The sequence below is a fragment of the Carassius gibelio genome, chromosome B10, assembly GCF_023724105.1.
Source record: "Carassius gibelio isolate Cgi1373 ecotype wild population from Czech Republic chromosome B10, carGib1.2-hapl.c, whole genome shotgun sequence".
Classification (NCBI taxonomy): domain Eukaryota; kingdom Metazoa; phylum Chordata; class Actinopteri; order Cypriniformes; family Cyprinidae; genus Carassius; species Carassius gibelio.
The window spans coordinates 25,632,943-25,777,121 of NC_068405.1; the positions used below are offsets into that span (position 1 = coordinate 25,632,943).

The 144,179-nt window shown below is 40.7% G+C and overlaps 3 protein-coding genes, 1 long non-coding RNA gene and 3 pseudogenes across 4 annotated transcripts; 5 read left to right on the top strand and 2 right to left on the bottom strand.

Moving 5' to 3' along the window:
- Positions 1–450: 450 nt before the first annotated feature.
- Positions 451–10,496, bottom strand: LOC127965885 (uncharacterized). The gene is made up of 2 exons (XM_052566590.1): positions 9,939–10,496; positions 451–3,720 (listed from the first exon to the last, which is right to left on the bottom strand). The coding sequence occupies exon 2, from the start codon at positions 3,718–3,720 to the stop codon at positions 1,486–1,488; it is 2,235 nt and encodes a 744-aa protein (XP_052422550.1). The 5' UTR covers positions 9,939–10,496; the 3' UTR covers positions 451–1,485.
- A 12,445-nt stretch (positions 10,497–22,941) lies between these two features.
- Positions 22,942–24,166, top strand: LOC127966868 (uncharacterized). Its single transcript, XR_008155724.1, has 3 exons — positions 22,942–23,086; positions 23,842–23,904; positions 23,997–24,166. It is a non-coding gene; the product is annotated as an uncharacterized LOC127966868 (long non-coding RNA).
- Positions 24,167–43,474: 19,308 nt separating this feature from the next.
- On the top strand, positions 43,475–45,485 carry LOC127966595 (C3a anaphylatoxin chemotactic receptor-like; annotated as a pseudogene).
- Positions 45,486–53,677: 8,192 nt separating this feature from the next.
- Positions 53,678–54,625, top strand: LOC127966139 (C3a anaphylatoxin chemotactic receptor-like; annotated as a pseudogene).
- A 13,380-nt stretch (positions 54,626–68,005) lies between these two features.
- Positions 68,006–69,805, top strand: LOC127966593 (C3a anaphylatoxin chemotactic receptor-like). The gene is made up of 2 exons (XM_052567702.1): positions 68,006–68,143; positions 68,735–69,805. Exons 1-2 carry the CDS (start codon positions 68,006–68,008, stop codon positions 69,317–69,319), a joined length of 723 nt encoding a protein of 240 aa, XP_052423662.1. The 3' UTR covers positions 69,320–69,805.
- Positions 69,806–93,675: 23,870 nt separating this feature from the next.
- LOC127966585 (C3a anaphylatoxin chemotactic receptor-like) lies at positions 93,676–96,080 on the top strand. The gene is made up of 2 exons (XM_052567692.1): positions 93,676–93,825; positions 94,603–96,080. The coding sequence occupies exon 2, from the start codon at positions 94,618–94,620 to the stop codon at positions 95,641–95,643; it is 1,026 nt and encodes a 341-aa protein (XP_052423652.1). The 5' UTR covers positions 93,676–93,825; positions 94,603–94,617; the 3' UTR covers positions 95,644–96,080.
- A 37,246-nt stretch (positions 96,081–133,326) lies between these two features.
- On the bottom strand, positions 133,327–135,308 carry LOC127966140 (C3a anaphylatoxin chemotactic receptor-like; annotated as a pseudogene).
- Between the last annotated feature and the right edge of the window lie 8,871 nt (positions 135,309–144,179).

The window sequence follows — 144,179 nt, forward strand, 5'->3', positions numbered from 1 at the left end:
TGATTCAGATCGGCACTTCGGAGCAAATTCATTTTAATTAAATAAATGTTTTAATCATTATAAAAGTTTTAAAATTGCTTGTTTTATTTTTGTTATAATTTTTCTTTATGATTATTTTACTTTCTTTTATGTAAAGCACTTTGAATTACCATTGTGTTTGAAATATAAATAAACTTGCCTTGCCTATTTTGTTTGTTTTTAGTAATAACTAAAGTGGCTTCGGCATCATAAAAGCTGTTGTGTTGAGCCCTTAAAAATGTTCCTTTCACAGCTTAATTAAGTATGAAAACTATGAACAATGGACAACATAACACAAAACATTTTGAAATAAATAAATGAAAGCAATCTGAATTATTCAGAATCAATTTCGAGAAACATACATATTGTTGGGGATAACAGTTTAAAACCCAAGGAGCAGGTGGTGTCGTAATCAAGACCAGGAGTCAGAGATGAGTTCAATTAATAATAATAATTTTACTTAAGGAAATAGTTTGCAGTTTCATAGGCAGAAGTCAGCGTCAATACCCTCGCAGGAGTTCGTAAGCTGAACTGCCGTATAATACAAAATCAGTCATAGTTATACTCCAGACAGAAGACTTCAAATGCGTCAAAGCACTGGTCAGCAGCGATCTGATTGGTTCCAAAACCTAGATAAACTTAGACAATCTTCACATATGGTCATATACATCTTCAGCATATCTCCAGTGATTATAGCAGGCGTCAGCACGGTTGAAGAAGGCACCTCATCCTAGGTCTGGAATCCAGCAATGTTGGTCTCATCACTTTATGGGCACACACACACATACACAAACTCAGCCCTTATCTGCTTATTCCCAAGGTTTTCTTGCACTGGCAAGTCTTTTTATCACTACAATTGGTTACACACAAAGGGCAGGCTGACATTAATCTTAAAGAATAAGAAGACAGGATAAAACAGAGTTCTTAATATCTAATGTCCGTTGAGACATGTTAGGAGACAGCATGTCTCTCCCATGGCACATAGAAGAGGCCCCCTGGTCCGTTTTAGCTGACCTGGTGACCCTAGGAAAAAGAATACTCACACACATGTCCATGACATGTAAAACCTGTCAGTTCTAGGAAGGAATAATATGTTTCTAAGTAAGCATGCATCAATCTATAGTTATATAGATGGCTTTCTTCATTTAATCACATCATACAACAATCTTGGAGGTTAAATACTGATCAAACACTTGATTAATAATCACACAATATTAATGAGATAATATATTCTGAAGAAAGGATATAATCAGCGTCAGAATCTCCATCCTCTCCTTCAGTCCCCCGTTTTAGACCGGTATGGAGTCCAATACTCCACGTCTGGTCTATCCAGTGAGGCCACTACGGAAGGTGGAGTGGTGACGCGTGTTTCCCCTAGGGGTCACACTTGTCTCTTCACCCTATCATGGACAAGCTGGATACTAATTAATCCAGTCCCCATGCTTAGGGCTCTCCCTGCCCTTCCACTCACAACAGGGCGTTGACGTCATCCTTCATCAGCTGCTGCAGACTGTTGGTCAGCTTCCGCAGTCGCAAATCTTCCTCCACCGGGTTAATAGTCCTGCAAGCAGATTTGAACACATAGGACAGACAACAGCGTACCAATCCCCACGCAACCAAACACAGGACAATAATTCCCACAAATCCTCCAAAAACATACAAGCCATAATGAAAGATTCCAATAAGCGCGTCCTCTGAAGCTTCCACAAAATCATCCCAAGCTTCTTCAACAAATTCTTCTACAGACTCGGTTACATCTGTAAAAATAGCCCCTACTGTGAAAGCAAACATCCATGCTATTGCTAACGCCGTGGGTTCTTGAGGATCTGACAAGAAAAGGGTACCTGTTGATCGGAGCCATACTGAATTCAAATATTCATAGCCAGCAAACACATCATTAGTCTTGACCTGTTTCAAGAAATCATTAATGTATTTCTTACTTGCTTGCTGCGATTTTACTTGAGGGTAGTATTCCGTAGATGTAGTCATATTAGTAACACAATACTCTGTCTCGGAACAATCTGTCTTTTTACACTTCTCAACTGGGTTCCACTCAGGACCTATAGTATGGACAGCCTTATGATGCAGACAATGACTTAAACTCCACCCATCATGTAACCCTCGTAACTCTTGAACGGAGGGAATTGGCCTTAAAAATTGACGAAACTGTTTCTCCCTGTCGAACCACTCATCTCCCATAGCAGCATCAGATACCTGTGGCCACATGTAGACCTGATGGGGCTGGAAATCTTTCCATACAAAATCCTCCGTGGATCGAGGAACCCGCATAGTGGTCTTTCTGCTGGCAATCATTTCTAAACACAAATGAAACATATTCAACTGCATCCAAGCAGTGACATTATAGACCATTGAGGTGGGGCTATTACACCTACTTTCAAGATGGTCATGTAGTTGTTCCATTTGAATGACGGATTGATTAGCCATTAACATAGCAACATCATACTGAAACAGCACATCTGCGAAATTTGCCCATGTATAATCTGGCCGCACAAAAGATGCGTTGCAAATTTCCATTGGAACCTTTGCCCCTGGGGTACCTAAAATTTTGTTTATAATTACCGCACATTTGTCAGGCCGATGCGGAGGAAACGTCTGGACGAACCAATGTTTCACTTCCATACCCAGGCATCGTTCCACGTGCATGGTCTCCTTCCAAGGATCATCCAACTTAGTATACCTTGGCCAAGCGAGGGAAAGAGCATTAACATTTGGTAATCCATTTTTACTTCCATTTAGATCAAAATTATCCTTATCAGTCTTATCAATTCGTCCTAGTCTATCACACACTGCTCCATAAGATCTGTTTTTATCCCACCTGACAAGATGAACCTTTTCTGGCTGCAAAACATTCCATCGTCTCAGAAATTTGTCATTTGCAACTAACTTATATGTGTCAGAGCTGGGATCATCTCGAACAAAAATATTTCTAGACAGATAGCTTTGTGCTACATCCCTTACTGCCTTATTCGAGTAAAGATGGTCCTTAACCTTGGGCAGATAATATGACACAATATGACGTGGATCAGGCGCAATAGGGTATAAAGGTAACTTCACTGCTTTTCCTCCAATCTCTATCTGAGCATGCTGTAACTCACCCCCATTGTCTCTCCTGCTGCGTTTAGGAGTGGCAGGTGTTTTCTGATTTAATACATACTTGCGGTGCTTGTCTATTGCTACTGGACAGTCACTATGGTTTCTGCCAACTACGGTGATGGGAATCCAACTAAGGGAACTATAGTTTCCATCAAAAACATCCACATCACCATTGTTCCACCAGCGGCCTTTCTGCATGATGAGGGTATTCTCTGGATAATTTGGGGAGTGACCGAGCCAATAGGTCACTGTGTCATTGCCGTCGAACCTATAACAATGATTCTTAACTTTCTGATACATAGTAGGAAGCAAATTTAGACCCTCTGTAGAATTTAGGCATGGGTATCTAACCCAAGAAGGACGGCAGTCGGTCATTTCACAATCCCAATTTGTTGAGAACGCATGAAAACGTCCTGTTGAGAGAGAGATTTGAATCCAGAGCAGAAATGATAAAGCAATCAAAATTAACATTACAATTGAGAGCGGAATAACCAATCGAATGAATGCTCGTCTAAGTTTCAGACGTCTTTCTCTGCGTGCTTCTTCATGAAGAATCAGCAGCTTCAGCACATCATCAGGTCCGGACATCTGAAACAGTCAAGTCAAAATTTAGGATAAACCCGTACATTTCACTTTTACCTATAACGCCTAAGGTTGACTACGAGGTAGCATTCTGGTTGTAACATTTCTCGAGGGGCTTCACCTGAGACCAGTGTCTCCATACTGTACCAAGCGCTCCTCTGTCAAGAAGAACAGAAGTGTTAGTAGTTAACAAAACTTGATAGGGCCCATCAAACTTCGGACCCAGAGGGGTTACTATTTCCCTCCGCATCATTACTGTATCTCCAATTTCTGGAAGAACAGGCAATGTGGTTTGCTCTTTGTTATCTTGTTCAGCTTGTCTGATGCTGACACTTACTCGTGTATCACGTAAGCAATTATCCAAGGTTTTTAGATAATTTTGCAGAGCATCTTTCAAAGGGCCCGAGGGTCCCTCATGTTGCAATGGTGCATCCCATGGCAAACGCATGTAACGACCTGTCATGATTTCAAAAGGGCTGATCTGTGTGGTTTTATTTGGGCTAGCCCTCATACTAAACAGTATCATTGGTATTGCTGCGTGCCAACCCTTTCCCCACTCCAAAGCTCTCTTCCTCAGGGAAGTTTTCAATGTTCGGTTAGCTCGTTCAACTGAACCACTTGACTGAGGCCTAAAAGAAATGTGGAAATGTTGTGTGATCCCCATTAATCTCATAGCCTGTTTCATCACTTTCCCTGTGAAATGTGTGCCCTGGTCTGAATCAATCTGTAAAGGAAGTCCCCATCTGGGGAATACTTCAGTCAACAGAATTTTTGCAGTTGCGTCTGCGGTGCAATTTCTCAGCGGAAAGGCCTCCACCCATCTAGAAAACAAATCAATAATCATTAAGATGTATGAAAAACCTCCACTAGGGGGCAATGGACCTAGGAAATCAATTTGCAAATGTGTCCAGGGTCCCTGAGGGCGAGGGGCATGTCCCAAGGGAATCTTAAGCTTAGAAGGAGAATTTACCTTGAGACATACCAAACATCTTTTACAGAAATCTGTGCAAGCGGTTCTCAGCTTGGGCCACCACCATGTTTTTGAAATCATTGCATGTAGCTTTTCAGGACCTGCATGTGCCAAACCATGATATAAAGACATTAATTCAGTACGAGCAGAAGAAGGACATACAAATCGATCATGAAATTTCCAAAGTCCATCAGAAGTCTTTAGTGCCCCTAACTTAGCCCACTGTTCAGTTTCCTCTGGATCATTAGTGTCATATAACTCAAAGATGTCTCTGGTTGGTGCTTCTCCCTCCTGGGGAGAAAGAGGTACTACACTCACAACTTTTTCAGTACGTTTTGCAGCCCCCCTGGCAGCAGCATCTGCAGCCCGATTTCCTTTGGCTTCTGGTGACTCCTCCTGTGAATGTCCCGTGACTTTGATCACAGCTCCAGCAGCAGGCAGTTTGCAGGCCTCCATCAGTTCAATGACCTGCTTCTGATGAGAAATAGGGAGACCAGCAGTAGTCAAAAATCCCCGGCGTTGCCACACAGGTCCAAAATCTACAGCGACCCCATAAGCATAACGGCTATCTGTATACACATTTAGACGTTTCCCCTTGCCAAACTGCAGGGCACGGGTCAGGGCAATGAGTTCAGCTACTTGAGCTCCACCACCTGCAAGAGAACCACAGTCAACTGTTTCACCGTGCTCGTTTACCACAGCCCATCCAGTGTATCGTGTACCATTCTCATAAAAACTGGACCCGTCGACGAACAGTTTCATTGCATCTTGCAGTGGCTCGGTATCCAGTGGGCTCCGAGTGTCGTTCTCAATCAGCTGTGCACAATTGTGAGCAGTTCCTTCTTCTGGCATAAGGGATGCAGGGTTGATTACATTGTCAGCATCAATCAAGATTTCAACATTTTTGCTCAAGAGGGTTGCTTCCCACTTGGCTCGTCGTTGATTTGAAATTGTACCCAGGCGTGTGTTTGTAAGTAGTTTGAGTATCTGGTGTCTGGTGTGCAGTACCACTTTCTGGTGCATGACGACCTCCTCTGTTGCCTTGACCGCCCATTCAGCACAGTCGCAGATCAGCAAGCATGGATGCTGTCCGGCCATGGAAACAGGAATAGTGGTCGAGAAGTACCCCACCATGCCGTAAGACGTTCTTCCAGGAACACGCTGGCCCAGGGCAGCTGAGTAGGATTTCTTCCCTACCCAAGTCCATAGGTGAAAGGCCCGCCGGGCATCGGCGTGTCTAAGTGCAGGACAAGAAGAAAGAGTCTCTTTGATACTCACAAACGCCTCTTCCATCTCCTCTGTCCATTCGATGAGCTCCTGTCCAGGCTTCCCTCCCTTCAGTGCTTCTGTGAGGGGCTTAGAAAGTTCATTATATTCAGACACATACTGGCGGCAGTAATTCAGAAGTCCCATTACCTGCCTTAGACCAGTCACGGTGTTAGGCTTTGGCAGTTCGACGATAGCCTTGACCCGTTCAGGAGTGATGCGTCTGCCATGGACTCCAACGATCTGTCCCAGATACGTCACCTCGGATCTGGCCAACTGCACCTTCTGCAAATTAATCTTAAACCCTCCCTGGTTCAAAGTTTTCAACACAGTCTGAACAGCATTCAAATGTTTAAGCTTAGTAGGACTACAGATCAAAAGGTCATCCACGTACTGAAGTACGACAGACCCATCAGTTTCAAGTTCTTTTCGAATAGGATCAATGAATGAAGCCAATACTTGATTGAACAGACTGGGCGAGTGGCAGAATCCTTGAGGCATTCGAGTCCATGTCCATTGTCGTCCAGAACAGGAAAATGCAAATTTCGGTTGATCCTCTGGTGCTAAGGGACAAGTCCAAAAGCCATTAGCAATGTCTAAAGCAGTAAAATAACAGTGCTCAGATCCAATCTCATTCAAAATAGTGGCTGGGTTGGCCACCAGGGGGTGCATTGGAGCAGTAACTGCATTCAAGGCGGTATAATCAATTGTCAAACGCCAACTCTTATCAGCTTTCTGTACTGGCCACATAGGGCTGTTCGTGGGGGCGGAGCATGGCACAATTATCCCCCGTTTATGTAACTCATTAACAACCTGTTCAGCTCCTAAGCGAGCATCGTTTTTCAAAGGATATTGGCGTTTGGCATCATGCATGGGACCTGGGATGCGGAGTGGCTGAATGTTTGCCTTACCACAATCAAATTTGTCTTTAGCCCATACATTAGGAAATTTAGAAATTAGGTATTTCCACTCAGGTCTAGTCTCTGTCATATTTGAGGCACTTACAGCTCCAGCCACTGCACATCCAGCTCCATGGTGTGGCCTTGCATGAGATAAGCGGAGTACTTCATTGCAGCCAAGCACAAGCTTATCTGTAGAAAGCAAAACATCAGCTTCAAGATTATTCAGAATGTCAACACCAATTATGGTTCCCACAGTATTTTTCCCAACCCAGAATTCTGTCCAAAACACTTTCTGAGAGTCTGCAATAGAGAGAGGAACAGGAACAGATTTATAATACATTTCTTTGCCATTCAATCCTTCAATGTACATAAAATCAGAAGTAGTTTCCAAATTAATGTTGGTGATGCTAACTTGAGCCCCAGTATCAATTAATGCTATACATTGCCGGCCTCCTAACAACGCATGAATATAGGGTCTAGGGTCAGTCACATCACAAGAACCGGAGGCCGCTGACCCCTAGTCCTCGACCAGTTTCTTCAGCTTGGCAATGTCAGCATCAGACAGAGTCAGCCGATGTGGCTGCCTGTCCCTTCTACCCTTTTTGAAGTTAGATTGGGACAGATTAACTCGACATTGTGTATGTACATGCCCTTTCTTATGGCATCGGCTGCATTTCACAGGTTCTTTAGGACAATTACGGCTGAAATGCCCAGGCTGGCGACAATTATAACAACTGACCTCGGGTGGATTTGTTTCCGCTTCAGCCCCTGCGGCTACCGCCGCGGGGTGAGCACCTGGTTCACTCTGCAGACGACTCCAACTTACTGCACTCCACTGGAGCAGGGATTCCCAATTTGGAATGTTAACAGAGCCTGAAATGAGCAGATCTCGATAACGTTTAGTCAGTCCGCTTATAGCGGATTCAATGATGATCGCTGAATCATAATCCTCATTATTATTATTAGCAGCACAGTAATTTTCATATGCATTACGAAAACGTTCAACATATTCTAAAGGACTTTCGGTGGGTCTCTGCTTAATTTGGGTCACACTAGTCCAGGGAAAGGAGCCCCTCCCTAACAGATCTTGCACCTGCTCTTTATATTCTCGGTATGCTATACAATACTCATCCCAATTAGTGGGAACGAGAGGATCAATTCTGATAGTTTGAACTCTGCCTAATTTACTGTGGGGCACAAGAGTTTCTACCATGTATTGAATGTCTGCAATTCCTAAATTTTGTTGTCTAGCTATAGACTCTAATTTATCCCATGACACCTTATTTGGACTAAATAATTTGAAAGGTTCGATGCCACTCAACAAATTATTTTTCTCAACCGCGGTGAGTCTATTCCACTCCCCTATTTCATATCCTGCACCCATTTCAGTGTTTCTCTGTTCCTCAGCAACAGCTCTAATGGGCGCAGCAGACACCCCTCCCCGGGAGGAGGGGGCCCCGCCTCGCTCAAGAGGAGGAGAGAGAGGAACACCAATGTTTTCAGCCTTCTGGTTGACATTTGCATATGGCGTAGAAACCTCAGTTACATCTGGGTAAGGGGGTGGCGCCCCAGAAATAGCAGCATCCAGTAACCTCCTAGCAATACTATAAGGCGAATCACTCTGATTATCTGTTTGGGTATGAGGGGCGGAGCCGGTTACGGCAGCCGCCTGCACAGTCAGAGAAGGGAGCTCAGGAGCAGAGGGAAAAGACACATGTGGAACCATATTACAAGCCTCACTCTGCTCGGCCTTTTTCATGACAACGGATAGCCCTGTAGTAAAACCACTCAGATCTTTCCCTATTTCAACCCCTGAAATCTCAGCCATGAGATCACTTTTGGCACGTAAATCTTTCCAGCATTCGACTACTGCGGGAATTGTGCCATCTTCAGTTAAGGGAATTCCTCCCTGTTTACAAATCCATGAATAAGCACATACAGCTAAGAATTTATGTTTTTCTGGCTCTTTCTTAGACTGTAACCATCCTAACTGTTTTTCTACTTTCCAGTCTGAGTCAAATCCTTGACTGACCATACGCTTAATTAGTTCAGAGAATTTCTTTGAAGTCAAAGTTTCAGAACAAATCTGCTTACAGAGTTTGCTCGGATCTGTTTCAACAGATTCTGTTTTTGGAGGCTGCTTGTTACTTTTACCAGCCATTTCAAAATACTATATATCAAACTGTATATACTGAGATATGTTATTTATTGATATATATATATAGTAGTTTTAATTTCCTTATATAGGAAGCCCCTGAGAAATGCTAGCAGCAAACAATTTGAGGTATTAAATCTATAGCTTATCAAACAAATGGCTTAACTTCTGCGTCTGAAACTGCAAAGTATTTCTGACAACACCTGTCCACTAGTCATTAAAACATTTTAGCTCATTCGGGTTTGTTCAAAAATGCATCCCAGATCAATCAATACTTTCCCTTACCTATATCTCTATCTCTATATATATATATGCGCATGTAGATTATCTAGGTATTTATTTTAAAATTCTACTTTTTGGATACTCTGTACCCTAACCACTGATCTGTCCTGTTTCTAAGCTCGGGGCGCGCCCCTGTCTGTTCAAACGAGTGGTCAAGAGTTGAAAGAGCGAGATACGTCTAGAACCCCCGTCTAGCGTCTTACATTCCTTTCTGAATTTCCAAATCCTTAATTGGCTACCCCCCCGGCCGTAAATGCACTTTGCCTTGGCTATCAAATGCTATACCCAGCACTGCCTGTTACGGCCTTTGTGCTTTTTAAGAATGCGTTTTCGTCCTCCCCTGGACTGTGCACACCTAAAAAACAAACTTTCACGTCTATCTTTACGACCTATAGGTGTGCACCTGTTCCCTCTGTAATTGTACACATCTGAAAAATATCTTATATCAAGACCTACGATGTATACTTGTACCCCTTAACTCACAAGGTTACTTATTTACAGGTATATGTGACACAATTTATTTTCTCCACCCCCGGAGTTAGTGTCTACCCCCTCACGTCTGAGTGAGTCTATCGTTCTTTCTTCTCTTGACCCCCGTTCTCCACAGACAGTCCCTAACCAATGATATTAAATATAAAATCTTTCCTACCTTTTGGTTTTTGATGATTGATCAGGGATGTCACCAAAGAACGATTGCCCGCCGATCCTCCACCATTAAACTGTTGGGGATAACAGTTTAAAACCCAAGGAGCAGGTGGTGTCGTAATCAAGACCAGGAGTCAGAGATGAGTTCAATTAATAATAATAATTTTACTTAAGGAAATAGTTTGCAGTTTCATAGGCAGAAGTCAGCGTCAATACCCTCGCAGGAGTTCGTAAGCTGAACTGCCGTATAATACAAAATCAGTCATAGTTATACTCCAGACAGAAGACTTCAAATGCGTCAAAGCACTGGTCAGCAGCGATCTGATTGGTTCCAAAACCTAGATAAACTTAGACAATCTTCACATATGGTCATATACATCTTCAGCATATCTCCAGTGATTATAGCAGGCGTCAGCACGGTTGAAGAAGGCACCTCATCCTAGGTCTGGAATCCAGCAATGTTGGTCTCATCACTTTATGGGCACACACACACATACACAAACTCAGCCCTTATCTGCTTATTCCCAAGGTTTTCTTGCACTGGCAAGTCTTTTTATCACTACAATTGGTTACACACAAAGGGCAGGCTGACATTAATCTTAAAGAATAAGAAGACAGGATAAAACAGAGTTCTTAATATCTAATGTCCGTTGAGACATGTTAGGAGACAGCATGTCTCTCCCATGGCACATAGAAGAGGCCCCCTGGTCCGTTTTAGCTGACCTGGTGACCCTAGGAAAAAGAATACTCACACACATGTCCATGACATGTAAAACCTGTCAGTTCTAGGAAGGAATAATATGTTTCTAAGTAAGCATGCATCAATCTATAGTTATATAGATGGCTTTCTTCATTTAATCACATCATACAACAATCTTGGAGGTTAAATACTGATCAAACACTTGATTAATAATCACACAATATTAATGAGATAATATATTCTGAAGAAAGGATATAATCAGCGTCAGAATCTCCATCCTCTCCTTCAATATACATATATGTGTGTGTGTGTGTGTGTGTGTGTGTGTGTGTATATATATATATATATATATATATATATATATATATATATTGTAATGAGAAGGGAATAATTGGAATTAGGTGTTAATGCACACGCCCCTTAATTTGAATGAATTGTTGTGGCTTGGTCTAGCACTATTCGAGAGAGATTCTGCGAGCTCTCACTGATGGGGAAACGCTAGACGGCCGCTCGGGATAATTAGTATCTCCGGCGGTGAAGATAGGCAGTCAGTGGTGGGTAAATGTGTTAGACATCTAGGGATATGACTTTGGGCTAGGAGAGCTTGTGACTGATGTAACTTTGAGATAATACCGAGATTGGAGAAGCCGATTAGGTGGACTCATAAAGTGATAATTGAAGATTTCCTGTGTATCCTCCTCACCTGATGTGAGCTCGTCCGTTTTGTATGTGGGCCAATTTAGGCAAACAAGGGGTAATCTGTTTTATGAGAGAATGCTATATTTTAACAAGTAATAAAGAATCGTGTATAAACTGCCATGTGATTGTGCGGGTCTCTGCCTTCCCTGTCCGTTTGTGCGGTTGTTACAATATATATATATATATATATATGTATGCTGTTTAAAAATGAAATCTATGTTATCATGCTGAGGAGCTGACTGAAAGCAGGCGATTCCACACTAGAGACAGGCTGCATGTTTTCAACAATGTTTCACTTGTATGAGAAAAACATACAGAGAATCACTTTAAGACACTTTGCTGTAGACCCATTCCACATAATAATATTCATTAAAACTGATATTGATATTGATAACTGAATATTCATAAAAGAGAGTATAGCAAGATTTTTTTTTACAATGCATATAGAATTCAGTATACAATTGTTAAAGTATTTTTTTTTTATTGTTGATTTGTAAATGATTTTTTATTACTCCGTTTGATTTAGTCATCGTGTTCAGATAGTATTTTCTTAACATTAATGAATGCCTGTTTGATTTTATCAATTTCAGATAACATGAAATTATTTATCTCTTAATTGGCTTGGTTAGTTGCTGATGTAAATAATTGTCTCTCTCACTCTCTCTCTCTCTCTTTGACTTGTCATAGAAGTCATAAAACCTAGTGTCCCACATAAAAGACCACATTGATGTTTCTAAGATGTTAAGTTGGTACTTCCTTTTTTCCTGTTGCATTTCCTAAAATAAAAATAAAATGATCACCTGGAAAGACTCCAGACATCCTCCTCCTTTTCAGAGGTGGATGTAGACGGGGAGCATGGAGACTAAGGATATGATAGTACTACTGATGTCAATGTTTCTACAGCGGATTTACACTAAAACATGAAAGAGCCTGAACCGCGACACTGTCACAAGTAGCCTTACATTGGTAAGTTTTGTTGTGCTTGTTGTAAACTGTTACATTTTGTGTTTTCTGATCCTAAGCTTAGTTTTTAACTGCTCTAAGATAGTTTTTGACCGCAAACTCAAATGGTAATGAAGAACAGCCCAACAGAACAGCCATACAATCTGCAGTATGAGACATACGGATAAATCAAGTTTTTGATTATTCTTGACATCCATGAGTAAAAGTCATGTGGGTTTGGAACAACAAAGGTAAACAAATAAATGGTGACAGATTTTTTTGGGGGGTGAATGAATGTTTAATTCTACTCCTAATTGATTTTCAGTTATTTGTGCTATGTTACTTCTAAATATTTTTTCTTATATGAACTGTCTTTTGCTCATTTCAGCAAATTAAAAGATGCAAGACTGCAAACTTTCCAGTACTCCTGTGTACTGATAATCCGGTTTCCACCCAGTCCCAGGAGGTTTGTCTGTTTTATCCTTCTTCACTAAAATGTCTTAAAATTGCTTGGTTATTGACCAGTAATGCTAGGAGATTGTAGATATACAATAGGAGTTTTGTTATTTACTACGTTTTTCAGATTATATTAAACCTGGAAAATATTGGAGAAGATCAATTAAGTTTTCAGGAGCACATTACAGTGATAAATGCCGAACTGATTCAAATGATTCGCGATCCCGCTCCGAACTCCCGAAATGACTCAAATGATTCGCGAACCCGCTCCGAACTCCCGAGCTGATTCAATGATTCGCTAATCCCGCTCCGAACTCTCGAACTGACTCAAATGATTCGCGAACCTGCTACAAACTCCGAACTGATTCAAATTATTCGCTATCCCGCTCCGAACTCCCGAACTGAATCAAGTGATTCGCGATCCCGCTCCGAACTCTTGAATTGATTCAAATGACATGCGTTATGATCTATACAAACAAAAGTAAAACAGACAGTAATTTTTAAACACTCTTTTGTTTAAGTCAGACCAGCACAAACTGAATATTGTATATCACAAGGATTAATGAAAATAATATATTCATAAAAACTAAAGTGGCTCCTGCATCATAAAAGCTGTTGTGTTGAGCCCTTAAAAATGTTCCCTTTCACAGCTTAATTAAGTATGAAAACTATCAACAATGGACAATATAACAAAACATTTTGAAATAAATAAATGAACGTAATCTGAATTATTCAGAATCAATTTAGAGAAACATATACAAACATATATATATATATATATATATATATATATATATATATATATATATATATATATATATATATATATATATAATTTCCATAATTTCCAAGGTGGATATTTTGACATATTTCGTATGTATTTGCCGGATCCGTGTGGACGAAACGCCTATCCGATAAAAAAATTTGTGGGTATTCACAGAAACGCGTCTCCGTGTGGACGGGGCCACAGGCTGCATGTTTTCAACAATGTTTCCCCTGTATGAGAAAAACATGTCAATGTCACTTTTATTTATATAGCACCATTCAAACAACACATGTTGACCAATGCGCTTTACACCATCTCAATAAAACAATACAACAATATAAGGACAAACTAATTAAAATATATAAATAGTAATAATAATTATTATCTAATAGATGAATAAGCCATTTCAAACAAGTGAGTCTTAAGTTGTACTTTAAAAACATGTACAGAATCAGCGTCCCTAACATGTGGTGGTTTTGGAGCAACTACCCCAAAAGCACGATCCCCTTTCTGGCTTAGCTTGGTCCTCGGAACTTTTAACAGGTTTTGAGTTGATGATCTCAAGGTTCTACCTGTCTTGTACCCTATTAACAAATCTGATAAATAAGTCGGTGCAAGGCCCTGAAGAGATTTTTACACTAATAAAAGGAGTTTAAAATCAATTCTATATTCTACTGGGAGCCAATGTAAATGGACCAAGGATGGAGTGATGTGTTCACGTTTTTTAGTGTTGGTTAATAATCTCGCTGCAGCATTTTGTACCTTTTGTAGCCGTGTAATAGATGCTTGACTAATACCCTTATATAAAGAATTGCAATAGTCAAGTCTTGAGGATATAAGAGCATGGATTGCAATTTCAAGGCTCTTACGTGTCAAAGATGATTTCATTTTAGCCAAATTTCTCAAGTGAAAAAAACTTGACTTGACCACATAATTTACCTGTGCATTCAATTTCAGTGCGCTATCAATATGAAGACCCAAGTTTTTAACACGGTCTTTCACATATAATGACAGAGAAAAACATACAGAGAATCACTTAAGACACTTTGCTGTAGACCCATTCCACATAATAATATTCATTAAAACTGTGAATGAAGATGTATCATATCGATCACAAGTGCAGTATGGAGTACCTCAAGGCTTAGTACTAGGGCCGCTACTCTTCACACTTTTATATGTTACCCTTGGGAGATATCATCAGGAAACATGGTGTTAGCTTTCACTGTTATGCTGATGATAGTCAGCTCTATATTTCTTCGCGTCTCGGTGAAACACACCAATTTGAAAAACTAATGGAATGCATAGTCAATATAAAAAACTGGATGACGAGTAATTTCTTACTGCTAAATTCTGAAAAAAAAAAACAAACAGAGGTGTTAATTATAGGACCTAAAAACTCTGCTTGTAATAACCTAGAACACTGTCTAAGACTTGATGGTTGCTCTGTCAATTCTTCGTCATCATTTAGGAACCTAGGTGTGCTATTTGATCGCAATCTTTCCTTAGAAAGCCACGTTTCTAGCATTTGTAAAACTGCATTTTTCCATCTCAAAAATATATCTAAATTACGGCCTATGCTCTTAATGTCAAATGCAGAAATGTTAATCCATGCATTTATGACTTCAAGGTTAGATTATTGTAATGCTTTATTGGGTGGTTGTTCTGCACGCTTAGTAAACAAACTACAGCTAGTCCAAAATGCAGCAGCAAGAGTTCTTACTAGAACCAGGAAGTATGACCATATTAGCCCGGTCCTGTCAACACTGCACTGGCTCCCTATCAAACATCGTATAGATAAAAAATAAAAAAAACTCAGGCAATTTGATAATACCTAGAATATCAAAATCAACTGCGGCCGGCAGATCCTTTTCCTATTTGGCACCTAAACTCTGGAATAACCTACCTAACATTGTTCGGGAGGCAGACGCACTCTTTTTTTTTCAGTACGTATCCAGACCAGAATGAATTAACTCTTGCAGTTTAAATCTAGAATAAAGACCCATCTCTTTAACCTGGCTTACTCATAACATACTAATATGCTTTTAATATCCAAATCCGTTAAAGGATTTTTAGGCTGCATTAATTAGGTAAACCGGAACTGGGAACACTTCCCATAATGAAATATTCTTATTGTTGCAGCCAGTCGCTGATGCGCTCAAACATGATTCCTCGAGTCCGTTTCATTCCATTGAAGTTTTTTATTGCATGTCATGTGAATAATTATAACTGAATTTCCAGTAGTTTTATTGTCCTACCGTACAGCAGGGAGGGTGATTGAGCTTTCAGTCAATAATCCAAAGTTTGTTACGGGATAAATGAGCGGTCAAAGAAAATATACGGCTGCACCTCGCTAGCCACGACAAATCACTTTCAAAAAACCTGAGCTCCGTGTTAGATTGAACCCATAAAACAGGCGCTGCTGTCACCTGTTTGCTGGTGGGCGGGTTCAGTAACGCAAACCTCCATGTTGCACTCATAGGAAAGCAAAACCAAAGCAATATTAAAGCAAGAAAATCTGAACATATCCAAATGTAACATAACCACACCAAACTATTGTTAATAAAACACATTATTATCATAATTCTTCTCAAACCATAATAAAGAAAGCAAGTATGGCTCCAACACATAACACCCCATGTACTTGCTACATCATTAGAAGAATGGTGTGGTGGGTATTGAAGAGAGAGGACTCAAATGCGAGGGCAAAATGACAGTCTTTAATCAAACAAAGGAGAGCCACAGGAAAATCCAACTAAGGAGTACAAAGATGAAAACCAAGGAAGACCCGAAGGCTGGATTTAACAAACACAGGAGACCTCTGTGGCCGGAACGTCCAGAAGGCTGGCGAGGCGGAGGCTTAAACCGGGCTCAGGGGAGAGCCGGGGATCGGAGCTCGCAGAGCGGGGCGGCCGCGGCGTAGAACAGCAGGTAAGGTTCTGTGGGGTGCAATGGGTGAGCACAGAGATGTACAGATAGTGATAGAAGACAACTAACTTCACCCCGACTAGACAGGACAGGACAGGACACGACCAACTGCTAACATGGACGCCAAAGGCAACGGCTTCATTCGGAAGTAACAATCTGACAATGAGACACGGGAACGAGAGGGTAGAAGTAGCCCAAATAACAAGGCAAGATGAGAACCAGGTGGAGGGGGAATTATCTTAATGAGAAGTGAAGACAGCTGTGACACAGAAGCGAAGAGCGAGGGAGACAGGAGGGGAAAAACCAGCAGGGGGAGACAGAGGGAGAAGAAGAGAGAGATAGAGACAGGATCATGACAAGACCATGACAGTACCCTCTCCTCAAAGAGCGCCTCCAGGCGCTCCAGCGGGGAAATGCTGGCGAGACCGGAGGAAATCATCAATGAGCGAGGGGTCCAGGATATCCTTAGGGGAGACCCAACTCCTCTCCTCAGGACCATACCCCTGCCAATCGACTCAGTATTGGTAACCACGACCCCGACGCCGCCTATCTATGATCCTGCGGACGGTGTAGACCGGGGAGTCTTCGATACGAACGGCAGAGAAGGACGTGGGAGGGGGGGAGCGAGAGGTCGGTTTAATGCAGGAGACGTGAAACACCGGGTGAACACGACGAAGATTATGCGGCAACCGGAGTTTGATGGCGACAGGGTTAACGATTTTGATAATGCGGAACGGCCCGATGAAGCGGGGAGCCAGTTTACGGGAGTCAGACTGGAGGGGTAAATTAGATGTAGAAAGCCAAACCCTCTGACCCGCGGCATAGCGAGGACTCTTGACACGCGATTTATTGGCAGCCACGCACATGCGTCTCTTAGAACGACAAAGTGCGGATCTCACCCTCTTCCAGGTTCGTTTACAGCGACTGATAAAGGTCTGAACGGACGGGCAGTGAGAATCGGTCTCTTGGGACGAAAATAAGGGCGGTTGATAGCCGAGGCAACATTGAAAGGGAGAGATACCAGAGGCCGAGGAGGGGAGGGAATTATGAGCATACTCAGCCAAGGAAAGCTGTTCGACCCAAGATGAGGGATTGCGAAAGGCTAGACTGCGGAGCATGCGGGCAACAATCTGATTGGCTCGCTCGGCCTGGCCGTTAGTCTGTGGGTGAAAACCCGAGGAAAGGCTAGCAGTGGCCCCTATGAGACGGCAAAATTCTTTCCAGAACTGCGAGGCGAATTGCGGACCCCTATCGGACACGACGTCGGTGGGCAACCCGTGATACTTAAACACATTATCAATCATAATCTGGGCCGTTTCCTTCGCAGAGGGCAGTTTGATAAGAGGAATGAAGTGCGCCGATTTTGAGAAGCGGTCGACTACCGTCAGGATGACAGTCTTGCCGGCTGAGGGCGGAAGACCGGTGATAAAGTCGAGAGCTATATGGGACCACGGGCGAGAGGGAACAGGTAGCGGTCGGAGAAGACCAGCAGGCGGAGAGTTGCCTGCTTTGGTTTGGGCACAGACAGAGCAGGCAGCGATAAAGCGGCGCGCATCACGTTCTAAAGAGGGCCACCAGAAACGCTGGCGGATAAATGCGACAGTGCCTCGAGCACCGGGATGAACCGCTAGTCTAGAAGAATGGGCCCATTGAAGAACCGCTAATCGTGTGGGAATAGGGACAAAAAGGCTGCCCCTAGGGCAGTTACGGGGAGTAGCGACGTGAGAGAGAGCGCGTTTAACCTGTCTCTCGATCCCCCAGACCGTAGCCCCCACCACCCGACCGGAAGGGATAATTTCCTCTCGGGGGGTGCGGCCGATCGAGGGATCGAAGAGTCGAGACAACGCATCTGGTTTACCGTTCTTAGAGCCCGGACGGTATGAAATGACAAAATCAAAACGCGTAAAGAAAAGGGCCCAGCGAGCCTGACGCGAGTTTAATCTCTTGGCGGAGCGAATGTATTCTAAATTGCGATGATCCGTCAAAACAATAAAAGGAACAGAGGATCCCTCTAACCACTGCCGCCACTCACCCAATGCCAGGCGGATGGCGAGGAGCTCTCGATTCCCGACATCATAATTACGTTCAGCGGGGGAAAGGCGGTGGGAGAAGTACGCGCAAGGGTGTATCTTATTATCCGTCGCTGACCGCTGGGAAAGAACGGCTCCCACCCCCACCTCGGAGGCATCGACCTCAACGATAAACTGTCTTGAGCTATCTGGGGTGCGGAGGATGGGTGCGGACGTAAAAAGGGTCTTAAGCCGGTCAAACGCCTCCTGCGCAGAACCGGACCAACTGAAACGAGACTTAACCGAAGTGAGGGCAGTGAGTGGCGCGGCCACCTGACTGAAGTTGCGTATAAAGCGGCGATAAAAATTAGCAAAACCGAGAAAGCGCTGTAGCGAGACACGAGACTCAGGGACGGGCCAATCGAGCACGGCCTGGACCTTGGTAGGGTCCATTTTGATCCCCTCTGCCGAGATAACGGAGCCTAAAAACGTTATAGACGAAGCATGAAAGGAGCACTTCTCGGCCTTAACAAAGAGTCGATTCTCAAGCAAACGTTGGAGAACGCGGCGAACGTGCTGCACATGAACCTGGAGAGAGGGCGAAAAAATCAAAATGTCATCGAGATAGACAAAAACGAATAAATTGAGCATATCCCGAAGGACGTCATTGATCAGAGCCTGAAAGACAGCGGGGGCGTTAACCAATCCGAAGGGGAGGACCCTATACTCGAAGTGGCCGAGGGGCGTGTTAAAGGCGGTCTTCCACTCGTCCCCCTCCCGAATGCGTACGAGATGGTAGGCGTTACGTAGGTCGAGCTTGGTAAAGACTTTTGCCCCCTGCAGGATATCGAAGGCTGAGGACATCAGTGGCAAGGGGTAACGATTCTTAATCGTGATGTCGTTCAGCCCCCGATAATCAATGCATGGGCGTAAAGAACCGTCTTTCTTCTTAACAAAAAAGAATCCGGCGCCGGCAGGCGACGAGGACGGAACGATTGTGCCGGCGCTGAGAGACTCAGATAAATAATTCTCTAAAGCCTCCCGTTCGGGAGCAGAAAGAGAATAGAGCCTACCCCGAGGGGGCGTGGTCCCCGGGCGGAGATCAATAGCGCAGTCATACGGACGGTGGGGCGGAAGAGACATGGCTCGAGAACGGCTGAAAACCCCTCGCAAATCGTGATACTCCTCCGGAACCCCAGTCAGATCTCCCGTCTCCTCCTGCAACACAGAAACAGAAGACACGGGGGGAACAGCCGAGGCTAAACACTTAACATGACACGACAACTTCCAAGACAAAACAGACCCCCTAGCCCAGTCAATGTGTGGATTGTGAAGTTCTAACCAAGGGTGCCCCAGTACTAAAGGGGTAAAAGGAGACTGAAAAATTAAAAAGGAAACTGTCTCTTTATGGTTGCCAGAAATGGTTAGAGTTAATGGGATAGTCTGTTTCTGTACCCTAGGTAGGGCGCTGCCATCAAGGGCAAATAAAGAGGTGGAGTCTCTTAGCGGTGTGAGCGGAATACCTTGTTGGAGCGCCCACTTCTCATCCAAAAAGTTTCCCTCGGCCCCAGAGTCGATCAAGGCCGCACAGGAGGCTGACGACCCCGCCCACTGGAGATGCGCTGGAAGTATCGTGCAGGAAGTGGAAGGGATGGTCTTAGTGGTAGCGCTCGCCAGTAACCCTCCTCCTACTGGCGAGCGTTGGCTTTTACAGGACACGAAAACACAAAGTGAGAGGCACTAGCACAGTACATGCAGAGGCGGTTAGAGATCCTCCTCTGACGCTCCTTAGGAGAAATACGCAGGCCACCCAGCTGCATGGGTTCCGGTTCTGAGTGGGGGGGGCTGACTCGAGGCGGCGAGAAGAGACTCTCCTCTAGGCGATGAGCATGACGGCGCTGATCAAACCGTCTCTCCACCCGGATGGCCAGGTCGATAAGGTCGTCGAGCCGGGCGGGGATTTCACGGACGAGGACCTCGTCCCGCACCTCTGGAGACAAGCCCTCCAGGAAGCGAGCAGTCAGTGCGGGTTGGTTCCACCCACAGGTGGTAGCGAGGGTCCGGAACTCAACGGAGAAATCCGGCACGGATCGTCTTCCCTGCCGGAGTGTGGAAAGCCGACGGGACGCCTCCTCTCCGTAGGCGGAACGGTCGAAGACCCGGATCATCTCCTCCTTGAAGCGTTCAAAGGTTGAGGTGCACTCTGCCTCCGTCTCCCAGTTGGCCGTTCCCCATTCGCGAGCCCGCCCGTGGAGGAGTGAAAGAACGAAAGCCACCTTGGCCCTCTCCTTAGCATATGTAACGGGCTGGAGCGAGAAAACCACCTCACACTGGGTAAGGAAAGCACGACACTGAGTTGGCTCACCCGAATAGACCGGAGGATTGTTTACCCGAGGCTCCGTCTGACCCGGAGGAGAATAAGAGGCGGAAGGCTGGAGACGCAGGTTGTGGACCTGGCTGGACAGCTCGGACATTTGGGCAGCCAAAGAACCGACGGCGTGTCGGGTAGCGGAGATGTCCTCCTCATGCCTCCCGAGGAGGACGCCCTGGTGCTCAACGGCGGTCTGGAACGGACTGCCACTCGCTGAGTCCATCGTGGTCAGATTGTTCTGTGGTGGGTATTGAAGAGAGAGGACTCAAATGCGAGGGCAAAATGACAGTCTTTAATCAAACAAAGGAGAGCCACAGGAAAATCCAACTAAGGAGTACAAAGATGAAAACCAAGGAAGACCCGAAGGCTGGATTTAACAAACACAGGAGACCTCTGTGGCCGGAACGTCCAGAAGGCTGGCGAGGCGGAGGCTTAAACCGGGCTCAGGGGAGAGCCGGGGATCGGAGCTCGCAGAGCGGGGCGGCCGCGGCGTAGAACAGCAGGTAAGGTTCTGTGGGGTGCAATGGGTGAGCACAGAGATGTACAGATAGTGATAGAAGACAACTAACTTCACCCCGACTAGACAGGACAGGACAGGACACGACCAACTGCTAACATGGACGCCAAAGGCAACGGCTTCATTCGGAAGTAACAATCTGACAATGAGACACGGGAACGAGAGGGTAGAAGTAGCCCAAATAACAAGGCAAGATGAGAACCAGGTGGAGGGGGAATTATCTTAATGAGAAGTGAAGACAGCTGTGACACAGAAGCGAAGAGCGAGGGAGACAGGAGGGGAAAAACCAGCAGGGGGAGACAGAGGGAGAAGAAGAGAGAGATAGAGACAGGATCATGACAAGACCATGACAAATGGCATCTACGCTAATATTGTCTGTTTCTCTCTTATTCCGAGGTCACCGTAGCCACCAGATCCAGTCTGTATCCAGATCAGAGGGTCACAGCAGTCACTCAGATACAGTATGTATCCAGACCAAATGGTGGATCAGCACCTAGAAAGGACCTCTACTGCCCAGAAAGACAGCGAGGACCAGGACAACTAGAGCCCCAGATACAGATCCCCTGTAGAGACCTTGTCTCAGAGGAGCAACCGTACAAGACCACAGGAAGGAAGGTGACTTGACTTGACTTGACATCCATGAATAAAAGTCATATGGGTTTGGAACAACAAAGGTAAACAAGTAAATGGTGACAGATTTTTTTTTTTGGGTGAATGAATTCTTTAATTCTAATGATAATTTGATTTTCAGTTACTTATAAATATTTTTCCTTATATGAACTGTCTTTTGCTCATTTCAGCAAACAAAAAGATTCAAGACTGCAAACTTAATCCGGTTTCCACCCAGTCCCAGGAGGTTTGTCTGTTTTATCCTTCTTCACTAAAATGTCTTAAAATTGCTTGGTTATTGACCAGTAATGCTAGGAGATTGTAGATATACAATAGGAATTTTGTTATTTACTACGTTTTTAAGATTATATTAAACCTGGAAAATATTGGAGAAGATCAATTAAGTTTTCAGGAGCACATTACTGTGATAAATGCCGAACTGATTCAAATGATTCGCGATCCCGCTCCGAACTCCCGAAATGACTCAAATGATTCGCGAACCCGCTCCGAACTCCCGAAATGACTCAAATGATTCGCGAACCAGCTCCGAACTCCCGAACTGATTCAAATTATTTGCGATCCCCAAACTGACTCAAATGATTCGCGATCCCGCTCCGAACTCCCAAAATGACTCAAATGATTCGCGATCCCGCTCCGAACTCCCAAAATGACTCAAGTGATTCGCGAACCCGCTACGAACTCCCGAACTGATTCAAATGATTCGCGATCCCGCTCCGAACTCCCGAACAGACTCAAATAATTCGCGAACCCACTGGCTGCGTCCGAAATCGAATACTTCTCTACTATTTAGTATGGAAAAAGCAGTATGTGTCAAATTAGTATGTTTGAATCTTTTGCGTTCATAAAAGAGTAGGCGAGAATTGCAATAACTCTCGCGAGATTCAGTTGTACTTATACTTAATTTGCGTTCTGATATGCTCTCACCTACTATATAGTAGGGAAAAAGAGTATGTGAAGAAAGAAGTACGTTCGAAACCTTAAACCATAAAACAGTAGGCGAGTAATCCCCGGATGTACTGTTTCAGCGAAGATTCTGAAGGGTTCATCGAGGGATAGTTTTCAATCCCAGAATGCCACACGAAAGGGATAAATCGTCATCGAACGTGAAGGAGAGCAGCGTAGAGGGTGTTTACAAAGGTGAGTATGATAAAACAAAACACGGTTCCCATGTGATAAAATCGTATTTGTTGAGCTACTGTAGAGTAAACTGTTGATTTAAGGTGTAAAGACGCTAGCCAGTAACATCATAGTATATTTGTGATGAAAAACAACATCAAAACATGTTTTACTATGTAAAGCGAACAGCGGACCTCCAGTAAGCACATGTACGTCTCCAAAGTGGATTTGCATGAACCATATACATCTTAAAGACGATTAATTGTCTATTTAATATGAGACAGAGAAATGTTCTAAGAGAACTGCAAAAGAGCAAATCACATGAACAGACATTTGAGTGAGAGATGTGTGTGTTATTATGTAGAATCAACTGTCTACGTTGCTTTAGATGAATGTAAGTAATGTAAATAAATAAATCTACATTAAGTAAACATAAGTTATCTATTTCATTTGACCATTAGTGTTGTTGATAAATTGTGGAGCTCTTGTGTTGGATAAAGTGAGTGAACACATCAGCATCTATCTCAACATGTAAATGCAGTATATCACAGATAAATCACAGAGACGGACTCTTGTCTGGATGTTACAGGGACAGATGAGACACACGTGTGTTTATCTGCTGAAGAGAGACTGATGAAGAAATGCTGCCATCAAAGACTCTCAGTGAGTACACTACAGTCATCAATAAAACATCTTTTAAATCTTAAGTTGTAGTTTATTAATAAACAGTTATTACAGCACTTTTCTGATTCTTGTTGGCTGTACATTTGATGCAGATCTTTTGTGGTGGAGCAGGTGACAGCAGCATCTGTTGAAAAAACCTGAAAGAAAAATCTAAAGTAAGATCATTCTGTTACTTCTAATACAGAAATGAAGTGACACTGTGCTGTTAAAATGACTGCTTTTGTTTTGTGTTTGTGCATCTTTAGAGGATCTGAAATGTCTGCAGACAGCTGTGTGCACTGAGGATGGAGAAGATGGAGTGCCATGGGTGAAATGCTCCATCACTGCATCTCCTCTTGTTTTCTCATCAGGACCAGATGTTGCTGTGGTCTCTTCATCTTCAGTGACCCCAGAGCCAGCGAGAACATTTAGAGAGAGACCAAAAGACACTGAGGATGTGAGACTGGTCAAGTTTGTTCTGCTAGGTTCTGTTCATACAACATCAGTCAATAAAGCCTGAGTTTCAGAAGTTTCTAAAGTATCATCAAATAATATCAGAAAGAATCTGAAATTCAGGCTCCATTGACTGATACTGTATGGACACAAACCAGCAGGAGAAACCTGACCAACATCACCTTTTATGTTCAGGCAAAGGATTGAACAGAATGGAGGCAAGTCATTAATGACTGAATGTATATGTTTAGATGACCTGACCCTTTAAAACACCAAATAGAAACTGTATTAAATTTCATAGTAATGCTAGGAGATTGTAGATATACAATAGGAATTTTGTTATTTACTACGTTTTTCAGATTATATTAAACCTGGAAAATATTGGAGAAGATCAATTAAGTTTTCAGGAGCACATTACTGTGATAAATGCCAAACTGATTCAAATGATTCTCGATCCCGCTCCAAACTCCCGAAATGACTCAAATGATTCGCGAACCCGCTCCAAACTCCCGAAATGACTCAAATGATTCACGATCCCCAAACTGACTCAAATGATTCGCGATCCCGATCCGAACTCCCGATATGACTAAAATGATTCGCGAACCCGCTTTGAACTCCCGAACTGATTCAAATGATTCGCGAACCCGCTACGAACTCCCGAATTGATTCAATTGATTCGCGATTCCGCTCCGAACTCCCGAACTGACTCAAATGATTCGCGAACCCGCTCTGAACTCTCGAATTGATTCAAATGATCCGCGATTCAAACGAAATGCGTTATGGTCTATACAAACACAAAGTAAAACAGAAAGTAATTTTTAAACACTATTTTGTTTAAGTCAGACCAGCACAAACTGAATATTGTATATCACAAGGATTTCTGAAATAAATAACAAAACACCTGAATAATATATTCATAAAAACTAAAGTGGCTTCTGCATCATAAAAGCTGTTGTGCTGAGCCCTTAAAAATTTTCCTTTCACAGCTTAAGTATGAAAACTATGAACAATAGACAACATAACACAAAATATTTTGAAATAAATAAATGAAAGCAATCTGAATTATTCAGAATAAATTTCGAGAAACATACAGGTCCTTCTAAAAAATTAGCATATTGTGAAAAAGTTCATTATTTTCCGTAATGTAATGATAAAAATTAAACTTTCATATATTTTAGATTCATTGTATGCCAACTGAAATATTTCAGGTCTTTTATTGTTTTAATACTGATGATTTTGGCATACAGCTCATGAAAACCCAAAATTCCTATCTCAAAAAATTAGCATATTTCATCCGACCAATAAAAGAAAAGTGTTTTTAATACAAAAAAAGTCAACCTTCAAATAATTATGTTCAGTTATGCACTCAATACTTGGTCGGGAATCCTTTTGCAAAAATGACTGCTTCAATGCGACGTGGCATGGAGGCAATCAGCCTGTGGCACTGCTGAGGTTTTATGGAGGCCCAGGATGCTTCGATAGCGGCCTTAAGCTCACCCCGAGTGTTGGGTCTTGCGTCTCTTAACTTTCTCTTCACAATATCCCACAGATTCTCTATGGGGTTCAGGTCAGGAGAGTTGGCAGACCAATTGAGCACAGTGATACCATGGTCAGTAAACCATTTACCAGTGGTTTTGGCACTGTGAGCAGGTGCCAGGTCGTGCTGAAAAACGAAATCTTCATCTACATAAAGCTTTTCAGCAGATGGAAGCATGAAGTGCTCCAAAATCTCCTGATAGCTAGCTGCATTGACCCTGCCCTTGGTAAAACACAGTGGACCAACACCAGCAGCTGACATGGCACCCCAGACCATCACTGACTGTGGGTACTTGACACTGGATTTCAGGCATTTAGGCATTTCCTTCTCCCCAGTCTTCCTCCAGACTCTGGCACCTTGATTTCCAAATGACATGCAAAATTTGCTTTCATCCGAAAAAAGTACTTTGGACCACTGAGCAACAGTCCAGTGCTGCTTCTCTGTAGCCCATTTCCTGCACACGCCTGTGCACGGTGGCTCTGGATGTTTCTACTCCAGACTCAGTCCACTGCTTCCGCAGGTTCCCCAAGGTCTGGAATCGGTCCTTGTCCACAATCTTCCTCAGGGTCCGGTCACCTCTTCTCATTGTGCAGCGTTTTTTGCCACACTTTTTCCTCCCCACAGACTTCCCACTGAGGTGCCTTGATACAGCACTCTGGGAACAGCCTATTCGTTCAGAAATTTCTTTCTGTGTCTTACCCTCTCGCTTGAGGGTGTCAATGATGGCCTTCTGGACAGCAGTCAGGTCGGCAGTCTTACCCATGAAAGCGCTTTTGAGTAAAGAACCAGGCTGGGAGTTTTTAAAAGCCTCAGGAATCTTTTGCAGGTGTTTAGAGTTAATTAGTTGATTCAGATTATTAGGTTAATAGCTTGTTTAGAGAACCTTTGCATGATATGCTAATCTTTTGAGATTTTTGGGTTTTCATGAGCTGTATGCCAAAATCATCGGAGCAGCCAGTCAATCCCACCTTTCCAGTAAATACGACTTGTGATTGGAATGTACGTCAGCAGACAGCAAAGCTTTGGCCAAGAGCAGAAGGCCTTCCCTCCAGGCTTTTTTTTAGTTGCAAGGTTGCGAAGCTTCATTTTCGCTCAATCAGAGTTTCAGAGTTTCAGAGCAGAGCTGCGTGACAACGTTGCCACAAATCACGTGAGTTGCAATATCGCAACTGTGTGGGCATATCTCCACAAAGTGGGTGTTGTAAACTCGGCTTTGAAAAAATTGTCTGCAATAGGAGTGCAAATGTAATAAGTTTCGCCCTTTCAAACCTCAGTTTTCATAGTTTCAAAACTATTTTTCACCTATTCGCACACCAGTTTTCAGATCACTATTTACTAGGGATGCACCGAAATGAAAATTCTTGGCCGAAACCGAAAACCGAAAAAGAGAAAACCAAGGCCGAAAACCGAAACCGAAACACCGAAAGAAATTATGCTAATTATTAGTACCATTGCATTTATTGCTATGACCGTGTACTAACTTTACTAAAATTAAGACATTGCAATTGCATAAATTAATATTAAAGTTTCAAAGATAATTACAATTACATAACTTATTTTAAAAAAACACATAAAAATACATAATTACAAATTATGCGAATATTTATTAAGCACATTGCAACAATGCACAGTATAAAATAAAATTCAAACTAAAAATGTATCCCACTCATGTGTATATTTAATAATAATGTACAGGCCTACTGGCCTGCAGAAAGGTTTTAAAATGAACAGTTCTCTCATAAAAACAATGCGCATTTAGGTGAAGTGCATTTGAAATTTTTCTATGTAGGACTAGAAAGTGCATTACTTGCATTACTAGTGTATTTAAATAGGGCCAGGGCATAAATAAACATTTTTATCAAATTAAAGCAGAAATCTAGCAGAAAATCTAGCAGAAATATGGCTACAATCTGATATTATGTATGTATATATTTGTGTGTGTGTGTGTGTGTGTGTATATATATATATATATATATATATATATATATATATATATATATATAGTAGCCTAAGAACAAAATAGCCAACGTATTATTATTATTTGAGGCACTTTCTTGCAGAATTCCACTGAACATATCAGACAACGATGGTGCATGGCACTCATCTAGTGCAAAGACCAGTCTTTTTTCTGCGCTCTGATCCGTCTCCTGCGCTTGGCGCTTCTCCGTCTCCACGCGGGTTCTCCGCATCCAGCGCGGCCTGGATCATTTCTCGTGCGCGCTGCCTTATTTCCGCATTCAAGTAATGGTCTTTATAACGTGGATCAAGCACATTCGCGATGAAGTGCAGAGGATCCGAAAAGATCTCAGTGAGACGTGTGCTAACAGACTCTATAAGACTGTACTTTTCTTTGTTTTTACTTCGTGGTCCGTCTTAATCTCTTTGTTAGGAGACGTTTTAGTGCTGCGAATAAAGGGATACGAAGAGAGAGAATGTTCTCACTGGTGTTAAGTGAATGTCGCGTGGAGCTCGTGGCCCTATGCAGGTGCAGGTGCAGGTCGCGGTTTCTATTTGCGTCATCACAACATTTCGGCCGCGTTGTTTCGGTGATAAAAGTCTATCGGCCGAAAATTTTCGGTGGCCGAAATTTCGGTGCATCCCTACTATTTACTAGGTTTCAAAACAGTGACAAATTCGAAACTCTTTCAAAAATCATTATTGCACAACACCATTACAAAGAGTGTTGCACTTCAGAAGAAGGAAAACTCAAAAACAAAATTATTTTTGAAGAGATTTAATTTTTTTACCACTTTGCAAGCCTGCAAAGCTCTGTTTTCTGAGTTTCAAAATATTTTATCACACATTCGCACACCAGTTTTCAGAACACCATTTACAAGGTTTCAAACCTGGAAATCAATCTAATAGAGTGGGAGAACACTGACAAATGTGAAACTCTGGAAAATTCTTTGCGCAACATCATAAAAAGAATGTTGTAGTTCTGAAGAAGGAAATCTCGAAAACAACACAATGTTTGCAGAGATATTTTTTTTTTTTTACATTTTGCAAGCTTGCAAATTTTTTTCGATCTTGCAAAACTTCTTTTTGTAAGATTTTGAGTTTTCGAACATTTAGTTTCAACCTTTCAGAACTTTATTTTCAGTTTTGAATGATGGCAGGATTTAAATCCCATAGCTCCAATTTTACAAACCTCTGGCAAGGGGAGCATCACCTGAGGCAGTATATACAGGAAGAATTCTGTAACTAACACCTCCACCTTCCCACTGGATGTGACAGCGCATATAAGCGTCCAGCAGGCCCCTCAGGGTGACCTGGCCAGACATTCATGAAATCTCTTGCAGTGCTGTGCCAGATCTGATGATCAGCGAGGCTCCCGCAGAAGCCCGTGATCTCGGCCGCCTAATACCAGAGCACGAGGCCGGAAGGTCGGTGCTGACGGGTGTTAGTAGAAGCCACGACTGAGTACTGTAAAAGTTTCTTTTACTGTAAAAGTAGACACACAAACACCAGCAATTTAACTCATAAGTATATACAGAAAAGGGTTGCATACTCACCCACCCTCCTGTACTGGAACCCACCTCATCAGTAAGGTGGTTATTATGAATTTAGAACCAACCAAAAACATCATAGGTCCAGCTTATGAGACTGTTATGAGAGAATTTTTTTCCCCACCTAACCTCGATCAGGTGGAGAGCTGGTGGTTACAGGGGGATTAGGCAAGGGAGGATAAGAGCATAAGTTAAAAATATCCAAAGGGAATGAGTAACTACCTAGGTATCGCTCCGATTCGGACGAAAATGCTGCCTCGTCTGAATCACATCCCTCAGGTCCTGCTTACCTCCTTGTGACCCACGATTCCTCTTGCCCCTGCCCACATGCGGGGGAGGAGCGCAAGCCGTGACACTAGCCTTCTGTGCCCGTCTTTGATCCTCAGAACGAGACGGGCCAGGACCCCTATGTTGTTCGGGCTCGGACCTGGACCTTCGTGGAATGAAGGATTTAATGGCAGCTGACCGCGCCCTTGCCTCCCTGAACTTCTCGACCACCGTCTCGACAGAGGTACCGAAAAGCTCAGAAGGCGAGACCGGAGCATCGAGAAGAAAGCCCCTTTCTTTCTTCCCAATGTCTGCCAGGTTCACCCACAGATGTCTCTCCCTTTCTACCTTGGCAGCCATAGACCTACCCATGGCAGAGGCGGCCTGTTTGGTAGCACGGAGAGAGAGGTCTGTGGTGTGGCGCAGCTCGGCCACCTGGTCAGCTGAAAGGCCCTCGCCTTTATCCAGGTCCTTCAACAGGTCAGCCTGATAGCAAGAAGATAAATGACGTGCTCTCCGGTGGCTTATTTATTGTCGCGCCGGTAGTGACTTCAGAGGCTGTCGCCGGCCAACGCGTTGGCATTTTTTCAAAGTATGCTTCAGACACGGGTCACGACGAGGTGTTCCCCAAAGCGACCCCCTAAGAGGACGCAGTTCGAAGTTCCCTCGAAAGGGAACGCGAAGCAGCCACCACGCTCCTGACATGCAGCAGAAACGCCATACAGCCAGCGTCACCGGCTTTAAGTGCGCATGCGCGGCTGAGAGTGCATCATGTCTGCAGCCAGACTCTATTGGAAATTTGTGCCTTTTGGTGCACATGCGCTTGGCCATGCTAAAAAAACCAACCTACAACGTGACAGACTTGTGACACGGTATTAAAATTAAATGCACAAAAAGTCGCGAGTCCTATGTTGATTAATTACTTCTTTTTTTTAATGAAATTGGACTTCTCTACCATTCGAGAAAACTTTGGATTTAGAACTTTTAATTTCACCATTCACCTAAAGGCAAGTAGTTTGTGTCACTGGATTCGAGATTCGACATGAGACTTTAAATGAACAGGAGCAAAAATAACTCCTTTTCTAGAAGAAAACCCTTATCTCAGTCATTTTCTATATTCCACTTTTTGCTAAGTTAAGAGTGCCACTGCTGCACACTCAGCAGTAATAGTTTGGTTGAGTCACAATGTGTTTTAATCAACCTGCAACTGGTCACCATTTCAATTCAATTTAATTCATTTTAATCACAATTCGGCCATCTCTAATTCACCTAAATGGTCTTGCAGTGTAAAAGCACCAACCACAGTCTTTCAATTAGGGTAATATGCGCTGGTAAATACATAATATTTATAAAGAAATTAATAAAATGGTGTTAGATGGGTTTTAGCATGTCAAGATAAACCAATTTACCAAAATTAAAACAATGCAAAAATAGTTTCAGAGACTTGGTGACTTGATTGTGATCACTGTTTTATATTGTGACAAATGCGCCTAATTCATTGTTCAAGCCTACCGTAACAAAAGATTGTTACCTAGCATATATATAAAAAATAACATTGCTTTCAATTGACCACTTTATACAAATCTCATTATGCTTTGTAAAATATCTACTCGATGTGAAACACACATACATGCTGCTGATCCATCCACTCACCACCAGAGGTCAGTATCTCCAGCCTGATCATGTCCTTCAACTCTCTTCCCTCACTCAAAAAACTTTCAAGGAAGGAACACCACAAGGAATGTATATTAGTTTTGAAGGTAAGAATATATATTTAAAAATTGGTGTTTGAAAATATCCCATTAACTCACATTGTTAAAAACCATCCAAAAACTGTCAACAATGTCGAGATAATGAATTTCGAAATTCAAAATGATAACCTGCTTTCAAAATCCACAACAGAATGACCACAGAATGAATTGCTAATTTCAGATGGCACTTTATTGCAACATAATCTTGTGAAAAGCACTATGGTTGTCTATGTTCATGTGTTTATTTACACTTTGAAATGCTATTTCTTAGATGTAATACATGCATGGATTCGGCAAACACTTTTATCTAAAGCAATTTACATTGGATTCAAGTTATACATGTTTTCTTTTTTAATTCATGCATCACTGGGAATCGAACCTATGAGTCATATCACAAGATTCAACCACTTTGTTGACCATGATGTTTCCCAACTCAACTGAGTGTTGGTGAAATCTCTGACATGAAGTGATTAGAAGTATTAAATATGAGAGAATAAAATGTTCTGCACTAGAACATTCTACTGTGAACTGGAAAACTGTGAATCATCACAGGCAGATGTGAGTTATGATCATTTATATAGTTATTCTAATGTTCGTATAAATTCTTTTTTATATACTTTCTACTAAAAGTAGCATTTAATCAGTGGTGTGGTATAGTATAGTTTTGAGTATACTGTGACTTTTCCCTCCCTGTCTCATACTCACCCATCCCAGAGCAACACCCATAACCACCACCACAATCACTAAACAGGGCTCTACACTTACTTTTATTTTTAGGAGCACTTGTGCTGCTAATTTAAAAAATAAAAATAGAAGTACAGTAAAAAAAAAATTCAAAAATTAGCCTTCCCATTACAAAGTGATAATGGACTCCTTAAAGATTTACAGAGGTAGTTTTTTTTCTAACTTTATTCAAAGTATGTTATCTTTTATGTCAAATTGAATAAGTTACTTATCAAATAAAACACAAAAGTGGCTTGTAGGTATTTACAGACATTTAATGAGGCTCAGGGGTAGCATGAGTGCAATTAACCTCAGATATTCATGTTTAGATTAATGTTTTAAATATAACATTTTGAACATAAAAATATTCAATGATTTAAATAACTGAAAAGATACTTTAAAAATAAAAATAAAACTACCAGTAGATCACTGAATCCTTAATTAAACTGATTCATTCAAACGGCTGATTCATTCAGGGAATCTGATTCATTGTCTTTATGAATGGGTAATAGAATTGACTCACTAGATTCATTTAAACATATAGATTTGTTCATAAACTAAACAATACTCTGTTTGAATTAAGATGTGCAGCGGTTCAGTTGTGAGTTTGTTTTAAATTATTTTAGTTGATGAAACAGGCAATATGCCATTATACTCAGACAATGCAAGTCACTTAATATTAACTTTTTCTTTATTGAAATCACTCATTGTTCTTTTATGCCAACAATCCCTTGCTGTTATAGTTTAGTTAATGATAATGTATGCACTAATTTGATGTACTAATGCTACGATAGCAACGACCTAGTTTTCTGTTCCGTGTAAGATAGTTTCACCCTTATCTGGTTAATTTTCTGTAGTTTATCTAATGATAACTTTCCTGTCATCTGTTTTGTCACCCAAAGCAGCAGCAGCTTCATGTGCAGGCGAAAACATTGAAAGGATGATGTTTGCTTCATATCTTCTCTAGTGATTCACATTAGTTGATTTCAAGCTTGCGCACTCAATGCTGCGCAAGAGTTGCATAATAGCAATAGTCATCAGCAGAAATAAGGCGTGATCATCAAAAAGTCGAGTTTAATAAGAAATAAGATATTTGACACATCATTTTAAATATGATTTAAAACATTTACATTGACAATATGTGATATTAGCAGGATAATCTGGACTCTTCAGTAGTAGATAATAATAGAGAATGAACCAGACAGACTTAACATTTGTTTTCACAAAACAGTGAGGAGTTCTATGAAGAAGATTTTTCTGGTCTTCTTCTACCTGACGTTTTATCCTCTGTGTTCCTGGAAATGAATTTGTCATGTATGGACTTTTAATATAGTAGAGTTTCTCAATCTAATGATTGCTGACCTCTTGTGCTACCTTTTCACTCTTTACTATTCGCCACAAAGATAGACATACAGTATTGTTCAAAATAATAGCAGTGCAATGTGACTAACCAGAATAATCAAGGTTTTTCGTATATTTTTTTATTGCTACGTGGCAAACAAGTTACCAGTAGGTTCAGTAGATTCTCAGAAAACAAATGAGACCCAGCATTCATGATATGCACGCTCTTAAGGCTGTGCAATTGGGCAATTAGTTGAAAGGGGTGTGTTCAAAAAAATAGCAGTGTGGCATTCAATCACTGAGGTCATCAATTTTGTGAAGAAACAGGTGTGAATCAGGTGGCCCCTATTTAAGGATGAAGCCAACACTTGTTGAACATGCATTTGAAAGCTGAGGAAAATGGGTCGTTCAAGACATTGTTCAGAAGAACAGCGTACTTTGATTAAAAAGTTGATTAGAGAGGGGAAAACCTATAAAGAGGTGCAAAAAATGATAGGCTGTTCAGCTAAAATGATCTCCAATGCCTTAAAATGGAGAGCAAAACCAGAGAGACGTGGAAGAAAACGGAAGACAACCATCAAAATGGATAGAAGAATAACCAGAATGGCAAAGGCTCAGCCAATGATCACCTCCAGGATGATCAAAGACAGTCTGGAGTTACCTGGAAGTACTGTGACAGTTAGAAGACGTCTGTGTGAAGCTAATCTATTTTCAAGAATCCCCCGCAAAGTCCCTCTGTTAAAAAAAAGGCATGTGCAGAAGAGGTTACAATTTGCCAAAGAACACATCAACTGGCCTAAAGAGAAATGGAGGAACATTTTGTGGACTGATGAGAGTAAAATTGTTCTTTTTGGGTCCAAGGGCCACAGGCAGTTTGTGAGACGACCCCCAAACTCTGAATTCAAGCCACAGTACATAGTGAAGACAGTGAAGCATGGAGGTGCAAGCATCATGATATGGGCATGTTTCTCCTACTATGGTGTTGGGCCTATTTATCGCATACCAGGGATCATGGATCAGTTTGCATATGTTAAAATACTTGAAGAGGTCATGTTGCCCTATGCTGAAGAGGACATGCCCTTGAAATGGTTGTTTCAACAAGACAATGACCCAAAACACACTAGTAAACGGGCAAAGTCTTGGTTCCAAACCAACAAAATTAATGTTATGGAGTGGCCAGCCCAATCTCCAGACCTTAATCCAATTGAGAACTTGTGGGGTGATATCAAAAATGCTGTTTCTGAAGCAAAACCAAGAAATGTGAATGAATTGTGGAATGTTGTTAAAGAATCATGGAGTGGAATAACAGCTGAGAGGTGCCACAAGTTGGTTGACTCCATGCCACACAGATGTCAAGCAGTTTTAAAAAACTGTGGTCATACAACTAAATATTAGTTTAGTGATTCACAGGATTGCTAAATCCCAGAAAAAAAAAATGTTTGTACAAAATAGTTTTGAGTTTGTACAGTCAAAGGTAGACACTGCTATTTTTTTGAACACACCCCTTTCAACTAATTCAACTAATTGCCCAATTGCACAGCCTTAAGAGCGTGCATATCATGAATGCTGGGTCTTGTTTGTTTTCTGACAATCTACTGAACCTACTGGTAACTTGTTTGCCACGTAGCAATAAAAAATATACTAAAAACCTTGATTATTCTGGTTAGTCACATTGTACTGCTATTATTTTGAACAATACTGTATAGTACATTTGATAATAACTTAAGGAGAGGAATCCAGTTCCCTTGTGGCTTTGGCAGTGTATCAGCTGACCTTCTCTTTGGTGTATTTCAACAGCTGTCTGAACCCCATTCTGTATGTTTTCATGGGGCTGGATTTTAAGAGCAATGTTAAACTTTCTCTAAGACGTGTTTTTGAAAGAGTTTTCTCTGAGGAGGGAACACAAGCATCACAATCCACACAGTCACAACACACACACTCAATGTAGAGAATATATCAGCTCATTTATTCATTATTTTTTCTATGCCAGATCTTTGCGTTTCATTCAAGACTCTTTCATCATGTTTTGATATTTTCTTATCTAGTGCAATGATGTGTGACTTACAAGTCTAAATACTTTTTGGGTCCACTGTTGTTTGATAACATACTTATTCAGTGTCTTTTCTGATTAGATATTTTCAGAATGCTTATTTCAGAATAATATTATTCTCAGAATAATTACCTAGATCTAATGCTCTTGTCAAGTATCTTAATAAAAAATGGTTATTTATTTTAAAACATGGCACAAATAATTTATTTTGACATATATCCAATCTTTTGCTTTTGTTTCCTTTTTCTTCTCTTGGATCAAGAAGTTATGAAACTCAAATTTAGAGTTTTTTTTTCTCTCTCTCTCTAAAAAAAATCTTATTTCTAAAATAATTTGTTCTCAAACATCTGCAATGAAACCAAGATACGATAAAGAAGAAATTGTGTTTTATTTTACAGTGTGTTTGCTATTCTTAATTAGTAATGGTCTTTTTTTGCACTGTTTTCATCTTTTTTTTTTTTTTTTGAGATAGATGTTGTAAGTTTTGAGGAAGTTAATGGTGTGTCTACTGGTAGGATGTGGTCTACTGGCACTTATCTTGATCTCTGTAATTTTCTGTCTTAAATGCTTATAACTTAATAGTTTTGTTATACTATAGCTTTATCCTATAGATTTTTTAAGCCACATATGACTGCAGAGTATATAATCTCTAAAAGATATTATCTGTATCTTATCATACAATAAAATAAATTAACACACGTCATCAATTTGCAATGCAATTTCATTTTGTAGTAGTTTTGTATTGGTGTCCTGATGGCCTTTTTGGTGATCTATAGTCTGTTTTCCCTTCAAACACCATAAAGTTCATGTTCATAGTGAAGATAAATAGAAAAATTGAACTTTATTGCTTCTTTACTAATCTTAACCTACTCTATATTCATACTTTACTTACATTTTAACTGCATGAAAAGTGGGATGAAAAGGTTCTTATGTTGACTAATAAATAAACTAAATGAAGTCATTAAAAATAATTTTGTTTTCTTTGTGCACAAAAAGTATTCTCGTAGCTTTGAAAAATTACAATGGAATTTTTGGAAACACATTCACATGGATTGTTTTAACGATCTCCTTGCTATGTTTCTGAGCCTTGATCGTGTAAAGCCACGGTCACACTAGACTTTATGCATGCGAAACTGCTTCTTTTTTATGCAAAATTGCTTTGCAAGCTGAAATGGTCGTAATATGACGACATGCTGTGTGGCATCTTTATAAAAACTTAAATTCGACACATAACAAATTATAATACATTTAAAATGTAAAAACATACAATCTATTCCATTTTCCTGCAGCACTTTTAATTAGGTATGCTGTGACGTATCAGCACGGTTTCATGTGATGTGAATTTACAGGCTAGAGTTCAACAAGCTTGAACTTTGGAATGCCACGAAATGCAGAACTTTTTGCAGGGGGGTTTGCGTTTCTGGTCTTTTGTATGTGTATGAATGGAAGTCAATGGAACGAAAAGTGCAGTGTGACCACCCCTTAAGTATCCTTGCTGTCTATGGGAGGGTGAGAGAGCACTTGGAATGCATCAAAAATATCTTAATTTGTGTTCTGAAGATAAACAAAGGTCTTACAGGTTTGGAACGACATGATGGTGAGTAACGTTCCCTTTAACCCTTGTGCGCTCCTCATTTGGTAGTCACACTCTTGGTCTTCATGGTCAAAAGTGATCAGATTCCTGAAATGTAACGTCTAGGTTACGTATGTAACCCTCGTTCCCTGAAGGAGGGAAAGTAGACGTTATGTCAGAAAGAGACTGATTTGATGCGAGTAGCCGCTCGCATCAAATTCAAGGTACTGATGCTTGCCTACAAGACGACCACTGGCACTGCACCCACATACCTAAACTCACTAGTTCAATCTTATGTACCCTCCAGAACTTTGCGCTCTGCAAGTGAACAAGTGAACTCCTTGTGGTGCCATCCCAAATAAGTTCAAAATCACTCTCACGTACCTTTTCCTGGACTGTGCCCAGCTGGTGGAATGACCTCCCAATCTCAATTCGTACAGCTGAGTCTTTACTCATTTTCAAGAAACATCTAAAGACTCATCTTTTTCGCCAGCACTTAACCAACTAATACTTGCACATTTCTTTCATATAAAAAAAAAAACCCTGACTATGCGTTCTGTACTAGACTAACTGAGACTTGTCATGGCACTTGTATTCTGTTGTTCTCTTGTTGATCTGATTGCTTCTATTGTTCTCATTTGTAAGTCGCTTTGGATAAAAGCGTCTGCTAAATGATTAAATGTAAATGTAAATGGGGTCTCGCCAGAGAGCCCAATCACCTTCGAGTGGTAACAAAACAAGCCAATGGTACACAGTGTACCTTGGTCTGTGGGATTTGCATTGCGAGCTCTGCCCTGCTGTGTGGGTATATAAGGAGCAGTGCAAGCAACTCGCATTCAAGTCTTCACTCAGCAGCCGAGGCCAGTGACCCGGCCGTTCAGGGGAACAGTGAATGTGGCAAGGGGACGTAACATCTCTGTTCCTTCCTTCAGGGAATGAGGGTTACATACGTAGCTTAGACATTCCCTTTCAGTTGGTCAGTTGGTTTCTACATTACGTCAGAAAGAGACTGATGAATGAGGGCCCTTACAAAACGCCACATGGCTGTCTTCCAGTGACCCGTGTGAGTGATAGCACCCTGTTGTGAGGCCAGCATGAGTGAGGGCCTATACCTGACACAGAATGCACTGGGTAGCATATTCCAGCTGGATGTATGCTAGCAGGCTGCCTGCTCATAGGAGGACTTACAAAGGCAGGTATCAACCGAGAGGTGGTGATACACATGAATTTTGAGGTACCCAGCCCGCAGGATGGAAGTTTCAATGACAGAGCTGGCAAGGTGCTTGCCAGGGGAAAGACACACGCTACCAAGAAACTTACAGTACTGGGGAAATACACACGTGGGATTGCCCAGAAAAGGGGAATCACAACACATGGAGGCACCTAGTCCCACACAGGGTAGACCTATAGGGCATGCACGCAAGTGCTGGACATCAACAGTGCTGGAGGAACCCAGGGTTCTGAACTGAGGAACACACCTGAGGAGAATAGCACATGCATCCAGTCTGTGGAATGGAATGGCACAGCAAGCGGATTGACACCGAGCAGGTCCTTATTGGCCCAAAGGGGCGATTACCTGGGAGGACACGGGCTGTACACGGAGATGACACAAATGTGTTAGGTGTCGCCCAGCTCGCAGCTCAACAGATGTCTGTTAGTGAGGCACCATGTGCCAGCGTCCAGGAGGAGGCTACACTCCTAGTTGAGCAGGTTTTGAGCCTGATAAACCAGGACAATAACCTTTCCCTTCTGCTGGCCTCTGTAACAAACAAAGAACTAGTCTGAGGTCCTAAGGCACTGAGTTCTGTCTACGTAAGTGTGGAGCGCACGTACTGGACAGAGCAGCACCAGGGCTGTGTCTGCCTCCTCCAGGGGCATTGCTTGCAAGTTCACCACCTGATCTCTAAAGGGAGTGGTGTGAACTTTAGGCACATATACAGGCCGGTGTCTCAAGATAACGTGGGAGTTGGCTGGCCCAAATTCCAGGCACGCTTCGTCAACTGAAAATGCCTGCAGGTCCCCGACCCTCTTAACTGAAGCCAAAGCTGTCAGGAGCACAGTCTTCAATGATAAAAACTTTAGATCTACTGAAAGCAAGGGTTAGAAGGTAGACCTCTGCAGTGCCGATAGAACCACTGCGAGCCTCTTGGCCCCTCTCTGGAAGCTGATGACCAGATCATGCTTCCCAAGAGACTTACCATCAACAGGGTCATGGTGATCTGAAATGGCGGCCACATAGACATTTAGGGTGGAAGGAGACAGCCTTCGTTCCAACCCTTCCTGAAGAAAGGAAAGGACTGACCCGATCAGGCATCTCCAGGGGTTTTCCCGATGTGAAGAACACCAAGGGACGAAGAGGTTCCACTTCAAAGAATAGGTGAGGTGGCAAGGTACCTGAGTTGGCAAGGTACCTAAACCTTCTGTGACCCGTCCAGAACCCACACATGTAGGTTCCAAAGATTGGGACGCGGGTGCCAGAGGTTGCCCCGTCTCTGATCTTGCACAACGTCTGTGCAAGAAGGCTCACTGGGGGAAATGCATACTTGATCAGGCCCAGCGGCCAGCTGTGTGCCAGAGCTTCTGTGCCAAGGGTGCCCTCAGTCAGGGAGTAAAGCAACTGGTAGTGGGAATTTCCTGGAGAGGCAAACAGGCCTACCTGAGCGTCTCCGAAGCATTCCCAAATCAGCTGAACCGACTGGGGGTGGAGTCTCCATTCCCTGGGGAGAGACTGCTAAAGTAAAAGCTCATAGGCTGCACGATACGATGTGAATGGCATGAAGCGACCTCAGGTACTTCTGATTCCACAAGAGGAGATGGCGAGTGAGTTGCAACATGCGGTTGGAGCGTAGACTGCCCTGATGGTTGATGTACGCTATGGTTGCAGTGTTGTCCGTACGGACCAGAACATGCTTGTCCTTCAGCAGAGCCCTGAAGCAATGCAGAACAAGCTGTACTGCTAGTAACTCGAGGCTACTGACATGCCACTGAAGTCGGGGTCCTGTCCAGGAACCTGACGCAGCATGTCCATTGCAAATGGCACCCCAGCCTGTGGCTGAGGCATCTGTTGACACCACATCATGTCTGGAAACTGGTTTTAGGGGAATGCCAGCCCGTAAAAATGAGAGGTCCAAACATGGGGTGAAGGTTCTGAGGCACGCCTGACCCGCAGATCTGTAAGCCTTGACCACAAGCATGGATGAGAACATTCAGGCCTCTCAGGAGGGAAGCTTGGGACCACCACGCCATGCGGAGGTGCTCTGAGGACACAGTTGCATCGCAACAAAAAGCTCAACTGGGGGAATCCCAGCATACCCCTTGGCTGCTCCACCATCGAGGGCAGTGAAGGAGGAGGAAGCACCAGAATGGTTTCGGGCAGTTAAAGGTGCCTTCCATGAGCTGGTCACTTCCTGGTGCACCTTCGGGAAGAAAGGAACCAGCGGAGGGGGCTGGCGATCTTCCTCCCGAGCCCCGAATGAGATGTCAGGAGCCTGAGAGGGTCCAGCAAAATCTACCGAAACTCAACTGGCTGCAGCATTTGTGAAAGGGGTGTGGCCCGAGGAGGCTGGCTCGTTAGGGAAGCCCACACGGTAACCCTCAGATCACCCTGGCTAGCAGCCAAAGTAACCCACTTACGAGTGACCCGTTTACTCTTTTAGAAAAAGGAAAAAGCTCTATCAGTGGTGCTGAAGCGTCAGGGAAACGTGGGAGCCGAATGCAGGAAGCTCAGACGAACCGTTTAATCGCTTGCAAACACTCCGGTGAAAGCAATGTCCTGGCTCCGAAGCGAAAGCTTGAATGCGAGTCGCTTGCACTGCTCCTTATATACCCACACAACGCGGCAGAGCTCACGATGCAAATCCCGCAGACCAAGGTACACTGTGTACCATTGGCTCATTTTGTTACTACTCGTAGGTGATTGTGCTCTCGGGCGAGACCCCATTCGTCAGTCTCTATCTGACGTAACGTAGAACGTGACCGACTGAAAGGGAACTTTTTTTTTTCTTTAGTAAAGTCAGTCTAATATATTTTAGTTCAATAATATTTTTTCTGTTTTCTTTTGTATTTTGAGATCATTTTATGATACTAATTAATATTTATGCTATAATTATGATAAAATGTTTCCCACTGAAAATAGTATTTTTTTCTTCTAATTTTTTTACAGTTATTTTTCAATTAATGCAGTATTTCAGATTAAAATAGAGACTAGTCCTTTAAAATCCAATTTTTGAAGCCAGAATAGCATCTCCTGGTGAGAGTAAAAAATGAAAATGTGTAATTTCATGGTATAATCACTAGATTCCTGTATAGGAGTGTAAAGAGAGGCTTGTGAATCCTCTTGTTTTTATACTTATTTTTTTTTACTTTTATAAGGTTGTGGATCTAAATGTAACTACTTTTTGTCAAGGTTTATAATTGTTGTTGTTTTAAATGTTGATTTGAAGTGGATGTTTTTGCATTATTATTACTACATTTAAACCTGAACACAGAAAGCATTTTGTAACATAAAACATAAAAATTGTATAAAATGTAACAAAAAATTAACAGGAATGCTATATCAGAGGTTAATCCTTTTGGGTCTGATCTGATTTTAACCTATTATTTCAGTCTTCTGAATCATTTTGGCTATATGGTTATAGCCAGGGGTTAAAGTGGGCCGGAACGGTCCGGAACTGCGTTCCGGCACTTCAGATAAATTAATAAATAAATAGATTAATTAATATCAATGATAGAGCGATGGTAGGCTATAGTTTAAAAAAAAATGTTGCGTGTTAACTTTCAAATTGCAGCCAGCCTGGTGTTTCTGATCTGAAGGAGTCTTAAAGCATCAAGTGATATCACCCCCGGGCCCCGCCTTCACAAACACGCTTGTCTGATTTGAGGGCATCGCTGGATCAATACAAGTTTTATGTTTACAGTTGCTGTTCTAGCCATAGCTAGTGGATGTTGCAGTGGAGTTAAAAGTCTAAGGTGAAGTAGGCTAATGTCAAATTTCCATAATTTAGACAGGGCAGCAAACACAAGTTAAAGAACGAGCAAGGCTCCGAGTTAGACTATTATTTGCAGGGCGGTATGTCTCTGTTCATCAGATAGTCAAAGAGGAATTCACCAAAGATATTTTCACAAAAACTGAAACTAATACTTAAACTATTGGTCTTTTTTTTTTCGTAAACTGGAATAATAATAATATAAAAAATAAATAAAAACCAAACGAAACTAACAACAGTTAATGAAATAAAATATTAATTAGCAATATTAATTAGTGAAATGGAAAATAACACAGGTTATGAGACAGAAGTTGAACTTTAAACTTGAGCGCTGCATTTTTTGTTTCTTGTGCGAGACGCGGATGCAACAGCAAAACAAGTCCGTCAAGCACAAAAAAAAAAAGTTATTGTATCCTACTAGATTCAAGATTTTTATTTCTCACATACATATAGAGCATAACCAGCAGTGAAATGTAAGTAACTAGTAGTAACAGTACTACTACTGTATGTTTGAGATGTCATATTTTCACGAAGGTTGACAGGCTGAAATGTGCTGTTATTATCTTAGTTTTTTTTACAAAACATTGCTAATAATATTATCATCCATGTGGAGAGACATTTCCCCACAATGTAGAGCATTACCAGGACAACACACGCACGCACACACACACGCACGCACGCACACACACACACCCACACACACACACACACACACACGCATACACAAACAGACAGACACACGCGATTTCATCTTTAATATGAATTAGTTTGTCTGAATTTTTCATAGTTTTTACTTGTATACTTTTAAGTAGCATTTATTTATTTATTTATTTATTTTGTTCAATCTCAAACCATTATTTTATTTTTATTATTAAGATGTCTGCACAAGAGTTAACTAATCTGTGCAAAAATGTAACTTTGATGAAATTAAATGTATTGCTTTGGTCTTCACTGGAAGTGCTCTGCTAAACTATAATTACTAATTAAATAATATAATTACTAAAACTAAATAAAATAAAATAAAAACTATATAGAAATGTGTTTGCAAAATGAAAAATATAAACTAAAATTAACAAAACCATTGATGAAACTAACTAAAATTAAACTGAAAATTAAAACAAAATTGAAAACAATAAAAACTCTATCAAGTAAATAAGTATTGTGATACCTATTGTGATAAATTATTTCCATACCGCGATACTCAATATGTTGTCCCATGGCGAGTAATTTTTCCCTGTTGCACCTACACAAAATTTGAGGGTTCCCCCACCTGCCAAATCCCACTTTAACCACTGGTTATAGCCATACCAATTCATTTGAGTATGTATAATTCTGTATGTGTTGTCTGTGAGTGTGTGTAAGTAAGTGTGTGTGAGTGCATGTATGCGTTTTACACTAATGTTTTAGAGTGTAATCCCTTCCTTTTATTTTACATATATGCAGTGTTACAGTCACACCCGTTCATAAGCGTGTGTGTACAAGTGTGTGTCCGCACGTGCGTGAGTTGGTGTGTTGATTGTGACTGAAGACTGCACATTAACTAGCTTTACAGAGTTAGTCATGATGTTTCACAGCTCAACCATTTTTGAAATGTTGGTAAAGCCTGATGACGTGATGAATTTGAAGAAGTGGTATAAAGTCTTGAACATTAGAGAAGAAATCATTTGCCAGGATAACTGTGAATCGAATCATCAGGCCGTGAGTCATGCTTACTTATGTAGAGCTATTTATATGATTTTTAAACAGTTTATGTACTTTAAAGTAATGCTAAAATAGCATTTATTTGTTTGCATATTTGTTATCATAATTCAGCTGATCTTATATTAATTTCTAAAAGTTTCTTATCTGACACAACACTTTAAATATGATTCATGATTTTAACATTGACAATATGTCATATTAGCAGGATAAACCGGACACTTCCACTCAATCACAGCAATGGAGGATTATCATAATATTTTGAGAAGTCAGATGAGAGTTATTTCTCTGGTCTTCTTCTACCTGACCTTGATCCTCGGTGTTCCTGGAAATGCATTTGTCATGTATGTTGCTGGATTGAAGATGAAGAGGACTGTTAATACAGTAGGGTTTCTCAATCTAGCGATTGCTGACCTCTTGTGCTGCCTTTCCACTATTTACTACATCACCAAGAGCACATTTGATCACTGGCCGTACGGATCCGTAATGTGCAAGATTCTCCCCTTCATTAAGTTCGTCAGCAGGTTTGCCAGCGTTTTCACACTGAGCTTGATTAGTCTGGATCGGTTTACTCAGGTGATCACGCCGGTTTGGGCTCAGAATCATCGCAGCTTGTTCATCGCACGACTGTCCTGTGTATCGATTTGGATTCTGGCTTCAATTCTCAGTCTGCCTTTTACGATGTTAAGAGAGACTTAAACTAAAAATAATAAAACACTGTGCCAGATTTATCAACCTGATAAAGACAATTTTGAAGTGTATATAATTTTTAGCATCATCAGATTTGTGTTTGGCTTTTTGGTTCCTCTCATATGCATCACAACATGTTACGGATTCATCGCACGCAAGTTAGGCAGGAGTAATTTTCACTCTGGACGAGCGTTTCGTATAATTTTGGCTGTAATCGTGGCCTTTTTTCTGTGCTGGTTGCCGTATCACATATTGCCTTTGATAATAATGTACGGAAAGAAACCAAGTCACTTGGTGGCTTCAGCAGTGAATCTGTTGACCATCTCTTTGTCATATTTCAACAGCTGTCTGAACCCCATTCTGTATGTTTTCATGGGGCAGGATTTTAAGAGCAATGTTAAACTTTCTCTAAGACGTGTTTTTGAAAGAGTTTTCTCTGAGGAGGGAACACAAGCACCACAATCCACACAGCCACAGCACACACACTCAGTGTAGAGAAGATATCAGCTCATTTATACTATATATACTGTTTTCTGATTGATTTGTATTACTATTTTGATAATGTTTTAACTATTTCTTCTCTAAATTCATCAACTTGAAGTCAGCAAGTCATCTAACTCTTATTCATTATTCCTGTGTGTTTCTCTCTGTATTGTTGATGTATTTTCAGTGATTGGTGATTTGTGAACTATCGTCAAAGCTTAACTTTACTACGATGGAATACTGATGCTTGATTAACTTTTTGGTTGCTATCAGCTTAGAAAAAGCTTGTAATATTAATTAATAATAATGGCATGTGGTTTCTATGCTGAATTCATGAAGAAAATGTTTTACATAATTTGCATTCACTTTAGTGAAGATATCGACTAATTTATTCAGTTTTCTGATAGATTTGTGTTACTATTCTAAAACTATTTAATTATTTCTCATCAAAAGTCATCAAGTCAAACTTAGCAAGTCATCTAACTTTTATTCATGATCCAGTTTTTTTCTTTATTGTTCATATATTTTCAGTGTTTTGTGATGAACTTTTACCAAAGTTTAAAACCAGCATAATAGAATACTATGCTATAGTGTCTTCTTTTGTTTGCTGTGAGCTTAGATAAAGTTTGTAATATTTCACTAATAATGGCTTGTGATTTCTATACTGAATGGATTAAGAAGAATAAATGTATATACATAAGTTAAAGCTTGCATTTATGAAGAAAAAAAATTTAAGGCTTATGATACATGGGATAACTTGGGTAATGTTGCGTCAAAAGACAACTGGGTGTGACACAGGGCTCACGAATGATCTAAAATATCCATATAGAAATATTACCCATTCTCAATGGGAAGTGCCCCAGCAATATTGTTCAAAAAAATTTACCTGACAAAATTCCTAAAAAATTTGCTCTGTGTATCATCAGCCTAAAACATATTTTATTTTTTCATATTCCAGTTGTTTTTTTCTCACTTTTGTGTTATATGGACTTATCATAAATTACAAGCAAAGTGTGTTATGTATAAATGGTGTTTTGCATATAAAGTGCAAGTATAATAATGTTTAAATGTAAGTTCATTGGACTGTACAATAAACATTCAATTAATTTTGAGTGAAAATTATTATAATTAGTGCAAATAGTTTCTAACAACAGTTTTCTCTGGGTCAAGCCTAATGTTTTCAATTCTAAACCTCTTAAAAACAACAAAAACAACAACAAAAACAGATATGCTTTAAATGCAAGAGTAAAAAAATAATCAGTTACATCTTTAAACACATGCACGTTTGCTGACAAAACTGACTTGTAATTTTCTACCAAAACAACTTCCTCTTTTTCCTCACGACATACTGTAAACACTTAAAAATAAAGCTTTTTATTGACATCAATGGTTGTATGAAGAAACTTAAAAATCAATGGAACCTTTCAAATGCAGAAAATGTTCTTTTTAGTGAATTTTTTTTTTTTCCAGATTTTAAAATATATTCTTCACAATGGTTCTTTCAGGAAGTTTTCACTGAAAGGTTCTTTTGGGAACCAAAAATGGTTCTTCTGTGGCCTCACTGCAAAAACATCCTTTTGGAACCTTTATTTTTAAGAGTGTACTTATATATATATATATATATATATATATATATATATATATTGTTGCCCTGCACTATACTGCTAAAGTTCATATGTGCGTTGAGTGGAGAACTGCCTGCTAATTGTTCTAGTTTTGTCTGTGAAGAATGTGGCGAAATCATCAGCTGTTAAAGAGGTGATGGAGGGAACAGAGAAGAGAATTTAATGTTTTGAAGAGATTACGTGTGTCTGAAGCGTTGTTGATCTTGTTGTTGAAGTATGAATATTTGGCAGTATATGGACTTCAGCAGAGAAAGATTAATGCAAAAACTGATACATAATCAGGTCTGACGGATCTTTTGATTTGTGCCATTTTCTTTCTGCTGCCCTGAGTTTGGACCGATGCTCACGAAGAACATCAGATAACCAAGGGTATGAAGAGGCACCCCATGCTGGCCTGGAAGAGAAGGGACATATATCATCTAGACAAGAAGTTAAGGATAGAGCATAACGTTTTAGGTGCTGCATTCACATCCAGGAAGCGTAGGAATCACCTAAAAGTAACCGGAAGTGATAAATGTGATACTTATCTTTAGAGTTGTTCCGATTCCGATACTAGTATCGGAAATATCACCGATACCACAACAAATTCTGGCATCGGCATCGGCGAGTACATGAATCCGATACCATTTTCAAGACCTAGTTATGACCGCTAGCTTTGCCTAACCGCTGCACGGTTCTTCTTCGCTGCTCAGAATGCATTGCAAACACAGGAAGTTGTGCTGTGTTGCCACAAGCAACCCCTGTTTAGAGCAGCGAAGAAGAAATGAAAACGCGTTAGCAGCCCTAATCTATGACTGGATCTCTCATCGCATTTTAAACTGCCAACAGACAGTAAAGCCGCTTCTATTTTATAGGTCAGTGGTTAGCAGTATTTCCGCTGTTTAGCAGTATTTCAGACCGTAACAACCAGACAGTAAAACGGCGACTAGGGATGCCACAAGTACTGCCACTTCACTACCAAGTCGGTGCTGAAAATTGAAAAATGTGATGATAGCAGCGTCTCTGTAGTACCGGTAGTAAGTTACGGACTCCCGAGTATATTCGGTCCCCCGCAGCTGCGTTCATTCACTTCCGTGTTAGTCTAAGCGCAGGGCTCCATACTGTAGCCGAATATATACTAGTGTCTGTGAATATTAAACTGCAAAATACTATTTAAATATTACTCCTGCAAAATCTACATCTCTTTGGGAGACGGGCGCAGATGCGCGGGAGCTCGCTGTTTTGCAGTCTCTGCCGTGTGTCACTATATGAGGACACGAACACATAAACAGTCACTTCATGAGAATTTACCGTTTCATTTGAGAAAACTGTCATATCATAAACACAGACACTCAAAGATCTTCATGGCGAGTAAATTGACAATTTATTAAGCTACTGTTGTAGCCTACAGTAGATTTAGCTACGTCTCTATGTAGTAATACGTCTCTATTAATAATAATAATTATGCCTAGACGGTTGCTTGTTTTTTACTTGTTTTGTTGTAAAGAGATTATCTGATTAATATAGAATTTTTTATATTCCTAGACTTATGTTGCAGTTTTTTATACAGTTATATTGTAAAACTAAAATAAATTTTTTAGTTTGCGGTGTTAGTTTTTTGGCTGCATTTGAAGTTCATTTTCGCTTAAGAAAATAATTTTACTGTCAAATTCATGTCAGATAATAAAAATGCTGTAATAAATACAGTAGTTTACCATGTATTTGTTCATGTTTTATCAAGGGATAAGTCTGAAGCACACCATAAAATAATTCTAGCAATTTACACAGGGCTAGTAGTATATACAGCTGTATATACAGATACACACCCAGGTATCGGATCAGTACTCGGTATCGGCCGATACCCTGCGCCCAGGTATCGGAATCGGTATCGGGAAGAGAAAAAGGGTATCAGAACATCTCTACTTATCTTATACAACAATTCATTAAGAAGTTAATATTGTTATTTAAGACCAGAAGATAAAGACAGAGCAGAATTGTTAATCTCCAAGCAATCCTCAGCAGCATTTAATTTCTTAATATACATTTTGAATGAAGTTCGAAGGCTTTTAAAAGCGGTGCTGCACAGACCGATTGGTGCATGACATCAAAGGACCGCGAGAGCGATTCAAAAGCACAAGGAGTCGTCTGGTCTCTAAGCTCTTGCGCTACTTTGATGTCACACACCGATCAGTCTGATGGTGATGACCCACTTCAAGTCAAACAAGTCGAAGGATTCAATGAACCATTCATAAAAAAGCATTTACTTCACTCCTGAATGAATCAGCTATTTAAACGAATCAAATAAATGAATAAATTACTTGTTGACTTAATCATTAAGACATTTACCAACACCCACTGGCAGCTTTAGTTTATTATTTAGAGCAGGGGTCGTCAAACATTTTGGCATGGCTTGCCATTTTAAATTTTTCTGGTGACAGTGCCAACACAACATCCCCCCAAACCCCCCGTTTTAATGTATTCTGTATTTAAACGGTACATACACATTTTTAAATATGATTAAAAAAAAAACAATTTGATGCAAATAGTTTCTGAATATTTTTGTATAAATTGTTTTAATAACAGATACACAGTGTGCTATATGTGTGTGTGACAAGGTCAATGCATTAAAAATCTGTTTAATCACCGTTAATGTGCTGCTTTAATAATTGATACATGTGCGCAAATACACACACACTCACTCACACACACACCTCGCACACCAAGATCATGCTTTGCAAAAAGTAACATTCAGAAGCTCATAAACTTATCAGTGCTGCCACGCGACTTTTATTAATCGATATTTAAAGTAAAAAAGTGATGTGACATACTGCCAAGTATGGTGACCCATACTCAGAATTCATGCTCTGAATTCTGAGTATGGGTCTTTGTATTTGTATTACTACATTATTACAGTCAAGCCTGAACACAGGAAGCATTTTGTTACACAAAACATTACAAATGTATAAAATGTAACAAAAATTATGCCAAATCAGAGGTTAATCCTTCTGGGTCTGATCTGATTTTAACTTCTTATTTCAGTCTTCTGAATCATTTTGTCTATATGGTTATAGCCATACCAATTCATTTGAGTATGTATAATTCTGTATGTGTGTGTCTGTGAGTGTGTGTAAGTGTGTGTGAGCGCATGTATCCCTTTTACACTCTTGATATTTTAGAGTGTAACCCCTTCCTTTTATTTTTTATATTTGCAGTGTTACAGTCACACCAGTTCATAGGTGTGTGTGTACAAGTGTGTGTCCGCACATGTGTGAGTTGGTAAATATTTTAGAGTTTCACCCCTTCATTGCATTGCAATTTTTGTTTGCATTGTGGGGGATTTGTAGATTGTACACACAATTTTCCCCATTTCCCATTTGCCATTCATTTCCATTTTTGACAGAAGACCATAAGTGTAACTACTTTTGTATGATCAAAAAAAAAAATGTAATGTTCTGTTTTAGTGTCTCAGAGAGAGAGAGAGAGAGACGCTGGCTTGTGGAGAGGACGCTGGCGCTGTCTGTTCGCCGCTTCTCCAGTTGCGCCAAAACAACGCCAAGTTTTTAACCTTTTTATCTTTTACTATCCTCTACCCTCGCCACCGACCAGTGGACCTTTTACAAAAAAAAAAAAATAAAAATAAACTGTTTACCTCCCGCACCACCGAACTGTGGGCCTTACTGGATAGCTAACGTTATCAGGTAGCTTTTGAGTCTAGCGGTGGCCTACCTGTTGCCGCTAGCAAAACACCTGCTCGGAGCCTCCCTGGAATTGGTCGTCGCTGCTCGTGCATCGCAGCTGCTACGCGGCTAAAAACGGCCGTTTTTCCGCGCCGCCGCCTCCACTATGTTGAGTTACTCCGTCAACCAGCTGATGAAACTCAACAGTTTCCTCACTCCACCGTGCATTGCAGTGCTTAAACAACTAGGAATTCTCCGCCGTCCACGCTATCTCCATAGAAGTTCCCGCAGAAAGTTTGTCTGCTCACAGACAAGTCCTACCATCCCGGCTCTCTGGTCAGCAACACGAACTGTCGCACCACATACACTGAAGCTGAATGCAAAACGTGGAGTGGACTCCAGTCTGCTACGGCCAGTGCAAAGATTTGTTGCTTCATCAAGTAGCAAAATCGAACTCTTAAATGCACAGTCTATTACAAACAAATCCTGCCTCATTCATGACCATATCCTGGAAAAATCTCTGGATTATATGTGCATTACAGAGACCTGGCACCAACCAAATACCTTTTTTTCTTTAAACGAGAGCTGTCCCCAAGGATATAGCTACCTCCAGAAAGCTCGCAGCACGGGGCGTGGTGGCGGCCTGTCAGTCATCCATCGCAGCGATCTGGATTTATCTCTGCAACCATTACCTGAACTATCTTCATTTGAATGCCTTGCATTTAAATGTAAGTACCCTTCCCCTGTGTTGTTCCTTCTCATCTACCGACCACCAAAATCAAACCCATCATTTATCACTGAGATGTCAAATCTCCTCACAACTTTCTGCACATCCTCCGCCGATGTTATAATTTTAGGTGATATGAACATCCATGTTGACACCCCCTCCTGCCGTTTTTCAGCTGAATTTCTTCAATTACTGGACTGCTTTAACTTAAAACAACTTGTTGGTGTTCCCACACACACCAGGGGGCATACCCTGGACCTGGTCATTACTAACTCTGCCCCTCTCACCAACCTGCAGGTGTATGACCTAGGTGTGTCCGATCATAAGGTAATCTCTATGGATTTGCCATCCCCATCCAGCCTCTCCAAGCCTAAGCGGAACATCTGTTTCAGAAACCTAAAAAACATAAACCCAGAACTCTTGGCAGCAGACTTTCAGCATCTTTCCACACACTTTTTATCAGCTGACGAAGCAGTGGACTACTACAACAGCCATCTGAGCAGCCTCCTGGACCTCCATGCACCTGTTAAAACAAGAACAGTCACCTTCACCCACTCAGCACCCTGGTTTACAGATGGGCTTCGTAAGATGAAGGCAGCAGGGCGGGTCCTTGAGCGGCGTTTCAGAGCCTCTGGCCTCACTGTACATAAACAAATCTACCGGAAGCAACAACAAAAATATGCACAGTCCCTCAAAGAGGCAAGGTCACAGTTTTACTCCGATGCCATCAGAAACAGTCCAGGAAATTCCAAGCAGCTCTTTTCCACTATAAACCACCTTCTCAAACCACAATCGACCCCACTTACTGCCGCTACAGAAGAGCAGTGCAATAAATTCATGGATTTCTTCACGTCAAAAACTGCACATATTCGTTCTGCCCTTTCTGGTCCTCCCACCCAAACTGTTCCCCCAACATATACCATCTCCCAACCCCTAAACTGCTTTCCTGAGGTTTCATCAGAAGAGGTGCAGAACATCATCAGGAAGATGAAATCCTCCACCTGTCCCCTGGACCCTCTCCCAACCTCCCTGGTAAAAACTCATATCACCGTCCTAAGTCCCCTGATCACTGCTGTTATAAATCATTCCCTCAAAACTGGTCACGTTCCCCCTGTCTTAAAAAATGCCAGTATCACACCACTGCTCAAAAAACCCACTCTTGATTCGGAAGTCCTATTCAACTATAGGCCCATCTCAAATCTCCCCTTCATATCAAAAGTACTTGAGAAAGCAGTTGCCAGCCACCTTCAGGACCACCTCAAATATAATAACCTCTTTGAAAAATTCCAGTCAGGTTTCCGCTCTGCTCACAGCACAGAGACTGCCCTCGTTAGAGTCACAAACGACCTCCTCATATCATCTGATGCTGGCTCCCCTTCCCTCCTCATCCTCCTGGACCTTTCTGCTGCATTTGATACTGTCGACCATGGTATTCTTTTAAACCGGCTCCACCTCACTACTGGACTAAATGATACTGCCCTCAGTTGGTTCAGATCATACCTCACAAACCGGACAGAATACATCTCCCTGGGCCACTCCAAATCATATCCACACACAGTTACTTGCGGTGTCCCCCAGGGGTCAGTCCTTGGCCCCATCCTCTTCATTCTCTACCTCACCCCCCTTGGCCAAATCATCAGGCGTCACAAAATCTCATTCCACTGCTATGCCGATGACATACAGCTCTATGTACATGCCACAGCTGAATCCACACCCTCACAGTCATCCCCATCAAAACTCAGCACCTGTCTGGAGGAGATAAAGGTATGGATGGAGCACAACTTCCTTCAACTAAATAGCTCCAAAACCGAAGCCATCTTGATTGGCACTCCTCACCAAATCAAATCATCATCCATAACCAGTATCACCTTTTCTGGCACCAACATTCCCCTCTCATCAACAGTAACTAATCTTGGTGTAAAAATTGACTCCCAACTCACTTTTGAAGCTCATATAAATCACTTATGCAAGACCTCTTTCTACCACCTCCGTAACATCTCCAAACTCCGGCCCATTCTCACCTTTTCAGATGCCGAAAAACTGGTTCATGCCTTTGTCTCCTCCAGACTGGACTACTGCAATGCACTTCTCATTGGGATTCCTGGAAAGAGTCTGCAGAGGCTTCAATACATCCAAAACTCTGCAGCTAGGATCCTGATGAGAGTGCGGAAATATGAGCACATTACCCCCATTCTTCACTCACTCCACTGGCTTCCCATCTCCACCAGGATTGAGTACAAGGTTTCACTCCTCACACATCAATGCATCCATGGACATGCCCCCTCCTACCTAAAAGAACTTATCAACCCACAAACCACAACCCGTTCCCTCCGTTCCACTCACTCAAACCTCCTCCACATACCCAGAACCAGACTGAGGACAATGGGAGACAGGGCCTTTTGTACTGCTGCCCCGCATCTGTGGAATGGCCTCCCTGACTCCTTGAGGGCTCCACAATCTACTGATTGTTTTAAAAAAGGCCTCAAGACATTTCTTTTTAGCAAAGCTTTTGGTCCCTTTTAGATTATTATTATTAAAGAACTGCTTATCTTTTTGTTTTTGTTTTAACCCTGTAGCACTTTGAGATCTCTGATGAAAAGTGCATTATAAATATAATGTATTATTATTATTATTATTATCACTTAGCTTTTTCATGTCATGTCATGATTACTTATGTAGAGCTATTGATATGATTTTTAAACATTTGAATGTACTTTAAAGTAATGCTAAATGCATATTTTTTATAATAACTAATTTATGCTGATCATATATTAATTTCTTAAAGTTTCTTATGACACAACACTTTAAATATGATTCATGATTTTAACATTGACAATATGTAATATTAGCAGGATAAACTGGACACTTCCACTCAATCACAGCAATGGAGGATTATCATGATATTTTGAGAAGTTGGACGAGAGTGATTTCTCTGGTCTTCTTCTACCTGACCTTGATCCTCTGTGTTCCTGGAAATGCATTTGTCGTGTATGTTGCTGGATTGAAGATGAAGAGGACTGTTAATGCAGTAGGGGTTTCACAATCTAGCGACTGCTGACCTCTTGTGCTGCCTTTTCACTCTTTACTATGTGACCGAGAGGAGTTTTAATGAAAACTGGGTGTATGGATCCATAATGTGCAAGATTTTCCCTTTCATTATGCTCATCAGCAGGTTTGGCAGCATTTTCACACTGAGTTTGATTAGTCTGGATCGGTTTACTCAGGTGATCACTCCGGTTTGGGCTCAGAATCATTGCAGCTTGTTCATCGCACGATTGTCCTGTGCATCGGCTTGGATTCTGGCTTCAATTCTCAGTCTGCCTTTTACGATGTTAAGAGAGACTTGCACAAAAATAATAAAACACACTGCCGGCTTTATCAACCTGATAAAGACAATTATGAATTGTATGGAAGGTTGCGCATCATCAGATTTGTGTTTGGCTTTTTGGTTCCTCTCATATGCATCACAACATGTTACGGATTCATCACACGCAAATTAGGCAGGAGTCATTTTCACTCTGGACGAATGTTTCGTATAATTTTGGCTGTAATTGTGGCCTTTTTTCTGTGCTGGTTGCCGTATCACATATTGCGTTTGATAATAATGTACGGAAAGAAATCAAGTCGCCCGGTGGCTTTTGCAGTGAATATGTTGACCATCTCTTTGGCGTATTTCAACAGCTGTCTGAACCCCATTCTGTATGTTTTAATGGGGCAGGATTTTAAGAGCAATGTTAAACTTTCTCTAAGACGTGTTTTTGAAAGAGTTTTCACTGAGGAAGGAACACAAGCATCACAATCCACACGGCCCCAGCACACACACTCAGTGTAGAGAAGATATCAACTCATTTATACTATATATACTGTTTTCTGTTTTCTGATTGATTTGTATTACTGTTTTGATAATGTTTTAATTATTTCTTCTCTAAATTCATCAACTTGAAGTCAGCAAGTCATCTAACTCTTATTCATCATTCCTGTGTGTTTCACTCTGTATTGTTGATGTATTTTCAGCGATTGGTGATTTGTGAACTATCGTCAAAGCTTAACCTTACAACGATAGAATACTGATGCTTGATTAACTTTTTTGGTTGCTATCAGCTTAGAAAAAGCTTGTAGTATTAATTCATAATAATGGTATGTGGTTTCTATGCTGAATTCAACAAGAAAAAAAAAATATATATACAGAATTTGCATTCACTTTAGTGAAGATATCGACTAATTTATTCAGTTTTCTGATTGATTTGTGTTACTATTCTAAAACTATTGAACTATTTCTCATCAGAATTAATCAAGCCAAACTTAGCAAGTCATCTAACATTTAATAATGATTTTTCTTTTTCTGTATTGTTCATATATTTTCAGTGTTTTGTGATGAACTATAGTAATAGAATATTATGCTATAGTGTCTTCTTTTGTTTGCTGTCAGCTTAGATGAAATTTGTAATATTTCACTAATAATGGCTTGTGGTTTCTATAATGAATGGATTAAGAAGAATACATGTAAATACATAATTTAAAGCTTGCATTTATGAAAAAAACTAAGGTTTATGATACACAGGATAATCAATCAATCAATCACCTTTATTTATATAGTGCTTTAAACAAAATACATTGCGTCAAAGCACTGAACAACATTCATTTGGAAAACAGTGTCTCAATAATGCAAAATGATAGTTAAAGGCAGTTCATCATTGAATTCAGTTATGTCATCTCTGTTCAGTTTAAATAGTGTCTGTGCATTTATTTGCAATCAAGTCAATGATATCGCTGTAGATGAAGTGACCCCAACTAAGCAAGCCAGAGGCGACAGCGGCAAGGAACCGAAACTCCATCGGTGACAGAATGGGGAAAAAAACCTTGGGAGAAACCAGGCTCAGTTGGGGGCCCAGTTCTCCTCTGACCAGACGAAACCAGTAGTTCAATTCCAGGATGCAGCAAAGTCAGATTGTGCAGAAGAATCATCTGTTTCCTGTGGTCTTGTCCTGGTGGTCCTCTGAGACAAGGTCTTTACAGGGGATCTGTATCTGGGGCTTTAGTTGTCCTGGTCTCTGCTGTCTTTCAGGGATGTAGAGGTCCTTTCTAGGTGCTGATCCACCATCTGGTCTGGATACGTACTGGATCCGGGTGACTGCAGTGACCCTCTGATCTGGATACAGACTGGATCTGGTGGCCACGGTGACCTCGGAACAAGAGAGAAACAGACAAATATTAGCGTAGATGCCATTCTTCTAATGATGTAGCAAGTACATCAGGTGTTATGTGAAGTGTTTCCGGTTCCGGTTTACCTAATTAATACAGCCTAAAAATCCTTTAACGAATTTGGATATTAAAAGCATATTAGTATGTTATGTGTAAGCCAGGTTAAAGAGATGGGTCTTTAATCTAGATTTAAACTGCAAGAGTGTGTCTGCCTCCCGAACAATGTTAGGTAGGTTATTCCAGAGTTTAGGCGCCAAATAGGAAAAGGATCTGCCGCCCGCAGTTGATTTTGATATTCTAGGTATTATCAAATTGCCTGAGTTATGAGAACGTAGCGGACGTAGAGGAGTATAATGTAAAAGGAGCTCATTCAAATACTGAGGTGCTAAACCATTCAGGGCTTTATAAGTAATAAGCAATATTTTAAAATCTATACGATGTTTGATAGGGAGCCAGTGCAGTATGGACAGATCGATCTGCTGGAAGGAATGGAGACGGGCACGTCCTTATCTCCTACCTTATTCACCAGATCTGCCTGATTCCGGGGTTCGGAAGCCCGAGCTTCGGTTCTTCCCCCCCGAGCATCGGCTTGACGCTCTGCCTTTCTTTCTCCGAGGAGATTGACACGGAGGGCATTGGCGAGCTTGTAGTTGCACAAACATAAAGTTGCATAAGCACAGTGTAAAACAAACAGTGTTATGCCTTATTCGGGCAGTGTTAATGAGCAGCTATTTAATCTCTGAGGGGATTAATATTGTTTGTGTGACTAATCTATTCGCGCACTGTCGAGGCAACACGTGTATTACATCATTTTCAGTTTTGATGTGAATTTTTCCATACCCGACCGCGTGTCTGGTTATTTAAACTCCATTTAATAAGCAGGAGTTAGTTCTATCACTTCAATCTGTATTTTATCGTAATCTAGACCGTGTCTACTTGTCTGATTGTTTGATTATTTTAAATTCTGAGGAATTTAATGACTTTGAGAAGTTAATATATCACTACAATGTGCACTTTATCACAATCTAGACTGTGTTTACTTGTCTGATTGTTGAATTGCATTAGATTCTGAGGAATCTAATGACCGTTATCTAACTTCGAGGAGTTCAATATATCACTTTAATGTGAATTTTATCTCAATCCAGACCGTGTTTACTTGTCTGATTGCATTAAATTCTGAGGAATATAATGACAGTTATTTGACTCGTGAAGTTAGATGTACTGGAGGTACTGCTGGGCAGGAGCAGACCCCTCCGCGTACAAACAGAGCGGTGCCGCCCGTGTTCCCCGCTAAGGAAACAGGACCAGAGGCTGAAGCAACGCTCTGGGCCAGTGACTTCTCAGCCTAATCCGAATCCGACGGAGCCGTACTTCAGGCTGGGAGGTCCACGGCCAAAAAGTCATGATGCATTTCGGTCACGACTACAGAGGGCGGCCCCTACTGGGGTAGAGCGGTGTCCACCTCATTACACGGTGCCCGTCTCACCTCAGTGCCCTCGGGAGGTGGGTCTGCCAACCCTGCCAGAGTTTCAGGGCGCAGCCGCTTCCAGCGAGTACTGCTCTCAGTTATTTCCGCCCGTGAGCGTAGCGGAGCTGAGACGCTCACCGCCCCTTTGGCGGCCTCTTACACCAGAGGTCAGTCTCGAGAGACTGATTCCCTTAGTACATCAGTTAGCAGCGTGAAAACTACTGCCAAATGTATCTCAATGGGTCCTGCACACGGTAGAAAGAGGCTATCGCATTCAGTTCGGCCATCCACCGCCGACATTCAATGGGGTTACACGGACAGTAGTCGGCCCCCAGCATGCTCTGGTGATGGAACAAGAAGTGAATACCCTATTAAGGAAGGCGGCCATCGAGGTGGTCCCTCCTCTAGACAGGGAATCCGGGTTTTACAGCCGGTATTTCATAGTTCCAAAGAAGGGTGGGGGGGTGGTGGGGGTTGCGTCCGATATTAGACTTACGTCATCTAAACCTCTCAGTTATGTCACTGAAGTTCAAAATGCTCACTGTCAAAAAGGATGTAGCTCAAATCAGATCCGAGGACTGGTTTGTTGCAATAGATCTCAAAGACGCATACTTCCAAATATCCATCCTTCCACAACACAGGAAGTCTCTGAGGTTCGCTTTCGGGGGCAAAGCTTACCAATATCGAGTACTTCCCTTCGGCCTTGCACTCTCACCCCGCACGTTCACGAAATGTGTAGATGCGGCTCTGGTATCCCTCTGTATGCAGGGCATCCGCATTCTAAATTATATTGACGTTTGGTTGATTCTAGCTCAATCAGAGCAGATGGCGGTTCGACATCGAGGTGTCGTTCTCGCCCATATAGGGGAGCTGGGTTTGAGACTGAATGCCAAGAAGAGTGTACTTTCTCCAGTTCAGAGAACCACCTATCTAGGCATAGTATGGGATTCGACCACGATGCAGGCACATATGTCTCCTGCTCGGATCGAGTCGATCCTCACATCAGTCAAGAGAGTCAAAGAAGGCTAGTCACTCACTGTCAAGCAGTTTCAGAGACTGTTAGGGCTCATGGCAGCTGCATCCAACGTGATACCTTTTGGCCTCCTGCACATGAGGCCCCTACAGTGGTGGCTCAAGACCAAGGGGTTTTCCCCGAGAGGAAATCCTTTCCGAACGATTCAGGTCATGCGGCGATGCCTTCGTGCCTTAGACATATGGAAGAAACCTTGGTTCTTGAATCAGGGCCCGGTGTTGGGAGCTCTTGGTCGCCGTGTAACGCTAGCGACAGACGTGTCCCTCACCGGTTAGGGTGCGGTCATGAGTGACCACCCTGCCTGCAGTCTGTGGAGCGGTCGCCATCTGACATGGCATACCAGTTGTCTAAAGATGCTAGCTGTGCATCGAGCATTGAAATATTTCCTCCCAGACCTGAGAGGTCACCATGTGTTAGTGCGCACCGACAACACATTGGCAATCTCTTATATCAGTCACCAGAGAGATCGGCATTCGTACCCCTTGTACAAGCTGGCACACCAGATCCTTCTGTGGTCCCAGGACAAACTCCTCTTGTTCGGAGCAGTGTATATTCCTGGGAGATTGACTGTGGGAGCAGACATAGTGTCGAGACAGGGGCCGAGACCCGGGGGCTTCACCCCAAGGTGGTGAAGTAGATATGGAGAGTTTTGGACCTCTTTGCGACTCAAGAGATATCGCAATGTCCCCTCTGTTTCTCTCTAGTTCATCCAGCTCCTCTGGGACTGGACGCTATGGTACAGACCTGGCCGAGGCTTCATCTGTACGCCTTTCCCCCTTTCGCTCTGCTCCCGGGAGTTCTGGCTAGAGTACGCCGGGATGGGGTCCGTCTTCTATTAGTAGCCCCGTTCTGGCCGGGCCCAGTATGGCTCGCAGATCTGATCTCTCTCCTCGACAGCTCTCCATGGGTGATTCCGATCAGGACACATCTGCTCTCTCAGGCGTAGGGCAAAATATTCTCCCTCGCCCAGAGTTGTGGAAGTTGTCTGTGTAGCCCCTGAGGGGGCACAGCTCATAGCTTCTGGTCTCCCAACCGAGGTTAACTCACTCCACCTTAAAGGTGTACGTGGCGGCCATAGCTGCTTACCACGTCCCTTTCAACGGTCAGTCAGTGGGTAGACACCCCCTAGTTACACGTTTCCTCCACGGTGCACTGAGGCTGACACCTCCAGTACGGTCCCGTGTTCCCCCCTGGGACTTGGTTGTGGTGTTAGAGGCTCTTTGTAAAGCTCCATTTTTTATACCCTCGAGCAGGTTATGTACCTAAAATTCCCTCTGATACGCAACAACCAATAGTATTGCAGGCCTTCTGTCCTCCTCCCTTTCGGGAACCAGACCAGGAGAAGCTAAATTGTATGTGTCCAGTTCGAGGACTGGACGCATACGCCCACAGAGCTGCTGTGGAAAAAACCTGACCAATTGCTTGTTTGCTACGGTCCTCCTAAAAAGGGTTCCCCTGCCTCTAAGCAGACCCTTAGTCGTTGGATAGTCGAGGCTATCAACGAGTCCTATGAGTCCTCTGGTCTTCCCCTTTCTTTGGGAGCCAAGGCTCACTCTACACGGAGTATGGCTGCCTCTAAGGCCTTTCTAGCAGGTGTGTCCCTCTTGGACATCTGCAACGCTGCGGGGTGGTCCACGCCTTCTACATTTGTCAGATTCTACGATCTTGATATGCGAGCCACTCCGGCTCTTCTGTTCCCTCGCCTCAGCTGTGCTCTTCGGATACACACTAAGCAGGGATTTGGTAGTCTGGCAGCGTGGGCACATCGTTCCCCAAGCGCTTCGACGCAGCTCGAGTTCCTGAAAAGGAACGCCTCAAGGTTACGTATGTAACCCTAGTTCCTTGAAGGAACGAGACGCTGCGTCGCAGAGCCATACTCCCGGCACCCCTGCCAGCGCCTGCTTCCCTACTCGAAGCTGAAGCCAGCTGCATGGTACGTGCTTTTATAGCTTCCTGGTCGCTACGTCACCTTGCCCGTGACGTCACGTCCTTCCGATGGACAGATTGCACACGATATTCAGAGTCGGTCTCGTCATGGACGTTCCCCAAGCGCTTCGACGCAGCGTCTCGTTCCTTCAAGGAACTAGGGTTACATACGTAACCTTGAGGCGTTTTCTCTGGGTCAAGCCTAATGTTTTCAATTCTAAACCTCTTAAAGACAACAACAACAACAAAAGCAGATATGCTTTAAACGCGAAAGTAAAAAAAAAAAATCAGTTACATCTTTAAACACATGCACGTTTGCTGACAAAACAGACGGTTGTAATTTTCTACCAAAACAACTTCCTCTTTTTCCTCACGACATACTGTCTTAAAAAGTCTTAAAAATAAAGCTTTTTATTGACATCAATGGATGTATGAGGAAACTTAAAAATCCATGGAACCTTTCAAATGCAGAAAATGTTCTTTTTAGTGAATTTTTTTTTCTTCAGATTTTAAAAAATGCTCTTCGCAATGGTTCTTTCAGGAAGTGTTCACTGAAAGGTTCTTTTGGGAACCAAAAATAGTTCTTCTGTGGCCTCACTGCAAAAACATCCTTTTGGAACCTTTATTTTTTTATTTTTAAGAGTGTACTATACATATATATATATATATGTATACAGTATATATTGTTGCCCTTGTCACAGTGTCTGGGTTGTTGTTCCCCGGGGTTCCACTAGATGTCTTCCTTCTCACGGTGTCTGTCACCAGATCACTTCCTGTTCCCTTATATGGTCACCTTCCTCCTTGTTGTGTAATTGATTGTTTCCCCAGCTGTCTCCTGTTTCCCCATTATCCTTCTGTGTATAAATACCCAGTCTGTCTTAGTCTGTGTTACGGAGTCCTTGTTTAAATGTTACAGTTATTTATTCCCGTCATCCTTGTCTTGCCTTGTGTTAGTGTCTTGTTTATGTCTGCTTTGATCTACTGGTTTTGACCCTGCCTGGACTGTTTACTCTATTGGATTACCCCTTTAATAAACGACGTACCTGCAAATTGGTTCCTTCTTCGTGTTTCCTAACACATAACGTGACAGCCCTGCACTAAACTGCTAAAGTTCATATGTGCGTTGAGTGGAGAACTGCTTGCTAATTGTTCTAGTTTTGTCTGTGAAGAATGTGGCGAAATCATCAGCTGTTAAAGAGGTGATGGAGGGAACAGAGAAGAGAATTGAATGTTTTGAAGAGATTATGTGTGTCTGAAGCGTTGTTGATCTTGTTGTTGAAGTATGAATATTTGGCAGTATATGGACTTCAGCAGAGAAAGATGAATGCAAAAACTGATACATAATCAGGTCTGACGGATCTTTTGATTTGTGCCATTTTATTTCTGCTGCCCTGAGTTTGGACCGATGCTCACGAAGAACATCAGATAACCAGGGGTATGAAGAGGCACCCCATGCTGGCCTGGAAGAGAAAGGACATATATCATCTAGACAAGAAGTTAAGGATAGAGCATAACGTTTTAGGTGCTGCATTCACATCCAGGAAGCGTAGGATTCCCCTAAAAGTAACTGGAAGTGATAAATGTGATACTTATCTTTAGAGTTGTTTCGATTCCGATACTAGTATCGGAAATATCACCGATACCACAACAAATTCTGGCATCGGTGAGTACATGAACCCATATACCGATCCAATACCATTTTCAAGACCTAGTTATGACCGCTAACTTTGCCTAACCGCTGCACGGTTCTTCTTCGCTGCTCAGAATGCATTGCAAACACAGGAAGTTGTGCTGTGTTGCCACAAGCAACCCCTGTTTAGAGCAGCGAAGAAAAAATGAAAACGTATTAGCAGCACTGATCTATGACTGGATCGCTCATCGCATTCTAAACTGCCAACAGACAGTAAAGCCGCTTCTATATTATAGATCAGTGGTTAGCAGTATGTCCGCTGTTTAGCAGTATTTCAGACTGGAATTACCAGACAGTAAAACGGCGACTAGGGATCCCACAAGTACTAGCACTTCACTACCAAGATGTTCCTTCAAGATGGTGGCGCGTCCACACGCAGCGGCTTCTCTCTGTCCCGACAGAACGGTGTTTTCGTATTTTTTGTCTTGTGAGTCGCAGTGTTTTTGTACGTGGTTGTCGCGTCTACCTGTCTGTAAGCGCAAATACAGTCGCGAGTTTCTGTCCTCAACTCAGAGGACTGTAAGAGACTGTTGTGTTTTTGTGTTCACGGAAACATGGCTCAGCAAAAGCGTTCCAGACGGCGCTATTCAGCTCGACCAGCTGATGTGCTATCGAGCGGACAGAGCTCTCGTCGCGGGAGGAAAAACCTGCGGTGGTGGGCTTTGTGTTTACATCAATGACACGTGGTGCCGCGATACTGTTGTGATCAGCAAACACTGCTCACCCCTGGTGGAGTTTATGATTATTAAGTGCCGGCCGTTCTATCTGCCGAGGGAATATACTGCTATACTGCTCATTTCGGTGTACATTCCCCCATTCAACATCATCAGCAACAGGAACGACGCACTAAATGAACTGTACCAGCACATCAGTGAGCAGCAGACAGCACACCCCGATGCTTTTCTCATCATAGCTGGGGATTTCAACCATGCTGACCTTAAGAGTGTGTTTCCAAAAATACACCAGCACATCAACTTTCCAACACAAGGTAATAACATTTTGGACTTTGTTTACACCACACAGAGAGGAGCTTACAAAGCCCTCCCCCTCCCCCATCTCGGAGCCTCAGACCACATCACTGTTATGCTAATGCCTGCATACAGACTGCTCATTAAAGCCGCCAAATCAGTTTACAAACAGATTAAAATGTGGCCAGAAGGATCATCAGAGATTCTTCAGGACTGTTTCAACACAACTGACTGGGACATGTTTAAACAGGCTGCCACATGCAATAACACCACTGACCTCCAGGAGTACTCAGAGACTGTCACTGCCTACATCAATAAGTGTATTGATGATGTAACTGTCACAAAATCCATCACTGTCCGGGCCAACCAGAAGCCATGGATGACAGGGGAGGTCTACAGACTCCTGAAGACACATAACACTGCCTTCAGAGCTGGAGATGAGGTGGGCCTGAGAACAGCTAGGGCCAACCTGTCCCGTGGCATCAGAAAGGCTAAGAGACAGCACTCCAGGAGGATAGCTCACCAATTCAGCAACAGCAGAGACACTAGGAACCTGTGGCAGGGGATACAGACCATTACGGACTACAAGCCCCCACCACGGACCTGTGACAACAACATCTCTCTGCTAAATGAGCTGAACACCTTCGCCACTTTGAGCAACAAAACAGCACCACTGCACAGAAGACTCCACCTCCTCCCGACAACCAGGTGATGACGCTGACCTCAGACAGTGTGAGGAGATCCTTCAGCAGGATCAATGCCCGCAAAGCTCCGGGTCCTGACAACATCCCTGGGTGTGTACTGAAAGTCTGTGCAGCAGAACTCACTGATGTCTTCACAGACATTTTTAACATATCACTGAGTCAGGCTGTTGTTCCCACATGCTTTAAAACTACCACCATCATCCCAGTCCTGAAGAGGCCATCTCCATCCTGCTTCAATGACTACCGTCCTGTTGCACTTACCCCCATCCTCATGAAGTGATTTGAACAGCTAGTCATGCACCACATCAAGTCTGCCCTCCCCCCCTCCCTGGACCCTTTCCAGTTTGCATATCGGTCCAACCGGTCGACCGATGATGCCATCTCCACTGCCGTCCACTCAGCACTCACCCATCTGGACAAAAAGGACTCATATGTCAGAATGCTGTTCATAGACTTCAGTTCAGCATTTAACACAATCATCCCTCAACAGCTCATCTACAAGCTAAGTCAGCTGGGGCTCAACACTTCGCTGTGCAACTGGCTGTTGGACTTTCTGACTGGAAGACCTCAGGCAGTACGGGTCGGCAGCAACACATCCAGCACCATCACACTGAACACTGGGGCCCCCAAGGATGTGTGCTGAGCCCCCTCCTCTTCACTCTGCTGACCCATGACTCCACACCGTCACACAGCTCCAACCTCTTTATTAAGTTTGCAGATGACACAACTGTGGTGGGTCTCATTAGCAACAAATATGAGACAAACTACAGGAGTGAGGTGAGCCGCCTGGCCAAGTGGTGCAGTGACAACAATCTCTCTCTGAACGTTGAGAAGACAAAGGAGATTGTTGTAGACTTCAGGAGAGCACACACTCAGCACGTTCCTCTGACCATCAACGGTGCGACTGTGGAGAGAGTGAGCAGCACCAAGTTCCTGGGTGTGCACATCAGAGAGGACCTCTCCTGGACTGAAAACACCGCAGCACTGGCCAAGAAATCACAACAGCGTCTCTACTTCCTCCGCAAACCGAGAAGAGCCAGAGCCCCATCCCCCATCATGTACACCTTCTACAGAGGCACCATCGAGAGCATTCTGTTGAGCTGCATCACTGTGTGGTATGGCGCCTGCAACGCGTCCTGCCGAAAGACTCTGCAACGCATAGTGAGAGCAGCTGAGAAGATCATTGGTGTCTCTCTCCCCTCCCTCCAGGACATCTATGGAACACGTCTCACCCGCAAAGCCCTCTGCATCGCAGGTGATCCCACTCACCCATCACACAGCTTCTTCAGCCTGCTACCATCAGGGAGGAGACTGCGGAGTCTCCAGGCCAGGACTAGCTGACTGAAGGACAGCTTCAACCACCAGGCTGTCAGGAAGCTGAACTCCCTCCCAAACCTGCCCCCCCTCCCCTCTTCTTCCCCAGGCACCACTGAACTATGAACCCCCCCCCCCCCCCCCACTAATTATATGATGGCATGCACTAGTCACTTGTGCAGCATTGGTCTGCTCACTCACCGCTCACTACCTCATTCGGCATGGAACTGACGTCATTCCACTACCTCACTTGTCACTTTAATCAGACTTAATAAGATATTATTAATAAGTGATTTTTTTTGCACTAAAAAATATTTTAACTGCTCTGTTGTTCACTTCATTGATTTGCACTATATCTGTCATTTACCTTGCGCTGCTTTATTTAACTTTATTTGTAATTATGTCTTTTTTATCATTCCCATTTTGTATAGTCGTATCTACAGTTCATATTTGATATAGTTATTTTTTTAGGCTTTAATGTTAATGTTATCTGTATGCACCGGGGTCTGAGAGTAACGCAATTTCGATTCTCTGTATGTATGTACTGTACATGTGGAAATTGACAATAAAGCAGACTTGAACTTGAACTTGAACTACCAAGTCGGTGCTGAAAATGTAAAAATGTGATGATAGCAGCATCTCCCCCGCAGCTGCGTTCATTCGCTTCCGTGTTAGTCTAAGCGCAGGGCTCCATACTGTAGCCGAATATATACTAGTGTCTGTGAATATTAAACTGCAAAATACTATTTAAATATTACTCCTGCAAATTCTACATCTCTGTGGGAGACAGGCGCAGATGCGCGGGAGCTCACTGTTTTGCAGTCTCTGCCGTGTGTCACTATATGAGGACACGAACACATAAACAGTCACTTCATGAGAATTTACCGTTTCATTTGAGAAAACTGTCATATCATAAACACAGACACTCAAAGATCTTCATGGCGAGTAAATTTACAATATATTAAGCTACTGTTGTAGCCTACAGTATATTTAGCTACGTCTCTATGTAGTAATACGTCTCTATTAATAATAATAATTATGCCTAGACAGTTGCTTGTTTTTTACTTCTTTTGTTGTAAAGAGATTATCTGATTAATATAGAATTTTTTATATTCCTAGACTTATGTTGCAGTTTTTTATACAGTTATATTGTAGAAATAAAATACTAAAAACTTTTTTAGTTTGCGGTGTTAGATTTTTGGCTGCATTTGAAGTTCTTTTTTACTTAAGAAAATAATATTACTGTCAAATTCATTTCAGATAATACAAATGCTGTAATAAATACAGTAGTTCACCATGTATTTGTTCATGTTTTATCAAGGGATAAGTCACCATAAAATAATTCTAGCAATTTACACAGGGCTAGTAGTATATACAGCTGTATATACAGATACACACCCAGGTATCGGATCAGTACTCGGTATCGGCCGATACCCTGAGCCCAGGTATCGGAATCGGTATCGGGAAGAGAAAAAGGGTATCAGAACATCTCTACTTATCTTTGTAATGATAAAAACTTCCTAATCATCCGGAAGAAGGAGGCGGGAACCGGCGCACAATCAAAACATTTTAATATCCAAAATAAATACAAAACAGCGCACCAGCCCCTCGCGGATGACTGGTTCGCGCAAATAAAAACCAAACCATAAAATAATGTCCCAGGCCTGGTCCTCTCTCGTCCTTCACGGTCGTCGCTCCAGTTTTATATCCTTCCATCTCCTACGTGGGACTCGAGACAGGTGGTAGGGCGCAGGTGCAACTCATCTCCAATCACTACACCTGGCCTCACTCCTCGTTCCCACGTCTCTCGGCCCCTCCCCACTCGTCACAATCTTATACAACAATTCATTAAAAAGTTAATATTGTTATTTAAGACCAGAAGATAAAGACAGAGCAGAATTGTTAATCTCCAAGTAACCCTCAGCAGCATTTAATTTCTTTATACACATTTTGAATGAAGTTCGAAGGCTTTTAAAAGTGGTGCTGCACAGACCGATTGGTGCATGACATCAAAGGACCGCGAGAGCGATTAAAAAGCACAAGGAGTCGTCTGGTGTCTTAGCTCTTGCGCTACTTTGATGTCACACACCGATCAGTCTGATGGTGATGACCCACTTCAAGTCAAACAAGTCGAAGGATTCAATGAACCATTAATAATACATTATTAAACTTGTCAGTGCTGCCACGCGACTTTTATTAATCGATATTTAAAGTAAAAAAGTGATGTGACATACTGCCAAGTATGGTAACCCATACTCAGAATTCATGCTCTGAATTCTGAGTATGGGTCTTTGTATTTGTATTACTACATTATTACAGTCAAGCCTGAACACAGGAAGCATTTTGTTACACAAAACATTACAAATGTATAAAATGTAACAAAAATTATGCCAAATCAGAGGTTAATCCTTCTGGGTCTGATCTGATTTTAACTTCTTATTTCAGTCTTCTGAATCATTTTGTCTATATGGTTATAGCCATACCAATTCATTTGAGTATGTATAATTCTCTATGTGTGTGTCTGTGAGTGTGTGTGAGCGCATGTATCTCTTTTACGCTCTTGATATTTTAGAGTGTAACCCCTTCCTTTTATTTTTTATATTTACAGTGTTACAGTCACACCAGTTCATAGGTGTGTGTGTACAAGTGTGTGTCCGCACATGTGTGAGTTGGTAAATATTTTAGAGTTTCACCCCTTCATTGCATTGCAATTTTTGTTTGCATTGTGGGGGATTTGTAGATTGTACACACAAAATGTTCTGTATTTTCCCCATTTCCCATTCATTTCCATTTTTGACAGAAGACCATAAGTGTAACTACTTTTGTATGATCACTTAGCTTTTTCGAATCATGCCCTCAATTTTTGTGTGTATGTGTGTTTACATACCAAGTGCCATAAAGTTGGTCATGATGTTTCACAGCTCAACCATGTTTGAAATGTTGGTAAAGCCTGATGACGTGATAAATTTGAAGAAGTGGTATAAAGTCTTGAACATTAGAGAAGAAATCATTTGCCAGGATCACAGTGGATCGAATCATAACACTGTGAGTCATGATTACTTATGTAGAGCTATTGATATGATTTTTAAACATTTGAATGTACTTTAAAGTAATGCAAAATGCATATTTTTTATAATAATTAATTTATGCTGATCATATATTAATTTCTTAAAGTTTCTTATGACACAACACTTTAAATATGATTCATTATTTTAACATTGACAATATGTAATATTAGCAGGATAAACTGGACATTTCCACTCAATCACAGCAATGGAGGATTATCATGAAATTTTGAGAAGTTGGACGAGAGTGATTTCTCTGGTCTTCTTCTACCTGACTTTTATCCTTGGTGTTCCTGGAAATGCATTTGTCGTGTATGTTGCTGGATTGAAGATGAAGAGGACTGTTAATGCAGTAGGGTTTCTCAATCTAGCGATTGCTGACCTCTTGTGCTGCCTTTTCACTCTTTACTATGTGACCGAGAGGAGTTTTAATGAAAACTGGGTGTATGGATCCATAATGTGCAAGATTTTCCCCTTCATTATGCTCATGAGCAGGTTTGCCAGCGTTTTCACACTGAGCTTGATTAGTCTGGATCGGTTTACTCGGGTGATCACACCGGTTTGGGCTCAGAATCATCGCAGCTTGTTCATCGCACGATTGTCCTGTGTATCGGCTTGGATTCTGGCTTCAATTCTCAGTCTGCCTTTTACAATGTTAAGAGAGACTTACACAAAAAATAATAAAACATACTGCCGGCTTTATCAACCTGATAAAGACAATTATGAATTGTATGGAAGGTTGAGCATCATCAGATTTGTGTTTGGCTTTTTGGTTCCTCTCATATGCATCACAACATGTTACGGATTCATTGCACACAAATTAGGCAGGAGTCATTTTCACTCTGGACGAGTGTTACGTATAATTTTGGCTGTAATTGTGGCCTTTTTTCTGTGCTGGTTGCCGTATCAAATATTGCGTTTGATAATAATGTACGGAAAGAAATCAAGTCGCCCGGTGGCTTTAGCAGTGAATATGTTGACCATCTCTTTGGCGTATTTCAACAGCTGTCTGAACCCCATTCTGTATGTTTTCATGGGGCAGGATTTTAAGAGCAATGTTAAACTTTCTCTAAGACGTGTTTTTGAAAGAGTTTTCACTGAGGAGGGAACACAAGCATCACAATGCACACAGCCTCAACACACACACTCAGTGTAGAGAAGATATCAGCTCATTTATACTATATATACTGTTTTCTGTTTTCTGATTGATTTGTATTACTATTTTGATGATGTTTTAATTATTTCTTCTCTAAATTCATCAACTTGAAGTCAGCAAGTCATCTAACTCTGATTCATCATTCCTGTATGTTTCTCTCTGTATTGTTGATGTATTTTCAGTGATTGGTGATTTGTGAACTATCGTCAAAGCTTAATCTTACAACGATAGAATACTGATGCTTGATTTACTTTTTTGGTTGCTATCAGCTTAGAAATAGCTTTTAATATGAATTCATAAGAATGGCATGTGGTTTCTATGCTGAATTCAACAAGAAAAAAAATATATATACAGAATTTGCATTCACTTTAGTGAAGATATCGACTAATTTATTCAGTTTTCTGATTGATTTGTGTTATTATTCTAAAACTATTGAACTATTTCTCATCAGAATTCATCAAGTCAAACTTAGCAAGTCATCTAACATTTATTCATGATTTCTTTTTCTTTTTCTGTATTGTTCATATATTTTCAGTGTTTTGTGATGAACTATAGTAATAGAATATTATGCTATAGTGTCTTCATTTGTTTGCTGTCAGCTTAGATGAAATTTGTAATATTTCACTAATAATGGCTTGTTGTTTCTATAATGAATGGATTAAGAAGAATACATGTATATACATAATTTAAAGCTTGCATTTATGAAAAAAAACTTAAGGTTTATGATACACAGGATAACTTGGGCAATGTTGCTGTCAACAGCAACCATATCAGACACAGGGCTCACAACTGATCTAAAATATCCAGATATAAATATTACCCATTCTCAATGGGAAGTGCCCTAGCAACATTGTTCAAAAAAAGTTGCATGGCAAAATTTCCTCAAAATGTTGCCTGTGTATCATCAGCCTAAAACATATTTACATTTTTCATATTCCAGTTATGTTTTTTTTCCCTCACTTTTGTGTTACATGGACTTGTCATAAATTACAACCAAAGTCTGTTATGTATAAATAGTGTTTTGCATATAAAGTGCAAAGATAATAATGTATAAATGTAAGTTCATTGGACTGTACAATAAACATTAAATTAATTTTGAGTGAAAATTATTATAATTATTGCAAATAGTTGCTAACAACAGTTTTCTCTGGGTCAAGCCTAATGTTTTCAATTCTAAACCTCTTAAAAACAACAAAAACAGATATGCTTTAAACGCAAAAGTAAAAAAATAATCAGTTACATTTTTAAACACATGCACGTTTGCTGACAAAACTGACTTGTAATTTTCTACCAAAACAACTTCCTCTTTTTCCTCACGACATACTGTAAACTCTTAAAAATAAACCTTTTTATTGACATCAATGGTTGTATGAAGAAACTTAAAAATCCATGGAACCTTTCAAATGCAGAAAATGTTCTTTTTAGTGAATTATTATTATTTTTTTCAGATTTTAAAAAATGTTCTTCACAATGGTTCTTTCAGGAAGTGTTCACTGAAAGGTTCTTTTGGGAACCAAAAATGGTTCTTCTGTGGCCTCACTGCAAAAACATCCTTTTGGAACCTTTATTTTTAAGAGTGTACTCTCTCTCTCTCTCTCTCTCTCTCTCTCTCTCTATATATATATATATATATATACAGTATATATTGTTGCCCTGCACTAAACTGCTAAAGTTCATATGCGGTTGAGTGGAGAACTGCCTGCTAATTGTTCTAGTTTTGTCTGTGAAGAATGTGGCAAAATCATCAGCTGTTAAAGAGGTGATGGAGGCAACAGAGAACAAAATTTAATGTTTTGAAGAGATTACGTGTGTCTGAAGCGTTTTTGATCTTGTTGTTGAAGTATGAAGATTTGGCAGTATATGGACTTCAGCAGAGAAAGATGAATGCAAAAACTGATACATAATCAGGTCTGACGGATCTTTTGATTTGTGCCATTTTCTCACGAAGAACATCAGATAACCAGGGGTATGAAGAGGCAGCACATGCTGGCCTGGAAGAGAAAGGACATATATCATCTAGACAAGAAGTTAAGGATAGAGCATAAAGTTTTTGGTACTGCATTCACGAAAGCGTAGGAATCCCCCAAATGTAACCAGAAGTGATAAATGTGATACTTATCTTTAGAGTTGTTCCGATTCCGATACTAGTATCGGAAATATCAGCGATACCACAACAAATTCTGGCTTCGGGGGAAGTCGTGGCCTAATGGTTAGAGGGTTGGACTCCCAATCGAAGGGTTGTGAGTTCTAGTCTCGGGCGGGACGGAATTGTGGGTGGGGGGAGTGCATGTACAGTTCTCTCTCCACCTTCAATACCACGACTTAGGTGCCCTTGAGCAAGGCATCGAACCCCCAACTGCTCCCCGGGCGCCGCAGCATAAATGGCTGCCCACTGCTCCGGGTGTGTGCTCACAGTGTGTGTGTTCACTGCTCTGTGTGTGTGCATTTCGGATGGGTTAAATGCAGAGCACAAATTCTGAGTATGGGTCACCATACTTGGCTGAATGTCACTTCACTTTCACTTTCACTTTTTCACTTACATGAACCCATATACCGATCCGATACCATTTTCAAGACCTAGTTATGACCGCTAGCTTTGCCTAACCGCTGCACGGTTCTTCTTCGCTGCTCAGAATGCATTGCAAACACAGGAAGTTGTGCTGTGTTACCGCAAGCAACCCCTGTTTAGAGCAGCGAAGAAGAAATGAAAACGCGTTAGCAGCACTGATCTATGACTGGATCTCTCATCGCGTTCTAAACTGCCAACAGACAGTAAAGCCGCTTCTATATTATAGTTCAGTGGTTAGCAGTATGTCCGCTGTTTAGCAGTATTTCAGACTGGAACAACCAGACATTAAAACGGCGACTAGGGATGTCGTATGTTACTATTTGAGGACACGAACACATAAACAGTCACTTCATGAGAATTTACAGTTTAATTTGAGAAAACTGTCATATCATAAACACAGACACTCAAAGATCTTCATGGCGAGTAAATTTACAATATATTAAGCTACTGTTGTAGCCTACAGTATATTTAGCTACGTCTCTAAGTATTAATAATACGTCTCTATTAATAATAATAATATATGCCTAGACGGTTGCTTGTTTTTACTTGTTTTGTTGTAAAGAGATTATCTGATTAATTTAGAATTTTTTATATTCCTAGACTTATGTTGAAGTTTTTTTCTACAGTTATATTGTAAAACTAAAATACCTTTTTTAATTTGCGGTGTTAGATGTTTGGCTGCATTTGAAGTTCTTTTTCGCTTAAGAAAATAATATTACTGTCAAATTCATGTCAGATAATGAAAATGCTGTAATAAATACAGTAGTTCACCATGTATTTGTTCATGTTTTATCAAGGGATAAGTCTGAAGCACACCATAAAATAATTCTAGCAATTTACACTGGGCTAGTAGTATATACAGCTGTATATACAGATACACACCCAAGTATCGGATCAGTACTCTGTATCGGCCGATACCCTGAGCCCAGGTATCGGAATCGGTATCGGGAAGAGAAGAGAAAAAGGGTATCAGAACATCTCTACTTATCTTATAAAACAATTCATTAAGAAGTTAATATTGTTATTTAAGACCAGAAGATAAAGACAGAGCAGAATTGTTAATCTCCAAGTAACCCTCAGCAGCATTTAATTTCCTAATACACATTTTGAATGAAGTTCGAAGGCTTTTAAAAGTGGTGCTCAGACCGATTGGTGCATGACATCAAAGGACCGCGAGAGCGATTCAAAAGCACAAGGAGTCGTCTGGTCTCTAAGCTCTTGCGCTACTTTGATGTCACACACCGTTCAGTCTGATGGTGATGACCCACTTCAAGTCAAACAAGTCAAAGGATTCAATGAACCATTCATAAAGAAGCATTTACTTCACTCCTGAATGAATCAGCTATTTAAACTAATGAAATAAATGAATAAATTACTTGTTGACTTAATCATTAAGACATTTACCAACACCCACTGGCAGCTTTAGTTTATTATTTCGAGCAGGGGTCGCCAAACATTTTGGCATGGCTTGGCATTTTAAATTTTTCTGGTGACAGTGCCAACACAACCCCGCCTCCACCCCCCCCCCCCCCATTTTAATGTATTCTGTATTTAAACGGTACATACACATTTTTAAATATGACAAAAAAAACTATTTGATGCAAATACTTTCTGAATATTTTTGTATAAATTGTTTTAATAACAGATACACAGTGTGCTATATGTGTGTGTGACAAGGTCAATGCATTAAAAATCAGTTTAATCACCGTTAATGTGCTGCTTTAATAATTGATACATGCATGCAAATACACACACACTCACTCACACACACCTCGCACACCGAGATCATGCTGTGCAAAAAGTAACATTCAGAAGCTCATAAACTTGTCAGTGCTGCCACGCAAATTTTATAAATTGATATTTAAAGTAAAAAGTGATGTGACATACTGCCAAGTATGGTGACCCATACTCAGAATTCATGCTCTGCATTTAACCCATCCAAAACGCACACACACACACAGTTGGGGTTCAGTGTCTTGCTCAAGGGCACCTACAGTAAGTCATGGTAAGGCCAGCCTGAGACTTGAACCCACAACCTTAGGGTTAGGAGTCTTACTGTCTAACCACTAGGCCACAACTTCCCCACACATAGTGAATCGCTACATTGTATTTCTCAACAACAAGGTTGCAAAATTGCTTCATTATTTGTAGAGAGAGACAGACACAGACAATTTACACATCTCTCCCCCCCCCCCCCCCCCCCCACAAAATGGCCATATTTGAGAAAAATTTTCATCACTGGATATAGCTGTTGGTCATTTAACATTTCTATCGTAATACGTATTATAAAAAGTTGACTAATACAAAAATATTTGCAGTTTCAACTTACATCACTCTCTTTAACCTTAAACTGATGCTTCGCGCTCTGCTTCTGTGAACAGTAAACCACGCCTAATTGGATTTGATTAGCCACCTCAGTCATTTTGACACTGACAAGCGCTGTTAGACCGCTGAAACTTTTTCCTGAAGTGCCTAGTATGTGCAGCGTTCATGCTCGCATCCGTAGACTAGAGCAAGTTAATTCTCACACTTTAATAGTATTCATAGCTCCTAACAGGTTGTGTGATTATGAGAAGTTATTACCTCAAAATAAACATGAGTATGCTGTTTTCCCTATGGCTCGCGTGCCAGTGAGTACTCCTCTGCGTGCCACTGTTGGCACGCGCACCGTAGGTTGCTGACTCATGATTTAGAGTATCATTTCATTAAAGAAATAATTTCATAGTAATAAAAATAAAATTAAGAAAATAAATAACTAAAGTTATAGTTCATCCGACCAAAAATGACAATTCTGTCATCATTTACTCACATGGTCCAAAAGAATAGACTATATGTAATTAATTTTATCAATCAAAATATTTATTGCTGAACTCCGTTTCTTGTAATGCCTGTTTGATGCTTTACACAACAATGACTTAAAATTATCTTTTGGGAGTAATTTCTCCAAAATTGATGTGCGATTAATTTGATTAATTAATCAACACATCATGTAATTAATTAGATTAAAATGTTTAATCTCTTACCAGCCCTATATATATAGTGTGAATTTGTGTGTGTGTTTGTGTATGTCCATGTGTGTACAGTGGCATGTGAAAGTTTGGGAACACCTTGCAGAATCTGTGAACATTTTAGTATTAAAAAAAAAAAATAAGGGAGATCATACAAATTGCATTTTATTTTTTAATTAGTACTGTCCTGAGTAACATATTTTACATAAAACATGTTTATATTTAGTCCACAAGAAAAAACAATATCTGAAATTATTAAAATAACCTAATTCAAAAGTTTGGGAACCCTTGGTTCTTAATACTGTGTGTGGTTACCTGGATGATTCACGACTGTCTTTCTGTTTTGTGATGGTTGTGCATGAGTCCCTTGTTTGTTCTGAACAGTTAAACTGAGAACTGTTCTTCAGAAACATCCTTGAGCTCCTTCTTCAGTTTTCCAGCATCTTTTATATATTTAAACCCCTTCCAGCAGTGACTGTTGTATTTTGAGATCCATCTTTTCACACTGAGGACAACTGAGGGACTCACACACAACTATTAAAAAAGGTTCAAACATTCACTGATGCTCCAGAAGGAAACACCATGCATTAAGAGCGGATGTGAAAACTTTTGGAATTTGAAGATCAAGGTAAATTGTACTTAATTTGTCTTCCAGTAAACAAGCAAATAGATTATTTTGCTTCCTAAGGGCAGTATTAAATGGAAAAAAATATATCTAATATTTCAACAAAATAAGAAAAAATGACATCTCAACCCTTTTCACAGTTTTCACTCCCCAGCTCTTAATGCATCTTGTTTCCTTCTGGAGCATCAGTGAATGTTTTAGCCATTTTTAATAGTTGTGTTTGAGTGCCTCAGTTGTCCTCAGTGTGAAAAAATAGATCTCAAAAGTCATTGGTGGAAAGGGTTCAATATGCAAAAGATGCTGGAAAACTGAAGAATCTGCAGGACTTGATGATTTTTCTGAAGAACAGAGCTCAGTTTTGCTGTTAGGATCAAACAAGGGACTCATGAACAACCATCACAAAACACAACAACAACAAAAAACAATTGTGGATCACCCGGGTAACCACACACTGTATTAATAACAAAGGGTGTCCAAAATTTTGAATGGGGTTATTTTAATAATTTAAAAAAGAGTCTTGTGGGCTAAATGTAAACATCTTTTATGTAAAATATATTACTCAGGACAGTACTAAATAAAAAAATAACATGTATAGTGTATGATCTCTCTTTTTTGTACAAATTCTTCACATTTTCACAGATTCTGCAATGGGTTCCCAAACTTTTGCATGCCACTTGTATAGGTTGGGTCAATTTAAAAATAAAAAAATAGGATCGCTATTAATAAAACTTGAAAACCATTGATGTAGAGGCATGTATTTCCAATGAGCCTATGTTGCAACAAGAAACAACAGAAACACTAAGTATTAAGCAAGCACGTATGCGCTATTGCTTTCTCTGCTGACTAATTGCTTCTTATCTTTAGACACACACATTTCAAGCAGTTACTAAGAAACTTCGTGCCAACATGTACCTCTTTTTTTCATTTTTTTTTTAAGATTGAAAATGATTAAAGACATCTTCTTTCCTGTAACAAACCTATCTTGAGTAAAAAAGGGTCATTTGGAATTACTGAAGGCAAAGATGTGCTGTTAGTGATCAAGGCCTGTTGTATACATGACATACATTAATTGTCACACCTTTAGACCCTCGGTGAAGATGTAATCTGCTGATTGGTCGGTTTGAACATATCAGATTTGGTTTTAGACACATGGTCTAGAAAGGGATAAAATTCTAGTTCTCTTTTCTTTGCTGTCTCTTTTCTTGGCTGGCGATCTATCTTCGTTAGGGCTCTGGCCTCTCTCGCTCTCTTTCTTTCTCAAGTTACATTTTACATACTGTATATGCTGGGTACAATTAACTATGTTTTACCATCCAACATCTATTTTGTAACCAATTTAAGTGTAACCATAACAAAATACTGTTATTAAACCCATTTCAATTGTAAATTATGCATTAACTAGTCTTGATTCAACATTAACACAGAAGTATACCTATCGCAATATAATATGTAAATGTAGTCTGTCCAGATTACATCCATACAACACACATTAAAAGTACATAAAATATACTCTTTAAGTGGTCATGAAATAATTATTTATTTACAATACAGTGTGTTTTTATATCATTATAAAGTGCTTAGCTTGTCAACTAGATGCTGCATCCTTTATTTGTTTCATTTAATTTTCTGTGAAATTTGCTATCACATACTGTAACGCCACGCCAGCAGAGGGAGCCCTCTCCCGAGTACTGACTGTGATCCGCTCCCTCTGCTTCACCTGTACTTCCTGTTTGTGACATATATAATCATTGCCGCAACCACTTTCATGTTGCGAAGTATTGCCAGCCGAACGTTTTTCCCATTGCCATAGTTTGCCTTTTTGTGTATGATCTTTGCCTGGTTTCCCTGTTACTGCCTTTGGATTTGCCCACTGTCTTGTTGTTTGGTTTGGACTGCCTATCTGTGTATGATTCTCTGCCTTCTACGATTACGATTCTCTGCCTACTGTTTGGATATGTCTGCTGTGGATGTTATTAAACTGCACATGGATTCTAACGCCGCCTCCGCGTCCTTACATAATACTTCGCCTCCGAAGAATCCAGCAGAGATAACAGATCTACAGGCCGCGTTGGCTTATCAGAGCAACATTCTCACGGAGTACCGTGACTAACTGGCTAAAGCTCAAGTGGCTAACGACTATCTCACACAGTATCTACGATCGCTACCACCACCCAAGCCCGCAAAGGTACTTTTTGCTCTTCCTGATAAATTCAATGGTTCTGCAGAACAATGTAAGGGTTTCATTCGGCAAGTTGAAATATTTTTCATGTATCAAGAGGATAGCTTTGACTCTGATGAGAAGAAGTGTGCATTCCTCATGTCATTGTTAACGGGCAAAGCAATCGAGTGGGCCGCAGCAGTTTGGGAAACTGACCGTATGTTACAAACATCTTTTCTCTATTTCATAAAACAACTCAGAGATTTGTTTGAATACCCAGCAGGGGGCAAGGATGTTTCCACTCAGCTAATACAACTCACTCAAGGCTGTAAATCGGCCGCCGACCATGCTACAGGCAGAGCTCGCTTGTAAAGGTGAGTATTATTCCTTTTCTGATTACGTCACGTTGGCTATCAGGATCGATAACCTCATCTGCACTCACCGCCCTGAATCCACGTCTAAGAATGTCATGCCTATCTCTCTAACTACACAAATGTTTGAATAATGTCCTGTTAATGATCATGTCAATTATGAGCCCATGCAACTAGGAGTTACCAGGCTGTCATCAGAAGAGAGATCAAGAAGATTCACCCAGAAATTATGTTTCTACTGCGGTAGTGCAGCTCATCACAATGCAATGTGTCCACTCAAAGCCCGGAGGGACTACACAGAAAATGGTCAGGTGAGTGTTTCCAAGCACAATATTAAAAATCTCACTACTGTGGTTAAGATAACTACTGGAAACAACTCGTTTGAGTTCTCAGCACTGATTGACTCTGGCTCGGCACTAAACCTCATTCAACAGGATCTTGTTAATACATACCACATCCCCGTCCTACCATGTGACCCACCTATTGAGGTAAAAGCAGTGAACAATAAACCCATTGGAAGCGGTATCATCCAACAAACACACCCTTTGAAGATGCAGATAGGCCTATTTCACCAGGAGACTATTACATTTAACGTCATCGACTCACCATGCAACAAAATCATACTTGGATACCCCTGGTTATCTGTTCATGACCCAGCCATCTCCTGGCAGAGTGGCGAGATCAAACGTTGGTCACAATTCTGCTATTCTACATGTCTAAATAATGTCCTCTCTAAACCTTGTCTCACCTCGTGTCGAAAGTCCAGAGAGTAAGCATGTCACCATACCACCCCATTATCAGGATCTTCAAGAGGTCTTTAGCAAAACCAGGGCCACTCAACTACCACCTCATCGTCATTGGGACTGCGCCATAGAATTGTTAACCAATGCCATGCCACCCAAAAGTAAGGTCTATCCACTGTCACTTCCGGAAAATCAAGCCATGGACGCATATATTGAGGAAGCTCTCAGCTCTGGGTTTATCCGTCCATCCACTTCCTCAGCGGCAGCAGGATTCTTCTTCGTGGAGAAAAAGGATGGAGGACTACGCCCCTGCATCAATTATAGAGGTTTGAACAATGTTACAGTCAAGTTTCGCTATCCACTGCCATTAGTTCCTGCAGCACTAGAGCAACTCAGAGAAGCCAAGATCTACACTAAATTAGATTTAAGAAGTGCCTATAAACTAATCAGGATCCGGGAGGGTGATGAATGGAAGACTGCATTTCTGACCACTAGGGGGCACTATGAGTACCAGGTTTAGGGGAGTCATGGCCTAATGGTTAGAGGGTTGGACTTCCAATCGAAGGGTTGTGAGTTCTAGTCTCGGGCCAGACGGAATTGTGGGTGGGGGTAGTGCATGAACAGCTCTCTCTCCACCTTCAATACCACGACTTAGGTGCCCTTGAGCAAGGCATCGAACCCCCAACTGCTCCCCGGGCGCCGCAGCATAAATGGCTGCCCACTGCTCCGGGTGTGTGCTCACAATGTGTGTGTGTGTGTGTTCACTGCTCTGTGTGTGTGCATTTCGGATGGGTTAAATGCAGAGCACAAATTCTGAGTATGAGTCACCATACTTGGCTGAATGTCACTTCACTTTACTTTACTTTACTTTCACTTTATGCCGTATGGGCTAGCAAATGCACCTGCGGTATTCCAGTCATTCATGAATGAAATTTTCAGGGACCTCTTGAACAAATTTGTGATTGTCTACATTGACGATATCCTAATCTACTCTAAGACTGAAGAGGAACACAAGGATCATGTCAGAACGGTACTTACCAGATTATTAAAGAATCAGCTCTATGTCAAGACAGAGAAATGTGAATTCCATGTGTCAAGAACCTCATTTCTAGGCTATAACGTCAACCATCAGGGTGTGGAAGTGGATCAGGCTAAGATCAAGGCAGTCACTGAATGGCCACAACCCACCACCGTGAAGGAACTTCAACGCTTTCTAGGACTCGCAAACTTCTACCGACGTTTCATAAGGAACTACAGTATCACAGCCGCACCTATGACATCATTATTGAAGGGGAAGCCATCTTAAGTTAAAATGGACTGATCAAGCTACATGGGCATTTGCTAACCTCAAGAACAGCTTTTCCACTGCGCCTATCTTAAAACACCCTGACCCCGACTTACCATTTATACTGGAAGTTGATGCCTCCTATTGTGGGATCAGTGCAGTGCTCTCTCAACGCCACGGACAACCAGGCAAGCTCTTTCCCTGTGCTTACTTTTCCAGAAAACTCACGGATGCTGAACTAAATTATGATGTCGGAAACAAGGAGCTACTGGCTATGAAGGCAGCCATTGAAGAATGGAGGCACTGGTTGGAGGGTTCCGCTCACCCCTTCCAGGTAATCACTGATCATAAGAACCTCGAATACATCAAGAGTGCCTAAAGATTAAATCCTCGCCAGGCTCGCTGGTCCTTGTTTTTTACCAGGTTCCAATTTGCAGTGACTTACCGCCCTGGCAGTAAGAACAGTAGGCAGAGAATCGCAATCGTAGAAGAAGAATCATACACAGATAGGCACTCCAACCCAAACAACAAGACAGTGGGCAAATCCAGAGGCAGTAACAGGGAAACCAGGCAAAGATCATACACAAAAAGGCAAACTATGGCAATGGGAAAAACGCTCGGTAAGGCAGACAGGCTGGCAATACTTAGCAACATGATAGTGATTGCGGCCATGCTTATATATGTCACAAACAGGAAGAACAGGTGAAGCAGAGGGAGTGGATCACAGTCAGTACTCGGGAGAGGGCTCCCTCTGCTGGCATGGCGTTACACATACATATATACAACTTTCCTGCTTACATGCTCATTCAACCAATAATATATACAGTAGAAAATTTGGTCACACTTTATTTTAAGGTTCAATTCTCGCTATTAACAATTGATTAACTACAAACCCAATTCCCAAAAAGTTAGGACACTGTACAAATTATGAATAAAAACAGAATGCAATGATGGGGAAGTTTCAAACTTCAATATTTGATTCAGAATACAACATAGATGACATATCATATGTTTAAACTGAAAAAATGTATAATTTTAAGAGAAAAATACATTGATTTTAAATTTCATGGTATCAACACATCTCAAAAAAGTTGGGACAAGGCCATGTTTACCACTGTGTGTCATCCCCTCATCTTTTTATGACAGTCTACAAACGTCTGGGTACTGAGGAAACAAGTTGCTCAAGTTTAGGAATAGGAATGTTGTCCCGTTCTTGTCTAATACAGTCTTCTAGTTGCTCAACTGTCTTAGGTCTTCTTTGTCGCATATTTCTCTTTATGATGCGCCAAATGTTTCATTTCAGTACCTGGATCCTTCTTCTATGCAGCCGTGATGTTGTAATTGATGCAGTATGTGGTCTGGTATTGTCATGTTTGAAAATGCAAGGTCTTCCCTGAAAGAGACAACGTTTGGATGAGAGCATATGTTGTTCTAGAACTTGGATATACCTTTCAGCATTGATGGTGCTTTTCCAGATGTGTAAGCTGCCCATTCCACACGCACTCATGCAGCCCCATACCATCAGAGATGCAGGCTTTTGAACTGAGTGCTGATAACAATTTGGGTTGTTCTTGTTCTCTTTAGTCCAGTTTTCCAAAAAGAACTTCAAATTTTGATTCGTCTGACCACAGAAGAGTTTTCCACTTTGCCATGCCTGCACTTCTGGATCATGTTTAGATATGGCTTCTTTTTTGACCTATAGAGTTTAGCCGGCAGCGGTGGATGGCACGGTGGATTGTGTTCACTGACAATGTTTTCTGGAAGTATTCCTAAACCCATGTTGTGATATCCATTACAGTAGCATTCCTGTATGTTATGCAGTGCCATCTAAAGGCCCGTAGATTATTGGCATCCAGTATGGTTTTCCGGCTTTGATCCTTATGCAGAGATTGTTCCAGATTCTCTGAATCTTTGCATGATATTATGCACTGTAGATGATGATAACTTCAAACTCTTTGTAATTTTTCTCTGAGAAACTCCTTTCTGATATTGCTCCATTATTTTTCACCGCAACATTGGGGGAATTGGTGATCCTCTGCCCATCTTGACTTCTGACTTTCAACTTTTATTGGATTCAGGTTTGTAATAAACAGCCTATATTCATGCTAATAGTGTTCCTGTAGTGTTCCTGTAGCTCAAGAGTTAGAGCATTGCGTTGTCAAGGTTGGGGGTTCGATTCCCCGGGAACACATGATAGGTCAAAATTGATAGCCTGAATGCACTGTAAGTCAAGTCAAGTCACCTTTATTTATATAACGCTTTAAAAAAATACATTGCGTCAAAGCAACTGAACAACATTCATTAGGAGAACAGTGTGTCAATAATGCAAAATGATAGTTAAAGGCAGTTCATCATTGAATTCAGTGATGTCATCTCTGTACAGTTTTAATAGGGTCTGTGCATTTATTTGCAATCAAGTCAACGATATCACTGTAGATGAAGTGACCCCAACTAAGCAAGCCAGAGGCGACAGCGGCAAGGAACCGAAACTCCATCGGTAGGTAGCTGCCAGAGTCTTGAAATGAATACCATAGTCCGTCACTGAGCGACCCGCCTGACGGAGCCGTGCTAGCTGGTCAGCCGCTTCCTGACCTCTGGCAGAGCGGTCGAATAGTCTCTCCATTTCCTGGCGGAAATCTTTAAAAGAAGCACAACAGGGTGCTTTAGTCTCCCAGACAGAGGTTCTCTCTGGCCTTGCCGGTTAGAAGAGTCAATACATAAGCCACTTTGGACATCTCAAGTGCGTATGTGCGCGTCTGCAAGACAAACACCACAGAACACTGGGAAGAAGGCCGGCAGGAATTGGGGTCCCCATCATAGGGTGGTGGGTTATTGCATTGGGGCTCAGGCTCATGGCGAGAAAGATGGTGAACTGCACCACCCTGAGCAGGCTCTCGTTGGAGCTCAGCCACTTGATTGGCTAGAAACTCCACCTCCCTTGTGGTGTTTGTCAGTCTGGCTTTGTGCTGGCCCAAAAGAACACCCTGCTGGGTGACTGCAGTTCTGACAGAATCTGCACCTGCTGTGTCCATCTTGGCCAGATCGTTCTGTCAGGAACACAACTGGACACAGATGCAGGTTACAGTGCTAGACCAATTTATTCAAAAGTCAAAAAGAAAAACTCCCTCCAACGAACAAAAACAGCCTTGCATAAACACCCAGCAGGGGGCGCCCAACGGCGCGGCCATGTAGAGAGTGGAGAGGGGAGGAAGCCACGAGAGAGCCAGTGACGGAGCAAACAAAAACTCTTCTGAGGAATGCTGGTGCCTGGTCTAAGAAATGAGGGAGGGGAAAATAGAAAAACAAAACAAAACCAGTAGCAGCAAACAATGGCACAACAAAACAAGGCTTGACAGGATCTGATAGAATGACTACACAGGGACTTTTGACGAACAACGATCTGGCACCGATAGGCACGACAGACGGGAATAAATAGAGCAGAAGATGAACAGACATTGAATTCAGGTGAGTGGAGTCAAACAATTAGAAGCGGAAACTGTAGTGATGAGGGGGAGGGAGGAACGCCACGGATTGTTGCAAGACGAACGATCAAAACCAAAACAAAATACCATGTGCACAGGAAATGCAGACGTATACAGAAACACACACACACACCGAAGAACGGGGTGATCAGACAGCGGACATGACACATACTACTTGGTTCTAGTAAGAACTCTAGCTGCTGCATTTTGGACTAGCTGTTGTTTGTTTACTAAGCATGCAGAACAACCACCCAATAAAGCATTACAATAATCTAACCTTGATGGATTAACATTTCTGCATTTGACATTGAGAGCATTGGCCGTAATTTATTTATATTTTTGAGATATATCGAGCCAAATTCCTCAGTAAGGCAACAGGAAGTCATCAAACATAAAACAAGTCCCAAGCAAGATAACCAACCATCCAACGCTCTCACAGAACAGCTTTCAACATTAACACCACTAGAACAATATTGACAATTTCAATTCGGAGAAGAGATTTGTCAAATTTGTTGTTGTAATTGATAGGCAATGCCGGACATCACGTGTAAACCCATGAGAGTACTACACAAGATCCTTTGTCTTTCCCCACCTAGCAGAACCAGACTGAAAATCCTAAAGGGGGGGGGGGGGGGGGGGGGGGGGGGGTGTCACGGTTCGTGAATGCACCGTCTCCAGCTGTAGTCAGGTTACGTCATGTTGATTGTTTCATGTGGGTGTGGTCGCTGATCACTGATCAGCGGCAGGTGCGGCTAGTTCCCACAGACTATTTAACACCCTGTCTTTCGTTTCCTGTTTGTCTGATTGTTGTTTGTAGATCCTGGTGTTTGATGTCGTGTTCGTGTTGTTCCTGCCTTGCCTTGTCGCCGTTCTGTTCGGATCCTGTAGTCACGCTTGGAATACACTCACCACTATTGGATTATCACCGCTGTCATCGTCGTTCAATGCACCCCACGTCTCAACTCACCAGTCTGTGCTGCCACCGTGGTTCCTGCGTTACTCTCCGACCTTTCATCATCATCATACTTCTAATAAACTTACTCGTACTTGCATTTGTCTCCTGTCCTCCATTAGCGCCGTTACAGAACGATCAGACCATCATGGAGGCAGCGAGTACTCAAGCTTCATCTCTGGAGGAATTTCTCAGCGCCAGTGTTCGGAGGATGGACTCCCAGGAGAGGACTCTTAACGACACTGGTCGCGCGGTCCAAGCCTTGGTAACGCAGGTGTCCGAGCTCACCCAGCAGTTCCATCTTCTTCGAGCGCCCACTGCGCCACCCACACCGCCCGCTCTCCCGGTACCACCAGTGACCACCTCCCAGCCGGAACCGCGTCTTCCTATCCCGGAAGCATACTCGGGTGAGCCCAGCTTTTGTAGAGCATTTCTAACCCGCTGTGATATGCATTTTGCCCTGCAACCCAGGACATTCGCCAACGAGAGGGCGAAAGTGGCCTTTGTGCTTACCTTACTCTCTGGGAGGGCGGCACTATGGGGGACGGCGGTGTGGGAGAACCAGGAGCCATGCTGCGACTCGTTCCTGGCGCTCTCCGAGGAGATGAGGCGGGTTTTCGATCGGGCCGTCGCAGGACGGGAGGCGGCCAGGAGGCTGGCGGAGTTACGCCAGAGGGAGAGGTCCGTCTCAGACTTCTCTATCGAATTCAGAACCCTGGCGGCGGAGTGCCATTGGAACGAGGAGGCGCAGTGGGACATGTTCCTGCATGGGCTGGCTGACCGCGTCCAGAGGGAGATCTACGCCCTGGATCTGCCCCCCTCTCTTAATGGACTCATTGATCTAGCGTTACAGGTGGATGCCCGCCTCACTCGGATGGAGAGGAGGGGGCTGTTCAACACCCCATCCAGGGGCCCGGCGGACGGACGATTCAGTGGCGGAGACGTGGTCAGCCCCACCTACGATCACGAGCCCATGCAGGTAGGGCGAGCTCGGCTTTCCCGGGAGGAGAAGGAGAGGCGGAGATCCCTGGGTCTTTGCATGTACTGCGGGGGAGCCGGACATCAAGCCCATACCTGTCCAGTAAAAGGCCAAGCCCGGTAGTACGCATGAGGCTACTATCGGGTGGGATCTCTGCCGAGAAGACCTCATCACCGCCATCATCTACGCTCCTTCCGGTAAGACTGCGGTGGTCAGCACAGACACACCACTGTCAGGCACTACTGGACTCTGGGGCAGAAGGTAACTTTATGGATCGTCACCTTGCACACAAGCTCCACATTCCCCTCAAAGCCCTGCCGCACCACATCACGGTCCATGCCCTCACTGGACAGCAACTCCCCACTATCTCTCACAGCACTGAGGAGATCACACTCATCACCTCTGGCAACCACTCCGAAACTATCTCATTTCACATCCTTGACACTCCCCTGGCACCCATTGTCCTCGGGCACCCTTGGCTCCTTCTCCATAACCCCAAAGTAGACTGGTCCTCTAATTCCATCTTTTCTTGGTCTCGAAGGTGTCATGAGTCTTGTTTAGTGTCTGCTTGTCCGTCTGGGTCTGTGTCTGTGTTACAGGAGGAGGCGGTGGATTTATCTAACGTGCCCGCTGAGTACCTCCACCTGAAGGAAGTGTTCAGTAAGTCTCAAGCTGCTTCTCTTCCTCCGCATCGTCCTTACGACTGTGCCATAGAGTTATTGTCAGGTAAGTCTCCGCTTAAAGGCAAACTTTATTCACTTTCTGTGCCAGAGAGGGAGGCTATGGAGAAATATATTTCTGATTCTCTAGCTTCCAAATTCATCCGCCCTTCCTCTTCTCCTGCGGGGGCGGGGTTCTGAAGAGCCATTTCATTTCAGCTCCAATTCTCATTACCCCTGACGCCACACGGCAGTTCGTGGTGGAGGTCGATGCGTCAGAGGTGGGGGTAGGAGCGGTGTTATCCCAACGTTCTCCCTTAGACGACAAGGTCCACCCTTGCGCGTATTTTTCTTATCGTCTATCTCCTGCAGAGAGTAATTACGATATTGGTAACAGAGAATTGTTGGCAGTCAAGATGGCATTGGAGGAATGGCGACACTGGTTAGAAGGATCGGGGGTTCCTTTTATAGTATGGACTGACCACAAGAACTTAGAGTACATTAGCACCGCCAAAAGGTTGAACTCCAGGCAGGCTCGATGGGCACTTTTTTTCGTACGTTTTGATTTTACTATTTCGTACCGCCCGGGTTCCAAAAATATCAAACCCGATTCCTTGTCTCGTATTTTTGACCATTCCGAACGCCCGTCCACTCCCGAGTGTATTTTTCCTGAGACATTAGTGGTCTCCACTCTCACATGGGAGATCGAATCGAAGGTCAGAACGGCCTTAGAAGGGGTAACGCCTCCGCCCGGGTGCCCACCGAACCGCTTATTTGTGCCGGAGGGATTAAGGTCCAACGTTATCCAGTGGGGACATTGCTCTAATGTGGCTTGCCATCCAGGGGTTAACCGTACTAGATTTTTAGTCAAGCAACGATTCTGGTGGCCACTTATGGCTCGCGACATTCACAATTTTGTTTTGGCTTGCTCGGTATGTGCCACGGGTAAGGCTTCCAATCGGTCCCTGGATGGGTTACTCCAACCGCTGCCGGTACCTTCAAGACCCTGGTCCCATATCGCACTAGATTTTATTACCGCCCTCCCGCCCTCCCAGGGCAACACGGTTGTTTTAACGGTGGTGGACCGGTTCTCGAAGGCCGCCCATTTTATTCCTTTGGCCAAGTTGCCCTCAGCCAAGGAGACAGCGTTGACCGTCATAGACCACGTCTTTCGTTTACATGGCCTCCCGATAGACATGGTTTCTGACAGAGGACCCCAATTTGTGTCTAAATTTTGGCGAGAATTCTGTAAATTACTAGGAGCGACTGTAAGTCTGTCCTCAGGGTTTCACCCCCAGAGCAATGGCCAGACCGAGAGAGCCAACCAAGATTTGGAAAGGGTGTTGCGATGTTTGGTCTCCAAGAATCCTTCCTCCTGGAGCCAACAATTGTCTATGGTGGAGTACGCCCACAATACCTTACCAGTATCGGCTACGGGCCTATCTCCTTTTGAGTGTAGTGTAGGGTACCAGCCACCAATTTTTCCCAGTATGGAATCCGAGGTTGCGGTCCCCTCCGTTCACGCCTTTGTCCAGAGGTGCCACTGCACTTGGACCAGAGCCCGCGAGACTCTACTCCAAGTGGGGGCGCGCACCAAGGCCAAAGCCGATCTAGGCCTCCCGTATACGTCGTGGGTCAAAAGGTGTGGCTTTCTACTAAGAACATTCCTCTCCGTTCCGTTTCTAATAAACTGGCTCCCAAATTTATCGGCCCGTTTACTGTCACCAAGATCATTAGTCCGGTGACAGTCCGCCTCAAACTCCCTCCGACGTACAGGAGAATTCACCCCGCCTTTCATGTATCCAAAATAAAGCCTGTATTTTATTCTCCCATTAATCCGCCTACCCCGGTCCCTCCCCCGCCGCGTCTCGTAGATGGGGAGACCACTTATTTGGTTAATCGTATTCTGGACTCTAGAAGGAGGGGACGCGGATTTCAGTACTTGGTGGACTGGGAGGGTTACGGTCCGGAGGAGAGAAGTTGGGTACCTGCTAGGGACATCCTGGATCATTCCCTTATCGATGATTACAATCGACAGGTAAGAGATTCTGGGGACGCCAGGAGGCGTTCTTAGGAGGAGGGGTACTGTCACGGTTCGTGAATGCACCGTCTCCAGCTGTAGTCAGGTTACGTCATGTTGATTGTTTCATGTGGGTGTGGTCGCTGATCACTGATCAGCGGCAGGTGCGGCTAGTTCCCACAGACTATTTAACACCCTGTCTTTCGTTTCCTGTTTGTCTGATCGTTGTTTGTAGATCCTGGTGTTTGATGTCGTGTTCGTGTTGTTCCTGCCTTGCCTTGTCGCCGTTCTGTTCGGATCCTGTAGTCACGCTTGGAATACACTCACCACTATTGGATTATCACCCTGTCATCGTCGTTCAACGCACCCCACGTCTCAACTCACCAGTCTGTGCTGCCACCGTGGTTCCTGCGTTACTCTCCGACCTTTCATCATCATCATACTTCTAATAAACTTACTCGTACTTGCATTTGTCTCCTGTCCTCCATTAGCGCCGTTACAGGGGGGGGGTTGAACCTCTGGTCTCCACAGAAATTTTTGTCAAGAGAATGGCAAAGAAACTGTCTTTTCTACATAAATATGGACCAAAATGAACTCAAAAAGACTTATAAATGAATATCAGTCCATCACTTAACTCCATATTCATGTATATGTAACCCACACATTTGACTATCATGTTATAATCACTTATTGTGTATGTCTTTTAATAAATGTTGGATAGCTTAATTATAACTATTGGATAGCTAATTATATTTGGTATGTGTGTGATTGAATCTGCTTGCTTGAATTAGTCCTGACCATCAGTTATTTGTCAAATGTATCATATTCTAGTTACAGGAATCATGTCCAAAATTATACCCCGCAAGAGCGGGAAAATTCGGACCACATGCTTGATAAGATAACATATGTTTATGATACCCCCGAGCCAAGACAATATCTGACTGGTCAAGACAACATTTGAGGTGTGGCCAACATGCCAGTTTAAATACTTAGGACACCATAAAATCTTTGCTTTTAGTTTTTTAGCTATGCTTCTGCTATTAGTCATGCCTGCTTTAGCTTTAGCTTTGCTTCTTAGCTTTAGCTTTTAGCCATGCTGTTAGTCATCACTATTCTTTGAGCGCGGTTCCAGCGTGCTTCGGCCTGCCTGTTTTTACTTAGCCACGATGAGAAGAAACACCACCTAGTCTCGTCAAACTTTACTTCTTTTCTTTTCCGTTTGAGAGTTTTGTGTTCTGAGTTAAGTTTTGTAACGTCGAGTTCAACTTCAACCTGCCACACAACTCTGCATCTTCAGCCAGCGCCCAACCACGGGCTTCCCAAGACGTCACTTCAGTGACTACTGAACTTCCAGCCAATCAGCAACATCGGAAACCCTGTTTCAACGACAACAAAGGGACACCTTTGTTTACACAGGCAATGTACCTTCAGACATTTGTACTGGTGTATCTAATATAATTTTAACCTCATTGAGGAACTCAATGCGAGGGTTAATTAAGTGATTGATGGCTGTTCATGTCTATGCAATTTAACGTATTGCAGTAAACTTGGGATTCCACATTTCCTTTCTCTTAAACTCATCTTTCCGTAACTTTCGACCTTCCTGCAACTTGTGTGAATGTGTGAGTGCGTGCGTTCATGTGTTAGATTAGTTTATATGTCTTAGATTTATCTAATAAAGCCTTATTCATATTGAAAAGAAAAGTATATTGTGTTTTGTGCTTACATGTTAATGTCTTAAACTGCCGATCTTGTCACTGTGCTAATTGATATTGTTTTCACTATAGTTTGGATATTAATATCCAGCGCAGATTTGATGTTAAACGGCTCGTTCAGTGGGCAGGGTGTCTCAGTGATCAGCCGTGAAACAGTGATTCTGTTCAAATTCCCTTTAAAATCTTAAATGATTCCCTTTGAGCTAAACTGACCTGTTTCCCTTACATAGTATCGATTTTAGAAGTAAAGTAGTTCATAAAGTCATTACTGCTCTGGTGTTGGGAAATGTCAACACTTGTTGAGGCTTAATTTTTCGTTAATTTAGCCACTGTATTGAATAAATACTGGGGGTTATGTTTGTTTTCTTCAAAAAGAGAAGAAAGTTTTTAATGCTTTTCTGTAGGATAGGTTACTATCCTGCCAAGCAATACGAATTACCTCTAGTTTTGTTTTCCTCCAGTTGCGCTCCAAATTTTCAGGCTGCTCTCTTTAGGGTGAGAGTATGCTCATTATACCATGGTGTCAAGTGTAAGTCACTTTGGATAAAAGCTTCTGCTAAATGCCTACATTTTAATTTAAATTAATTTAATAAGCAACTGGTTGATAGTGAGAATTTGTCCCTATACTTGTCACAGCTAAAGCCAGAGACAACAGGTAGTTAAGGGTAAGGAGGTTTATTGACCGGAATTACAGAAAATTAATGAATAGGTTCTGGAATTCCATCTTGGACGATAACATACCCAAAGAACTGCACGGTGGGGCAATGGAACTTTCACTTCTGCAGCTTCAGGAAAGAGGTGGAGTTGACGAATCTTCCTGAAGACCTGCTTCATGTGACTGCAATGGTTGGCTAGATTCTGGGAGTAGATGAGTATGTCATTGATGTAGACAATAACAAAGTCATTAAGGGACTACCAGAACACCTCATTTAAAAGCTCCTTGAAGACGGACGGGGTGTTGGAAAGGTCATATGGCATGACAAGGTATTCTTAGAGGGCAGATGGGTTAATGAAGGTCGTCTTCCACTCGTTGCCTGACGGGTTTGTAGGTGGGGGAATGAATGTACAGCACTCTCTCCACTCTCAGTAGCATGACCGAGGTGCCCTCGAGCTAGGCACTGAACCCCCAACTGCTCCCCGGGACCTGCAGTATAAATGACTGCCCACTGCTCCAGGTGTGTGTTCATGGTGTGTGTGCACTTTGGATGGGTAAAATGCAGTGTCATGTCACTTTCACTTTCACAGTCTGGGAATTTAGTACCTGGTAATCGATACATGGCCTCAAGACCCTGGCCTTCTTTACCACGAAGAAGAAGCTGGATGCAGCTGGTGGTGTGGAGGGATGAATGAAACCTTTGGAAAGAGCCTCCTGAATATATTCCTCCATAGCTTTGTGCTCCGGGATGGACAGGGGATATATTCAACCTTTGGGGAGTTTATTTCCAGACAGCAATAATAATTAATAATTAATAATAATAAGCAGGTCAATGGTGCTGTCTCACAGCCAATGAGGTAGTATGTGAGTGGCAGTCTGCTTGCTGAAAACATCCTGGAATGGCACATAATCAGATGGGATAGTGGGTGCTTCCAATAAAACAGAACTTTCGATGTGAGTGGAGGATAAAAGAGCGGTGCAAGCACTTTGATTAGGCTTGGGAATGGCTGAGATACAGTGTTGTAGACATTACTTGCTCCAGTGTGTTACCTCACCCGTATCCCATCTGATTTCTGGAGATTGGAGAATGAGCCAGGGGCCAGTACACTTAAACTAAAGTGTACTCACCACAGGACATGTGGGTTGGACAAGGCAGGTTCCGATGTAATGGTCGGTAGCCACGCAGTAGAGGCAGAGACCTGCCTTGAGGTGATGAGCATGTTCAGATGGAGAGAGCCTTATGATGTTCACCTGCATGGGGTCTGGTACTGGGTAACTGGCTGCGGGTGCTGCAGGCTGGTGGGCGCCTTCAGGAGTGTGGCAGGCTGATAAGCATTGGGTCGAACAACATCCAGTTGACCTAAATGGATATTCCCTATCAGCCCTTACAATCTAAGTACACTTGAACTAAAACCAAGTGTTAGCCTGGTTTCTAAAGATGCAGTTGGTGTGCCCTATGCTCCATCTTAACTGAATTTTAGTCCATTACTAACCTGACACAGAAAATGTGGTAGCAAGGATAAAGCGTAATCTACTAGAGTCAGTGATTACAGAGTAAAACAGAATAGAATCAAATGTAACAATTTATCATAATTTAGGTAAATATGAACTTTGCCAATTCAAAGATATCAAATCAATAAAATACATAAAATAATCAAAGATAAATCTAAGAGTAAGATTCATATCTGGCTTTTAGGAAAATACATAAAATAAAGAAAGCTCCGATCCTTTTAAATACAACACCAAGATAAAACATCCCCCAAATGGATGTATGTACAAAAAATAAATAAATTTGCATTAAGCCAGGTCCCAGACCTGGGTGGTTTACACCTCAATGGGAACAGAAAGTATTTACATAGAAGGCCCTGGGAAAGAGCTCTCCCATTGCAGTTAGCAAAAAATCTCTTAAAGGGGTCATATGTTGCAATTTAAAATTTTCCTTTCTCTTTTTAGTTTTACAAGCTCTTGGTGCATGAAGAAGATATGTAAAGTTGCAAAGTATAAAATCCAAAGAGATATTCTTTATCAGAGTTAAGACTCTGCCACGCCCCCTAAAACGCCTAATTCAAACAAGCCCCCATTTCTACATCACAATGTGGAAAAATTTGGATAATGCCGCACAAATGTTCATGCAACGAAAGAAGGCATGGTTTCAGTAACGCAGTTAGTGTTGAAGCAGCCAGGTCAGGGAGATGTGTATATCTAGGTGAAAGCAAAAGCACTTTATTTGGCCTTCTGAAAGTAGATGCATTTAGGAATCTTTAAGATTACTTAAAACAGAACAGCAATGCATTTTTTGGATGACAGTTTCAAAAACCTAAGAGAGGAGGTTATTTTGAATTTTCTATGACAAACTGGTGCTTCTGAATCAGCTAATAAGTAAGTTTTGTTATTTAAGTATTTGCTATTGAATGTTTAAATACAGTTTTCCACGTATTGTGTGTGTGTGTGTGTGTGTGTGTGAGTGATAGAGAGAGAGAGAGGGTCACACAGTTGAGTCAGCTGTCTTAACCTTTCCTTGGCTTGTGTTCTGCAATCATATACATGCTTCATCACTGTCTGTCACGCAACTCTGTTCCCCTTTCAGTCTTGAACTGATGGTAAAACTAAGGACATTATTAACCGTCTTTGTATTTATTTTGAAAGATGATGCTCACGATTATGGAAAGGGCCGTTGGATTTCTGACGAGTTCTTACAGTGTTTGATCACTCTCAATGCATTGGGTCAGCTGGACAATCAGAGCAGACTTTGCTTGTCGGAAGTGTTTGAGAGAGGCAGGCAATAGAGGACCTACAATAATGTGCAGTATTTGAAAAATAATGTGTTTTTTGAACATTAAAGCATGTCAATATATTCTGTTACACAAAATAAAGATCTTTAAACAAGGATCACATGATCCCTTCAACTCTTAGGATCTGTATCATCTTTTAGTCTACTTTTGTAAGATTGAGACCATTGTACCATTGCCCTGAGACAATTCAAATGATGCTAAACCTGACTGTAACTATAAATTGCATCCATGTAGAACATAATACTACTGAACATTCTAAGTGAACCAAGTAAAGGGAGGATGGGTAAGCGTAAGGAAGGGGATGAGAATGAACTGATGCATATATGAGAGAGGCGTTTCCTGCACCTTCACTCTGTGGGGGTGTCTGTGTATGATTGTGTTGGCTTTTTCTCGAAAGATCAAAGTATCTGAGGTTCTTTGAAGTTCTTTCAATTTACAATTGCTTAAAGTATAAGTAGCAAATACCACTAGTAAGTACAGATCAGCTGGTGAGGTGAGTACAAGTTTGTAAGGCATTATTTGATCTGTAAAACTCAAGTGTGATTTAAAACCATATAAACATATGATCACTGACATACAAGTGACTGCATAGTTAATGATTTAAATTAAATGTCTTAATGTCCAATATTTTTAATTGTTGAATAATATTGAATAGTTGCCTTTGTCAAATTGCTTATTTTTCACACATGTAAGCAATGTTCCTTCTCATTTGTTTCTTGCCCTTTTTGAGATTTATTAGTTTCATAATTTATAAATACAAAAAAACAAATATTTTTAATAAATATTTAAAACAAAATTATCGTAGAGTCTGCAAACTGCTACACCTGTAAATGTGTAAGTTTTGTTACTGTTTCGTGCCCATCATCTGCTATTTCCAGCACTTAATCAAGCCAATCTTCTGTAAAACATGATGACCTTTTATTTCACGTCATCGTGTTTGCGTTGGCTCTTGTCAAGCTATTTCATCTGCAACCATCAATGAATTCGATCTCTACAGTGACTTATTTGGTGCACATCTCGTCTTTCTATGAAACCTGTAAACCGCATTCACCGGTTCTAACTCTATAGCAACACCAATTCTATAGTGGTTTGCAATTAATTTAGAATTCAGTCAACTGGCTTTCCCAATTAATTTTTGCACCTGTCACATTATTTCTTCTGTCGTGACTGTGCAGCTCAGAGGGAACATTGTTCATAAGTCACTTTGTATAAAAGAATCTGCTAACTGAATGATTAAATGTTTGACGCTGATAATAAATTATATTTACAGGACAAGCAGAGCACTATGGACAGCAGCAACTCAAGCAAAATTAATCAGACATATACTGATAATGTTTCTGACAATGTCTACAAAGATGTTTGTAAGGATTGTTTTATTGATCTGATGAATTTTACGAGAGTGGGCTCTCTGGTCTTCTACTACCTGACCTTTATCCTCGGTGTTCCTGGAAATGCATTTGTCGTGTATGTTGCTGGATTGAAGATGAAGAGGACTGTTAATACAGTAGGGTTTCTCAATCTAGCGATTGCTGACCTCTTGTGCTGCCTTTCCACTATTTACTACATCACCAAGAGAGCTATTGGCTACTGGCCGTACGGATCCGTAATGTGCAAGATTTTCCCCTTCATTATGTTCATCACCATGTTTGCCAGCGTTTTCACACTGAGCTTGATTAGTCTGGATCGGTTTACTCGGGTGATCACGCCGGTTTGGGCTCAGAATCATCGCAGCTTGTTCATCGCACGACTGTCCTGTGCAACAGCTTGGATTCTGGCTTCAATTCTTAGTCTGCCTTTTATGATGTTAGCAAAGTTTCACACAAATAAAAATGAAACATACTGCCTGTTTCATGAACTTGATGAATACCATTTAAAATTGTATGGAGGGTTTAGCATCATCAGATTTGTGTTTGGTTTTTTGGTTCCTCTCATATGCATCACAGCATGCTACGGATTCATCGCACGCAAGTTAGGCAAGAGTCAATTTAACACTGGACGGGCGTTTCGTATCATGTTTGCTGTAATCGTGGCCTTTTTTCTTTGCTGGTTGTTCTATCACATAGTAGATTTGATAATAATATATGGCGAGAAATCCAGTTCCCTTGTGGCTGTGGCTTGGGCTGTGTATCCGTTGACCATCTCTTTGGCGTATTTCAACAGCTGTCTGAACCCCATTCTGTATGTTTTCATGGGGCAGGATTTTAAGAGCAATGTTAAACTTTCTCTAAGACGTGTTTTTGAAAGAGTTTTCTCTGAGGATGGAACACAAGCATCACAATCCACACAGTCACAACAAATGCACTCAGTGTAGTGAAGAAGATATCAATTAATTTATACAGAGTTTTCTGATAGATTTTTATTACTATTCTAATAATGTTCTAATTATTTATTTTCTAAATTCATCAACTCAAAGTCATCTAACTCTTATTCATAATTCCTGTGTTTCTTTCTCTATTGTTGATGTATTTTCAGTGATTAGTGATTTGTGAACTATCGTCAAAGCTTAACATCACAGTGATTGAATACTGATGCTTGATTAACTCTTTTGGTTGCTATCAGCTTAGAAAAAGCTTGTAATATTTCACTAATAATGACATGTGGTTTTTATGCTGAATTCATGAAGAAACAATAAAAATGTAATTTAATAACAAAAACAGGTTTTGTTTTACTCTGCCTTATCTCAGTGATTTAATCATTTTGGTGTTTTTCTACTTTAGTGTTATAAGTGCATGATGTATAAACATTGTTTTAAATATAAAATGCAAAAAAATTAAAAATAAATTCATCATTATTGTAATGTTCATTGAAACTTAAATTCACCTAATTTGAGGTTTTTTAAATTTATTTAAAATGAGGATACATACATTTGGAGGCAATTACTAAGAAAACTGACTGCTGCAACAAAACAACTTCCACCTTTTCATCATGACAGGAAAGTGAACAGGAGACACTTGTTAATGACAGATAACAGATTTTAAGATTCCAAATACTTTGCTGTAAATGTATATGAACATTACATCAGTAGCGACACACACATTTACCAGCAATTACTAAAACCTAAGAAACTTTATAAAATGAAGATCCTCTTTTTCCTTTTTGTTTCAGAAGAAATGCATCAAATAAATGACAGATGACTTAAAAGGTCAGCATGCCAAATGCATTATCATAAATTCAAATGCAAATAAAATTAATGTGAAAATGTCCTCTTATAACACGTTCTGTACTATAAAAGTGACCTGATTCTGGATCAGTGTAGTATTAATTCTGCACGTCTTTTGTAGTATAAATAGTGAGCAGTATATTCATATTCTTTTGATGGAGCTTGATAAGGACAATATAAGTCTAAAACCCATGTGGTGCAAAGGATTTATGAAATTGTGTCTCATATGATGGCCACAGAGCAAACTATTAGGCTATTCTTAAAGAGGGAAATGTCGTAAAACAGTTAAACAGAAAGTGAGAAACCATGACAAATTATGAATAGTGTCTTTCTCAGTTGTACATACAATACAATCAATACAGTGCATTCTAAATTTGGTCAACAGATCATTTTTCAAGTAGTTTACAGCATGACTTTCAGGTTGTTCAGCTCATCTGTCGACACATTATTACAGTTCTTCATCATTTCAACATGTTTCTTTGGAATTATATTCATTGTGAAAAGTGCTTTAGAGATACATCTGAATTTATGTGTTTTTGTGTGTGTGTGTTTATATTCATCTTAATTTGATGTTTTATTTTATGCCTTTATTCACTGATTGTATTATTTATGAAGGGAATTATACTTCCTGTAAGGGGATTTTTCAGCATATAGGCAGGGCTGGACTGGGGATCAAATTCAGCCCTGGACATATCCAGCCCACAAGTTTCCCCAGAAATGTTCTGCTGGGTTATAGTGCCTTCAATTGGAGTAAATAAATGAATAAATAAAACAGGACAGAAACAAATAATGATAGATATTACTGAAGATCAAAACAAATGCATTTTTAGTCAGATAGAAATGTACTTGACACTAAAGCAATGATTTTGAGCTAGAATGCCAAATAAATTAGGCCTACTTCTAATGGATTCTGTCATCCTTTCCTCACCCTCAAGTGATTGCAAACCTGTATGACTTCAGCCAGCATAACTACAGAACCTTTAATGTTCTCATATATCACAACTGAAAACTGATTTTGGACAGGCTTCTGAGGCAGAGCAATGGTTTAATGATCTACAGCAAAGTGGATATTTCATTATTGCTATATTAATTTCTCGCTAGAAATGACATCAAAAGTGGAAAACGTTAATCAAAAACATACATTTACACACAAACTGACCACCGACCGCAACTTTCAGACGCCATCTTTATTTATTGGTTTAACTGTCACAGATTGGAACGCACAGGACTGTGGGATATGACACGTGCACTCAGTTGATGATGGGCGGGAAAAGGTAAAATGAAAGAAGTGATGTAGTAATGCGCCAGAAGTAATGCGCGATTTACAACAAAGAATCACGAGTTGCACACAACTTTATGCTACACCATTAAAGGGGAAGTTATACATGATAGTAGATTACTGACTTGCGAAGCAATTAAAACAAGTGGGTATACTGAGGGTATACGCAGATATTGATCCTTAGAAGTCATAATATGCAAATGGCTAAAAAAGTACAAACCCGATTACAAAAAAGTTGGGACACTGTACAAATTGTGAATAAAAACAGAATGCAATGATGAGGAAGTTTCAAATTTAAATATTTTATTCGGAATACAACATATAGGCTTTTAAAAACTCCCAGCCTGGTTCATTACTCAAAATCGCAATCATGGGTAAGACTGCCGACCTGACTGCTGTCCAGAAGACCATCATTGACACCCTCAAGCGATAGGGTAAGACACAGAAAGAAATTTCTGAACAAATAGGCTGTTCCCAGAGTGCTGTATCAAGGCACTTCAGTGGGAAATCTGTGGGAAGGAAAAAGTGTGGCAAAAAATGCTGCACAACGAGAAGAGGTGACTAGACCCTGAGGAAGATTGTGGAGAAGGACCGATTCCAGACCTTGGGGGACCTGCGGAAGCAGTAGAAACATCCAGAGCCACCGTGCACAGGCGTGTGCAGGAAATGGGCTACAGGTGCCGCATTCCCCAGGTCAAGCCACTTTGGGCTACAGAGAAGCAGCACTGGACTGTTGCTCAGTGGTCCAAAGTACTTTTTTTGGATGAAAGCAAATTTTGCATGTCATTTGGAAATCAAGGTGCCAGAGTCTGGAGGAAGACTGGGGAGAAGGAAATGCCAAAATGCCTGAAGTCCAGTGTCAAGTACCCACAGTCAGTGATGGTCTGGGGTGCCATGTCAGCTGCTGGTGTTGGTCCACTGTGTTTTATCAAGGGCAGGGTCAATGCAGCTAGCTATCAGGAGATTTTGGAGCACTTCATGCTTACATCTGCTGAAAAGCTTTATGGAGATGATGATTTCGTTTTTTCAGCATGACCTGGCACCTGCTCACAGTGCCAAAACCACTGGTAAATGGTTTACTGACCATGGTATTACTTTGCTCATTTGGCCTGCCAACTCTCCTGACCTGAACCCCATAGAGAATCTGTGGGATATTGTGAAGAGAAAGTTGAGAGACGCAAGACCCAACACTCTGGATGAGCTTAAGGCCTCTATTGAAGCATCCTGGGCCTCCATAACACCTCAGCAGTGCCACAGGCTGATTGCCTCCATGCCACACCGCATTGAAGCAGTCATTTCTGCAAAAGGATTCCCGGCCAAGTATTTAGTGCATAACTGAACATAATTATTTGAAGGTTGACTTTTTTTGTATTAAAAACACTTTTCTTTTATTGGTCGGATGAAATACGCTATTTTTTTGAGATAGGAATTTTGGGTTTTCATGAGCTGTATGCCAAAATCATCAGTATTAAAACAATAAAAGACCTGAAATGTTTTAGTTGGTGTGCAATGAATCTAAAATATATGAAAGTTAAATTTTTATCATTACATTATGGAAAATAATGAACTTTTATCACAATATGCTAATTTTTGAAGAAGGACCTGTATATTCTACTGTGAATAAAATATAAGTTTATGAGATTTGTAATTTATTTCATTCCTTTTTTACTCACAATTTGTACAGTGTCCCAACTTTTTTGGAATCAGGTTTGTAAGCATAAGGCATATACTTGCGTATGGCCCTGACTACACCACTGAACTAGACTTGCATACTGATATATAATGTCAGGCATTCTTTAGGAAATGCAGTAGAAAAGTGATTTTTTTTTTTTTTTACGCCAGCCTAAAATCATTCAAGCATCTAAACTCTTAAAATAATTTGAGCCCTCTGAGTGTCACAGTCTTCTGTCTTTCTGTCACTGTCTTCTGTGAGTGTTGTTTTTTTTTTGGTGCCATGTGCTCTCTCCTGTCCTTTTCTGACCCTGCCCACCTTGTCACCTCATTACTGTTTAGTTGCTCCACCTGTGTTTCTCCCTTGCTCCCGGACCCATTACCTTCACTCTGCACACCTGTTCACATACTCACACAGCTGTTCCCCATTTGTTCACTAGTATATAGGTTTGCCTCACACCACTCTGCCTGCCTGGATTATTGTAATGTTAATTGTGAACCGTGTCTCTAGTGCTTGTGTTGTTTCGTTGTTCCGTTGTTCCCTGTCATTGGTTTCTGTTTTGTTTTTGCAGTGTTGGCCTTTTTGTTCTATTAAAGTTAATCTTCCCTGCATTTGGACCCTGACCTTGTTCTTTCCACGGCGCTGTCCCTACCGCGCCGTGACACTGAGCTCTTCTTATTTGTTGCTCTCTCATGCTCTCGATCACATGCTGGTTCCATAGACATAGACTAGTAACATTAGTATACTGTATACTTTAGCATTTAAGACAGAATATTCACTGACATCAAGATAAGTGCCAGTACACCACATCCTACCATTAAACACACCATTAACTTCAAACTTACAGTATCTGTCTCAAAAAATAAAAATAAAATAATATAATAATAATAGTTTCATAACATTATGACCCCCCCCCCCCCCCCCCCCCCCCCAAAGAAAAAAGAAAAAAAAATTAAGTGGTCATGTCAAAGTAAACTGTTTGTGCCATGCTGTTTTGCATATTAAGCTTCAAGTTTTAAAATAAATGACTGACTTTTTGCATTTTATATTTAAAACAATGTTTATACATCATGCATTTTGCACCAAAATGACTAAATCACTGTGATAAGGCAGAGTTAAATAAATTGCAACCTTTAAATGACATTGTTTCCATGAGTTCACACTTACATATCGTGGCTGTTGGGTGGAAGTGATGCAATACAAAAACTGATGAGCAGATTAGGCTGTCCAATACAGGCGGAAATTAGTCTAATCTGCTCGCAAACTTAACTTCGTGGCTTACAGGCTTACTTCTGCATAGAAGCATTACAGCTATAAATTTTTTATATAACAGGCCAACTCAAATGTATCTAACCAAACTATTTTCACTCATTATTGTCTAAAAAACAGAGTTATCCAAAGAGGCTTACTTGGTGCCAGTAGGTGTGAAAGATTTTTATTAGTAAGATTTTTATTAATCAAGTATAATCAATGTGAATCTAGCCATTTATATCACCAGTTATTATACCATTATAATCCTATAGTTTATGGTTAGGAAGATAGAGGCCTACATGGCAAGGATGTACAGATCCAAATGAGAAACATCTGGAAAAACATACAAATTGGCCTTTTTCTTTACCATAACAGGTCTCTAGGAAGGAACCGAAATGTAAGGATAAGGAAGACTATAGGAAATAGGAAATGCCCTCTATAAACAAGAACTGTATATAATGAGATGCCACCTGGCATTCACTTCTCAGCTTTGTTTCTCTCTGAAATAATGTCTATCTTCTGGAAACAAAACCCTGAGACTGAGTGTGATTCCTCACATCCACGGCAGACAACATTACACTTCATAGCCCTTTTTTCTCCCATAAATAAAAACCTTGCTACTTGGGATGTTTTACATGCACGTGCCAGGAGAGGCATAGTCTATAAGAAGGCCTAAGCTGAACTGAACTGAAAAAAAAGTGAAACTGAAAAAGTAAAATAACAATGAAAAGAATAAGTTAATGGTGGTATCCAAAACATTACATTTAATTCAAGTATTATATTGGATAAATCTTTTAACTTCAATGCACATGTATAATAAGACTAGTAATAAGTAGATAAACAAAATACATCAATAACTGATATAGGTTAACACAGATAAAATCATAGTTAAGGTTTGCTTTACTAAGCCCATTACTAAGTGTATTTGTATTTGTGAGTAGGGTGAACCCTTGTCTGTGTGTCTGTTAGGCTCTGTGTGTGGTGTTACATTGCCATCATATTGACAGTCGTAATACTGCATCCTATATTAAACTAGAGAAGCAAATTGTCATAAAAGCTGTCAAAGTCCTTTGGGATGACTTCCTTCAGGTCTTGGAGGTGTTTGAATTTCAGCTCCTTGATCTTCAGTTGGTATGAATAGAGTGGGGTGACTGTGTGGCTGTCTGAGGTGGAGTTTCAGAGTTGGTGACTCAGATGTGGATGCCAGTCATCAGAATGTTTGATTTTGAAGTCCATCGTTCCATTGTTGTTGTACCTAATAGCACAAAATATAACACAACAAGATAATCACTGTAAGATTTCATACATCATAAGATTTGCAACATCATAATGTCATGCCTACAGTATATTGTAAGACATAAAATCTACATTTGTAATTACCTGATGGCAGTGCTTTAAGTGGCCCAAAAGAGGTGCCGGTACTCTATTGTAGCCTATTTTATTCACGGGAGAGGAGGCCTTAACTAAACACATTTTTATTCAAAGATCAACCGTCTGTCATTACTCTTTAGTCTGCCACAAAAAAACAACAACATTAAAATCATGAACTCAAATGTCATTGTTAATAAAAAAAACAACAAAAAAAACAAAACAATGATTGTTGTAACAGTGCGTAAATCAGACCTTTCTGTAACGCTAACGTTAATAAGCTTAAACGAAAATAACGAAATAATTGTGTAGCGGAGTATTTTTTTCTACACAGTGCCGTGAACTGTCAATCACTCCTGTACGCTGGTTGCAGGACGACTCAACCTCCGCAGACAGTTTTTAATGTTTATCAGACAATAATTACTCAAGATTTTGCTTTAGTATAATTTTTGGGACAATTAGGGCCAGATTCGGGAGTCCGGACAACAGTTTAGATTTCGGGACTGTCCCGAATTTTTCGGGACGTCTGGTCACCCTACCTGAAAGAGCTGCATTACTTCATTAGTTTGAGTCTGACCTGCAGTGATATCATTCAGACTTGGTGAGGTGTCAGTCAGCGAATCATCTGATTCTGATTTTGTTCTTTCAGTATTCAGAGTCTGAAGCCAAGAGAACATATTAAGTGTTGATAACTGTATTTGATTTTTAACCGAACCTAGTGTACACTCATAACGACTTTCACACAGCTACTCCGACCACATTGAGTTTTTTGACACTTAACAGTGGGAAAAGCGACACATGCGCTATTCACTTGTATAACTTAAGGGTGAATGGGTAATGTAGTTTCTGCTCTCGGTGGGATGAATTAGGAAGCTTGCATTGTGAAGGGTGCTCTGAAAATCGGCAGTGCAGGTAAAAGATTAAAACCTCTATTAAAACAGATGTCCAAATGAGCGTACCGGTACGCTAAAAGCACGTTCTGGGCGCACGGAGAGGTGGCGGTACGCTCAAGAGCTTTATTTGGAAGTGGTGGTACTGAGTACCGGTGCGTACCGGCCCACTTAAAGCACTGCCTGATGGCTCTGATATCATGGACTGTTAGTTCACCAGGCCTTACTCCAGGGCGCAGAGACTTGCAGAGCCTCAGCTTAGAGAAATCCTAGAAGAGGGTGTGGTTGATGTACTTGACTTTGTATGGATGAGGCTTCACACGGGCCCTATTCATCAGGTTAACATACTCTGTTGGGAGATAGAGTAGAGAAATACAGATAGAGGATAGAGAAATACAGATAGAGGGAGTGGAGAAATAAAGAGTTTTAGAGCTGGCACTGCTGCTGCAGTGTGGTAATTAGGTAAGGTTCCTGTGGGAGCAGGATGCTGCTGGGACAGCTGGAGTGAGGATGTGATTTGTAACGCTGTGTCTCTGAATCTGACCTCAAGTGCCCACCTAAAATGTCCAACCACGGGATTACAGAGATGTCCCTTCAACAACTACTGAACTTTCAGCCAATCAGCAAATCTTGGGAAACCCTCTTTTCAATGACAACAAAGGGAACCCCCTTTACACAGGCAATGGAAGTAACTTACCTCCAGACTCTGATCTAAACTGGTGTAGCTATCTAATATAATTTTAACCTCATTGAGGAACTCAATGTGAGTGTTAATTAAGTGATTGATTGTTGTTCATGTCTATGCAATTTCACATATTGGGTGGGTTAGCTGGAAACCACCAGCAGTTTTGTCTAAGTAAGACTTAGCTGAAAGTGATGGTAATTCATCCAGCTAGAAATGTCACTCAGACAGGCTGCAAGGAACCCCAGGAGCAAGTTGTTGTCACCTATAAACGTCACCCCTCCAAGACACCCTGAAGGATCTATCTGAGAGGTAGGACTTAAAAGCAGCAGACAAATCCAGCAAGATGAGTACTGAGGATTTTGAAGCTGCTCTTGCCAGTTGTAGGGCTTCATTAACCGAGAGCAGGGCAGTCTCAGTTGAGTGGCCGCTTTTGAAGCCAGATTGGTTGTGGTTCTGTAGAAGAAACATAGAGAGCTGGTTGAACACAACTCGCTCATGTGTCTTTGTAATGAATGGAAGAAGGGATACTGGTCTATAGTTTTCTAGAAGTGCAGGATTTAGAGATGGTTTCTTGAGTTGTGGGCTTATCTTAGTCTGTTTAAATGCTGGGAGAAATTTTCCAGAGTGAAGTGAGGTGTTGATAATGTGAGTAAGTGAAGGTATGACTGAAAAAGAATTTGGAGAACATCGGACAGCCAGGGGGCATATGGGGTGGTGTGTGCTGGTCTAGATGACAATGGGCAAAAGTTGTCCAAGCAAGAGGTTAGAGTGGAGCAAAGAGTGTCAGTAGCACTGTTCGTGTCCAGAGCTGAAAACTGAGAGAGAGAAGGAAGTGAGAATGGAACCATAGAGGATAGGTGAGATGGAGAGAGTGAGCATAGGTTCCGTTGAAAGGTGATCTGCGGTGGAGTGTGTGCCACTTCAGGAGTAAGTGCGAGGTTACCAGTGACGAGGAAGGTCTGAGGTGTGCAGTGGAGCAACTTAAGTGTTTTCCATTGAGCAACGGCGCGTGTAGATGAGGTCCAGTTGGTTGCCTGATTTGTGAGTCACTGTAATAGATGCTTGCTTAAAATCAAAAAAGGCAAGCAGAGTGCTGAAGTCAGCAGCCTGGGGTTTATCAAGGTGGATGTTGAAGTCACCAAGCAGTCACTAAGCAGTACTGGAGGAGTACCATCCTCAGGAAAGTTTGACAGTAACACATCCAACTCCTCCAAGAAGTTTCCCAATTGACCTGGGGGACGATAAATGACCACAAAGTGTATTTTCACAGGGTGGGTTACAGTAATTGCATGTGATTCAAATGAACTGTTACCTGTAAGAGATGGTTGAAGATCAGATTTACATTCTTTTGAGATAAGGAGACCAGTACCTCCACCCCTCCCAGTCGTACGAGGGGTGTGGGAAAAAGTTAACATTTAGTTATGCCATTATTAACCTTTAGTCTTACCTTTAGTCCTATTCACTTCCCACTGGGAAGAAATTCCTAATCACCATTGAGTCAGGACACCTTTGGAAATCATCTCTCTTCAAAACCGGAAGAATGTGATCATGAATCCTTAACCACCGAACCTCCAAACCATCAAGATTTGCATTCAGACAGTCATTCCAGGCCAAGCAAATTAAAGTATCATACATTTAACTAAACGAAACAGAGGTTTATTATAAGCTATAGACTCATAGTCATAAAAAGCGCTGATGGTTTTACTCAGTTGGTTGACTGACTCTCTTCATTGCTTCATTCTCTAGTTTTCCTGATGTTATCATCTATCAAATCTCATTTTCCCTTTCACTTGTATGAGTGATTGTATGTATGTTTGTGTGTTTGTTTGTTAGACTAGTTTGCATTAGTGTTTAGTTAATAAAAATCTTGTGTACAAATTACATGAGTTACTGATTCTGCCTTACAAATTAATGTCGCCTTATGATTCCGATTTTGCTACAAATTCACCCACTGGCACACTAACAATCTCCATACTGATTGACTTCATCACTCTGTCTCCTCTCCACCAATAAGCTGGTGTGTGGTGGGCGTTCTGGCACACAATGGCTGCTGTTGCATCATCCAGGTGGATGCTGCACAATGGTGTTGGATGAAGAGATACCCCATGAAAATGTAAAGCGCTTTGAGTGCTTACCGATAAAGTGATGAACATGAAAGATAGGAGCAGGAGAAATAACCAGAGGGGGCGGAAGGCTCCAATGGAGCCGGCTTCCTCAGAGCTTATCTGGATTCCTGCATTGAAAGGACGCGATATTGAGATTGAGTGGGTGGGTACATCATGTCTATGACGGAAGAAAAAGTAACTCACAGCGGCCGCATATTCTTAGCTTTTGTGTGCTGAGATGGCAAGACAGAGTGCACTGCAGGCATACCCAGTGAAATATAAATATTATGTCACACTTATGTTTTTTTCTGACTTCAGTCCAGCCACATCTGCCAGGAGAAGGAACCTCAACCCAGTTCTTAGGAGGATGACAGCACTGGGTCTGCAGCCGTTTCTTATTTATCCGGCGATAATTAAACTACGGCACAATGGTGAGCAGATGACGTCCGACTCTTCTCAGAAAGCAGAGGATTTTATTAGCTCACTGCCATAGATGAAGGCAGGGTGCGATTTGTGAAAATAACAGAGGGGGGGTGTTTAGAAACATTTTAATTCATAAAAATAATAATGACAACATGAACTGGTTTCATGACTGGTTACTGGTTTTCGTCTGGTCAGAGGAGAACTGACCCCCCAACTGAGCCTGGTTTCTCCCAAGGTTTTTTTCTCCATTCTGTCACCGATGGAGTTTCGTTTCCTTGCCGCTGTCGCCTCTGGCTTGCTTAGTTGGGGTCACTTCATCTACAGCGATATCATTGACTTGATTGCAAATAAAAACAGACACTATTTCAACTGAACAGAGATGACATAACTGAATTCAATGATGAACTGCCTTTAACTATCATTTTGCATTATTGAGACACTGTTTTCCAAATGAATGTTGTTCAGTGCTTTGACGCAATGTATTTTGTTTAAAGCACTATATAAATAAAGGTGATTGATTGAACTAGATTTTGTCACACGCTAATTAGCATATTTATGACGTAAGTGCGTCATATTGTATTGCCTCCCTATGCTCACATATTGCAATTTATTTTAGCCATTTAATTCTCAATAATCTGTTTTTATTATTATATTTTAATGTTTCTGTTGTCAGACAAAGGAATGAATATTATAATGACTGAAACGTGGTCCATTAAAGGTCCCGTTTTTCACACTTTTTTGAAGCTTTGAAGCTTTACAGTGTGCAATATAACATGTGTTCATGTTTCGCGTGTAAAAAAACACAGTATTTTTCACACAATTCACCTATCTGTATACCGCTGTTTTCACTGTCACAAAAACGGGCTGATGACTTCTTTGTTCTATAAAGTTCCTCCTTCAGAAATATGTAATGAGTTTTGATTGGGCCAGCGGTTCCTGTGTTGTGATTTGACACCAGCTTAGAGCAGGCTGACCTCCTAGTAACACGATTGGACTAGTTTTGAGAAGCAAGTGGGCAGGAGCATGTGCTGGAGATGTACTTATAATCACAGGAGCATTTTTACTAACGAGATGCACATGAAAATCGCATTCGTTTTTTTTTGCACAGCCCTAACATCTAGTTAACAAAGCTAAACAGCGTTGCCCTTTGTGTAGTAAGTTACAGAAACTGTTAAACGCACCAACTTAAATAATGAAATACACTTACCCGTTGTGGTCCATAAACAACGCCTTCTACAGACAAAGAGGGAAATGCTCCATCTTTCAAGAATAATTTTTGTGGGAATCCGGCATTAAACTGATTGAGATTGAGGAAGTTGTCCTCAGCAAGCTGTCCTCACAAAAATGTGCTGCACATAGTTTTACATGTGGATTATAATTTTCGGGAACCGAGTTAAACAAAAATTGTAACCATTAATCTCTAAGTACAGCGTCCCTGGAAAGCCCAAACAAAGATGATTGGACTCCGAGATGAAAATAACAGCGTTTCAACGACATGGCAAACACAAAAGCAGATCTTACTTCTTCTCGCTAAAAAGTCGCTAAATATGTCGCTAGTCGCTTTGTTAGAAAAAAGTCGCTAAATCTAGCGACAAAGTCGCCAAGTTGGCAACTCCACTGCCCAGCGGACCGGCTTCAACCGTCTCGCAAATGTTGATAGGCTATAACTCGTGAGGTGTAACCAATCAGATTCTCCGTTGAGCTTTCTGCAGAGTGGTGAATACAGAGAGGCTGCACGGCCAGAGCCAGCCAAAGTAGCGCATTTTAAAATAAAATTTACTTTAATCAAACCACGGATCCGTGATAAGTTTTGTGATCCATCTCGCCACTAGTGTAGTTAGTGTAGTAGCACTGATCACTTTGAGGGGGGGATAAATTTATCCCCACCGGGACTGAAAATAATTAAGAAGAGGCAGGGTTACATTGACCGGAAAGGGGGAAATCCCACGCACAGACAGACCTACTGTATATTCTCGGAAATATGTGGTTCTATCTTGTTCAAAGTTGTTTGTCATTCCTTTTTCTGTGCTACTTTTATTTTATACAACAGACGCTCGAGCCTGTTTAGGAGATCTCATTTTGTGCTGGAGTAGATTGTGCCATCTTCTGGTCAACAATCTGCTTCCTTGGTATGTGGTGGAATTGTTGATCTCATTAGAATCTCTGTCAAATCGGTATGGAATCGGGAATTATCTGACATGGGAGAAAGTGTGGTGTAACCTCAGTTTAACCTTTAATAACTTGGCTCATCTTCATATATTTAAAAGTTATTCACAGAGCATGTGTAATATAACTCCTTGAAAAAGATTCAAAATATATAAATTCTGTATGTTATTGTTGTCTTTGTGTTTTGTGATGTTGTATGTATAAAAATAAATAAAAGATTGATCAAAAAAGTTTTGAATGGTAATTTAGATTTCATGGTAATGGTAATGTTTAACTGTACATAAAAAAGAAACATATTTGCTGAAATGAGACTCTGCAAAACCACTTGTATCATCATTAAGAAGAACTTCTTAAACTGTAGCATTTTTTCAATTCCAAGATGTGCATAATTTGCAGAGCTGTCAAGTAACGAAGTACAAATACTTCATTACTGTACTTAAGTAGAAATTTGGGGTATCTACGGAAGTTCTAAGCGGCCATGCATTATAATATTTTTTCTTCTTGTTTTCTCGTTATAACGATTAAATTTTCTCGTTATCTCGATATAACGAAGTTCGTTTTCTCGTCATAACGACTTCATATTCTCGTTTTCTCGACATAACGAAGTTCGTTTTCTCTACATAACGAAGTTCGTTTTCTCGTTATAACGACTCAGTTTTCTCTAAGAAGTTACAAAACTGCACCAGCAGGTGGCACTATAGACCTGAATATAACACTATCCACTTTACTGTACGCGGACCTTCCTCGTGATCGCTATAATTTGTGCAGTCTTCATTACTGACATTTAATTAATTCATAAATGTTAAATGCTTGAATCAATATGAATATTTTGTGTATTAAGTTCCTGCTAGATGCATTCTGTATTCTGTTTATCTAACGTTACAGTAGGACAGGATTTAATGATGTAGGCTGATGTGCTTCTTTTCCTTATTACTAATCTTTATTGTTAACCATATTGATGAGAAATGTGATGTATATGTAAAATCCATAGGCTAATTTAATTCAGTTTTGTTCTATAATGTTGTAATCGTTTTTTTCTACACACACACACACACACACACTACACGTAAACATGGATGCTCTTTTCAAACAGAAGCTTGTAACACATGATATCTGCTACATCATATAATGACTACTACAAATTACAAATTATATATAATTTTATTTCAAATAAAGGGAAGATGAAAAGTGAGTTTAATCCAAGCAGCTCTAATGGCGCGGTGTTGCCATTTAAACATGTTAATTACAAAAACAAAACGTTCGTTGTACTGTCTCTGGAAAAATCAACAGTGATTGATCAGCCTTTATTTATATACAGTATTGTAGACGTCATTACCTAGGCGAAGCTAAATTTGCTGAAATATAGGCTACAGTAAGAGCGCCTGCATGGTTGTCCATCAGATGCCTGTCAAAGTTGAGTTCGTTACTATAGCAACAGTAAAACTGTCATGTCGTTATTTCACTAGTTCACGCTTACATATAATTAGCTGAGGTATGGTATGCGTATTTGGCATGCTGTCCGGGGAAGGGCTCCGAGCTCGGGAATTGCCAAAGTACCCCCCCTTCCCCGTATATTGTAAAGTGAACTTGAAGTGAGGAGATGGGGTGGAGGAGGGATGCTGATAAACCGTCAATGGATAGAGGTAAGTCAGCGATATTTATACTGTGGGATTGATTACTTGATTGTGGTCCACCTGTGATGATTAGGCTAAGTATCTGACGCGTTCCTCCCGAATCTTCATTGATAATTACATTTCACTAGTTCACGCTTACATATAATTGGCTGAGGTATGGTATGCGTATTTGGCGTACTGTCCGGGGAAGGGCTCCGAGCTCGGGAATTGCCCGAACCTAGAGTACCCCCCAAAAAGGCAAATGTACAAGAGGACAGCCGCCAGTTTAAAGAATGCCCCCCCAAAAAAGCAGAGAACCGTCGGGGGCTGATTTGGTTTCTGAGAAGTCATCTCGTTGGCAGGCTGGAAGGGCCTACGTACTCCGGAGGGAGCGACTTGGGCGTTGGGAGAGTAGGCCCTACCGGCTGCAGCTAGTGAACTACGTGGTTGTTGGCGCCCGGTCGGTAGGGCTCGGGCCGATGCTCAACTGGAGCTTTTTGGCATTGGAACGGTGAGCCCTACCGGCCGATGAGGAGGAGCAGCGTGGTTGTGGTGCCCGACCGGGAGGACCCGAGTTGCCTCGACCGGAATAGGTCACGGTGTCGGCGTACGGGCCCTACTGGCTGATAGCCCCTGCTATTCAGTGTGTGAAGGGCCTAACGCTGACCAAGAGGGCCCATGAAGCCTCCGACAGGAGATTGAGACTCAGGATGACGGACATCTGGGTCCTCTCGGTTTGGCAGATAAAAAGCTTTTGGGCTAGCCGACAAGGAGGACTCTGGCAACATCCGAAGGGAGATCCTGACTCACGGCATCGGATGGATGAGACTCGCTTGCGGCTGGCAAGCATAGGCCCGTCCGGGAGACTCTCGCCAGACGTCTGAAGGGAGCACACGCGACAGACGGTTAAGCCTCAGCGGACAGGGAGGGTTGGAAAGGAAAACCCGACTTGCGAGGACTCTCGCAGCATCCGATGGGGCCTCTAACTCAGAACATCGAACGGGTAAGCCTCGCCAGACGGGGTTAAAAGATGTGAGAGTAGCTGAGGGTAGCTTTTTTTTTTTTTTTTTTTTTAGGATTTGGCGAGAGGATGAGACTCGTAGCGTCGGACGGTTAAGCCTCGCCTACCGTCAAATGGAAAGGTAAGTTGCGTGGCCGAGAGACTGTTACCGACGTCCGAAGGGAGCACATGCATCGAACGGGTAAGTCTCGCCGACCGTAGAGTGGAAACGTAAAGCAAGTCTGTCCAGGAGGCTCTCGCCAGCATCCGAAGGGAGCACACGCATCGAACGGGTAAGCCTCGCTGACCATAGAAAAGGAAAAGGTAAGGTTGTCTAACCGGGAGGCTCTCGCCGGCGTCCGAAGGGAGCACACGCATCGAACGGGTAAGCCTCTCCGGATGGCGGACAGAAAAGGTAACGATAGGTGGCCAGGAGGCTCTTGCAAGCGTCCGGCGGGGACAAAACTGGGTGAGCCTTGCAGGCCATAGGATGGAAAAGGTAAGTTTGTGTGGTCGTTAGGCTGTCGTCAGTGTTTTAAGGGAGTTTGCTACTCCCGGCAAGAGATGGGTTAGCCTTGGCGACCATAGGATGGAAGCAGGGTTAATTTGTGTGTTTGGTACTTGCAGCATTTGAACAGCTTGCTTGTAGGTTTGTAACCTAAACCAAGTGGTAAGGTCGTGGTTGGCTGGCCAGGAGGCTGTCGCCAGCGTCAGATGGGAGCACTCGCATCGGACGGGTAAGCCTCGCTGGCCAAGGGTGGAAAAGGTCAGGTTGTCTAGCCGGGAGGCTCGGACCAACGTCCGATAGGAGCTTAGCTCCAGGAATCGAACGGGTAAACCTCTCTGGCTGAAGGATGGGAAAGGTTGTCCGGCCGGGAGGCTCTTACCTTCGTCCGACAGGAGCTTAGCTCCCGGATAGAACGGTTAAGCCTCGCTGGCCAAAGGACGGAAAAGGTAAGGTTGTCTAGCCGGGAAGCTCTCACCTACATTCAATGGGAGCCCTGACTCCGTGCATTGGATGGGTAAACCTCTCCGTACGTAAGACAGAATGGCAAAGCAGGTAGCCGGGGGCTTTCACCTACGTCCGAAGGGAGTGTGAGCTCCTGGCAACGAACAGGTAAGCCTTGCTGGCCGCAGAATGGAAAAGGTGAGGTTGTCTGGCCGGGAGGCTCTCGTCAGCATCCGATGGGAGCTCAAGCTCTTGGCATCGAAGAGAGAAGCCTTGCCGGCCATAGGATTGAAAAAGGTAAGGTTATCTGGCCGGGAGGCTATGGCCAGCATCCAGTGTCTTTTTTATTATTTATTTATTTATTTATATTTATTTTTATTTATTATATTTATTAAAATTTGCGACACCAGATGGGTAGTCTCTCCAGCCATCGGAGGGAAAATTGAGATTGTTTTATCTGCGAAGAGCCCGTTAGTGTTCGGCGAAAGCGTAACTTGCGGTATTGGATGGGTACATCTTGCCATCGGAGGGAAAATTTGTTTGGGCTGCAATGTACTCATTGGTGTTCGATAGGTCCAAGATTGATTAAGTGGGAAAGCATCTGGCAGGATTTTAATACTTGCGATGTCATACGAGTAAGCTTGCTGATAGTTGAATGGAGAAGGCAAAGGTTGGTTCAACCGGGAGCCCTCTTGCAGCGCCTGGCAGGGAGTTCGATACGAAGGATGATTTGTTTGTCTACGAGGGTAGACGCTGTGAGGCTTACTTGAATAATTGTTTAGCAAATCCAATGAGCTGCTTCCGATAATGAGTCTGAAAAATCTTGGTATAGTCACAGTATCCGAAATTAAGCATTCAAAAATAAATTGGATTTCCTGTGCCAGTGTACCCCAAATAGGTGCCATGTGTCGGCGATGTGGTCATTGTCAGCGCGTGAGATCGACGATGTAATCGTGCATGGGTGGAGTAAGAGAAAGATTCTTATACTGTCTGAGCTTACTATTTGCCATTTTGACCATGCAGGTGCACGAAAAGAGCCTATGGAATCACCAATAATCGAAAAATATACTTTCGGACGTACTGATACACTGGTATTAAGTATAAATACTATATTTAAATACTGCTAGTTCATGTAATCGGCACTACTGTCCTCGCTTGTCCTGTGAATTTTTTTTTTTTTTTTTTTAACCTACGGGCTCACGTCATCCTTTGAGAGCACGGGCGAGCGGGAAATGCAGTGCTGGGATGGGATAACGGAGCAGTTTGATAGCCAAATTATGGTAGGCCGCTTAATGATTATTATAAAAAACGTTGTTTGGAGAATGGGCCTAATATCATCTTGGCTATTGTCGATACATGATGCTATCACCGCAACCTCGGATGCATGGCATGCCTTTAGGTGGAGGTGTTTTTTTATTTTTTATTATTATTATATAATATATTTAGGTATAGGAAAGGCTCCTGCGGGAGCAGACACTGCGTGGCAGTGAGGAGGTACAGGAAAGGCTCCTGCGGGAGCAGACACTGCTGCGGTAGTGAGGAGGTACAGGAAAGGCTCCTGCGGGAGCAGACACTGCTGCGGCAGTGAGGAGGTACAGGAAAAGCTCCTGCAGGAGCAGACACTGCTGCGGCATTGAGGAGGTACAGGAAAGGCTCCTGCTGGCGCAGACACTGCTGCGACAGTGAGGAGAACGGGAAAGGCTCCTGTGGGAGCAGACACTGCTGCTGCAGTGGGGAGAATGGGAAAGGCTCCTGCGGGAGCAGACACTGCGCGGCAGTGAGGAGGTATAGGAAGGCTCCTGCGGGAGCAGACACTGCGCGGCAGTGAGGAGAACGGGAAAGGCTCCTGCGGGAGCAGACACTGCGCGACAATGAGGAGGTATAGGAAGGCTCCTGCGGGAGCAGACGCTGCTGCGGCAGTGGGGAGAACGGGAAAGGCTCCTGCGGGAGCAGACACTGCTGCGGCAGTGAGGAGGTATAGGAAGGCTCCTGCGGGAGCAGACGCTGCTGCGGCAGTGGGGAGAACAGGAAAGGCTCCTGCGGGAGCAGACACTGCTGCGGCAGTGAGGAGGTATAGGAAGGCTCCTGCGGGAGCAGACGCTGCTGCGGCAGTGGGGAGAACAGGAAAGGCTCCTGCGGGAGCAGACGCTGCTGCGGCAGTGGGGAGGATGGGAAAAGCTCCTGCAGGGGCAGACATGCTGTGGCAGTGAGGAGGTACATGAAAGGCTACTTGCTTCGGCTGCTGTAGATGTTGGCTGTGGGAAGAGTAAAAAAGGGTTAGTAACATTTGATGGGACAAGCTAAAAATGAATGGGTAGCCTACTGTGTTACCAGCTTAGCAATTTGTTGCCTGATTTGACAATTCCTCAAGCCTTGTCCACCTTATTATGTTCCTGTTGGAAAAGCATATTTTCTCTCATTTGGCATCTGGGTTCTTTAGACGGTCTCCCAAGCGGATGCGTTTGGAACGCTGTTTTCACGTTGTATTATGGACTGTGGAAACAGAGGCTTTTGGAAACGATTGAGCATGTTTGGTCTTGTAGGACGTTTGTACCGAAAGACATGATTGTAGCAGTAACGTTAACCCCTTACCAGACACCCCCCATTTTTGGCATGGAGGCAGAAATTACATACCCAAAATAAAGATGTTTCTGTTCATGATTCTTTCTGACTAGATCCATGATCAACATTTGTCCACGAGCTAACACTTTGACGTTTACCGTTCAGGAATAGGAATAGTTTTCCTGACATGATGGACAATTATCACTGGAATGATGTTTTATCGAAATATTGGTCAAACGTAAAAGCCAAAGTCTTTAGACTTCAATTGATGCACGGTTTATCCAGATCAAGTAAGAGAGTGATGTTTAACGTGCTGTGAAAATGGAACGATAGTAGACTGGGGCCGTTGGCGATGCTTGCAACAAATGGGTTAACAGCAGTTATGTCCTATTCGCTTCCAAGTGGTTTCTAATGTTTACTTTCCGGTTTTTCTGTATTACGGTCCTTAAAAGGCGACAGTAATTTTACTCACACTTGCTATCCTGCATCGAAACGCGAGGGCAGATGCGTTTTAGATTCATTTTGAGTGATCACGCCAGTGAATGGTGAAATAGGTCCCTAAATGATTTGGTCCTACCAGAAGACTTGCATGGAAATTAAAATTTAAAGCATTTTAATCATTTAGCAGACGCTTTTATCCAGAGACTTACAGGGTTTTTTTTATTTTTTTTTTTAAATTATGTCTGTATCATTTCGGTGAGGTTTAAACGTGCGCGGTAAGGTGAATGTAACAATAATAATAATAATAATAATAATAATGCATTTTATTTGTAAGAACAAACACCAAAAGCTATACAACAAATTCATTAAAGACAGACAGAACGTTGAATCTGTAGTCTGAATCTATGCGCGATCCACACCCCGGATCAGCGGGTGGCGGTAATGCACCTTTACGCTGGTTTGCCAAAACCGCCATAAACACTAGTAGAAGAAGACGGAACTACGTCGTGCCGTCGTTTAACAAAACTTTAGCAGCGAAACTGCTTTTAAATGCAACGCTTGGATGCCAACTGCCGTAAAAATCCGATGAAGAAAAAGAAGAACCTGTTTTTAGCGTCTTCGCCTGGAAATGTATTGGTCTGCGCCGCTAGAGGAAGCGGCCTCAAACTGCCACTCGGCCGGAACGCCGTGGTGAAAGACTGAGCGCTGGGGAAAACCGTTAAGCCCAGGCTGGTTGGATTCTTTCTGCTGCAATCCAGCGCTCGACAAGAGCTCGGTCTCGGGCGGCGCGATCGTTGTATCGAGCAAAGCGAGCTCGGAGTTTGCACGGTCTATTGGCCACGATGTGTGGCTTGGCCAGGATAGCAGCTGTCGCGATGACGCTTAATGCTGCTCAACAGCCGTGTTTGGCTGGGTAGGAATGATCGCGGGTCCGGCAAAAGCAGCAGGTCTTATAAATCCCCGGTGTTGCGCTCTTCGTTTGCATGAAAATTGGGTCTGTGATAAGGTGACTGACGAAGCGAACTAGCATGCTGATTAACCGTCAATGGATAGAGGTAAGTCAGCGATATTTATACTGTGGGATTGATTAGTTGATTTTGGTCCACCTGTGATGATTAGGCTAAGTATCTGACGCGCTCCTCCCGAATCTTCATTGATAATTACATAACGAGAAAACAAACTTTCGTTATGTCGAGATAACGAGAAAAATAAGTCATTATAATGAGAAAACGAACTTCGTTATGTCGAGATAACGAAAAAAATAAGTCGTTATAACGAGAAAACGACTTTCGTTATGTCGAGATAACGAGAAAATTAAGTCGTTATAACGAGAAAACAAAAAGGAAAAAAATTATAATGCATGGCCGCTTAGAACTTCCGTTGGTATCTATACTTTACTTGAGTAATTATTTTTCAGCCGATATTTTACTTCTACTCCTTACATTTTCACGCAAGTATATGTGCTTTCTACTCTACTTTCTACATCCGGATGGAGTGAATTTGATTGTGGTTGGATGAGAAGTATAAACATATACCATTCCGACACCATATTGGTTTGTATGCGATCCATCGGACCTGCACAACACAAATCACATCACACCCCAGCCAGGACATGGCCAGTTTTGGGTTCGTTTATAAAAAATATATATATTTCTTAAAAGTAGGTTTGGGTATGGAACCGGTATCTGATCGCCTAAGATTCAGTCCCCTTAAATTTCAAATGAAACCAACATCAGACCGGTTTAGCAGTCGATTCTGTTCCCCTCGGAATGTCTGTTCCCCTTTACGCAAACATAATATAATTCTTGCGTAGTTAAATGGTAAATGGCAAGTCAAATGGCAAGTCAAATGGTTCAAAATACCGTCCTAAATCCTAAACTTGCAAATAGTTTTATGAGGAGAGGATTTTCAACTTGAAATGTATTTCCTTTTTTTTTTTCAATCAGATTTATTACCGATTACAATGTGATGTGATTATTTTTACTTTTTTATTATATGCCTTAATGTTGTTGTATTTATGTATGCACTTAAAGCTTAAAAAAAATATTTGTGTGTGGTGTGTGCAAAACATACATTAGAATGAGTATACATTGAACCATAAATGTTGTGTATAAATCAGAACGCTATGCACACATGAAAATTTTAATTCATTGTGATTTTTTCCCCCTTTATTCAATAAACTATAAACCTGGTTAACGGACTCTGTGCCTTGGTCAGAAAGAATTACCTTTGTTGCCCCAAACCTGTGAAATAAAGTAATGCAGTACACAACTGCTTCATATTTAGTCAGAATAGCATAGGCTTTTTTGTGTAATGGTCAATAAATGTACTCATTTACATTGTTGGTCCTTGTGTCTTTTCCCACTAAATTCATCCTCGCTGTTAACATAATCAGTTTATGTCTCACAGCAATGTTGAAAAGGAAAATACTTAGTAGCCTTTTTAACCATTTATCAATGTTCTCCCCATTCCAGGCGAGTAGAATCCAGCTGAAATGGCAAGCTTGCTTTTTACTAATTCTAAAATTAAAATTGGCTGGCCTCTTGTTGTCCAGCAACCGTACACACAAAGTGAGTAACTTTAAACTTTAATGCGTTTATACTTGATTGAATCTTTCATTTTATGTTACTAGAGAAAGTATTTTTTTATAGTGCTGTCACCAAGAAATTCGAATAAAAATCATTTTAAAACCTAACACTGAACAGTTGAAGTGTCCTTTCCTGCACCTTCACTCTGTGGGGTGCCTTTGTATGTTTGTATTGTCTGTTTCTTAGGAGATCAAAGTATCTGAGGTTCTTTGAGGTTCTTTTAACTCAGCCGGTGAGGTGAGTACAAGTTTGTAAGGCATTATTTGATCTATAAAACTCAAGTGTGATCTAAAACCATATGAACATATGATCACTGACATACAAGTGACTGCATAGTTAATGATTTAAATTAAACGTATTAATTAATTAATTAATCATTTTCATTGTTTAATAATATTGAATACTGGCCTTTGTCAAATCACTTATTTTCCATACATGTAAGCAATGTTCCTTCTATTTTTTTTTTCTTGCTGAGCAAAACTTTTGTCTATTGGTCAGACATTTCGGCAACCTGAGCAAAAACCTTCTTTATACCTTTATATCTGTACAGCAATATAATTAATATACAGCTAATATAAAAAAAGAAGCAGAATTCACTTTTTAAGATCAACTATTTATTAATCTTATAATTGTAAAAAAAAAAAAAAAAAAAAAAAATATATATATATGTATATATATATATATATATATATATATATATATATATATATATATATATGTGTGTGTGTATATATATATATATATATATATATATATATATATATATGTGTGTGTGTGTGTGTATATATATATATATATATATATATATATATATATATATGTGTGTGTGTGTGTGTATATATATATATATATATATATATATATATATATATATATATATATATATATATATATATATATATATATATATGTATGTATGTATATGTATATATATTTTTATAAGTATTTAAAACTAAATTATAGTAGAGTGTGCACACTGCTACACCTGTAAATGTGTAAGAGTTTTGTTACTGTTCTGTGCCCATCATCTGCTATTTCCAGCTCTTAATCAATCCACTCTGCAAGGACTCAGCAACCCGGATTGAGTTTAGAAGGTCATTCCACCAGGAGGGAAAATTTCATTTAAAAGTCTGTAAAAGTGACTTTGTGCATCTTTGGGATTGCACCCACTTTTCTTCTAAGCTTTACATTGTTTTTTGAGGAGATGTGGTCAAGCTGGCCATCTATTGATATAGCTGTATTGTTAAAATCTAAACAAATAACCTGCAATGAGGTTCTAAAGGCCCAATTGAAGGAATACACCCATTTAAACTGAAATTAGAAAACAGGTAATTGTCAATGTTCTAGTTGCTTTAAGTCAGTTAAGTATAGTGTCTTGACAAGCACTGACTTTTTGTTTTGGTGTATCACACTTTACTATGAGAAAACGTGTCAGTGTAGAGAAGTTATCACTTAAAATACTTTGCTTACCATCAACTTGGAAACTGGAGGAACATCTGAAAATGAAATATTTCTGCTCTTTTTTTTAAAAAAACCTTGAGTTTTGTAATTTAGAATTTCCTCATATAGGTTTGACATATGAAGAACTATATTCCACTGTTATCAGTACGAAGGTAAACAGATTAATCAAATAGAATATTAGTTCAAATGTATTGTTGCTCTATATGGAAACAGTAATATAATACCCTGAGTTTGGACATCAGCACGGACAGATTACACTAATTTGCAATGGAAAAATTAAACTGCAAAAACTTGGACATAAGACAAAAATAAAGGAACAATTGCAAGATGAATAAAAAACAATAGAACATAAACGGGAGTGGGAGGATCGTTTTACTATGCTGCAATGTAGAAAGAGATTTGTCCCTTTTTGCTTTCCTTACATCCAGGTGTGTTTAGTGTATTTGCATGCGCAGTGTTGCCGAATCCACGGAATTTAGGCTACTTTGGGGACATGTTTGAATAACTATTTGGCTGGGTTTATTACACTGATCTGGCAACCCGAGGGAAACAGGAATTCCAGAAGGGAACCGAATCGACTGCTACACCGGTCTCTTCTCCGTCTTCAGCGCGCTCTTCAAACCGCAGACAGCGTGCGGACTCAAACAGAGACAGAGGACACAAGGTATGTGTTTATCGATAGATTGTTAGAATATCAGTATCTGTGCAGTTCTTTGTCATAAATACAGTTTACAAAATGCCACGAGGCAGCAGTCGGTTTCTCATCTAGCTGTAAAGTTTTCGCTTGTCACACAACAGGTGTTTCCTCCAGCGAAAATCTAGCCCTTAAGAAATATGAACGAACAAATACTTTAATTACACTTATTTAAATATACTTAATTTAATCATACGTATACATACACTACCAGAGGTGTCAAGTAACGAAGTACAAATACTTCGTTACATTAGGCCTACTTAAGTATAAAATTTGGGTATCTATAGGCTACTTAACTTAAGTAATTATTTTTCAGCCGACTTTTTACTTCTGCTCCTTATATTTTCAAGCAAGTATCTATACTTTCTGCTCCTTACATTTTAAAAATAGGTTCGTTACTGCAATTTCATTTCGGCCATCCAGATGGAGTGAATTTGATCGTGGTTGGATGAGAAGTATAAACATATACCATTCCGACATCCTATTGGTTTGTACGCGATCCATCGCACCTGCACATGGCACAAATCACATCACACCCCAGCCAGGACATAGCCAGTTTTGGGTTAGTTTATCAAAAAATATATTTCTTAAAAAAAGAAGGGTTGGGTATGGAACCAGTATCCGATCGCCTCAGAGTCAGTCCCCTTAAATTTCAAATGAGACCGGTGTTCTGAAATATTCGGTTTCTGAGATTTTCGGTGACGCTGGGCGGAGCATACGTGAATATTCATGAGTTTCCTGTTTCGCGTTAAAGCGACTCTGAAAGTACTAGTACGTTGTCACTGAAACATAAACGATTTTCAAAAAGGTTGCTTAATCATTAAAAAAATTTTTTTTATAACAAAAGTAAAAGCTGAATGTTTTTTAATGCACACATGAACTGGAATATAAACATTCTTAATCTCTGTATTTTTTGTTTATTTGACCAAAAATGAGAAATTTAGTAGATAAAATGCACTATATAATTAAAATAAATGTAAAAATGTCTTTATACACTTTAATTTTGTCTTTAATCATATACTGCATTATTGTGGTGCTCTTGAAAATCATTTTGACTCAAATTCTACTGGTCAAGTTTTGAAATCCACAGCCTTGCAGTACTTTAACAATGTTTTGCTTATTTTCTACAAACTTATAACAATTAAAATGTTTTGTAGTTTAATAAAAAATGGCTATATCAAAAAATACAGTAATTTGTATATTTTCATTTCAAAGATAAAAATAGATTACTTTTGCTGAATAAAGACTTCAACTGATTCTGTGTAAAATGTTTTATTAACAGATATGGTGAAGGCATTACATTAATGACATTTAATATGCACATGTATAAATATAAAATACGTTAAAAAGAAAAAAAAAAAAAACCTGAAAGCTACACAAGAGTTAACTTAGGGATAGGCCTACTGATTCACACAAGCAAGCATATGTTATAAGATTTATGTTGTAAATAAATTATTAAATACATTATTAAAATAAATTCCTATATGAACAACAAATGGCAAACAGAGATTTAAACACCATGAACAAACTCCATGAAATCAGTCTAAATGTTGGGAGAAGAAACATGCTTCCAAGTCAGTGGGACCAGATTGTTTATACCCACTGCAGAATAAGCCATTCAAGAATAACCAACATGTTTTAAATATTAGTAGAATATCCACCAACATGATCTTTCTTACAAAACCCTTTATCCATGAAACTTGTTTTATTAGGTTGTGCTTGGTTTGATTACCTTTGATTATCTTGACTTCAAAAGTGTGGATTTCAGGAATAAAATGTAGTAAAACTTTAAAACTGGTTAAATAATACAACATTTGTATTATTATTTTGCATTTGATTTAAGTATTAGCCTACACTAAATTACACATTCTGTTGGTCATCATCCACCATCCCTTGCATCAGATTAAAAAAAACAAAAGTTTGTAACGGTGTAGAACGTTACTTGGTTTTGTATATTGTTTTTGTTTTTTGTAAATGATGCATCTGGGACAACATGTTACCACTAGCAGCCGCTTGAGGGCGCTAGAGGTAATTGATTACCGGATATAAGCCCCGATCATAGACGAGCAAGTCAGATTCTTTGGTAGAGGGAAACCTCATGGTTGAGCTCATGGCTGGCTACCTTCTTTCTCACAAGTCCTGTTTGAGAACTGTTTAAGTTTACGCTCAAACGTGAGTATATGCTGACTTTCAAATGTGTGATTGCTGACTTCCAAATGTGATATATGGTTTATTTGAAATTCCAAAGGCTGATGTGCACTATTTGTTTACTTTTATAGAAGGACTTTTTTTTATTGGACCTTATTGGACTCTTTGGACATTTGATACCTTTATTGTTCTATGCTGCACGTGTTCTCCTCATTTGAGCACTATTTACCACACGATCTTCTATAAGCAACCTTGGTTTGTTGCTACAGATCTACAGTGCTGCTTATCTCCATTCCATTCTCACTGTTGTCACTGGATTATAACATTGCATCGTCCTCAAATAACCGTTTGGATCTTAATCATCTCATCAGCATCAGCATCATCATCATCATCATCATCATCTGATTCATCTAACATTGAACTAACATGATAAGTTTCATTTATTATTGACTTTCCTTAAATGCTCATAAAAATGCTCAGTTATTTATGTTGATTATCTATCGTGCACTTGGGAATAAAACCAAAAAGAGAAACGTATTTGTTTGGTGAAGTGGTTTTATTATTAGTACCAGTCGAATTCTGTTGGACCCCTCAGATTGTATCATCTTACATTAAGGGAGGTGTTACAGAATGGCGCCCGAACAGGGACCCGCTTAAGCATTTGTGGGATTCCTTGTAATTAAAAATAAATTTCAGCGGTACTGAAAACCCTTCACCAACAAATATTCCTAACAATCATCTGCTATGGAAGAAAGGGAACATATCTCAGATTTTTCTGATGAAGCTTTCATACATCGAAGGGATCCGGTGGCAAATTTGATACATACTTTTAGCGAATTGTACTTAGATTCTGAGGAAGAAAAGGAAGGTAGAGTTGAGCCATCAGACTATAGAGTGAAACAAGATGATTTACCCTTACCCTTACCTCCTCCGCCTCATGATTTTCAAGAAGAGGAGTTACAATTCGGCAGTGATGAAAAAGTGCAACGAATGAGTTGTATTGAAGAGCACCTTGTGGATCTGGAACACAGAATCAGTGACTTTGTTACCTCAGAGGCTTTGAGTATGAAACTAAATAGGGGTGCTCCGATCACGATCGGCCGATCGTTATGCGCATCTCGTCAGTAAAGCCGGTTTTCTAATCAGCGGTTAATTCCATCAGGTGTGTGATTTCTCATAGAGCAGCTGTTACTACACAGAGCTGTTGTTAATAGAGAAGATGCGCAAATCACCTTAATTTTCAGCGTTTATTGGCCCATCTTCTCAGTTAACAACGGCTCTGTGTAGTAACAGCTGCTCTATGTGAAATCACGCACCTGATGGAATTAACCGCTGATTAGAAAACCGGCTTTACTGACGAGATGCGCATTAACGATCGGCCGATCGTGATCGGAGCACCCCTAAAACTAAAAGCTTATGAAGACAGAATGAATTATCATCTTCAAAGAGAGATCGATCGAGTTCACCAACAGTGCTATGCCAAAATTGATGATCTAGCAAAGAGCATGGTGGATTGTTTGAAACGACGTGATAAAAAGCTGGAGAAGCAGTTCAAGGATATCCAACCGGTCACATCAACTCCTGTTTATTTCAGCACAGATGCATCTCACAGAAAATCCCATGCACCTTCTAAGATTACCTCAATAACACAAGACGCAACGAGGCAAGTAACGCATCATTCTTCAGCATCTCATCCGCCTTCTGTTAAAATGGATTTACCTACCTTTAGTAATTTGATTTCAGAAGACCCCTTTGAATTTACAGATCGCTTTGAAGAATATAATGAATTGAGACCCATGTCCCACGAAGAGGTGTTGGCAGCATTATCCGTTAGTCTTAAGGGAACCACTAAGAGCTGGTGGAGAGCGGAGAAACAGTATATTCGAGATTGGAATTAATTCAAAGAAAAATTCCTGTTCTCATTTTTGAATGAAGACCACAAGGAAGTTGCTGCACAGAAATTGGCAAATTACTGACAGAGGGTCAATGAATCGGTGAGAGACTTTGCTTTCAACTATAGAGCGATGGCACTAAAAATTAACCCTTTGTTGCTTGAAGCCGAATTAGTGCAGGCAACATTAAGAAGCTGCAATCCGCGGTTGGCGTCACTGTTGAGAGGAACGGTGAAAACCATTGATGAGCTGGTTCGTCTCGGTACCCAAATAGAGAGGGACTGGACTGAGAATAAGAGAAGGTGGAATCAAGAGAAAAGTGAAGAACAGAAGAAGAGCTCTACTGGTGACAAAAGTCAGTCTAATCGCTTGATGCTGATTGATCCTGCTGTTGGCTCTCAGTGTGATAATGTACTGCAAGCACCCTTGATTTTAAATCACTCATTCTTCAATGCTGTCATTGATACGGGAAGCACTTTTTCTTTGATGCAGCAGAAAGTATGGCAGAGACTAAAGAGAAAGGATGAGCTTTTGACTAGAAGTGATCAGACATTCATGCTTGCTAATGGCCAGAGTCAAAAAACCCAAGGTAAAATACTCTGGGAATGTGAGGTGTACGGATCGAAACATGAGGTCACATTCTATGTGATGAAGGATGAGGATTTGGCAGTACCTATCATCTTAGGTTTGAATTTCCTTAAAGAAGCCAAGGTCACCATCGATTTTAATACTTCACGTATATCTCTGCCTGATACTAACTCTAGTCATCCCATGAGTTTTAATAAGACGATCAAGCACCCTGCTGTACGTTTTTATGCTGCCCAAGGAGAAGTTGAGTTGATGTGCAATGAGAAGTTGAAGTTAATCGACCAAGTCGTGGAAAACTCTCATGCTGCATTCAAGGTAAAGAGTCAATTGAAAGCTCTCCTGTATGATTGGCCTTCGGTATGCACCACAAATCTAGGACTTACAAGCCTGATCAAGCATGAGATTAAAACTATTGACGAACTTCCTATAAGAAAGAGACCGTACAGAGTCTCGAAAGTAAAGAATGATTTTATTGAAGAGCAAATTAAGGAGTTACTTCAATTAAAAATCATCAAACCTTCTACGTCTCCATGGGCCTCCCCGGTGGTAGTCGTAGATAAAAAAGATAAGGGATCTAGGTTATGCATTGATTACCGAGGTCTGAATGCTAAAACACACCTTGACGCATACCCCATGCCTCAAATCACAGACATTCTGGATTCTCTTCAAGGAGCCAAAGTGTTTACCACGTTAGATTTAAAAAGTGGTTACTGGCAAGTCGAAATGGATCCTGCAAGTGTACAAAAGACTGCTTTCGTCACAGCTTCCGGTCTATATGAATTTCTATGTCTTCCTTTTGGCCTGAAAAATGCCACTGCGTCATTCCAACGACTTATGGAACAAGTCTTAAGGGAGCATAAGAACATATGTTGCATGGTCTATATCGACGACATCCTTATATACTCTCCAGACATCCAGTCTCACATGCAGCATCTCAAGCAAGTGATCCAGAGTTTTCACACCGCCGGTCTCACTCTTAACCTCACAAAATGTAAGTTCATTTGTCCTTCACTGGACTACCTGGGACACACCATCACTGCAGACGGAGTTAAGATGAATGCAGACAAAGTGGATGCGATCAAGACATTTCCTACACCTAAGAACTTAAAGGAGGTTCAGCGATTTCTGGGTCTTGCAGCTTGGTACCGTCGTTTTATCCCTGATTTTTCTAGTAAAACAGCACCCTTGCATGCACTGAAGAAGAAAGAGGCAAAGTGGAATTGGACTGAAGAGTGCCAACATTCATTTGAGCTGATTAAAGATGAACTTACTAAGGCACCGGTTTTAAACACACCTAACTTTGAATCTTCTTTTAAAGTACAGACTGACGCAAGCGATGTGGGTCTAGGAGCCGTGTTAACGAAGGAGGTGGATGGCCAGGAGAAAGTAATTGCCTACGCGTCACGATTGCTCAGAGGTGCTGAGAAAACGTATTCAACATCGGAAAAAGAGTGTCTTGCAGTAGTATGGGCTGTAGAGAAGTGGCACCATTCCCTGGAGGGTAGAGCTTTCGAAGTGATCACAGATCATGCTTCCCTAGTCTGGCTATTCCAGCATCCAAAACCAACATCTAGACTGGAAAGATGGACTATAAGGCTGCAGGGGTATCATTTTACTGTAAGGTACAGAAGAGGTCAATGTAATGTAATGCCTGACGTATTGTCCAGGAGGTATGCAGTGGAGTCACCAGCGGTGGTGTTACATACACCAGCTAAGTGCGGTTTTAATCCCGTCACGTGTGATCTACCAGTAGATTTGTCACAAATTGCAACAGAACAAAAACTAGACCCAGAGTGCCAAGAGTTGATGGTTAAAGCAGAGAACCAGAAATCCACTGATTTGAAGAGAACGCACTATGTTTTCAAGAACGCAGTTTTATTTAGGAGTGTACCAGACTCCAAAGAAGGCCAGAGATTCCAAGTTGTCATCCCGGAAAAGTTGAAGGAAGCAATTTTAACTTATGCACATGACAATCCTCTGAGTGGACACTTGGGCAAATTTAAGACACTGATGAGACTTTTAGAGTTTGCCTATTGGCCTTCAATTCGCACAGATGTATGGCAGCACTGCCGGAATTGTCAGAAATGTCAGCAACATAAGCTGACCAACTTAAAACCAGCTGGAGCCCTACAAAGTGTACCCCTAGCCGAGCCCGGTTATATGCTGGGAATGTACATCATGGGACCATTTCCCCGAAGCACCCGACAGAACGAATATCTGCTGGTTATAGTGGACTACTTCTCAAAATGGGTAGAAGTATTTCCCATGAGAGCTGCCAAATATGCTACCATTGTGCGAATATTAAGAGAGGAAATTTTCACGAGATGGTGAACACCAGCTTTTATTGTGCCTGACAGAGGTACGCAATTCACTTCCAACATTCTTGACCAAGTATGTAAGCAATGGCACGTAACACAAAAACTCACCACGGCATATCATCCTCAGTCCAATCTCACGGAAAGAGTCAACCGGAACCTAAAAATGATGATTGCCACATATGTTGAACAAAACCACCGTACCTGGGATCAGTGGATTTATGAGTTCAGATTCGCTCTAAATACTGCATGGCACGAAAGCACAGATTATTCCCCTGCAGAGGTAGCTTTAGGCGACAACTGAAAGATCCTCTGCAGAGAGCCTTACAGGTTCCTCCAGACCCTGATCAACCATCATATAGTACCCTTGAACGCCAAAAAAGTTTGTATGAGTCAGTAAGGGAGAATGTTGAGAAGGCTCAAACTAAACAAAGAAGGTATTATGACTTGAGAAGAAGGACTCAGAACTTTGATGAGGGAGATTTAGTTTGGGTAAAAATTCATCCCCTCTCTCGAGCAGATGATGCCTTTATGGCAAAAATTTCTCCTAAATGGAAGGGCCCAGCCAGAGTGGAAAAAAGCTAGGACCTGTTAATTACAAGGTGGCTATGTTGTCTGATCCGACTCAGATAGATACTTACCATACTCAGAATTAAAAAAATTTCCATGGGAAATTTTAAGGTCACGGGGAGGGGTATGTAACGGTGTAGAACGTTACTTGGTTTTGTATATTGTTTTTTTTGTTTTAAATGATGCATCTGGGACAACATGTTACCACTAGCAGCCGCTTGAGGGCACTAGAGGTAATTGATTACCGGATATAAGCCCCGATCATAGACGAGCAAGTCAGATTCTTTGGTAGAGGGAAACCTCATGGTTGAGCTCATGGCTGGATGGTTTGGATCTTAATCATCTCATCAGCATCATCATCATCATCATCATCTGATTCATCTAACATTGAACTAACATAAGTTTCATTTATTATTGACTTTCCTTAAATGCTCATAAAAATGCTCAGTTATTTATGTTGATTATCTATCGTGCACTTGGGAATAAAACCAAAAAGAGAAACGTATTTGTTTGGTGAAGTGGTTTTATTATTAGTACCAGTCGAATTCTGTTGGACCCCTCAGATTGTATCATCTTACATTAAGGGAGGTGTAACAAGTTAATTCTGAGAATGTTCACCCATGTCTTCATGTATGTGTGCAATAGTGGCCTCATATAACTTGAGAAAACAGTCTCCCCCATTAGAAGAGCTTCTGCAACTAGGAAAAAAATAACAGGCAGAAGTGCAAGTATCAAACTCTGCTGATTTGTAACAGATATATTAATTACAAACAGCATATTTTAAGGAGAAAAAAAAAGTTAAATAGTTGTTACTTCATAAGAGACTTTATATCGTTCTTTATTTCTCACCTTACAGTTTTACAAAACAGTGAGCAAGTTTGTGCCACCATATGATACACAAATTCAAACTACATACTTATCAAATGACATGCTTTTAATAGCAAAACAGAGGAATATGAGAAAATATTTAACAGCTGCTGGCCCATTTTCTTGAAGCGTATTCCAACGATGGGCTGCCTCAGTGGCTGTAATCGTTAAGTAAACATGTAAAACCGCAAACAATGAATAACATTTAGTGCACAAACGAACAAATATATTCTACGTTTGCTTATCTTCATTCGAAGCTGAAACATAATTAAACTACCTTGTTGAACAGTTTTTGTTATCCGGTGAAAACGACCTAATATTTTTAGAGTCACTTTAACGCGAAACAGGAAACTCATGAATATTCACGTATGCTCCGCCCAGCGTCACCGAATATCTCAGAAACCGAATATTTCAGAACACCGGTGTCAGACCGGTGTTGTGTAATATTCGGTTCCCGTGAAAAACTGTTCCCGTGGGTGGAGTTACATGAATATTCATTAGTTCCCTTATTGTGGGCGTGTCCTTGAAACAATGTGCAAACAAACGAAACTGAAAATATCTGTGCACGCTCGTCAAAACTCTATTTGATTTAATGGATTATTTTGAACAGGTAACGAAGTGTCAATGTTAAGTGTTAATTAGCATTAACTACAACAGTGCCATAACAATGGATAGTTTGTATAATATGATAAATCATCTTTCATGTTTTGCTTGATTGATTACAGGCACACAGAAAAACAATCAATAAGCTAATTTAACCTATATTACCTAATATAGTTTTTACTGTTTGGTGTATTTCACTTTTTATATATTTCATTTGTGGGGCTTTGTTTTTAATAGTTTGCTTTGATTAGACTACCTAGTTGTCATTGGAGAGAAACTAGTACAATTTCTACACAAAACCTGAAACAAACCACTACAAATGTACCTGTGTCTTAATAAAATCGGTGTTAGCATCCTGTGTCATGCTTTCTTTAATCTTTTTCATATATATAACCCGTTTTTAACAGCCTTCACAGCCCCGTATTTATTATTATAAATGAACATTTACTTCGGTCACATATTTTATTAATAAGATTTTAAAGTATCTTCAGAGTGAGTCATGCAACATTGAAACAACATGTGAGTTAATTTTTATATTTAAATGAATTTTTTTTTTAAAATGGACACATTTTTCTTCATTGCACTGAGTTAACAGTCAAATACAGAGCTTAACGGTTTAGACAATCTGAGAAAGAACTACTATTAATAAATATAATAATAATGAATATCATAAGCACATTGTTTACATTGTCTGTTCTTTTACCATAGCACTGAAAAACAACCTCATCATGTCATGTTTAAGAATAGTGATCCATTGTGTAAATAATGTTTAACATTTGAAAATCTTATTCAAAACTGTTTTTCACATTTTACAACTATTACATACAATGAAACCCAAATGTTTCTTTGTCAGCCAAACTCTGTTCTCCTGTCGCTTACCGAAAATTAATATCCTCTGAGATTCATTAATATTAATATTTCATTATTTTAATAACACTCTTTAATGTTGACAGTTCTCTGATGTGTATTAATAGTAGTATGTCATGCAGGTTAACAAATAACATGTTATCTTTAAGTATATTTACAGTTTAAAATAAAAAAAAAGATATTGTAGATCACATAAATATTACGTTCATTAAATGTTACTATGACAAGTACAGAAGTAATTGCTTTATGAATATATCTCAAATTGAAAAGACAAGGAAAGTTGTGTGAAAGTAAGCATGGAATGAAGCAATGCAAAATTAGGTGAGTGTCTGAGATATTTATTGTCTCTGGATGACAACAGCCTTCCATATATGTCCAGTTCATACAATGATCAGCTACTGTACCAGTGACTTCAGCTCTCTCATCCAGCCTGAAACAGACAGGGACTTTACATGATGATCAATATATCTGGAAACATCACAAATGCAAATCAAAGCCATATCATAACGTGGTGATGAGACACATGATTTCTTATCCAAATGTAAAAATAATATTCTTGGAGTAGCTGCTGACCTATGTCCAAGAAGACTGCATCAGAACAATACTTTAAGGTTTATGCACCACTTTATATAACCAATTACAAATTAGATTGATTACAATATTAACATTTTCACTGCAAGAAAATTGTTTTCAGTAGCCTATGTATGTGACTTATTTAGGTAACAGAAACACTGGCTACATACAAACAAAAGTTTTTATAAATGACACAGGATAGCTAGCCTATAGATATATTTATTAGGCGGCATATATATTAGTTTCAAGCATTGTCGTGAATACACTGCAGTAATAGTCACCAGTAGCCTAACTTAGCTAATCATGCTATTCAAACAGCAATTAATGCCCCACAAATGAAATGAATAAAAAGCTGAACAAATCAAAAAATATGATTAAGAAACAATATATCCCAAGGTTAGCATAGGTTATTCGCTTATTGTTTTTCTGTGTGCCGGTATTACGGTTTAACTGGATACCGTGTTATCTGGTGACCAACTTCCTGTTTAGGTCTCCGCTGCAGATGTGCTGGAACGACAGCAGCAGATTCGCCAATTCTGAGGGCACAAACTGACGTGATTTTAAGTGTCTAATAAACGCAGACTCGCTCATTGCATGATTTTGATATTCTTGCAGAGATAACAAGTTATAGGTATGATCGCCCGTAGCGGCTGAAGTAAGTAGGATAAACAAAAAAATAAAATAAAGTAAATCTGTGTTGGCACGGGTTTCGAACACGCGCTAAAAGACGACGCGCCGCGAGCCGACACTCACAAACCGCCGAGGCACCGATCTTCACATAAGCAGCTCCAGATCTCTGGATTCAACACAGGACTCTCGGCGTCATATCTTGAAACTGGCTCAATCAAGGAACTGTGACCGTTGTTAACTTGTGACTTCTGTTTGCAAGCCAAAATCCAATTTTACTGTTGCTATAAGTTAACAATTCCAGCCAAAGCACTTCTAATGCTGCTAAATGATTTGAAACGATCTGAAAAATTACTCATCGTCAAAAATTACGAATCCCATTAATGTAAACATGCATAACAACAGCCCAAAGTTTAAGTAGCTTAGTTGCATTGGTTCATTGGCAAAACACATTCGTACAGTGGCAGGCTGCCCACATACACTTCTTGTTTTACAACATAAAAAAAGACAACATTTAAAGTGTTACTAAATGGCATCATCAGTGTACAATTGGATGTGAACTTCTGGGCAAATCAATGGCAGGTCATTAATATATAAACTAAATAAAATTGGTCCTAAAATGGATCCCTGAGGGACTCCAGTAGTGCAGTTAGCAAAGGGGGAGCATCTATCATTAATCCTGGTCCACTGCTTTCTAGAATCTAAATAAGACTCCATCCATGTCAGAGCGCTGGGAGAGAAATTAATCTTTGACAGTTTAGATAACATTATAATTCACTGTATCAAATGCCTTCTTAAGATCGAGGAAAACAGCCCCAACAACCCCTCCATTGTCAAGGCTGGATTTTATTTGCTTAATAAGATAACAAGTAGCTGTTTCTGTGGCATGGTGTTTCCTGAATCCAAACTGCATAGGGTGCAGTGGAAAATGTCCTTGATTTAAATAGTCTAGCAACTGGTCACAGATTATCCTCTCCATTACTTTGGAAACAGCACTAATAGGTCTATAATTGGTTAAATTAGTCACATCTCCAGCCTTAAAAATAGGGGTTATAACTGCTGATTTCCAAGCATTGGGAAAAAAAAAATTGTTTAATGGATAAATTTACCAGGTGAGTAATTGGAGTACAAAGGATACTTTTATACTTCTTCAAAAATGACCAATTAAAAAAAAAACATCTTTAGCCTTAGAGTTCTCAAACTTACCTAAGATATTAAGTATGGAAGATTCTGGCACTTCAGAAATGCTAAACATTGGAAGATTATCATTTGATGGTGAAATAATCTTCCCTCTTAGACCAAAGCTTTGTGCCAAATCTTGAATTGAATTTATAAAATAACTATTAACATAGTAGATATTTAATCTTTATCTTTAATTAAAGTTCCATGTACTTGCAATTCAAACTCTTGATCCCGCTCCGAACTCCCGAACTGATTAAAGTAGCCACGTTTCCATTAGTGAGCTTAAACCGGGCGTGCTAGTGCGTGTCAGGGCCAGTCCACTGTCACTTCCGGGGCTTGATCGTGCCTCGCCGGGCTTCCTCGGGGCCAATGGCCAGGGTTTTTTGGCCCGACGAAAACCTTGGGCCAAAGCGGGCCAGCTGGGGCTAGAGGAGGGGTTATGAACAAAGGCGGAGTTTCTCCGCGTCTAGAGAGCGTCGGCGCTGTGGATCATTTCAGAGAGATAACAGCTTTAACAACGGTATTAAAGACTTTTTAAAATAAGTTGAGCTCAAAACTCAGCAGCGAGTGTTTGAAATAACTTGATCCGATGTGGATTATAGTCACTAAACAAGGCAGAAATATTTATAAGCGATGTAAAAGACTATGCATGCTAAACATTAACGTTACCATAGTAAACATGGTAAATATGATCGCTTGGATAAATCACATGTCAGCTTCTTATTCTCTATCACAGTTGTGTATTTTTTACGTAACATTTTATCTGTCGTCTCGTTTCAAGAGTTTAGCTCCACGTTGCATATCATCAAAATATAATAATGTTTTTGTTCGGGAGCTTTTATAAAAAGAGATATTATCATTAATTCTAAATGTGACAGCTACTGTGGCTACAAATAAACAGAAACAGACTCGACTGAAAAGCAGGCTATTTTCATAAGCGTTAAAAATAAGTGTATTTATGTTTGATTACTTTTGAGTGAACATTTGGCGAGTCCAATGACCAAGTCCGAGACAAACTGTAGCCTTACTAATAACGCGTTCCTGCCCAACACTGCATGCAAATGTGGGTTCGTTTGAAGGAGAAAAACAAATTTTGCTGGACTTGGTCGAGACCGACAAAAAACATTGGTGAGTCCAATGACCAAGTCCGAGACAAGTCCAAGATGATAGAAAAATGTCTCGAGTCCGGACTTGAGTACTATAGCCCTAGTTTTGCACATCACGTGTGTGTGTGTGTGTGTGTGAGAGAGAGAGAGAGAGAAAGAGAGGGGGATAGGGTCACACAGTGGAGTCAGCTGTCTTAACCATCAGTGGTTTGTGTACTGCAAACACATATGAGATTCACTGTGTCTGTCACGCAACTCTGTTCCTCAATCTGACTTTGTGTCAGGCATGAAGAGAGAGGACTCAAACGCAGAGGATGAGTTTATTTGGTACAAGTCTGGCATCTGTCATTTATTTGACCAGTTTCTCCTGAATAAAAAAGGAAAAAGAGGAACTTTTTTTTCAGGTTCTTAGCAGTTGCTGGTTTAAGTAATTGCAGGTAAATGTGTGTCAATTCTGATGTAATGTTCATATACATTTACAGCAAAGTATTTGGAATCTTAAAATATGTTATCTGTCATCTAATTTAACAAACGTCTCCTGTTCACTTTCCTGTCGTGGAAGTTGTTTTGTTGCAGCGGTCAGTTTTGTTAGTAATTGCCTCCAAATATGCGTGTACTTTTAATGTGCACATTTTTTATTTTTCTACATGAATTCAGCATAGAAATTAATTAAATATTTTAAGCTTTTTATAAGCTGATAGCAAACAAAAAAGTTAATCAAGTATCAGTATACAATCTCTGTGATGTTAATCCAGCAACATACACAACAAATGCATTTCCAGAAATACAGAGCATAAAGGTCAGGTAGAAGACGACCAGAGAACTCACTCTCATAGATTTACTCAGCTTTATATTAAAGCAATCCTGACAAACATCTTTGTAGAAATAATAAGAAACCTTATCATAATAAATATATGTCTGGCTCATTCTGCTTGAGTGGCTGCTGTCCATAATGCTCTGCTTATCGTCGAAATATTGTACATTATCAGCGTCAAACTTTTATTAATTCAATTAGCAGATTATTTTATACAAAGTAATTTAAAAACAATGTTCCCTCTAAGCTGTGCAGTTGAGACAAAATAAATAATGGGACAGGCACAAAAATTTATCAGAAAAACCATTTGACTGAATTCTAGTAAAGGCGGAATAATTGCAATGCTTGGGCAAACCACTGTAGAGTTGGTGTTGCTGTAGAATTAGGACTGAAGAATGCAGGTTTCATGGAAAGGCAAGATGTGTGCCAAATCAGTCAATGTAAAGACCTTTGACGATAGTTCACAAATCACCAATCAATGAAAATACATCAGCAATACAGAGAGAGGAAAAACTCTCACTGAGTGTGTGTGCTGTGGCTGTGTGGATCGTGATGCTTGTGTTCCCTCCTCAGAGAAAACTCTTTCATAAACACGTCTTAGAGAAAGTTTAACATTGCTCTTAAAATATTGCCCCATGAAAACATACAGAATGGGGTTCAGACAGCTGTTGAAATACGCCAAAGAGAAGGTCAATGGATCCAATGCCCAACTCACCGAGTTGTTGGATTTCTTATTGTATATTTTTATCAAACACACTATGTGAAATGGCAATCAGCACAGAAAAAAGGCCACAATTACAGCCAACATGATGCGAAACGCTCGTCCAGAGTGAAAATGACTCCTGCCTAACTTGCGTGCGATGAATCCATAGCATGCTGTGATACATATGAGAGGAACCAAAAACCTAAACACAAATCTGATGATGGTTAACATTCCATACAATTCATAATTGTCTTTATCAGCTTTAAATTGGCAGCTTGTTTTGTTATTTTCTGTGTAAGTCTTTCTTAACATCATAAATGACAAACTGATAATTGAAGCCAGAATCCAAATCGATACACAGGACAGTCGTGCGATGAAACAAGCTGCGATGATTCTGAGCCCAAACCGGTGTGATCACCTGAGTAAACCGATCCAGACTAATCAAGCTCAGTGTGAAAACGCTGGCAAACATGGTGATGAGCATAATGAAGGGTAGAATCTTGCACATTATGGATCCGTATGGCCAGGGATTATCAAAAGCACTCTTGGTCATGATGAAAAGAGTGAAAAGGCAGCACAAGAGGTCAGCAATCGCTAGATTGAGAAACCCTACTGTATCAACAGTCCTCTTCATCTTCAATCCAGCAACATACACAACAAATGCATTTCCAGGAACACCGAGGATAAAGGTCAGGTAGAAGAAGACCAGAGAAATCACTCTCATAGAATTCCACAGCTCATTAAAACTATCCTGAGAAACATTTTTGTTGAAATAATAAAGAACATCGTCATTATCAGTATATGTCTGGTTCATTCTGCTTGAGTTGCTGCTGTCCAAAGTGTTCTGCTTGTCCTCTAAATTACATATATTATCAGTGTCAAACAGTTATTCATTCAATTAGCAGATTCTTTTATAAAAAGTGACTTACAAACAATGTTCCCTCTTAGCTGTGCAGTCGTGATAGAAGTAATAATGTGACAGGCACAAAAATGAATGGGAAAAGCCATTTGACTGAATTCTAGTAAATGCTAAATAATTACAAAGCCCTATAGAATTGGTGTTGCTATATAGTAAGGACTGATGCATATGGTTTACAGATTTCATCGAAAGCCAAGATGTGCGCCAAATAAGTCATTGTATAAATCAAATTCATTGATGGTTGCAAATGACATAGCCCAATTCTTTCTTTTTTTCTTTTTTCATGTCAGCTATTTAAATTATATTGTATTACATTACATTATTATAAAGAATTTAACTGTTCTGTATTTCTTGGTGGCACACTGTAAAAAAAAAAAAAAAAAAAAAAAACAAATTCTAAAGTAACCTAAAATGAGAGAATTCTTAAAAAAGTAAATCCAATATAAAAAGCATGTTAAAATTATAAGTACACACTTTATCTGTGTGTGCGCTGTACAGATATAAAATTATAAAGAATGTTTTGCTCAGGTTACAGAAGTTTCCGAACAATACAGAAAACTTTTCTCAGCATGAAATTTTTTTTAAGGAACATTGCTTACATGTGTGGAAAATAAGCATTATGACAAAAAGGCAATTACTCAGTATTATTAAACAATGAAAGTTATTTGTAAATAATTTTTTTTAAAGATTTGATTTAAATCATTAACTATGCAGTCACTTGTATGCCAATAATCATACAGTATGTTCATATGTTTTAAATCACACTCGATTTTTACAGATCAAATATTTATGCCTTACAAACTTGTACTCACCTCACCAGCTGATCTGTACTAACTAGTGATAACTTGCCAGTGCTTACTACTTTAAGGAATAATCACAAGAAATGGAAGAAAGTTCTACTGATTAGATGAAAGGACTACAAAGGACTCTGGGTGATCGCATGAGTAATTATTTCCTTTTGGACATTAACTAAAAGATTTCTGAGAAACCTTTGAAGATAGGTATTGCATTCTCCTTCCTCTTTTGAAGAGAATGTCACAAGAAAACCCACAGTAATTACACAACAGTGGATATCAACAACTTGTTTGAAATCTGCCTTACAGAAATTCATATTTGTTACTTTATAATATAATATGGCATACTCTAATGTATGTATGTATAGTATAGAATATGCATTTATAGTATAAAAAGCAGGACAATGATAGTTTACATTATATAAATGATCATTCAGTCAGTAATACTTAAGTATAGGGACAAATTCTCCCTGTCAACTAGTTGCTTATTAGCATGCATATAGGCTGTTTAGTACTTATAAAGTAAATATTCTGCATGACCATATTCTACATCACTAATTCTTCCCAATAACTAAATTTAATAACTTTACTAACTATTAATAAGCAACGATTTAGGAGGCTACTGAGGCAAAAAGTCATAGTTAATCATTTGTTAATAGCTTAAAATAAAGTGTACCCAAATTTACTATATATATTAATTGGTTAAATGATCATGTAAGCTGGTAAATCTGTGTATATGTATAATATAAATTCACAGCAAATTAAATTAGACAAATTAAAGAAGCCACTTGCGTGAGGGATTAAAGGGGTCATTAGATAGAATAAAATCTTTTCTCTTTTGCATGAATGGAACAAGGATGGTTTTGGGGTGTTCTTCTTTAGGCAGTTATACCTCTCATTATGTTTGGGGGGTTAATGTTTAAGCTCTTGTATGTTCAATTAATTTGGGAGCAAAAAACCCCCATAAGGAACCATACCGCCAAAGATATATTGTGCTCAATAAACTCAAGTTACTTGCCAAAATGGTCCCTGTCTGAACTAGAAATCAGTGGTTAAGTTGTATTTACAACACGGTTCCAGAACAGCTCAATACAAATATTCAGATGTGTGCGTGCATTTTATGGAGAACTGTAACGAGAAGACTACAATGCCGGCGCTTTTGACTCACAGTCTGTAAGTATGTTTACATATGTAAAGGATTTGCCACTGATGATTCAAAATGAATTTGGTAGAAGTTGAAGTAACAATTTGGGATATCAATTTAGTAACTGTCTTAAAGTATGTGATATTTATTGTACTTAAGTTAAAAATTTGTTTTTAAAATCTTAAACATACTTAAGTATTGAAAGTAAAAGTACAAGTAACTGCAAAATGGAAAAGAGGACAATAAATATATGTATCTATATTTTGATTTACATTTATTTATTCAAATGTATCTATAAATGTTCATACACAGCTGGAGTAGCAAGATTGTGTACAGTTTTAACTATTTCTTCCAATTTGCATTTTTAGGTAAGAATAATAACTTCTTCCGGTACTTAGTATCTTTCATTCCAACGTAAGAAAACATTTCTGGAATCTGCATCTGAAATGGCATTTAGATGTATTTACACAGTTTATGTATCTCAGAGGGGACATTAATGCATTTAAACTTCAGATACAGATACAAAAATAGACCTTTTTTACATAAAAATTTTAAAGAAAAAATTGCAGAAATGTGAAATTTCAACTGCCAATAGGTGACAGCAAGTGACCGTTAATGGGTGATTCATTGAGATTCAACCGATTAATTTAAATCAACTAATTCATACAGAAACAAAGCATTTGACTATGTTAACGAGTGAATCACTGAATTTATTCAACCAAATTTGTTCAAAAAGCTGATTCATTCAAAAAGTAAACAGTCCATTGCTCAGAGACGCAAAACAGTGCTTGTGATCTTTGTTTGGAACTATTTTCATTTATCAAACGTGAGCAAAAACAAGCAATTTTTTTTAAATCTAAATGTAATTCATTTATTGCTTTATTGAACTTCATATAGAATATACTTGGGGGAAACTTATCAGGGTAAAAGTATACATTTTAATTAGGAATTGTAGTGGAGTAAAAGTAAGAGTTGGCTGAAATATAAAAACTCAAGTAAAGTAGGCCTACAGATACTCCTAAAACTGTAACTAAGTATTTTTACCAAGTTATTAGGGTTGGGCGATATATCGAACGATATAATGATGTGTATTTAGTCAGTAAATTTGGTTCTGTGATTAATGCTAAATCACCATCACCTGCTTTTAAATGGAGTGGCATTTAATAGACAGAACTGTAGATCACTGACAAGCTATGCAGTATTGCGTTCATTATCTAATGCAATTCATCTGGGATAATAAACACGATATTGCTTAACTTGGCAGTGATCTACGGTTCTGTCTATAAAAAAAAGCAGGTGATGGTGATTTAGCGGTAATCACGGAACCAGATTTACTGACTAAATGCGCATGATCATATCGTTAGATATATCATCTAGTAGAGTTGTAGTAAAGTCCAGCTTTGTCGAGTCCAAGTCAAGTCCAAGTCCAGGACTAGTCGAGACCGAGTCAAGACCGAGTCCAAAGAGGTTCGAGTCCAAGTCAAGTCCAAGTCCAAAATTTTCGAGTCCAAGTCGAGACCGAGTCCAAATGAGAGAAAAAAGGGTCTTCTTCAAGACCACACACTTAACTACTGATAATGTATGTGATGCGAGAGACAGCATATCTCTTATTCTAAGAAAATAATTTTACATTATTATTTGTAATGATCAAAAAGCATGTGCAAAGTAAAAACTCTGTATGACAGGGGTCTCCAAACTACATCCTGGATGGCTAATGTCCTGAAAAGTTTAGCTCCAACTGGCCTTAAAACACCTGGAAGATTAGTGTGTCTAGTAAGAGCTTGATTAGGTTCAAGTGTGTATAATTAGGGTTAAAGCTAACAGGGGCGTTACACAAGATCCCGGGCCCTATACATAGGCAGTCCTGATGGGCCCCCATGCCCCCCACCCATGAAAATATCCAGGTAAAATAAAATATATTTTCAGATTCATACTTTTCAAGGGCTCTATCTTCCTTTGGGGCCCTGGTAATGAACACTGGTTTTACCCCCAGTCCGACCCTGGGAGCTAAACTTTAAAGGACACTGGCCCTCTAGAACAGAGTTTGGAGCTGTAAGGTCAAATAATTTGTATGTACTTTATTTTCATTTTATTTACTTAATGCTGCTTTTGCTGACATTATGTCGGTGGTCAAAGATGTATATGACTGATGCCTTGGCACCAGGGGCGTCGCTAGGCCCTTTTTAGGGGGGCTTCAGCCCCCCTAAACTTATGCCCAGCCCCCCTAAAAAATTATTTGATTAATTAATTAGTGATCGCTTCAGTCCCCTTTAAAAACTCATTTGAGACGGTGGCAAGCTGCATCAAGTTCCGGCTCCTCCCCTTATCTGAGTCTGCATGGATTCAGCGCGTTTTTCAATCCACAGGGGCGCCGAGCAGAGCGAACATCAGAGAGTACAAGGTGTGTGTGTGTGTGTGCATGTGCGCGTGTGTGTGTGTGTGTGCGTGTGGTGTGTGTGTTCTCGCATCCAATACCAGTACGTCTTCGCTGCTTTCACTTTCAGCCTTTATCACAGTGTGACAGATGTTTTTTCTTCCAACAAAAATGAAGCGATTAACACCCATGAAAACATACTTTAGAAAACGATCATGATTTATTTTAATTTACTTTTTGAAATTGAAAACATATTATTGTGTATTTCGGCATTACATTATGCAGCCATGCAAAATAAATTATTAACGACACACATCATTGTCTGAAAGCACTAAATGGCACAGAGAGAGAAACATCATGTGGAGTTATTTTGTTTTCTATTATTAAACATAATTTTATATTAAGTAATAATTAATCATTAGTGTATCATGATACATATATTAGAGTAAGAGTAAAGGGATCTGTGATTTTTTTTTTTTTTTTTTTTTTAAGTAATTGATTTATAGAAGTGGCAAATTGATAATGATGTTATTTTTAATAAATATAGAACAGATTAAACATATTGCCAATAGACAATTACATTAATACATGTTTTGTCTATATTCTTAATGAATATTAGCTGGTTAGTTAAATGATTTGAAATGAAATAAATGTTCAGGGGCTGACTTGATGTATAACCAACCGTATTGTTGATTATAAAGGCTAAAAAGCTAAAAATGAATAATAATAATAAAATATAATAATTTATATTTCATTGTAGATGGATATACAACATTTTTTTTGTCGTGCGGGAGTAGGTCTGCAAATGAGCAACAGTCAGGTGAGAATAGAACAGACAGCCTCACACACACACACACAATACCACTGTGTTCCCAAGATTCATTGCAGTCATTGAACCCTTATGTTGTTTTAATTTTCTGCCAATTTCCACGTACATTTCATAAGAAAAAGCAGTGGTATCATCAAAGGATAAACATGAATGTCCTAATACTGAATCAGTAAGTCTTTATTGTAAAAAAAAAAAAAAAAAAAAAAAAAATATCTACATTCCCAATTCAAAATTTTCCAGTGACTGGTCACATCTAAAAAACTGTATTAGTTTTTTTTTACAGTGTTATATATGGCTCAGTCAGTACTCCTACTCCCATATATGAAATACAGGGAATACAATGGAATAGTGGATTGCAATAAGGTTAGTAGTATACAACCCTACCCTAATAGTAAAATAATATTTTTTAATCATACCCTTATTGGGGGCTGAGCCCCCCTAAAATCAAAATCTTAGAATCGCCCCTGCTTGGCACAGTGCACAGACACATGCAAAGCTCAGGATATGACAAATGTGCGCTGCAAAGCTAGGCGAGGCAAGGCGTTTGGCTCTACTGGGCATGCGCACATAAATTTGCTAGATAATAGGTGAGCCAGGGGATCAGCGCCAGAAGTGAATGAATGTAAACTTCATGAGTGGAAAGAGCGCAAATCAAACATGCTGTGGTCGCCTCTCTGTGCATCTCTCAGAAATCAGAGCGTTGCAAGAGTAATTTTACCTATAACAATACATCATACACGTTATATTATTTGTATATATTTAAAAGGCAATGATTTAAAGCTTAGGCTACGATGTGAAACGAATGAATAAGCACAGCGCGCTCACCAATCAAACCGCAGCGTTGCGCGTCTCAGTCTCTCAAAAACCATTCAGTTCAAGAGTCGGCTAATAATCAGCTTAGATACTGATACATTGTCTACTTGTCCTACATGTTTGCATCTTTACCTTTTGCTGGTTTGCGTGGCACACACATCTGTTAAGTGAAGTTCATTAACATCAAGACTCGCTCAAGTGTTCTGTTCTGCATAATGAAAATGTGCGCATTGAATGGATCCAGTCGTGTTCAAATGATCACTTAACGTTTGTCATGACATCTCTCTGCTTGCATGATAAATATTATTATAAAAATTAATAATTATTTTAGTTTAACACGACATACTTGTTCAGTGATAACTACGAAAAAAAATATAGAAAGTCAGGGTCTTATCAAGTAACTGTATGATGTTGTATCCGAATGCAGATACGAAAAGTGTTGTGATTGTAGCAGATACAAAAACTGGCTGTTACATGACAATTAAATATGTAATGTCATAATTATAAAGTTTTTAAAATTTACATATGTAATTGTTGCATAAGGCTATACATGAATATGTGTTGATTGATAAAAAAAATACTATTTAATGTGTTTTCATTTACAATAGCATGAACCACGAGTGGTCCAGTAACTCGAGCTTTTTTTTCTTTAAAAAATCTACTAGCAGAAATCAGTAGTCTTGCAACCCCTATACTGTACAACAATAATTAGTATTTCATTATTGTAAAGGGGACGTTTGAGGCGATCTAGGTGTAGACGTAAATAAAACACAATCTAACAGGTAGAAATTAAATTAGAAACATCTAAACTTTTCAGGTCGCAGTAAGTGCACCGCTGGTCATGCACATCCTTTCCCGGAACAATACTGAAAGCTTGGTCAATATGGAGAAACAGATGATCATAGCTGTACAAGGATAGCCATTTTGTAAATGAATATATTAGCAGAGTTACTACAAGGGATGTTTAGTGCTGGAAATCCATTTATTCTTTGCTGAAACTGCGTCATCATGAAGAGCGAGTCATGGTTGCCCAGCAACAGCAGACGCCACTGGAGCGCGAGCGCAGATTACAGAGTGCTTTGGAAATAAGGAGAGCGGCGCGCCTAGCGTTTTCCTCACGTTTTCAGTCGCGAAATCATGCAAATGTGTTATTGTTTTGAAGGAGAATTTATTTTGTTTTTTTTGCTGGACTCGATCGAGACCAACTAGAAGACTTGGCGAGTCCAATGACCAAGTCCGAGACAAGTCCGAGTGCAAATGCAAAGAGTCCGAGACAAGTCCGAGATGACAGAAAAATGTCTCGAGTCCGGACTCGAGTCCAAGACCGGACTCGAGTACTACAGCCCTATCATCTAGCCCTATTAGTTACATTACACCACTGCTAACCCTTAGTTATCTGATGTTATCCATAAGAATCGGTCCAAGCTCAGGGAAGCAGAGACAAAATGGTGCAAATGAAAAGATCCGTCAGACCTGAGTGTATCAGTCTTTGCTTTCATCTTTCTCTGCTGAAGTCCATACTGCCAAATCTTCAAACTTCCACAACAATTCCATCAGTGTTTCAGACATGTAATCTCTTCAAAACATTCAATTCTCTCCTCTGTTCCCCTCCACCATCTCTTTAACAGCTGATGATTGCAACATTCTTCACAGACAAAACAATCAGCAGCAGTTCTCCGCTCAACACACATATGAACTTTTAGCATTTAGCAGTTTAGAGCTTAGAAACAATATATATATTGTATATTAATAGAGGACACTCTTAAAAATAAAGGTTCCAAAAGGGTGTTTTTGCAGTGAGGCCACAGAGTGAACAGTTCCTAAAAGAACCATTTTGAAGAACATTTTTTTTAAATCTCAAGAAACGTTTTTTTGACTATGAAGAACCTTTTCTTCATTTGAAAGGTTGCATTGATGTTTAAGATTCTTAATGAAACCATGGATGCCAATAAAAAAAGCTTTTTTTTAAGAGTCTACAGAATGTTGTGAGGAAAAAGAGGAAGTTGTGTACATGTGTGTAAAGATGTAACTAATAATTTTTGACTTTTAAAGCATTTCTGATTTTTTTTTTTTTTTAAGATTCTAATATTTCTCATTTAAAGAAATTTGAAATGAAACCATAATGCTTTGGCTACTTAACTCAAAGAAAACTGTTTTTAGTAACTATTTGCACTAATAATTAACAATCTTCACTTAAAATTAATGTTTAATGAACATTCAATTGAAAATACATTTAAACTTTATTGTTTTTGCACTATATATGCAAAACACTGTTTATACATAACCCACTTTGCTTGTAATTTATAGGTTTATACAATACAAAAGTGAGAAAAAAACATAACAGCAAGATTATAAAATGACCGAAGCACTGCAATATGAAACAATTTTTAAGCTGATGATACACGGGACAACTTTCTGAGAAAGTTTGCTTTGCTACTTTTTTTTTTTTTTTTTACCTTCAGAATGGGTAACATTTCTATCTGGATATAGATCAGTTGTGAGCCCTGTGTTACACCTGGTTGTGTATTGACAGCAACATTGCCCAAAGTTGTATAATCAGCCTTAGTTTTATTGACAAATGCAACATTTAAATTATTTAGATTATTTTTAATTTTTGTTCATGAATTTGGCATAGAAACCACAAGCCATTATTAGTTAAATATTACAAACTTTATCTAAGCTCACAGCAAACAAAATAAGACACTATAGCATAATATTCTATTATGCTGGTTTTAAACTTTGGCACAAAGTTCATCACAAATCATAGAAAATATATAAACAATACAGTAAACAACAGGAATTGTGGATAAAA

Coding starts and splice junctions, on each gene's coding strand:
- LOC127965885 (XM_052566590.1), bottom strand. CDS start 3,720: ATGTCCGGACCTGATGATGTGCTGAAGCTGCTGATTCTTCATGAAGAA.
- LOC127966593 (XM_052567702.1), top strand. CDS start 68,006: ATGATGTTTCACAGCTCAACCATGTTTGAAATGTTGGTAAAGCCTGAT. Junction 68,144..68,734: donor GTGGATCGAATCATAACACT/GTGAGTCATGAT, acceptor GTTTGGGCTCAG/AATCATCGCAGCTTGTTCAT.
- LOC127966585 (XM_052567692.1), top strand. CDS start 94,618: ATGGACAGCAGCAACTCAAGCAAAATTAATCAGACATATACTGATAAT.